At 45.8% G+C, this 144,179-nt stretch overlaps 1 protein-coding gene, 1 long non-coding RNA gene and 2 gene segments (V, D, J or C); all 4 read right to left on the bottom strand.

Annotated features, from left to right (window-relative positions):
• Window positions 1-12,700: 12,700 nt before the first annotated feature.
• LOC140204457 (uncharacterized) lies at window positions 12,701-44,434 on the bottom strand. Its single transcript, XR_011887621.1, has 3 exons — window positions 44,259-44,434; window positions 43,218-43,265; window positions 12,701-13,015 (listed from the first exon to the last, which is right to left on the bottom strand). It is a non-coding gene; the product is annotated as an uncharacterized lncRNA (long non-coding RNA).
• Window positions 44,435-69,879: 25,445 nt separating this feature from the next.
• On the bottom strand, window positions 69,880-106,890 carry LOC140203897 (immunoglobulin heavy constant gamma 4-like). The segment is given in 4 exon segments: window positions 69,880-70,427; window positions 99,741-99,883; window positions 101,836-102,159; window positions 102,243-106,890. Coding segments are annotated over 4 exon segments (744 nt in total).
• A 2,973-nt stretch (window positions 106,891-109,863) lies between these two features.
• On the bottom strand, window positions 109,864-125,747 carry LOC140203895 (Ig heavy chain C region-like). The segment is given in 7 exon segments: window positions 109,864-110,554; window positions 111,152-111,472; window positions 112,776-113,093; window positions 113,182-113,484; window positions 117,002-117,301; window positions 118,237-118,530; window positions 125,638-125,747. Coding segments are annotated over 6 exon segments (1,728 nt in total).
• LOC140203546 (uncharacterized) lies at window positions 125,747-135,809 on the bottom strand. Its single transcript, XM_072269601.1, has 3 exons — window positions 135,640-135,809; window positions 127,363-127,514; window positions 125,747-127,253 (listed from the first exon to the last, which is right to left on the bottom strand). Exons 1-3 carry the CDS (start codon window positions 135,807-135,809, stop codon window positions 126,583-126,585), a joined length of 993 nt encoding a protein of 330 aa, XP_072125702.1. The 3' UTR covers window positions 125,747-126,582.
• Window positions 135,810-144,179: the final 8,370 nt, after the last annotated feature.

Here is a 144,179-nt window from a genome sequence, read left to right as displayed (position 1 = left end):
AGCCTCATGTGTAGCAACTTGTCAGAAGCCTCTGAAAATTCAAGTACACAATATCCACCAATTCTTCTTTGTCTATTCTACTTGATATTTCTTCAAAGAATTCCAACAAATTTCTAAGGCAAGGTGTTGCTTGAGAAAACCATGCTGACTACAGCCTATTTTATCAAGTGCCTCCAAGTATCTGGAAACCACAACCTTCGCAATCGACTCCAACTTCTTCCCAACCCCTGAGGTCAGAATAACTGGCGTACAATTTCCTTTCTTCTGCCTCTTTGCTTCTTGAAAAGTGGAGTGACTTTTGGAAATTTCCAGTCTTCCAGAATTATTCCGGAATCTATTGATTCGTGAAAGATCATTACTAATGCCTACAAAGTTTCTTCAGCCAAGTAACGGGAGCATCACCCACTCCTGCTCCCGACACTCTCGAAGTTCCACCATACTGCTCGTGCCTTCCACAGTGAAGACTGATGGAAAATACTTGCAACACACATCAAAGTTGCTGGTGAACACAGCAGGCCAGGCAGTATCTCTAGGAAGAGGTGCAGTCGAAGTTTCAGGCCGAGACCCTTCGTCAGGACTATCTGAAGGAAAAGTGAGTAAGAGATTTGAAAGTGGGAGGGGGTGGGGGAGATCCAAAATGATAGGAGAAGACAGGAGGGGGAGGGATGGAACCAGGAGCTGGACAGGTGATTGGCAAAGGGATACGAGAGGATCATGGGACAGGAGGTCAGGGAAGAAAGACAGGTCGGGGGGGGAACTCAAAGGATGGGCAAGGGGTATATTCAGAGGGACAGAGGGAGAAAAAGGAGAGTGAGAGAAAGAATGTGTGTATAAAAATAAGTAACAGATGGGATACGAGGGGGAGGTGGGGCATTAGGTCTCCTTGTCTAGGAAGACTGGACATTTCCAAAAGTCACTCCACTTTTCAAGAAGCAAAGAGGCAGAAGAAAGGAAATTGTAGGCCAGTTATTCTGACCTCAGGGGTTGGGAAGAAGTTGGAGTCGATTGCTAAGGTTGTCGGAGTCGCCGACACTAATGGTTCCTTTTTTTGATGTTACATAACAGCCCATGTCTTTTTTTTCTTAGTTTAGTTGATTAACACTGTTTTGGGTTAGTTTTTCTTTTGGGGTATATTTTTATATTTTTTTCCTTCTTCATGATTTTATTTCTATATTTTTGTATATTATATTTGTATTCTGTATGATTGGGAAGTTTAATACCCATGTGTCAACTGGGTTTATATTTAACTATGTTAATTATAACAATGTAATCCCAATAACTTTGTATCAATACTATGGTATGTTTATCATTATGAAACCAATAAAAAGATTGAAAAAGAAAGATGGCCGACTCCTGCTCCTATGTGTTGTGTACTACAGATCCCCTAATAGCCACCAGGACATTGAGGAACAGGTATGTAATCCGATTAAGGAAATGTGTAAAAATAATAGGGTTGTTGTCATGGGCATTTTAAAATTTCCACATATAAACTAGGACCTTCCTAGGTTAAGGGTTTCAGATGGGGCTGAATTTATTCGGTGCATCCAGGAAGGTTTCTTAAATCAGTATGTGCATGGTCCAATGAAAGTAGGGGCCATACTGTACCTGGTGTTGGGTAATGAGCCTGACCAGGGAACTGATCTTTCAGTGGATGAAGAGTGACCACAACTCCTAATCTTTCAGTAAGTTTCAGACTACTGTGCTATTCCATGCCCTCACTTTGGGAAGTCAGATCATCTGGTTATACTTCTACTCCCTGAATATAGGCAGAGACTGAAGACTGCAGCACCAGTAGTGAGGACCAAGAAGGTATGGACCAGGGAAGTACAGGAGTGCTTACAGGACTGCTTCGAATCGGTTGTCTGGACCGTATTCAGGGATTCATATTTGAATCTGGACTAGTATGCTTCAGTTGTTAGGGACCTCATTCAAACCTGTGTGGATTTTTCAAGATTTTTATACTGAACTTTATAAATCTCTATGTCCAGTAGATTGTTCTAAAATGAATGCTTTCTTACAAAAGATTGCTTTTCCTAAAATTTCTGTTGAGGATCAAAAAACTATTGATGCCCAAATTACTGAAGCCAAAATTTATAAAGCTATTTTCTCAATGCAATCTGGTAAGGCCCCTGGACGTGATGGCTATCCTGTAGAATTTTATAAAAAATTTGGAAAATTGCATTCTCCATATATGTTGGAATTGTTTAAGGATTCATTTGTGAAAGGTGATTTACCCTCTACTTTTTATGAGGCTTCTATTTCTTTAATTGTTAAAAGGGATAAAGATCCTACTGATTGTGCCTCAAATAGACCTATTTCATTATTGAATGTCAATGGTAAGATTCTGTCAAAGATAATGGCCAATCGGTTGGAGAATATTTTATGTAAAATTATTTTTAAAGATCAAACAGGCTTTATAAAGGGTCTTTATTCTTTTTCGAATGTTTGGAGATTATTGAACATTATATATTTGTCCTCTTTTAAAACTCCACAATGTGTAGTCTCTTTGGATGCTGTAAAAGCATTTGAGCGAGTCGAATGGAAATATTTATTTAACGTTTCAGAGAAATTTGGCTTTGGTATTAATTTTAATAATTGGATTAGAATGATATATAAAACTATTGCTATTGTTATTACTAATAACTGTAGATCCCCTTTTTTCACCTTTCACGGGGGACAAGACAAGGTTGTCTATTAAGTCCTTTGTTATTGAATTTAATACTAGAACCCCTTGCTATTGCTCTTCGTGAAGCTAAAGATATTTTTGGGATTTTTGTGAATGAGACCATTCATAAGATTTCTCCTTATGCTGACGATTTACTGGTTTATATATCCAATCCCCAAAAATCTATTCCTGCCTTGCTAAAATTATTTAATGAATTTGGAGATTTTTCAAGATATAAAATAAAATTTAGTAAAAGTGAACTGTTTCCTTTAAATGAAACTGTTTCTATATATGATAATACTCCTTTCAAAGTCACGGATTCCTTTAGATATTTAGGTGTTATAATCATTAAAAAATATCAGGATCTTTATAAAGCTAATTTTGTTCCCTTGGTGGATTCTATGAAGTATTTATTTAGTAGATGGAACCCACTTACCTTTTCACTTGTTGGTCGCATCCATATAGTCAAAGTGATGATTTTACCAAAATGTTTATATTTATTTCAGAATATCGCTGTTTTTCTGACTAAGAAGTTTTTTGATTGGATTGATTTTATTATTTTATCTTTTATTTGGAATAATAAAAGACCAAGAATTAGTAAATGTCACTTACAAAAGTTGAAAAAGGATGGAGGTCTCGCTTTGCCTAATTTAAGAATGTATTACTGGGCCGTTAATGTGCGATATATGTCCTTTTGGTTACACTGGGTTAATAAGAACGATCGGGTAATTTGGGTAGACTTGGAATTGAAAGCTGTGAAACAGTTTTATTTAACCTCGTTATTGGGAGCTGCTTTACCTATACAATTAGCTAAAGTTGCTAATTTAGATTTATACCCTGTGATTAAGCATTCTTTACAAACTTGGCTCCAGTTCTGCAATTTTTTTAATCTTTAAAAATTTAAACTTTGTAGTTTAATTTATCGAAATAAATTTTTTAAGCTTTCTTCGAGTGATCCAATTTTTTTACTTTGGAAAAATAAAGGTATTAATTCTTTTTCTGGATTTATTTAAAGAAGATAGACTGATGTCTTCTGAACAAATAGTTGATAAATATTCTCTTTCATACTCACAGTTTTTACAATACCTTCAAGTTAGACATTTCTTACAAAAATATTTCAGTAATTTTCCTTACATATTGGATGCCGACCTGTTGGATACTGTTACGAGTATGAACCCTTTGATGAAGGGTTCCATTGGAAGAATTTATAATTTATTATTACAATGGGATAAGCATCCTTTATTTAAGATTAAACAAGATTGGGAAAAGGAACTTAATTTGACTCCTATGACGGAGGATTGGACGCGGATTCTGAAATTGGTTAACTCTTCTTCGACCTGTGCTAGTCATTCACTGATTCAATTTAAAATTATACATCGTTACTATTTGACATAGGAGAGATTGTTTAAAGAGTTTCCTAATGTTGATAGTTAGTGCGATAGATGTAAAACTGAGACAGCTACACTGACACACGTTTTGTTCCTGTTCTATACTGGAATAGTTCTGGAAGTCAGTTTTTTTCTACAATTTCTAAAGCACTTAAAACTAATTTATAACCTAACAAATTAACTGTGCTTTTTGGAATAATTCCTCAAAATATCCACAGTATCTCTTTGTCTGACCAACATGTAACTGCATTTGTTACATTAATAGTTAGGAGGGCCATTTTGTTGAAGTGGAAGGAGACATTGGCTCCCATTTTGTCACAATGGTTCTCTGAAGTGATGCTATGCCTTAGTTTAGAGAAAATTAGAAGTCGAACCTTTGAACCTATGTTTGATTTTGAGAAAAGATGGGGTTTATTTGCTCGCTACTATCATTTGAATTAATTGATTGATTTTCTCCACGGTCGAATTGTAAATTTTTGGTAGATTTTTTTTCTTGCTGGCAGGTTGATGTTTATCTTTAGAAGCTTTCTGTCTGACGCGTGGCTCCGGGGTGGAACAGCAGGTGGGTTTCTTTCCTCACTTTTCCTTGCTTAGCGGATTTTTTCCCCTTTCTTTGTCACCAAAATTTTTTCAATCTTTAAAACAATGTTTTCTTTTTCTTAAGACATTGTAAGTGTTGCCTACTTTGACGTACTCTTGCTAATTTTGGATAATAATAATAATAATATTTGAAAAGAAAGAATTGCTGTTTATTGCCAAACATGAAGCCATGGATGAACCAGGAGGTACGTTGTCTGCTGAAGGCTGGATCTGTGGCATTCAAGGCTGGCGACCCGGATCTGAAGCAGAAAACCTGTTGTGAATTTTGGAGGCTATTTCAAGGGCAAAGAGACAATTTTGAACGAGGTTGGTGGCAACATCGGATGTACAACAACTCTGGCAGGGCTTGCAAGACATTACTTTCTACAAAGCAAAACCCAAATGCATGAATGGCAGCGATGCTTCACTACCAGATGAACTTAGCGTCTTCTATGCCCACTTTGAAAGGGAGAATATAACTACAGCTGCAAAGATCCCCGAGATCTCTGTCTCAGAGGCCGATGTTAAACTGTTTTTAAAGAGCGTGAACCCTCTCAAGGCGTAAGGCCCTGATGATCTACCAGGTAAGGCTCTGAAAACTTGTGCCGTCCAACTGGTGAGAATATTCAAGGACATTTTCAACCTCTCACTGCTATGGGAGAAGTTCCCACTTGCTTCAAAAAGGCAACAATTATACCAGTGCCTAAGAAGAATAATGTGAGCTGCTGTTATGACTATCGCCCAGTTGCACTCACATCTACAGTGATGAAATGCTTTAAGAGGTCAGTCATGACGAGATTGAACTCCTGCCTCAGCAAGGACCTGGATCCTCCACAGTTTGCCTATTGCCACAATAGATCAACGGCAGACGCAACCTCAATGGCTCTTCATACAGTCTTGGACCACCCGGACAATACAAACACCTATTTCAGGATGCTGTTCATCGACTGTAGCTCAGCATTTAACACCATCATTCCCACAATCCTGACTGATATGTTCCAGCACCTGGCCCTCTGTACCTCCCTCTGCAATTGGATCCTTGACTTCCTAACCAGAAGACCACAATTGGCGATAATATCTCACCTGCGGCCCCTTTAAGTCATATGTTTTGGTCTTGTATAAAGCTAGATAACTTTTGGAGAGATGATTTTAAAACACTATAAAAAGTCTTGGATCTGGACCTACAACCTAATTTACTTACGGCGATCTTTGGGATCATCCCATCGGAAGCAGGAACTATTCCTGTTTCTGCTCAACGTATGATAGACTTTTCAACTTTATTGGCTAGGAGAACCATTTTATTGAAGTGGAAGGATTCTAATCCACGTACCGTCTTTTTTGGCCTTCCTCCATTATGTCCTGTTTTAGTTTAGAGAAAATAAGTAGTCGGACATTTGATACATGCTTAAATTTGAGCAAATCTGGCGACCTTTTATTCAATATTTTCATTTGATTTGATTTCTTACTCTCCCAATTTTTTTTTGAAGTTTTAGATTTGATCAGAAAGTCTTTCTTTTTTTTTTGGTCATATCCTCAGAATGGACTGCCCAGACCCTTCTTTCCCCCTTTCTTCTTATAGTTTAATGTTTTTTTTCTTCATTTTGAAAATCTAAAGTTTTTTTCCCCTCTATGAATGATAAAAGGAGAATTAGTTGTCTTTTTTTAATTATATATTACATATTTGCTTAATACTATGCATGATTTTGATACTGTCTATTTCACTTTCTGTTTGTATTGTTATTGATATATATATTTTAGAGAAATCTCCTCTTGTTTACATATAGGCTCTTTTTAAATCAATAAAAAGATTAATAAATAATGAAAGAATATTTCACCTTCGCTGACGATCAGCACTGGTGCAGTTCAGGGGTGTGTGCTTTGCCCACTGCTCTACCTTCTCAATACCCATGACTGTGTGGCTGGGCATAGCGAAAACAGCATCTATAAATTTGCCAGTAACACGACCTTTGTTGGTGGAATATCAGGTGGAGACAAGAGAGTGGACTGGAGTGAGATATGCCAACTACTGGAGTGGTGTCGCAGTAACAACCTTGCACTCAGCGTCAGTACGACAAAAGAGCTGATTGTGGACTTCAGGAAGGGTAAGACGAAGCAACACATCCCAATCCTCATAGAGGGATCAGAAGTGGGAGAGTGAGTGGTTTCAAGGTTCTGGGTGTCAAGATTGCTGAGAACCTAAGCTGATCCCAACATATCGATGCAGTTATACAGAAGGCAAGACAGTGACTGTACTTCATTAGCAGTTTGAAGTGATTTGGTTTGTCAACAAAAACATTCAAAAACCTGGACAGGTGTACGGTGGAGAGCATTCTGACAGACTGCGTCACTGTCTGGTATGGGGAGCTACTGCACTGGACTGAAAGAAGCTGCAGAGGGTCGTAAATTTTCAGCTTGCATACTAGCCCACAAAGTACCCAGGACTTCTTCAAAGAGCAGTGTCTCAGAAAGACAGTGTCCATTACTAGGACCCCCAGCACCCAGGGCAAGCCCTTTTCTCACTGTTACCATCAGAAGCCTGAAGGTACACACTCAGCGATTCAGGAACAACTTCTTCTCCTCTGCTATCCGATTCCTAAATGGACATTGAACCCATGAACACTACATCACTCTTTTAATATATATTATTTCTGGTTTTGCATGATTTTTAATCTCTTCAACACACATATACTGTAATTGATTGATTTTTTTTCTTCTTCTTTTATATTATGTATTGCTTTGAACTGCTGCTGCTAAGTTGACAAATTTCACGACACATGCCGGTGATAATAAACCTGATTCTGATTCTGATTGTGATTCTATTTGCAGACAAGGATAGGTGTGGTCCTTGTGGAAGAGTTTTAAATTGAGGTCAGCCTACTTACAAGGGCATTTGGCAGGAACTAATATGTGTTAGTTGGGAACATCTTTTCTCTGGCTGACCACATCAGACATGTGGAGGGTGTTTAAAGAGCAATTGCACAGAGTGCAGGAAAGGTATGTTCCTGTCAGAAGGAAGGATGAGGATGGAAATACAAGAAAACATTGGATGTCTCGGGAAGTGATGAATTTAGTCATGAAGAGAAAGAAAATATATGTAGAGCTTCAGAAGCCAGCACATGAGGAGTATAAAGAAGACAGAAAGGAACTAAAGAGAATGAAGAAAGCCAGGAGAGGCCACAAAATGTCCTTGTCAAGGAGGATTAAGGTGAGTCCCAAGGCATTCTTGTAGTAAACCATACATATATGTTGTAACAGGGTTACCTGTCTGGACACGCCCCTCTGCTGACTGTCCCTGTGGCTCCTCCCACAGACCCTGAATAAAGGTGATTTCACCATTGCTCCTCCTCCTCAGTCCAGGGGCAGACACTCAGCATGGAGGTCACATTTTACTGCGAATGAAAGCCTTTTAGTATTTACCCTACTTCCAGTCTTTTGGAGTAATTGAAGGTGCATCAACTTTACTCGCAGTAATTTTAAAGCATGAAACATACCTGAGACCCGACAAGTTAGACCTCGAACCACAAACACCTGAAGCTGGAAACGCTTTCGAACTCTGGCTGGCTTGCTTTGAATCACATCTGGAGGCGATTAAAGCAACCGACTCCACAGCAAATCGCAGAGTTCCACTCTCCAGGGTCAGTCCACAGGTCTATACGATGACCAGAGACCAGCCGAGCTACGACGGCGCGATGAGCGCACTCAAAGGACAATACCTGCGGCTGGTAAACACCGTTTGCACGCAGCATCACTTAGCGACTTGGCACCAGCAGCCCGAGAAATCAAGTGCTGAGTTTGTCCAGGCACTACAGACGCCCGTGCAGGCCTGCGATTGCCAGGGACTGACGGCAGGACAGCATGCAGAGCTCCTAGTGAGAGACGCCTTCATCACGGGGACCAGGTCAGTGTATGTGCGCCAGCGGCTATTGGAAAAAGCTGATCTTATCTTACGTTTGGCGATCAAGCTGGCCGACACGCTGGAGGCCGCTCTGCACAACTCTGAGACTTTCCAGGCACGCGATCCCCTGATGGCCTCGTGGGCACCGCAGACCCCACAACCCACCGGTGAATCGACATCGGCTGCTGCCAGTCGCAAGTCCGTGAAGTGCTACTTCTGCAGACTCGAGAAGCACCCCCGGAAACGCTGCCCAGCCCGACAAGCTACCTGTTCCAGCTGTGGAAAGAAGGGCCACTTAGTCAAGGTCTGTAAGTCCAAACCGCAGGCGGGATCGAGTAGCGCCGCGTGCGAGACGTGGGGGTCGCCATCTTTCCTGCTGCCATCTTCCCTGCACGCCGCCACCATGTGTGAGACATGGGGGCGGCCATCTTGGTCAGCGCAACCCCCCACCACCTATGACCAACGGGTGCTCACGGGGTACCCCATCACGCCGGACCAAGACAGCGACTCAACCCTGGCCTCCGTGACCCTCGACCAAAGCGCTCCCCACCAGCTCGCAAGGTCAATAATGGACATCCTGGTGGAGGGGCGCAGTCCTGTTTGACACGGGCAGCACGGAGAGTTTTATCCACCCGGACACGGTGCAGCATTGTGGACTCATGATACGGCCGGTATGTCAGAGAGTCGCCATGGCTTCCAGGTCGCAAAAACAGACATCTGGGGGGGGGTGGGTTGTGTAGCGACGCTAGTGGTGCAGGGCACAGAATATCAAGACTTTATGTTACTGGTTATGCTTCAACTGTGTGCCCCTGTGCTATTGGGGCTCGACTTCCAGAGCCACCTGAAAAGTGTGACAATGGAGTATGATGGGCCCCTCTCACCAATCACTGTGGTAAATCCTCAGTTTTGTAGGGATACGTCACATCCCCTGCTACTGACCACCCCGACACACCGACCCGCACATCCCACCCAACACCATGCCAACTGCCGCACTACCGACACCAGTTGCGGCCTCTCCACCCTCAAGATCCCTCCCCCACCGCTGTTCACCAGCCTGACCCCCAACTGTAAACCTGTGGCAACTAAAAGCAGAAGGTACAGCGCGGGGGACAGAGCCTTCATTAAGTCGGAGGTGCAGCGGCTGCTCAGGGAGGGGGTCATTGATGCAAGCACAAGTCCTTGGAGGGTGCAGGTGGTCGTTGTTCAGAACGGGGAGAAAAATAGGATGGTCGAGGACTATAGCCAGACCATCAATAGGTTCACGCAGCTCGACGCGTACCCTCTACCCCGCATCGCGGATATGGTCAATCAGATAGCACAGTACAAGGTGTACTCGACCATAGACCTAAAATCCGCTTACCACCAGCTCCCCATCCGCCGGGAGAACCGCCCTTACACCGCCTTCGAGGCGGACGGCAGGCTTTATTACTTCCTGCGCATCCCTTTCGGTGTCATGAATGGTGTATCTGCCTTCCAGAGGGAAATGGACCGGATGATTGACCAGTGCCAGCTGAAGGCCACATTCCCATATCTGGATAACATCACCATCTGCGGTCACGACCTGCAGGATCACGACAACAACCTCCAAAAATTTCTCCAAGCAGCCAAAGCTTTCAATCTCACCTACAACAAGGACAAGTGTGTGTTCGGGACCACCCGACTTGCTATCCTTGAGTGTGTTGTGGAGAATGGAGTCATTGGCCCTGACCCCGACCGTACGCACCCCCTGTTGGAGCTCCCTCTTCCCACCTCAAAAGGTGCCTGGGCTTCTTTTCATATTATGCCCAATGGGTGTCTAACTACGCAGACAAGGCCTGCCCCCTGGTCAAGTCCACCACATTCCCCCTCTCAGCCGAGGCCCGTGCAGCCTTCAGCCGCATAAAAGGGGACATTGTCAAAGCAGCAATGCATGCGGTGGATGAGGCCATTCCCTTCCAAGTAGAGAGTGACGCCTCCGACTTCGCACTGGCTGCTACCCTCAACCAGGCGGGAAAACTGGTGGCATTCTTCTCCTGTACCCTTCAAGGCCATGAAATTCAGCACTCCGTGGTGGAGAAAGAGGCCCAGGCCATAGTGGAAGCTATTAGGCACTGGAGGCACTATCTCGCCGGCAAGAAGTTCACCCTGCTGACTGACCAGAACTCAGTCGCATTCATGTTTAATAACCAACAGCGGGGCAAAATCAAAAATGATAAAATTCTGAGGTGGAGAATCGAACTCTCCACCTTCAACTATGACATCATGTACAGGCCTGGGAAGCTCAATGAGCAGTCCAATGCCCTATCCCAGAGAGCGTGCGCCAGCGCGCAGATCGATTGGCTATACGCCCTGCATATAGATCTTTGCCATCCGGGGGTCACCCGGCTTTTCCACTTCGTGAAAGCCCAGAACCTACCTTACTCCCTTGGGGAGATCAGGACGATGACCAGGGACTGCCAAGTCTGCACAGAGTGCAAACCGCACTTCGACCGACCCGAAAAGGCACATCTAATCAAGGCCACCCGCCCTTTGAGTGACTGAATATTGACTTCAAGGGCCCCCTTCCCTCCACCGACCGCAATGTGTACTTTCTTAACGTTATCAACGAGCACTCGCGGTTCCCCTTCACCATTCCCTGCCCCGACACCACTATCACGTCAGCTGTAAAAGCCCTGTGCAAGCTCCTCACTCTGTTCGGATACCCGTGCTGTATCCACAGTGACAGGGGGTCCTCGTTTATGAGTGACGAGCTGCGCCAATACCTGCTGGCTAGGGGAATTGCAACCAGTAGGACCACGAGCTGTAATCCCCGGGGGAATGGACGGGTGGAGAAGGAGAATGGCACAGTGTGGAAAGCCACACTCTTAGCCCTCAGGTCAAAGGGACTGCCGGTCTCCCGCTGGCAGGAGGTCCTTCCCGAGGCACTCCACTCCATCCGCTCCCTGTTATGCACGTCCACCAATGCCACCCGTCATGAGCGGCTCTTTTCTCTTCACAGAAAGTCGACCACTGGGACCACCATACCAACTTGGCTGATGGCCCCGGGGCCAGTGCTGCTCCGGATACATGCGGGGAGCAATAAATACTCCCAGATGGTCGAGAGGGCTCACTTATTTCATGCGAACCCCCAGTATGCGATGTGGTTTTACCTGATGGGCGGGAGGACACGGTCTCCATCTGCGACCTGGTGCCCGCAGGAGCACCGGGCCCCGACCCTGAACACTCCGTGGTGACTATTAACCCCGTATCCACCGATATCTGTACCCACCGGACACCGCGCACTCCAAGCCCCACACAGATACCACACGACACTCCCATACCGGGCGCAACGCACACGCACGAGGGATTACCAACACCTAACGTGCTGACACCTCAAGTCAGGCCGGAGCCAGCACAACCGCCGTCGCCAGTGCAATCACCACCGGTGCTACGTAGATCACAGCGACGGACTCGACCACCTGACAGACTTGACCTGTAAATACGCTTTTTTAAAATATTGTCAGTCACTTCACCCCACAGGACTCTTTTTTAAAATAAAAAGGAGGGGTGAATGTGGTAAAACATATATATGTTGTAACTGGGTTAACAGTCTCGACACGCCCCTCTGCTGACTGCCCCTGTGGCTCCTCCCGCAGACCCCTGAATAAAGGTGATTTCACCTTGCTCCTCCCCCTCAGTCCAGGGGCAGACACTCACCATGGAAGTTGTATTTTACTGCGAATAAAAGCCTTTCAGTATTTACCCTACTTCAGTCTCTTGGAGTTATTGAAGGTGCTTCATTATCCTAATTCTACGCAACCCATGTCCAATCAAACTGTGGGTACAGGAGCTTCTCCATTCCATGCACAATCTCCCTTTAATGTCTCAGCTGAAAGCAGTACCTCTGTCCCTCTGTACTACAGTGAACAGCCAAGTCAGCCTGTGTTTTTGATCTCAGGTCAGTGAAAAGGGACAACAGCATCAGTGCCCTGGAACAGAACTCACTGTGGGAACCAAAGCTTCTGGCCTTCGCAGTGTTTATCTGAAGGAAACTCTGTGCATCCTGCAGCATCCCCCATCAGAGAGTGTGGAGCTGTTGGTACAAATACAGGTGACTCAGAACTGGATATCGACCATGTACATGTTTTAATCTGATGTCAGAACAGAAACAACTTAACAATGGAATTTCCATAGAAACAATTCAATATTGCGATGTAACTACATAAAATAATAAACAGTAATAAAGTCATGAAATATTATTAACACTAAATTTAAAAATCAATCCCAATCTTGTGGGATCTATCTGAAAACAATACAGTGATGGATCCATCATGATACAACATAACCGTGGATGACTTTTCGTTATTCATTCATGGGATGTGAGTAGAACAACATTTCTTTCCCATCCCAACTGCTCTTGAACTGGGTGGATCACTGGGCCATTTCACAGTGCAGTTAAAGGTGAATTACATTACTGAGAGCCTGGAGACATATACAGGCCAGACCAGGTAAGTCAGCAGATTCCATTCCCTGAAACACATCAGTCATGCATTTAGACACCAATTCATTTCTCAAAGCCAAAGTTACATGTTTAAAAAACTGACTTTAACATTCCAGCTGCCATGATGCGATCTGACTTTACGTATTTTCATCACCAACTCGGCCTATTGATTAAATTCTCAGTAACTCTCACTCGCATGGTACCATATCTGTTGCTCTGCAGCCAGACTCTCTCCCACTCTCACGTTTCAGCCATCTGCAAAGCCAGGAAGTGCAACAACTGAGGACCTTACCTTGCCACTGGCCTCTGCTCCCCTCTGGGAATGTCGGCTCCCGACCCTGGCCTGCCTCTCCTTCTTTCCCTCTGTGAATACGTGCTGCCAGTCCTCCAGTATATTTTACACTCTTCACTGCTCACAGCAACAGCTTAGTCTTCTGCTTCCTGTTTGTGTCTCTGCTTCTCTCTCTCTCCCAGCTAATGGCTCTGACAGTCTGTTTGTACAAAGTACAGGCTGCTTGTCAGAGCCAGCTCCTGTCCCCGTGTGCTATGGGGCGGGAGGGAGGAATGCGGCAAAAAATAGGAGGTTTGAAAAGTCTTAAATGAGCTTTGAGAAGGTGGAAAGAGAGAGAGAAAGGTCAGTTTGAGAGAAAAATGCAAGGAAGGGAATGAAGGGAGAGATCACAGAGTAAAAGGGAGAGACCCTCCACGGCCAATGTACTGGACTAATATACAAATCCAAGCCACGTTCCTTACTTCCTGCTCTGCAACCTGTGTTTTAGCACTGGGAATCTCCCCCACTATCTGAATGTGTGTGTGTGTGTGTCCAAAACCGTATCCAATTATATTTTCACACAACACTGAATTAGGGGGCATTTCCCTGGAGATGGACTGAGAATTGTTCCTTTGAATCTTATCCTGGTCCAAATGACTGCTGATACCTGGATGAAGAAGTCATCTCACTGATAGGAATTGATCCCATATTCCTGAATATTAGATGACAGGTGACACTGAAATAGACGGTATTGTGGGCAGTGAAAAAGGTTAGCAACAATTACAGCGGGATCTTGATCAGCTGAGTAGGTGGACTGAGGAATTACAAATAGAGTACAATTCAGATGAGGATGTCTCTGAGTGATGGCAGAACATTCGCAGTGGGGAGGGTGAGCTGATAGAAGTGGTTGCACACATTGGTTCAAATGACAATAGGCAGAAAAATGGATGTGCTGCTGTGGAGTGAAAATAGGGAGTTGGAGAACAGGTTAAGATGTAAGACTCCATCAGTGATAATCTCTGGATAATTCCCAATGCCGTGTGCTGGGGAGGTTAAAAATTTAACACATTGTACATTAATACATTGCTGAGACCTTGCACAGGGAGCAGGAATTCAGTTCTCCGCCCTTTCAGATGTTTTCTGGGGTCTGTTCGGATAATTTTGGGCCTTAATTTAAGAAGGGTTGCAAAAAAAAATGCGAGGAACTATGGACCGTGAACCCAATATCAATGGTAGGAAGTTAATATAATTAAGCAAAATTCAGTGGAAAGTTAGATTGGGAAGATTTTAAAAACCAGGAGAAGTAAACGAAAAAGATCTTAATGAAGCAAAAGATGGAATATGAAAATAAGCTAGCCAATAATATTAAAGAGGATACCAAAAGTGTCTTCAGATACATAGAGTGTAAAAGAGAGGTGAGAGTGGATATCAGACCACTGGAAAACAATGCTGGAGAGGTAGTAATGGGGACAAGGAAATGGTGGACAAACTGGACAAGTATTTTGCATCAGTCGTCACTATGGAAGAGACAAGCAGTATTGTGGAAGTTCGAGAGTGTCGGGAGCAGAAGTGAGTGAAGCTGCCATTACTAGGGAGAAGGTTCTTGAGAATCTGAAAGGTCTGAATGTAAATAATTCAACTGGACCGATGGTGTACACCCCCGGGTTCTGAAAGAGGTGGCTGAAGGGATTGTGGAGATATCAGTGATGATCTTTCAGGAATCACTAGATTCTGAAATGATTCCGAAAGCATGGAAAATGGTAAATGTCACTCCACTCTTCAAGAAGGGAGAGAGGCAGAAGAAAGGAAATTATAGGCCAGTTGGTCTGACCTCAGTGGTTGGGAAGATGTTGGAGTTGATTCGTTTTGGAGTACATGGAGGCACATGATAAAATAGGCACAGTCAGCATGGTTTCCTCAAGTGAAAATCTTGCCTAACAAATCTGCTAGAATTTCAAAGAAATACAAAGCGGAAAAGACAGAGGAGAATTAGTGGATGAAGTGCACTTGGATTTTCAGAAGGCCTTTGACAAGGTTCCACATGTGAGGCTGCTTAAAACGTTACGAGCCCATGGTATTTCAGGAAAGATATTAGCATGGATAAAGTGGCTGATTGGCAGGAGGCAAAGAGTGGGAAGAGGAGCCTTTTCTGGTTGGCTGTCGGTGACTAGTGGTGTTCTGCAGGGTTCTGTGTTGGGACTGTTTCATGGAACATATAATGTTGATGACTTGGATGACGGAATTGATGGCTTTGTTGCAAAGTTAGCAGATGATATGAAGATAGGTGAAGGGGCAGGTAGTTTTGAGGAAGTAGAGAGGCTACATAAGGATTTAGTCAGATTAGGAGAATGAACATTCAATATTAACCTTCCTTTTAAAATTGTAAGAAAACAATTTACATATTTGGGTGTAACAATTCCAAAGAATTATAAAGATCTGTTCAAAGAAAATTTTCTAACCTCAATGATTTATGTGAAAAAGACACTTTCTAATTGGTTGCCTCTCTCTTTATCATTGATTGGTCAAATTAATTCTATTAAAATGAATATTTTACCTAAATTTATATACCTTTTTCTAGTTGCACCTGTTTTTATTCCTAAATCTTTTTTTGATTCTTTAGATTCGATTCTTTCTTCTTATATATGGAAGAACAGAAAACCTCGATTAAATAAAGCGCACCTTCAAAAAATTAAAAAGAATGGAGGCCTTGCTCTGCCCAATTTTGGGTTATATTATTGGGCAATTAACATACGAAAGCTCACGTTCTGGTTATATTATATTGATTGTGAGGATTGTCCAATATGGGTCTTTTTTGGAAGCCAGCTCTGTTGCAAAATTTTCTATTATCTCTCTTCTTCGATACTCTCTTCCTTTATCTTTAAATAAATTAACTAACAGTTTGGTGGTTAAACACACTTTGAGGATCTGGCTACAGTTTAAAAAACATTTAAGTTTATTGAGATTTTATCTTTCTAGTCCTATTTTTTTCTAATTTTTTTTAACCATCTACAACCGATCTGTATTTTAGAGAATGGGATAGATTAGGCATTAAACGATTTCAGGATCTGTTTGTTGGAGGGTATTTTTCTTCTTTTGAGCAGCTCTCAGTGAAATATAACATCAAATACCCACTTTTTTCAATATCTACAGATTAGAGATTTTTTAAGATCTAAACTACATACATTTCCCACCAGCCCGGAAAAGAACATAATAGACGTAATTTTTAACTTGAAACCTTTTGATACTGGCTCAATATCTTATATTTATGGTCTGTTGTTGGGACTGAGAATGGCTCCTTTAGACAAAATTAAAGAAAGATTGGAAAAAGGATTTACAGACTTCATTATCTGATGAGATCTGGAGGGCTGTTTTCAAAATAGTTAACTCTTCATCATTACGTGCTCATCATTCCCTCCCACAATTTAAAGTGGTACTGAGGGCTCATATGTCTAAAGACAAGCTCTCTCGTTTTTTTGCAGATATATCTCCTTTACGTGACAGATGTAATAATGGAGAAGCTTTATTAATTCAGATGTTTTTGTCATATTCAAGCCTTGAAAAATGTTGGAAAGATGTATTCCAAACTTTTTCTGTACTTTTTAAAGTTAATTTTAAACCCAATCCTTTGACTGCCTTATTTGGTATCGTTGAAGAAAGACTATAATTTTGGAGCCTTCTCATTTGAGGGTACTGGCTTTTATTTCTCATATGGTTAGGAGGGCGATCTTGCTTAAATGGAAGGAGGTTGCTCCCCCCCACACATGCTCAATGGTAATGCGATATTATGTCATGTTTAAATTTACAGAAGATTCGTTGTTTGATTTCTGATTCTAATCAAGATTTTCAAACGTTATGGGGACCCTTTCTGAACTATTTTGAAAATCTTTGAATTGTTATTGTTATTAAAATATAGATCTGGTCTACTATTATAAAACACTATATCGTACTCTATTTTTTTGTTTTTTTTTAACCACCCAGCTTTGTCTTGGTAGGGGTTGTAGATCTTTTTATAACATAATTAACTATATTATTGTATTTCATAATTCAATTTATTTAATTTGATTGATCATGAATATGGGAAACCAGGATGGTATCAGTGTGATTTATATATAGTGCATTATGTGCTACCTTATACTGATTTATAATAAGTATCCTTATGAATTCTGTATTTATGTATATGAAATTTAATAAAAATATTGGAAAAAGAATGAACGAATAGAAAATAAGTTACCTCAAACTGTCTACCAGGAGGGGGCATCACTTCCCTGGCTATCGATTGACTCATTATAGAGCCCAATGGCCAAGGGTATGAATGACCTCATGCAGCTCTGTTTGCAGCAGCACACTTGTCTTAGTCTATTATTAAAAGTGCTCCTCTGTTTCGCCAAGGTGGCATGTGGAGAGTGAGAAACATTGTCCAGAATTGCCAGGATTCTCCGATGGGCCCTTTGCTCTTCCACAGCCTCCAGTATATCCACTTTGACTCCCTCCTATAACAGAGCCAGCCTTTCTAATCAGTTTATTGAGCCTGTTAGCATCACCCATATTGATCTCATTGCCCCAGGACACCACCCCACAGAAGACTGTACTGGCAACAACAGACTGGTAGAACATGTGAAGGAAAGGCCTGCATCCTCCAAAGGATCTCACTCTCCTCAGGAAGTAGAAGTAACTCTGGCCCTTCCTGTGGAAGACATTACTTTCTACATTATTGACTCTCCACTCATACCCCTGATCCTCGGTTACCCTTGACTGTCCCAGCATAACCCATCCATGAACCGGAGGGAGAGGAGAATCATTGCTTGGTCCAGTCATTGTAAGGCAGTTTGTTTGTGGCATGGTATTCCAAGTCCCAGACTCTCCTGTGACCAATGACCAGTAATGGGGCAGCCTCAGACCTTCTGGACACCTAGTCCTGCCCTCAAGGATGTACAAGCTGGTTCCAGCCAATGGGACTGTGAGAGTCCTGAACACTCTTGAGTCGGGATCCCACAGGAACTAGAGAGAGGGAATCTCTAGTTCAGGAGAGGACCAAAGAGATGCCCAAACAGTCTGGGGAACTTGCAGACAAGTTTAAGGAATCCAGGTGCCAGGTCTCAAGGAAGGGAAAAGACTGCTTTACACTGAACCATGAAACCAATTTCCAGGAGGGAAGGAACCCTCTGTAATGCCTTGCTGCCATTGCCTGAGGATTTAGACGGGGATTTGGACTCCGATTTGGCCCGTTTCCATGAATGATCTTTGAGCATAGGGAGGGGTCTCTGAGGTCGATTGAATCACTCATGCTGCCCAAGGCTCAGGAGTCATTCTCACAGGAAGGTCTGAAGGAGAGAGCAACACCCAAAAGGGTCGAAATCCTTTCATTCCACAAGGAGTTTCAGGAGGTCTTTGACAAGAGACAGGCCTCACGTCTTCCCCCGCACTGACCCTACGACTGTGCGATTGACCTGCTGCTCATTTCTTTACCCCGCAGAATTGATTGTACCTGCTCTTGGGCCCAGAGAGAAGTGTAATGGAAGACCATATGAAGGAGGGTCTTGCCATGGGCTTCATTCAGCCCTCCACCTCACCTGCCTGCGCAGGCTTCTTCTTCGTACAAAGCAAGGGTGGGACCCAGCGGCCGTGCATTGCTTATAAGGGATTAAACCGCATGACAGCCAAAAATCACTACCCACTACCATTCATGAAAACGGCATTCGAGATGCTCCACGGAGCGAGCGTGTTCACAAAACTGGACGTACGGAGTGAATACAATCTGGTCCATATAAGGGAAGGCGATGAGTGTAAAACTGCATTCAGTACACTGATGGGGCACGACGAGTACCTGGTTATGCCCTTCAGCCTTGTGAATGCTGCAGCCATTTACAAATGACATGCTCCAGGATCCTCTCCATAAGTATGCCTTAGTTGACTTGGACAACATCTTTATCTTCCCAAAACCCATGAAGGAGAACGTTGTTTATGAAGGGACATTTTAAAGAGATTTCCAGAGCATGAACTTTATGTCAAGTTGGAGAACTCCGAGTTTCACGTGATGACTGTTTCATTCTCGAGGTTCGTCATCTCCAGTGGCAATCTCAAGGTGGACTCTTTGTTTGGGCATCTCTTTGGTCCTCTCCTGAACTAGAGTTTCCCTCTCTCCGGTTCCTGTGGGATCCCGACTCGAGAGTGTCAGGACCCACACAGTCCCATTTGCTGGAACCGGCTTGTCCATCCTTGAGGGCAGGACTAGGTGTCCAGAAGCTCTAAGGCTGCCCCATTACTGGTTGTTGGTCACAGGAGAGTCCGGGACTTGGAACACCATGCCACAAACAAACTGTCTTACAATGACTGGACCAAGCAATGATTCTCCCCTCCCTCCATTTATTGGATGGGTTATTCTGGGACAGCCAAGGGGACCCAAGGATCAGGGGTATGAGTGGAGAGTCAATAATGTAGAAACTAATGTCTTCCACAAAGAGGGCCAGAGTTACTTCTACTTCCTGAGGAGAGTGAGATCCTTTGGAGGATGCAGGCCTTTCCTTCACATGTTCTACCAGTCTGTTGTTGCCAGTACAGTCTTCTATGGGGTGGTGTCCAGGGGCAATGACATCAACACGGGTGATACTAACAGGCTCAGTGCACTGATGAGAAAGGCTGGCTGTGTTATCGGAGTCCAACTGGATATACTGGAGGCTGTGGTGGAACAAAGGACCCATCGGAGAACCCTGGCAATTCTGGACAATGTTTCTCACCCGCCGCATGCCACCTTGGCTGAACAGAGGAGCACTTTTAGTGGTAGACTAAGACTAGTGTGCTGCTGCAAACAGAGCTACATGAGGTCATTCATACTCTCGGCCATTGGGCTCTATAATGAGTCAACCTATAGCCAGGGAAGTGATGGCTCCCTCCTGATAGACAGTTTGAGGTAACTTATTTTTTATTCTTTCTGCTTTTAATATTTATATCTGTGCACTTGTAATGCTACTGTGACACTGTAATTTCCTTTGGGATCAATAAAGTATCCATCTCTCTATCTGTCCTCATCTGCAAATCCACAGTCTGTCCACAGCTGGATCTGTCCAGAACCTGGAGGACGACCGTCCAAGACATTTGCAGACATGGGTTGACTCAACTCTCGCTGCAGTATGTTGAACCAATGGGCTGTTCTTAAATCCAAAAAATTACCCGCTGCCCTAGTACACTGAAGTCCCCACTTGCCTTAAGTTGTTACCCTGGAAAACTCTGCCTTCAGCACGAACCCAGAATCAGTGGGAAGGGAGTAGTGACTACCAGCATCACTGTCCTCCCGATACTGGACGTCTTAGCCGTCCCAACAGTTGCAGCCTGGGACATACGGCCCGCTGGTGACATACTTCCCTGCAGGTAAACCAGCGATCTCGATTCCGATCCCGGGATCTCTCATCGGCAGAGAGTCTCATGCAACTGAGCTGCATGGGTTTGACTGGACCTTGAGCAGGTGACAGGCTGGTTATGGTCTAAGGCTGGGGAGTGGAACTACGATGTGTAGGAACCGGCCTTGGAGTGGCTCCCTTTGATTTCCTGAAGTGGTCCCACTTTCGCTCTGACAGATAATTATTGAGATGGATGGACTGGTCAATCAGAACTTTTGAGTTCTCTGCTGGCTCTGTTGAGGCGAGGGAATACTTCAGTTCATCTTGGAATTCATGGCGGCGTGACGGCCAAGATCTCCCTGTTCCAACCACTTTCCTGGGCCAAGATCCAAAATTCGACTGTGTAGTCGGCCGTGGACTATACCCCGTGCTGAATCTTCATCAGGCGGCCCGAGGCTCGCAGGCTCCTCTGGGGTGATGAAATACCTTCCTCATGGCGGCCATGAATTCCTCTGAATCCGAGCAGATCTCTGACTGAGTCCCCAGTGCATAGTAGCCCAGGTCAGGGTCTTCCAGACACGAGAGAGGTAATGAAGGCCACTTTTCCGTGCTCTGAAGGGAACTGGGATGGCTGTAGTTTAAACACTAATGAGTATTGTGTGAGGAAGCTGTGGCAAGAACCTGGGTACCATCGAATCTTTCCAAGGATGGAAGAAGTGCTGGCTCCACAGAAGAACTGACTGGCTCTCCTGAGTGAACTTGGCTTCCTCTTTATGCAAGTTGATGTATGGTTACCTGGAGGTTCTGGATCTCCAGACCTTGTCTGGAAATCATTTCACTGCAGCTGGCCACAGTGCAGGAAAGATTTTGATATCCCACTGGGTCCATGTGGCTCAATCGTACTGAGATGAGAGTCCTTGATGAGGATGGTTTGGACCAATTGCTGGGGTATGCGAAGCAAGATTTTATACGCTGTATCAAACTAGATTTGGACACAAAGCAAACACGAGATGATATCACTAGTCACCTTACAATTGAGCACCAAAACTAATCAGCTGCTCCTTACAAACAAGAGAAAATCTGCAGATGCTGGAAATCCAAGAAACACACACAAAATTCTGGAGGAACTCAGCAGACCCCTCACCATGATGAAGGGTCCCAGCCTGAAACGTCAACTATACTCTTTTCCATAGATGCTGCTTGGCCTGCTGAGTTCCTCCAGGATTTTCTGTGCGTTGCTTGATGATATTCCATGTGGCATCAAATATCTGTTCAGTCATTCATTATATAGTCAATTCTTAGCACCAAAACCAGGACTACCAATTAGCGGGATCATCCTGAATCCTAAAAGGGGCCGTGCCAGCTATCCGTACTCCCGAGTGTTCGTGTGCCTAGATCCCGGAAGTTGGTGCAGTTGGGAGTGTCTCATAGCAAAGACTTCTGGCTGCTCACCCTCACCCTTGAGATTGCCATGGGCACAATTTGAGACATCCCTAAGCCTGGCAGTAGTGATACAACCTACCATCTGCATGTCTCTACTGCGCCCACAGAACCTCATCTCTGTTTCTCTGACCGAGGAATCTCCTATCAACACTGCAGACCTCTTGATATCTCTGCTCTTCTGAGCCACATCACCAGACTCAGTGCTAGAGACCCGGTCATTCTGGCTCCCCACTGGAAGGTCGACCCCTCAGTAGTATGAAAAGTTAAACACTTATTATTGAGGGGAACAGCCACAGGTGCTCTCTGCACTGGTTGTGCATTTCCCCTCCTTCTCCTGACAGTCACCCAGTTGTTGAGACTTCAGAAAGCACTGGTGAGGCCAACTTCGATTATTGTGAGAATTTTGGCCCCATATCAAAGAAAGGATGTGGTGACATTGGAAAAGGTTCAAATGAGATTCACAAAAATGATTCCTGGATTGAAAGGCTTGTCATATGAAGACCGTTTGATGGCTTTGGGCCTGTGTTCAGTGGATTTCAGAAAAATGACCTCATTGAAACAGATCAAATGTTCATATTCATGAGACATAATCTCCCACACACACAACCTTGTTTACTAATCCTAATCTACCCCAGTTTTTTGAAATAGCTCTCAAGCTTCAGAACTCCTCCATTAAAATCATGATATAGCAGAATTAGGCCATTTTGACCCATCGCGTCTGCTTCGACATTTCATCGTGGTTGATCCATTTTCTCTCTCAGCCCCAACCTCCTGACAGTCTCCTGCAACCTTGGGGTTATTACCTCCCTGTAGCTCCTGTCTTTCACCTCCTCATTCTTCCGTACGAGTCGAAGGTCATCGAGTTGCAGCTCCAGTTCCTTAATACATTCTCTCAGTTGCTGCAACTGGGCGCACCTGGTACAGATGTGTTCACCTAGGAGACTGGAGTCTCCCAGACACCCCACATCCCACACAGAATGCAAAACACTGCTCCTGGAGCCATTCCCACTAAACTACTAGTCCTAATAGATCAGTAATGAAGAAATGAGAGCAGAAAGAGAGAAACCTTATGGTCTTACGGAAGGTGAAGCAGGGACTAAACAGAGGAAACTCATGAAACATAATCTCCCACACGAAGAGCCTTACTCACTAATCCTAATCTACCCCAGTTTTCTGAAATAGCTCTTAACTCTCAGAACTCCTACGTTAAAAGCTTAAGATATAACAGTAGAATTAGACCATTTGGCCCATCGAATCTGCTTTGCCACTTCATCATGGCTGATCGATTTTCCCTCATCCCCAATCTCCTGTCTGCTTCCCGTATCCCTTCTTGCCCTAACTAGTCAAGAATCTATCAACATCTGCCTCAAAACACTTTGCCCCTACAGCCGTCTGTGGCAGCGAACTCCACAGATTCACCACTTCTCTGAAAGAATTTTGTCCTCACCTCTGTTCTGGCAGGACACCCCTCTATTCTGAGGCTGTGTCCTCTGGTCTTAAAGACTCTCCCACCATTGGAAACATCCTCTCCACAGCCGCTCCATTGAGGCTTTTCAACATTCGATCTGTTTCAATGAGATCACCCCTCATTCTTCTGAAATCCACTGAGCACAGGCCCAAAGCCATCAAACGGTCTTCATATGACAAGCCTTTCAATCCCGGAATCATTTTCATGAATTTGCTTTGAATCCTTTCCAATGTCACCACATCCTTTCTTTGATAAGGGGCCCAAAATTGCTCACAATACTCCAAGTTGGCCTCACCAGTGCTTTCTGAAGTCTCAACATTACATCATTGCTTTTACCTTCTAGACCTCCTGAAATGAATGCTGACATCACATTTGCCTTCCTCACCAATGATGCCACATACAAGTTAACCTTTAAGGAATCCTGCACAAGGACTCCCAAGTCCATTTGCACATCAGATTTTTGAATTTTCTCTCCATTTAGAAAATAGTCTATCCTCTTATTTCATCTGCCAGAGTGCATAACCAAACCCTTCCAGACACTGAATTCCACTATATTCCATCTGCAATTTCATTGCCCATTCTCCTAATCTGGCTAAATCCTTCTGTAGCCTCTGTAATTCCTCAAAACTACCTGCCCCTTCAGTTATCTTCGTATCATCTGCAAACTTCACAACAAAGCCATCAATTCCATCGTCCCAGTCATCGACATTTGTTACATACTCAAGGAGATGTGCTTCTTTTCTGTGAGAATGATGTAATGGTCTTTTGGAGGTCACCTGATGTGATTTTCCCATCGATGTGAGGTCACGTGATGACGTGACCCATGACTATATAAGGGTCGACCCAGGTGACGCAGTAGGGTTTTTTAGTTTGTAGATTTCCACGTAGAGCGTGTTGTGTCTCCGTTTCTGTTGCGCGTTTGTTTTTGTGACACAGTTTCATGTTTAAAACGGAGTACTGCGTTCTCTAGAAAAATACCATATTGTTGGACTGGAAATTTTTGCTAGATGTGTTGATTTACCCAATTCCAACAGTAGAAGGGAGGGTGAAGAATTTATCAAAGTACAGAATCGAAGGATCGAGAGAAGTCGGCATCGTTTGGCAGTTTAAGGATCGACCTTACTGAGTCTCCGTTGGAGAAGTACGACCTGCATCGAGATAACTCTTGCCAAAAACAGAAAGGAGTTCATGCAAAAAGGTGCTCTCTCTCTCTAAAGGAACTTAAGGTCAGTTGATATAAACTATTCATTTTCGACATCGTGAATCCTGTGGACAGAACCAGCAGGAAAGTTGCATGTGTGAAGAAATCCTTCTCCAGAGAAGTCTCTCCCAATTGAACGTGTAAAACTGTTGGACTTTCGAAGTTATCGCTTTAAGAACTACATCTGACTGTATCACTTTAAGAACTGTTTTTGCATTTAACGCTTTAAGAACCAGAGCCGACTGGCGAGCTGGTGAACGGCTGCATATCTGTTAACTTCCAGTTAAAGATTTTGTTTATTTTTTCCCTTATCGTTTATCCATGTTTAATAAATGTTTGGTTGTTTTTATATAACCTGTCTCGATTGATATTCATTGTTGCCGGTTACGTTACACATTACATGTTCAATGAAACAGTCCCAACACAAAACCCTGTGGAACACCACCAGTCACCCACAGCCAACCAGAAAGGCTCCTCTTCTCACTCTGTGCCTCCTGCCAATCAGCCATTCTAATATCTTTTCTGAAATACAATGGGCTCGTAACTTGTTAAGCGGCCTCATGTGTGGCACCTTGTCAAAGGCCTTCTGAAATTTCAAATGCACAGCATCCATTAATTCTCCTGTGTTTTTTCTGCTTTGTATTTCTTTGAAGAATTCCAAGTTTCATCAGTCAGGATTTTCAATTGAGGAAACCTTGATGACTGTGCCTATTTGTGCCTCCAAGTACTCCAAAACGAATCAACTCCAACATCTTCCCAACCACTGAGGTCAGACCAACTGGCCTATAATTTCCTTTCTTCTGCCTCTCTCCCTTCTTGAAGAGTGGAGTGACATTTGCAATCTTCTATGCTTTTGGAACCATTTCAGAATCTAGTGATTCCTGAAAGATCATCACTAATATCTCCACAATCCCTTCAGCCACCTCTTTCAGATCCCTGGGGTGTGCACCATCGGTCCAGGTGAATTATTTAACTTCAGACATTTCGGTTTGTCAAGAACTTTCTCCCTAGTAATGGCAGCTTCACTCCCTTCTGCCCCCGACCCTCTCGAACTTACACAATACTGCTAGTGTCTTCCACAGTGATGACTGATGCAAAATACTTGTACAGTTTGTCCACCATTTCCTTATCCCCATTACTACCTCTCCAGCATTATTTTCCAGTGGTCTGATACCCACTCTCACCTCTCTTTACACTTTATGTATCTGAAGACACTTTTGGTATCCTCTTTAATATTATTGGCTAGCTTATTTTCATATTCCATCTTTAGCTTCTTTAAGACTTTTATTGTTGACTTCTGGTGGTTTTTAAATCTTCCCAAACTAACTTCCCACTGATTTTTGCTCTATTACATTAACTTCATTCCACAGATATTGGGTTCACTCGTCCATAGTTCCCAGCATTTTATTTTTATTTGCAGCCCTTCTTAAGTTAAGGTGCAAAATTATCCGTACACATTACGTCTGTCCCAGAATACATCTGAAAGGTCCGGAGAACTGAATTCCTGCTCCCTGTGCAAGGTCTCTGCAATGTACTCATCTACAATATGTCAAATTTTTAACCTCACCAGCACACGGCACTGGGAATTATCCAGAGATTATCACTGATGGAGTCTTACATCTTAACCTGTTTTACAACTCCCCATATTCACCCCACAGCAGCACATCCACTTTTCTGCCTATTGTCATTTCAGCCAATGTGTTCAACCATTTCAATCTGCTCACCTTCCTCACTGAGAATGTTCTGCCATCGCTCAGAGACATCCTCATCTGAATTATACTCTATTTGTAATTCCTCAGCCCACCTACTCAGCTGATCAACATCCCACTGTAATTGTTGCTAACCTTTTTCACTCCCCACAATATTGTGGGGACCCACTTTCCAGCACACACGAACCGGCTCACAAAACGACGCGCGCCGGCAGAGAGGCCGGCCCCCAAAAAGGGCGCCAGGCCATCTTCACCAGTGCGGGAAAATCCCGTGCGCGAAACGGTCTGGGAATATGCATTCCCCACAGCAGTCCGGCCCGGGGAGGGCGGGAAGGGGAAGGCTTTAAAGGAGGCCGCGAAGTTTGAATAAATCTTTTTTATCGCAACTCCAACTCACCGACTACGTGTCGTTATTCTAGCGCTGTGTGTAGCACACCGCTACAATTGGTGACCCTGACGGCCCAAACGATATTTGGACCAGAGATGACCAACGCCGCATCTGTTCATGCAGTTTCGTTAAAACTGCCAAGCTTCTGGACGCTGCGACCCCGCTTATGCTTCAAACAAGCAGAAGCCCAATTCCACATTCGGCCGATAACCTCCGATTCCGCTCATTACTACTACGTGGTGAGCTCGCTCGACCAGGAGACAGCTGCACAAGTTGAGGAGTTTATACAGTTGCCCCCGGAGGACGGCAAATACACAGCATTCAAAGCCCTGCTCATAAGGACTTTTGGACTCTCACGGCGCGAGCGAGCTGCCCGCTTACTGCACCTGGATGGTCTGGGCGACAGGCTGCCGTCGGCATTAATGAACGAAATGCTGGCCCTGGCTGAAGGACACAAACCCTGCCCCATGTTTGAGCAGGTGTTCCTAGAGCAACTGTCCGAGGACATTTGCCTGCTGCTGTCCGACGCAGATTTCAGCGACCCCCGGGAGGTGGCGGCCCGGGCAGATGTGCTGTGGAATGCCAGGAAGGAGAGAGGGGCGTCTGCACAGATCACCAAGCCGCGTGCCCAACGGCAGACCAGACCAGGCCCGGCAGCAGAGCCTACAAAACCCGGCGACGGGAGTGAGGAGCCCAACGACCAATGGTGCTTCTACCACCAGTGGTGGGACACAGAGGCCCGCCGCTGTCGACCACCCAGCAAATTCCCGGGAAACGCAGGGCAGCCGCCGCTGATCGCTACGGCGGCTGGCCATCAGGACAGCCTCCTGTATGTCTGGGACAAGCAGTCAGGACGCCGCCTTTTGGTCGACACCAGAGCGAAGATCAGCGTTTTACCTCCCAGTTACAACACCCGCAACAGAGAACTGGGACCCACCCTGACGGCCTCAAATGGCAGCACAATACGGACCGACGGCACCCGCACGGTGCGGCTACAGTTCAGCTCCAGCCGGTTCACGTGGGACGTCACACTGGCAGCCGTGGCCCAACCACTCCTGGGGGCAGATTTTCTGCGAGCTCACAGCCTGCTGGTCGACCTGCAACGGAAGCAACTAGTCCACGCCAAGACTTTTCAAACATTCTCCCTAAGTGAAGCCAAGTTGCCAGGCCCACGCCTGGACTTCATCACGCTGTCCAACGACGAATTCACCAGGGTCTTGGTGGATTTCCCATCAGTTCTGACACCGCAGTTCACGGCAGCCATGCCCAGACACAGAGTACAGCACCACATCCCGACCCAGGGACTACCCCTCCACGCCCGTACTCGAAGGCTCCCACCGGACAAGCTCCGACTGGCGAAGGAGGAGTTCAAGAAGATGGAGGAATTGGGGATCATACAATGCTCCAACAGCCGATGGGCCTCCCTCCCATCTTCTTGGGGAGCTGTGCTGACTGAGCTGGGAGAAATCGAGGCAAAACTACTGGATAAAGTTCGTGGAATACTTTGGAGGTGGCTCTAAAAGTCTCTTGGACAACTGAGTGAGTGACGGCGCTGGTGTGGCAACTCGGTGTGGAGTTTTACTGCCGGTTTGGGCTGGGTTTGTTGGCGGCTGCTAACTGCGTAGCTCCCAGCTGCGGCCGCTGGCAACTCGCCAGGAAGCCGGTTCGCTCCAAAACCGGAGGCAAACGCCGTCGTTCCCCCCCATTGACATCGGGGCAACGTTCCTCCTCCATTGTTTTCCTGATTTTCGTCCGGTGTTGGTGCCGGAGCATCTGGAAGGACGTTTCGGCCTCTCCCGGCCTGGGTCTCTGCAAGTCCGACGGAGCCTTTCCTGGCGCCGAGCCAGCGAGGAACTGTCGACTGCAAACTTTCCCGGCCAGTTATTCGACTCGTTCCAGGACTTCTAACCGGCACCGCTTTAGGATTCTCGGACTGGAAAGAGCGCCAGCATGCCGGACCGGTCTCCAGAGAGTCGCGGGCCTTCGGGGTGTTACGCAAGGGCGGCTGCCTCCCCGGCCTCGGACAACGCCCTGTTTCGGTCGGTGAAGGTGGAACGTGGGGTGCAATGTATTTTGCGCCCTGGAATGACACTAGAAAAGTGTACGGAGGCAATGGAGGACCTTGCTGGGAAAGGTGGTATTCTGGTCACCGAGAAGGAGTTCGGAAAGGCGGTGTTTTATCTGGCGAATGAAGAGCTAGTGCACCGGGCCCTAAGCAGGGGAGTCACGGAAGACAACATCTTTTTACCTATGGAGCTGGTGACGGCCCCCACGCAACGTATCGTGCTTGGGCATGTTAAGCCTTTCATTCCAAATGAGGACTTGCTTCCCCCACTGGCCCGTTTAGGGCAAGTAAGGTCGGAGATCACTGCCATCCGACGCAAATTTAAGAGACGCACCCTCCGCACCATAATCTCTTTCCGGCGTCAGGTATTCATGCAGCTGGAAAGAGAGGACGATGTTGAGGTCCGGTTTACTGTCCGGCACGAGGGAGTGGATTATCAGGTGTACTGGAGCTCCGAGCGCCCGCGGTGCCATGCGTGCAGGGAGGTGGGGCACTTTCGGAGGGACTGTCCTGCCGCCCGGAACCCGAGGGAGCCCTTTTCGGGCACCAGTGCCCCAGCTACCTCTGCTCCTGATCCTACTCCTGCGCGTGCGTCTGCGCCTGCATCTGACCCTGCCCCGCCCGTGATCCTGCCCCAGCCCCTCACCCTGCCCCTACCCCTACTCCTACGGTTGGGTCGGTCCCTGCTCCTCTCCCTGTGGTTCAGGTGGGGGACGGGGTGGAGTCTGTGCGGAGTAAGAAGGCAAAGGGGAAATCCAAACACAGTAAGAAGCGGGCCTTTGAGGCCGCAGAGCTCACGCCCATTTCGCCTGAAGTGGAGCGTGGGACTCGGGGAGGTGCGCAAGCAGACGGGGCGATGGAAACAGAAAGCGCCGTCCCATCGGTGAAGCCTGCACCTGTGTGCTCCTCCGGCGTGAAGAGGAGAAGGGAACGTTCCCGCAAGAGGGCAGGGGATGTAGATGCGGGGGAGTCCCAGGAAGGGGTGGGAATCCGGGTAGGGGTTGGTTCTAAACCTGAGTCCCCAGATGTAGCCACCAGTCCTGGGGTAGATGGTGTGGTTGTGCAAAAAGCTTGTGATAGCCCTGTTTGCACAAATGAGGCAGCCCTGGAGGCCTCCACCCAGGACCTACAAGTCAGCGCCTCTCTGGAGGCCAGTGTACCGAATAATGTAAGAGGAGACGAGACAAAGCTCTCTCATTCTCAGCACCAGGCTGCTTGTGAATCCCTTGGACCAAAGGTGCCGGGTTTCCCTCTATGCCTGCCCCCTGGGGAGGCCGATATTCTGTGCACGTCGACCCCAGCAATTAATGACTTGCAGGGAGTCCCTGGGGATTGTCCCTCCACTGTCGCAAATGTGGATGAGGCTGATGCGACGGTGGAGCGGGCAGGTAAGAGCGAGGTGCCCGCTGCGCGGTATGGGTCACAAGCGCAGCCATCTTTTGGAACATGCGGGGAGGCCGATGGGGATTCTGTCTGCAGTGACGGGTTGGAGGGGGACTCTTTCGATAGTGAAATAATGGACATCCTCACCCCTCCTGAGAAGTCCCCATTGATACCTGTAGAGAAAATTAAGCATTTTATTCTCACCTCTGAGGGTGCCAAGCACCGGCCTCAACTAGCCTCGCTTCGCTGGCCCAGCATGCCGAGGCTGGTGAGGTCCCTGCGAGTCATCCTCGGACGAAAGGGAAAGAGGAATGCGGTGGCGGGGAACGACAGACGGCAACTAAAATCTTTCCTAGATGACCTAGTAAGGGACATCAGAGGGAGAAGCAGCCTCGCTCCAGGGTGTCGCTGGTACCGCTCGAGCCCGGAAGGCAAAAAGTAACCTTGTTTTCTTTCCGGACAGTGTGGTGGAGGACGCCTCCGCTCTCACCGAAATGGGCACAGCTGCTGAGACCTAGTGTGCTCCCGCCATGAAGCTTACCATAGCTAGTCTCAATGTAAACGGCAGCAAGGGTCCTCTTCGCAGGCATAACAATCTCTCAGTCCTCAGGGATGGGCGGTATACGGTGAGTTTCCTGCAGGAAACCCATACCATCCCTGGGGACGAGTCTGCTTGGCTCCTGGAGTGGCGGGGCGGGGTCCACATGAGCCACCTCAGCTCCATTTCTAGCGGGGTGGCGATCCTGTTGGCCCCGACCTTCCAGCCAGTAATTAAAAGAGTCCAGGACGTTGTACCCGGCCGTCTGCTCCACCTGGTTGTGCGCCTGGATGGCGTACCATTGCATTTTATCAATGTGTATGCTCCCAGGCGCGGTGTGATGCAGACGCGCCTATTCTGCCAGCTGTCCACCTTGCTGAGCTCCATCGATCGTGGGGATTGCGTCATCCTCGGGGGAGATTTCAATTGTACCCTCGAGGCGGAGGACCGTTCGGGCCTCCAACGCGACCCAGCATCGACAAAAAAGTTAAAGGAGCTAGTCGGCTCCTTTGACTTGGTGGACAGCTGGCGGAATCTTCACCCCAACTCTAGCGCCTTCTCGAGAAGGTCTAGAGAAGGAGGTTCCAGGATAGACCGCATTTACATCTCTCGGGCCTTCGTCTCCCGCGTGTCGGCGTCCTCCATGCGGCCGGTGTCGTGCTCGGATCATCACCTTGTGTGGATGGAATTTATTCCACTACACCCTCGGGTGGGATCCGGGTATTGGCATTTTAACAACCGGCTGCTGGAGGACAGCCGATTCCGGGATTCGTTCCGAGCTTTCTGGGTCTCCTGGAAGGAGAGGCGGAGAGACTTCTGCTCCCTACGGCTATGGTGGGATGTGGGCAAAGCCCACATCCGGTTTTTATGTCGGGAGTACACTAGGGGGTCGACAAAGAGGCGGAGCTCTGAGGTTGAGCGGCTTGAGAGAGCGTTGCTCGACCTGGAGTCCCGCCTCGGTCCGACCGCTGGAGACCAGCAGCTGTGGCAAGAATACCAGGAGAAGAAGGACGCACTAAGGAACCTGCAGCTTCAGCAGTCCCGAGGTGCGTACGTGAGGTCACGGATCCAAATGCTGCAGGATTTGGACCGTGGCTCACCCTTCTTCTACTCGTTGGAAAGGTGGCGGGGAGTTCAAAAGCAGCTAGTGGAGCTGCTGGCTGCCGATGGCTCCTCCATCACGGACCCTGATGGAATTAACAACGAGGTCCGTTCATTCTATCGGTCCTTATTCTCGCCTGATCCGTCAAATGCGGAGGCGTGTAATGAGGTCTGGAAGGATTTGCCTAAGGTCAGCCCAGAGGACGCAGTGCGTCTGGATGCCCCCCTGACTCGGGAGGAGCTGTCCACTGCCCTTCGGCAACTCCGGAGGGGCAAGTCCCCTGGTTTGGATGGACTGAGTGTTGAGTTTTATCAGGCTTTTTGGGATGTCCTGGGGGATGATTACAGCCTTGTCCTAGGGGAGAGCCTAGCCACCGGAGAAATGCCCCTCTCATGGCGAAGAGCTGTTGTGGTCCTACTGCCTAAGAAGGGAGACCTCCGCCTGCTAAAGAACTGGCGGCCAGTCTCCCTCTTGTGCGCAGACTACAAGATCTTCGCCCGGGCAATGGCCAACCGTCTGGGTTCGGTAATTGGACAGGTGGTCCATCCTGACCAATCTTACACAGTCCCGGGCCGCTCCATCCAGGACAATGTCCACCTAGTACGGGACCTGATCCACCTACTCCAGGAGACTGGGACCCCGGCAGCGTTTCTTTCTCTTGACCAGGAGAAGGCTTTTGACCGGGTGAACCACAGTTTCCTGGTGGGCACCCTGCAGGCTTTTGGGCTCGGACCACACTTTGTGGCCCGAGTTCGGCTCCTGTACTCTGCCGCAGAGTGCCCAGTTAAGATTAACGGATCATTGACAGGACCTATCCACTTCCGAAGAGGAGTGCGTCAAGGGTGCCCCATGTCCGGTCAACTGTATGCGATCTGTGTCGAGCCATTCCTCGGCCTTCTTCGGCGAAGGCTGACAGGTCTGGTTCTGCGCGAACCGGACATGGGGGTCGTCCTTTCGGCCTACGCCGATGACGTACTCCTCAAGATGACAGACCCCTGTGACCTGCGGAGGATGCGCGAGTGCCAAGATGTTTTCTCGGCGGCATCCTCCGCCAGGATCAACTGGGCGAAATGTTCCGGACTCTTAGTAGGCCAGTGGCAGGTGGACTCCCTGCTGGAGGAGATGAGAGCTTTTGAGTGGAGCACCAGACGTCTTCTCTATCTGGGAGTCTACCTGAGTCCTTCTGGGGAGACCTGGCTGGCGAACTGGCAGGACCTGGAGACAAAGGTCATGGCCCGGCTAGGGCGCTGGTCAGGCCTTCTCAGGGTGCTTTCCTATCGAGGCAGGGTGGTGGTCATAAACCAGCTGGTGGCCTCCATGTTGTGGTACCGGATGGTCACCTTGACCCCCCCCCCGACCCTTTTGTCGCAAGAATGCAGAGGAAGCTAGTGGACTTCTTTCTGGGGAAACAGGTAGCACTGGGTCTCTGCAGCGGTTCGGAGTCTCCCAGAAGGAGAGGGCGGACAGTCGCTGGTGTGTGCACGCATACGACTGGCGGCTCTCTGCCTCAGGACTCTGCAGAGATTCCTGTACGCCGAGCACCCTCCCAGGTGGCACGTGTTGGCGACTTTCTTCCTCCGGAGGGGCTGCTGTCTTGCCGAAGATATGCAGCTACCACCGGCGGGCGTCAGCCGTGCTGCTTTGCAGAGGCTGCCCGGCTTCTATCAGGACCTACTGAGAGTCTGGAACATGGTTGCCTCAGGCCGGGAATCCCCTCCTCTGGCAGAGGGCGGGGTCCTGGCCGACCCTTGTCCTGTCTCAACGGATGTCAGTGCGGCTCAGGTGTGTGGAACGACTCGGGCTGAGCTGCTCGTCGGGCCCAGGCCCCGCAGCCTTGCCCGAGAGACGAATCCACACAACTTGAGCCGTCTTTCATCGACACCCACAATCCCATTCAGGGATGCAGGCAGGAGGTACCTTTATGGGCTGCTGCTCCACACCCTCCACTTCCTAGCATTTGTCCACCATCCCGACACGCCATGGCGGTCGGTCTTTCCACCTGGAGGTGAGGGGGGTCCCCAGTGGAAGTCCCTTTACAAGGGAGTCCTTCCCATGCACCTTGGGGATCTCGGCTGGAGGGTGCTGCATAAAGCGGTGCCCTGCAAGAAGTTCTTTAGTCTGTACACGGATCTCCCAGCCGCGTGTCACTTCTGCGGGCTGGAGGAGACCGTGTACCATATGTACGTGGAGTGTGTGAGGCTGCAGCCCCTTTTCGCGTTTTTGCGTGGGCTGCTTCTCGCCTTCTGGTTGCATTTCAGTCCCACCCTATTCATATATGGTCATCCAGTAAGGAGGGGGGCACAGAGGGATGAGGATGTCCTTGTCAACTTGCTCCTGGGGCTGGCGAAAATTGCCATCCGTGGCTCCTGGAAAAGGGTGGCAGGAGGTTCTCCCCGGGCAGACTGCCTGGCTATGTTTAGGGGGTATGTTCGTGCCCGGGTGAATATTGAAAAGGAATACGCACAGTCCACGGCGACCGTCAAGATGTTCCAGGACCGTTGGGCTCCGCGAGGTGTAAATGCCATCATTGATGAGGATGGCAATATATTGGTTTAACATGTATTGTCTGTTTGTAGTGTAGTAAATGTGTTAGTCACTGGGTTTGTAAATATTGTATAGCACCGACATTTGTAATAAAGAATTTTGTAAAAAAAAAGGCTGCGGGGGCTGGAGACCATGCGGCGACTATCGCAGGCTGAACGAGGCTACAACTCCAGACCGCTACCCTGTGCCACACATTCAAGACTTTGCAGCAAACCTACACGGCGCAAGGATCTTTTCCAAGGTAGACCTCATCCGGGGACTACCATCAAATCCCGGGACATCCGGACGACATCCCCAAAACAGCACTCATCACCCCGTTCGGCCTTTTCAAATTCCCCCAAATGCCACTCGGCCTAAAGAATGCCGCAAAGACGTTCCAGCGGCTAATGGACGCAGTGGGATGCGACCTGGACTTTGCATTCATCTATTTGGACGACATCCTCACAGCCAGCAGTAGTCGTCAGAAGCATCTGTCCCACCTCCGTCAACTCTACGCCCGACTGAGCGAATTCGGCCTTACAATCAACCCGGCCAAATGCCAATTCGGACTCGACACCATCGACTTCCTGGGCCACAGGATTGCTAAAGACGGGGCAACCTCTCTGCCCGCCAAGGTAGACGCGGTCCGCCACTTCCCACGACCCAACACAACCAAAGGCCTGCAGGAATTTGTGGATGTGGTGAATTTCTAACACCGTTTCCTCCCCTCAGCAGCCCGAATCATGCACCCCCTGTTCACCCTGATGTCGGGTAAGGGCAAGGACATTACCTGGGATGAAGAGGCCGCGGCCGCTTTCATTAAAACCAAAGAAGCCTTGGCAAACGCCACAATGCTAGTGCATCCCAGAACGGACGTTCCTACTGCCCTCACGGTGGACGCATCCAACACAGCAGTCGATGGCGTGCTGGAACAACTCATTGAGGGTCGCTGGCAACCCCTGGCGTTCTTCAGCAAACACCTACGACCACCCAAACTCCAAAACAGTGCTTTCGACTGAGAGCTATTGGCACTATATCTGGCAATCCGGCATTTCAGATACTTCTTAGAAGGTAGGCCCTTCACCATGTTCACGGACCACAAACCGCTTACATTTGCGTTCACGGTGTCCGACCCCTGGTCGTCCCACCAGCAGTGACATCTGTCCTACATCTCCGAATACACGACGGACATCTGGCATGTCTCGGGAAAGGGCAACGTCGTGGTGGACGCACTATCCAGACCTACCATACAGGCCCTGTCCCAGGGGGTGGACTATGCAGCGCTGGCGGAGGCACAGCAGGCAGACGATGAGATCCCTAGTTACAGAACTGCGGTCTCCGGTTTGCAGCTCCAAGACCTCCCCGTAGACCAAGGTGAGAGGACCCTACTGTGTGATGTAGCTACCAGCCAACCCCACCCCATCGTCCCGGCAGCATGGCGGCGGCGAGTTTTCGACTCCATTCACAACTTAGCGCACCCCTCCATCAAGACAACTGTCCGGCTGGTCGCCAACAGGTTCGTGTGGCATGGACTTCGTAAACAGATCAGTGAATGGGCCAAAGCGTGCATGCAGTGCCAAACAGCCAAGGTGCAGCGGCACACCAAGGCTCCGCCACAGCAGTTCGAACCCACCCGCCGGAGGTTCGACCACATTCATGTGGATAACGTGGGGCCCTTGCCAGTGTCGCGAGGAGCGCGCTACCTCCTAACTATGATAGACCGGTTCACCAGATGGCCAGAGGCGGTCCCGCTCCCCGACACCACCTCTGAATCCTGCGCCCGAGCACTGATCGCAACCTGGGTAGCCCGCTTCGGGGTACCAGCCCACATTACCTCCGTCAGAGGCGCCCAGTTCACCTCCAGCCTGTGGTCAGCTATGGCCAGCCTTTTAGGAACACAGCTACACCACACAACTGCCTACCACCCACAGTCGAACAGACTAGTGGAGCGTTTCCACCGTCACCTGAAGTCGGCTCTCATGGCCCGCTTGGGAGGGCCTAACTGGGTGGACGAACTTCCCTGGGTCCTGCTCGGAATCCGCACGGCGCCCAAGGAGGATCTACACACCTCGTCGGCCGAGTTGGTGTACGGCACATCCCTGGTAGTCCCAGGAGAGTTCACACCAGCCCCAAGGGAGCAAGAGGAAGAACCCGCAACAGTCATGGCCAGACTACGTGACAGGCTCAGTAACCTGGACCCCATACCCACTTCACAGCACGGACAGAGCCCGACCTGCGTACCCAAAGATCTGCAGAACTGTAAGTTTCTTTTTGTATGACGGGGCGGACACCGGCACCGCTACAGCGGCCCGACGAGGGGCCGTTTAAGATGATCAGGAACAACGGGTCCACGTTCGTGCTGGACATTGGGGGAACAGAGGAGGTTTTCACAGTGGACCGACTCAAACTGGCCCATGTAGACTTGGCACAGCTGGTACGGGCTCCCACCCCTCGTTCTGGACTTCCCCAACATTGGGAACAATCTTCCTGCATCTAGCCTGTCCAATCCCTTTAGTATCTTATACGTTTCAATCAGATTCCCCCTCAATCCTCTAAATTCCAACGAGTACAAGCCCAGTTCATCCATTCTTTCTTCATATGAAAGTCCTGCCATCCCAGGAATCAATCTGGTGAACCTTCTCTGTACTCCCTCTAAGGCAAGGATGTCTTTCCTCAGATTAGGGGACCAAAACTGCACACAATACTCCAGGTGCGGTCTCACCAAGGCCTTTTACAACTGCAGTAGTACCTCCCTGCTCCTGTACTTGAATCCTCTCGCTATAAATGCCAGCATACCATTCGCCTTTTTCACCGCCTGCTGTACCTGCATGCACACTTTCAATGACTGGTGTACAATGACACCCAGGTCTCGTTGCACCGCCCCTCTTCCTAATCAGCCACCATTCAGATAATAACCTGTTTTCCTGTTCTTGCCACCAAAGTGGATAACCTCACATTTATCCACATTAAAGTGCATCTTCCATGAATTTGCCCACTCACCTAACCTATCCAAGTCACCCTGCATCCTCGTAGCATCCTCCTCACAGCTAACACTGCCGCCCAGCTTCATGTCATCCGCAAATTTGGATATGCTGCATTTAATTCCCTTGCCTAAGTCATTTCTATATATTGGAAACAACTGGGGTCCCAGCACTGAGCCTTGCGGTACCCCACTAGTCACTGCCTGCCATTCTGAAAAGGTCCCATTTATTCCCACTCATTGCTTTCTGTCTGCCAACCAATTCTCTATCCACATCAATACCATACCACCAATACCGTGTGCTTTAAGTTTGCACACTAATCTCCTGTGTGGGACCTTGTCAAAAGCCTTTTGAAAATCCAAATATACCACATCCACTGGTTCTCCCCTCTCCACTCTACTAGTTACATCCTCAAAAAATTCTATGAGATTTGTCAGACATGATTTTCCTTTCACAAATCCATGCTGACTTTGTCCGATGATTTCACCGCTTTCCAAATATGCTGTTATCACATCTTTGATAACTGATTCTAGCATTTTCCCCACCACCAACATCAGGCTTACGGGTCTATAATTCCCCGGTTTCTCTCTCCCCACTTTTTTAAAAAGCAAGGTTACATTAGCCACCTTCCAATCCTCAGGAACTAAACCAGAATCTAAAAAGTTTTGAAAAATTATCACTAATGCATCCACTATTTCTTGGGCTACTTCCTTAAGCACTCTGGGATGCAGACCATCTGGCCCTGGGGATTTATCTGCCTTTAATCCCTTCAATTTACCTAATACCACTTCCCTACCAACATGTGTTACCCTCTGTTCCTCCATCTCACTAGACCCTCAGTCCCCTACTATTTCCAGAAGATTATTTATGTCCTCCTTACTGCAGACAGAACCAAAGTACTTGTTCAATTGGTCTGCCATGTCCTTGTTCCCCATGATCAATTCACCTGTTTCTGTCTGTAAGGGACCTACATATGCCTTAACCAATCTTTTTCTCTTCACATATCTATAAAAGCTTTTACAGTCAGTTTTTATGTTCCTTGCCAGCTTTCTCTCACAATCTTTTATCCCTTTCCTAATTAAGCCCTTTGTCCTCCTCTGCTGGACTCTGAATTTCTCCCAGTCCCCAGGTATGCCACTTTTTCTGGCTAATTTGTATGTTTCTTCTTTGGAATTGATACTATCCCTAATTTCCCTTGTCAGCCACGGGTGCACTACCTTCCCTGGTTTATTCTTTTGCCAAACTGGGATGAACAATTGTTGTAGTTCATCCATGCGATCTTTAAATGCTTGCCATTGCATATCCACCGTCAACCCTTTAGGTATCATTTGCCAGTCTATCTTAGCTAATTCACATCTCGTACCTTCAAAGTTACCCTTCTTTAAGTTTAGAACCTTTGCTGCTGAATTAACAATATCACTCTCCATCTTAATGAAGAATTCCACCATATCATGGTCACTCTTACCCAAGGGGCCTCGCACGCCAAGATTGCTAACTAACCCTTCCTCATTGCTCAGTACCCAGTCTAGAATGGCCTGCTCTCTAGTTGGTTCCTCAACATGTTGGTTCAGAAAACTATCCCGCATACATTCCAAGAAATCCTCTTCCTCAGCACCCTCACCAATTTGGTTCACCCAATCTATATTTAGATTGAAGTCACCCATTATAACTGCTGTTCTTTTATTGCACGCATTTCTAATTTCCTGTTTAATGCTATCCCCAACCTCACTACTATTGTTAGGTGGCCTGTACACAACTCCCACTTGCGTTTTCTGCCCCTTAGTGTTATGCAGCTCTACCCATATCGATTCCACATCCTCCTGGCTAATGTCCTTCCTTTCTATTGCGTCAATCTCCTCTCTAACCAGCAATGCCACCCCACCTCCTTTTCTTTCATGTCTATCCCTCCTGAATACTGAATATCCCTGAATGTTGAGCTCCCATCCTTGGTCACCCTGGAGCCATGTCTCTGTGATCCCAACTATATCATATTCATTAAATCTGCACATTCAATTCATCCACCTTGTTACGAATGCTCCTTGCATTGACACACAAAGCCTTCAGGCTTGCTTTTACAACACTCTTAGCCCTTATATAATTATTTTGAAAAGTGGCCCTTCTTGATTTTTGCCCTGGATTTGCCGGCCTGCCACTTTACTTTTCACCTTACTACTTTTTGCTTCTACCCTCATTTTACACCCCTCTGTCTCTCTGCACTTGTTCCCATCCCCCTGCCACATTAGTTTAAATCCTCCTGCACAACAGTAGCAAACGCTCCCCCTCGGACATTGGTTCCAGTCCAGCCCAGGTGCAGACCGTCCTGTTTGTAACGGTCCCACCTCCTCCAGAACTGGTCCCATTGCCCCAGAAATTTGAAATTTCAAGCCACATATTCATCTGAAATATCCTCCTATTTCTACTCTGACTAGCACGTGGCACTGGTAGTAATCCAGAGATTATTACCATTGTAGTTCTACTGTTTAGTTCACCTCCTAACTCCTTAAATTCACCTTGTCGGGCCTCATCCCATTTTTTTCCCTGTATCGTTGGTACCTATGTGCACCCTCCCACTCCAGAATGTCCTGCAGCCGCTCAGAGACATCCTTGACCTTTACACCAGGGAGGCAACATACCCTCCTGGAGCCTCATTTGCAGCCGCAGAAACGCCTATCTATTCCCCTTACAATCGAATCCCCTATCACTACAGCTCTCCCACTCCTTTTCCTTCCCTCCTGTGCCGCAGAGCCATCCATGGTGCCATGAGCTCGGCTGCTGCTGCCTTCCCCTGATGAGACATCTCCCCCAACAGTATCCAAAACAGTATATCTGTTTAGGAGGGAGATGACCTCAGGGGACTCCTGCACTACCTGCCTACTGCTGTGCTGTTCAGTGGCCACCCATTCCCTTTCTGCCTGTGTAGCCTTTACCTGCGGTGTGGCCAACTCACTGAACGCGATATTCACGACTTTCTCAGCATCGCGGATGCTCCCGTATGAATCCAGTCGCAGCTCCAGCTGCTCAATGTGGTCTGCCATTGCGGAAAGTTGATTAGCAAAAGGGATACCAGAGGATCATGGGACGGGAGGCCTCGGGAGAAAGAAAGGGGGAGGGGGAAGCCCAGAGGATGGGCAAGGAGTACAGTGAGAGGGACACAAGAAGAAAATGGAGAGAGAGAAAAAAAATTAATAATAATAAACAAACAAATATCGGATGGGGTACAAAGGGGAGGTGGGGCATTAACGGAAGTTAGAGAGTCAATGTTCATGCCATCAAATTGGAGGCGACCCAGACGGAATATAAGGTGTTGTTCCTCCAACCTGAGTGTGGCTTCATCCTGACAGTAGAGGAGGCCGTGGGTAGACATATCAGAACGGAAATGGGACGTGGAATTAAACTGTGTGGCCACTGGGAGAACCTGCTTTCTCTGGCGGACAAAGCGTAGGTGTTCAGCAAAATGGTCTCCCAATCTGCGTTGGGTCTCACCAATATATAGAAGGCCACACTCGGAGCACCAGACACAGTATATCACACCAGCAGTGTCACCTCACCTGGAAGGACTGTCTGGGGCCCTGAATGGTGGTGAGGGAGGAAGTGTAAGGGCAGGTGTAGCACTTGTTCCGCTTACAAGGATAAGTGCCAGGAGGGAGATTGGCGGGAAGGGACAGGAAGGGACCGGGGAGGGGGGTTGAATGGACAAGGCAGTTGCGTAGGAAGCGATCCCTGCGGAAAGTAGAAAGTGGGGAGGGGGAGGGAAAGATGTGCTTGGTGGTGGGATTCCGTTGGAGATGGCAGAAGTTACAGAGAATTATGTGTTGGACACAGAGGCTGGTGGGGTGGTAGGTGAGGACAAGGGGAACTCTATTCCTAGTGGGGTGGCGGGAGGATGGGGTGAGAGCAGATGTGCATGAAATGGGAGAGATGCGTTTGACGGCAGAGTTGATGGTGGAGGAAGGGAAGCCCCTTTCTTTAAAAAAGGAAGACATCTCCTTCGTCCTGGAATGAAAAGCCTCATTCTGAGAGCAGATACGGCGGAGACAGAGGAATTGAGAGAAGGGGATTGCATTTTTACAAGTAAGCGGGTGGGAAAAACACTAAGAAGGTCTCAGTTTATATTCAGGAATTTTAAATTTCCCATGTCAACAACCCCATTATTTTTACACATTTCCTTAATCAGATTGCATATCTGTTCCTCAATGTCCTGGTGGCTATTAGGGGGTCTGTAGTGCACAACACATAGGAGCAGGAGTAGGCCATCTGGCCCGTCGAGCCTGCTCTGCCATTCAATAAGATCATGGCTGATCTGGCCATGGACTCATCTCCACCTACCTGCCTTTTCCCCATAACCCTCAATTCCACGACTATGCAAAAGCCTATCCAACCTTGTCTTAAATATATCTACTGAGGTAGCCTCCACTGCTCATTGGGCAGAGAATTCACACAGATTCACCACTCTCCAGGGAAAAGCAGTTCCTCCTCATTTCCATCCTAAATCTACTCCCCCAAATCTTGAGGCTATGTCCCCTCATTCAATCCCTTCAATCCCATCAGTGTGATTGCACCCTGCCTATTCCTGAGTTTCACTGAAATGGACTCAGTTTTTGACCTCTCCATTATGTCTCCTCTGAGTGCAGCTGTGATATTGTCCCTGACTGGTAATGCAACACACCCCCTCTTTATCTCCTCTTCTATCTTTTCTAAAACTTCACAAACCTGGTACATTAATCACCCATTCCTGCCCCTCTCTCAACCAAATTTCAGTAATGGCTATAACATCGTAGTTTCATGTTCTAATCGATGCTTTAATTTCATCACCCTTACCCATAATACTCCGAGCTGTACCCAGAATGATTCTACACCTTCCCATATGTCACCTCTTTCTAATGATTCGATTTAATTTTTTGCCAACATAGCCACACCACGCCTTCGGCCTACCTGCCTGTCCTTTCGATACAATGTGTATCCTTGTATATCAAGCTCCCAGCTATAATCTTCTTTCAGCCATGATTCAGTGATGCCCACAATGTCATACGTGCCAATCTGTAGCTGTGCTACAAGTTGATCTACCTTATTCCGTATACTGTCTGAATTCAAAGATAACTCTTTCAATCCTGTATTCATCACATTTTTTTGATTTTTGTACCCCTTTTGCATTGCAACTCATCCCATTGACTGCAGTTTTGCCCTGTCATCAGCCTCTGCTTGCTAGCAGTCTCACAAACACTGCCTTTGTTTGTAAACCAACAACTCGATCCTCACCCTTCTCTCTCTCCATTTAATTATCTATTAGAATTAGAAACTGCGGATACCATTAAATTTTTAGGAATTTAGTTTGATAAAATACTCAAATGGTCAACACATATTAAAGAAATAATAACCAAAAGTCAGAAAGTGCAAAATGTTATGAGGTGTTTAACAGGAAAGGAATGGGAAGCTGATAGGAAACCCTTGAAAGCAATATATAGGATTAATAAGATCAATACTGGACTAAGGAAGTATGGTATATGGACCAGCATCACACTGTGTGCTCAATAAACTGGATATATTTCAAATTCAAGCATTAAGGTTAATCAGTGGGGCAATGAGGACAACAGCAGTGGTGGCAATGCAGGTGGAGTTGGGAGAGACACCTCTGGAACTGAGAAGGTCACAGCTTGTGTTAACATATTGGGTAAACCTACAAGGGCCTGGAGAACATCATACAAGTAAACAGCTTTTAGACCGATGCTGGGAAAAGGAAAGAAGGAAATTCAGAAATTTTGCACGGACTATTGAAGGGAAAGCAGAAAGGATAGGAATTAGTAACAAGGCAGCGAGTGATACAGTACCTTTTCCTGGGCTGACTCCATGACTGTGTGAAGCATCAGAGGTGGATCCTAAATTATTCAGAAAGAGATGGAAAAGTAGAGAAGTCAACTTAAATCAAGATATAGTTGAATGTTACGTAAACAATAATAATTATGGATATTTACAAAATTACACAGATGTTTCAAAAACAGTAATAGTAGATTAGGGGTAGGACTGGTAGTGCCTGATTTTAACATGAAAAAGCAGGTGAGGATAAATGATGATTTCTCAGTGTATACAGGTGAAATGACAGCTGGACTACAGTATTCCCTTTGCAGTGGGTGGAGGAAGCGAGTCTGACGAGATTTGTAATATTGTCTGATTCAAGCACAACAATCAGGAGTCTAAAAGATTTACATTCAGTGGCAAATACATTGTATGTGGGATAATACAAACCTTATTTCGACTTGAAATGGTATCCAGAGAGAAGTGGGATGGTTGAGGAACGCAGGAAAGAGCAGGAGGGAGGAAGTGATAATATCGAGACTGAGGTTTGGGCACAGAGGGTTAAAGTGCATTGTTTTTCATAATACAAAAAATGGGAGGTGTGAATATTGTAATCAACAAGACATAATCAGAAAAGCGAATAGACCAATTAAAAGTTATCACAGAATAAAATACGATTTAAAATTAACAGCATTTTCCTGAAAGAATCACAGGATTATTGCTTTAAATAGTAGTGCAGTTACTTCAGAGCACAGGTCTTTTTTTTCTAAAAATTGATACAAATATAAATATGTGGGTTAAAATTCGTTGACCCACACTCCAGTTCAGAAGGCGCAGCAATGGACCTTAAAGCTTTTTACCAACCGCCATAAACGCCTCAGAAACCTATCGGCTATTGAAAGGCCTCGATGGGGTTGATGTGCAGAGGATGTTTGCGAGAGTGTCGGGATGTAAACATACCCAGACCATTCCCGCCTTTCGCCGTTTGCCCAAAGAAGAGCGAATAAGGCAGCAACAGAGTAAACGTCAGGCAGATACGGTGAACCAGACGTCCAGCTTCCTGTTCCGTTCCTTACCGCCATTGTTTAAAAGGACCTACGGGTCCTGACAAAGGGTCTCGGCCCGAAACGTCGACTGTACCTCTTCCTTGAGATGCTGCCCAGCCTGCTGCGTTCACCAGCAACTTTGATGTGCGTTGCTGCGGCCCTCCCACCTGTTTTACAGAGGATGAGAGACACATACAGACCGCCTGCCGCTGTTGGTTGCTTGGAGGCGGCACCTTCCCACCCATTGTTTTGCGCGCAGAGCCGTCATACGACTTGCTCTGCCACTGGTCAAATTGTTTTAAGTCATGCGGAGGTTGAATTATTATTTCCGCACGGTATTTCTGAAGCCTCGAGGAACATTGGGAGCGAATTTGCCATTTGATGGTCACATGTTGTGTTGTTTTTAAAAAAGAAAACGATGTTTAATGGCAGTTGCGATTCTCTTCCAAATAATGAAATGGAGACACTACGTACCCAAGCGCCTCTGCGCGTAGAATAAGCTCTATCTCGAGTGGAACTGGAGACGAAGTAGGGTTGAGATCTTTCATGTGGACTAAAAGACAGAGGGGAGGTGACCGGGGTAAAGAGGCGAGGGAAGGGGTAGAGCAGGTGCTGTCAGGTGATAGGGGCCACCAGGTGAGCGGGTGGACGGGCAGATGGGGAATGGAACAGTAGCAAAAGGCTGAAGATAATGGAATCTGATGGGAGAGGAAGGTGGAGCATGAACTAAAGGGAGGGAGGTGCGGAGGGCAGAGGGGAGTAGTGGGGACGGGAACCAGTGGGATGAGTGTGTGGGTTGTGTCACGGACTGGTATGGAAACACCCTTGAATAGAAAAGCCCACAAAAATGCATGGATACAGTCCACTCCATTACAGGTAAAGCCCTTGTTGTGACTGTGAACGAAGTCACCAGGGAGACACTGAAGCTGGTGGTGATAGAAGTCTTTATTCAGCAAAACAAGCAGCAGGCATCATACTCCAGACACTCTTGGAAAAAGAGGCCTGCCTGACCCAATATTACATGACATTTTTATATGCTAAATATGAAATGTAACAGCAGGACAATTCTGTATTTACAATGCATCCAGAATGCTCCCTTTGAATCATATATAATTTTCAAATACCTCCATCTTCACATCCACACTCCAGACACCCAAAATGAATGTTAAGTCCCCTGACTCTGGGCCACATTCATGCTCATGCAAGTATCTGGGGTCGAATCTGGAGTTTCCTTGTTTGCAATCGACCCCATTTTGCAGCTCCAAGAACACCATTGTTCTGGGTGCAATTTAAACTGAATCTACAATCCATGTTCAATTTGAAGACTGGTTACTGTTGAAATTAGTATTTACTACATACCATCACTCCAGAATACGTCCTCACAGCCATCCACACGGTTAAGCACATCTCCAAGGGGTGCTGTTGCAGGAAAGCAGCATCCATCATCGAGCACATCCACCATCCAGGACATGCTCTCTTCTCACTGCTGCCATCAGGAAGAAGGTTCAGAAGCCTTGTGTCCCAGACCACCAGGTTCAGGAACAGTTATTACCATTCAACCATCATGCTCTTGAACCAGAGTGGGTAACTTCACTTACCCCAACAACCAAACTGATTCCATGAGACCATTAAGATATTGGAGCAGAGTAAGGCCATTCGGCCCATCGAGTCTGCTCCACAACCTGTGGACTCACTGTCAAGGACTCTACAACTGATGGTCACAATATTACTTACTTATTATTTTGATTTATTTTTCATATTTGCATATTTTCTTGTCATTTGAACATTGGTGCATTATCCATCTTCGTTGTTTGCAGATTTTTGTTGAATCTATTCTGTTTTTTAAATATTTACTGTGACTACCTCCAGAAAATCCGTATACCACTTTGGATACTTTTGTGGGGATGACCTCCCGGAGGAATGCCACGGCAAGCGGGTTACAGGCACTGAGCATGGGTCTGTGGTGCAGAAGGGAAAGAAAGAGAGAGAAGAAGGGAGTGGTAGTGATCGGGGACTCAATAGTGAGGGGAACCAACAGGAGATTCTGTGGACGTGAATGGGACACCCGGATGGTATGTTGCCTCCCAGATGCCAGGGCCAGGGACGTCTCAGATTGTGTCCACAACATTTTGCAGGGGAAGGGAGAGGAGCCAGATGTCTTGATACATATTGGTTCCAATGACATTGGAAGGAAAAGCAAAGAGGTCCTGAAAAGAGATTTTGGAGAGCAAAGCAGAAAGCTGAGAAGCAGGATCCCCAGGGTATTAATTTCTGGATTACTGCCTGTGCCACGTGTCAGTGAGGGTATAAACAGGATGATCTGGCAGATAAATGCGTGGCTGAGAAGCTGGTGCAGGGGGCAGGGCTTCAGGTTCTTGGATCGTTGGGATCTCTTCTGGAGGAGGTGTGATCTGTTCAAAAGCGACGGGTTGCATCTGAATCCGAAGGGGACCAGTATTCTCGTGGGCAGGTTTGTTAGAGCTATTGTGCAGGATTTAAACTAATTTGGCTGCGGAGTGGGAACCGGAGTGATAGGACTCAGGATAGGACGGATGGTGAAAAAGTGAATATAGTGTGCAGTCACCGTCAGGAAGGGCAGGCAGGTGATGGGATATTGTCACAGCTAACAGGCTGAGTATCAAAACGTTAGGGATGCAAAATCAAAAAGGGTAGCAAATATAGCATTCAGGGTGTTGTATCTCAATGTGCAGAGTATAAGAGATAAGGTGGATGATCTTGTTGCACTGCTACTGATTGCCAGGTATGATGTTGTGGCCATCACTAAATCATGGCTGAAGAATGGTTGTAGTTGGGAGCTGAATGTCCAAGGTTACACATTGTATCGGAGGGATAGGAAGGTAGGCAGAGGGGGTGGTGTGGCTCTACTGGTAAAGAATGGCATCAAATCAGTAGAAAGATGTGACATAGGATCAGAACATGTTGAATCCTTGTGGGTTGAGTTAAGAAATTGCAAGGGTAAGAGGACCCTGATGGCAGTTATATACAGGCCTCCCAACAGTGGTTAGGAGGTGGACCACAGATTACAACAGGAAATAGAAAAGGTGTGTCAAAAGGGCAATGTTATGATAGTCATGAGAGATTTTAACAGGCTGGTCAATTGGTGAAATCAGGTTGGTAATGGATCTCAAGAGAGTGAGTTTGTTGAATGCCTGGGAGATGGCTTTTAGAACAGTTTGTCATTGAGCCTACCAGGAGATTAGCGATACTGGATTGGGTGTTCTGTAATAAACTGATAAAATTGATAAAATCGATGATCTCAGGGTGGCCAGCAACCTTGGCTGGCTACGGAAACAGCCGAATCCATATCTAGCTCAGAGTGGCAGGGCCACTCAGCTGGCCCCGGAAATGGCCAAATCCATACCACGATGACTGCTCCAACTACAGACAAGGTTCCATGAAGCAGTGGTCCTCCATAAAGGCCCAGAAATCATGAATGGCTGCTCTAGCCTTCCACCAGCAGGTTGCTCTAAGGGGATACTAACAAGAAAAACCAGCACCCACACTCGATCCCAGGGCCACTTATATTCCCAGCCCCCAAGACAAGCATCAGGTGCCTATGATTAAGCCCAACTGAAACAAGGGACAGCCGGAAGACCCGGAGTCTGGAGTCCACGGACCGGACTGTGAACCGGAATGCAGACTTCATGGACCGGACCATGACAGATTATACGTTATTAGGAGTTTGAAGCGATTTGGCATTTCAACAAATACGCTCAAAAGCTTCTATACAACACACACAAAAAATGCTGGTGAACACAGCAGACCAGGCAGCATCTATAGGAAGTGGTACAGTCGACGTGTCGGGCTGAGACCCTTCGTCAGGACTAACTGAAAGAAGAGATAGTAAGAGATTTGAAAGTGAGAGGGGGAGGTGGAGATTCGAAATGATAGAAGAAGACAGGAGGGGGAGGGATGGAGCTAAGAGCTGGAAAGTTGATTGGCAAATGGGATACGAGGCTGGAGAAGGGAGAGGATCATGGGATGAGAGGCCGATGGAGAAACAAATGGGGAGGGGAGCCCAGAGGATGGGCAAGGAGTTATAGTGAGAGGGACAGAGGGAGAAAAAAGAGAGAGAAAAAACCAATAACAATAATAAATAAATAAATAAGGGATGGGAGGTGGGGCATTAACGGAAGTTAGAGAAGTCAATGTTCATGCCATCAGGTTGGAGGCTACCCAGTTGGAATATAAGGTGTTGTTCCTCCAACCTGAGTGTGGCTTCATTTTGACAGTAGAAGAGGCCGTGGATAGACATAGCGGAATGAGAATGGGATGTGGAATTAAAATGTATGGCCACTGGGAGATCCTGCTTTCTCTGGCGGACAGCCTTCCCATCCTCTGGGCTCCTCTCCCCCTTTCTTTCTCCCTAATCCTGATCCTCTCCCTTCTCCAGCCTCATATCCCTTTTGTCAATCAACTTTCCAGCTCTTAGCTCAATCCCTCCCCCTCCTGTCTTCTCCTAACATTTCGGATCTCCCCCTCCTCCCACTTTCAAATCTCTCACTATCTCTTCTTTCAGTTAGCCCTGACGAAGGGTCTCAGCCTGAAACGTCGACTGTACCTCTTCCTATAGATGCTGCCTGGTCTGCTGCATTCACCAGCAGTTTTTGTGTGTGTTGCTTGAATTTCCAGCATCTGCAGGTTTCCTCGTGTTTGCAAAAACTTCTGTAGTTGTTCCGTGGTGTCTCAGGAAGACAGCGTCCATTATTAAAGACCTGCAGCACCCAGGGCTTGCACTTTTCTCACTGTGATCAGAGTCATAGTCATTGTCATAGTCATGGTCATACTTTATCGATCCCGGGGGAAATTGGTTTTCGTTATAGATGCACCATAAATAATAAATAGTAATAGAACCATAAATAGTTAAATAGTAATATGTAAATTATGCCAGTAAGTTATGAAATAAATCCAGGACCAGCCTATCGGCTTAGGGAGTCTAACCCTCCAAGGGAGGAGTCGTAAAGTTTGATGGCCACAGGCAGGAATGACTTCCTATGATGCTCTGTGCTGCATCTCGGAGGAATGAGTCTCTGGCTGAATGTACTCTACATTATGTAGTGGATTGGAGACATTGACCAAGATGGCACGCAACTTGGACAGCATCCTCTTTTCAGACACCACCGTCAGAGAGTCCAGTTCCATCCCTACAACATCACTGGCCTTACGAATGAGTTTGTTGATTCTGTTGGTGTCTGCTACCCTCTGCCTGCTGCCCCAGCACACAACAGCAAACATGATAGCACTGGCCACCACAGACTCGTAGAACATCCTCAGCATCGTCAGGCAGATGTTAAAGGACCTCAGTCTCCTCAGGAAATAGAGACGGCTCTGACCCTTCTTGTAGACAGCCTCAGTGTTCTTAGACGGGTCCAGTTTATTGTCAATTCATATCCCCAGGTATTTGTAATCCTCCACCATGTCCACACTGACCCCTTGGATGGAAACAGGGGTCACCGGTACCTGAGCTCTCCTCAGGTCTACCACCAGCTCCTTAGTCTTTTTCACATTAAGCTGCAGATAATTCTGCTCACACCATGTGACGAAGTTTCCTACCGTAGACCTGTACTCAACCTCATCTCCCTTGCTGATGCATCCAACTATGGCAGAGTCATTCGAAAACTTCTGAGGATGACAAGACTCTGTGCAGTAGTTGAAGTCCGAGGTGTAAATGGTGAAGAGAAAGGGAGACAAGACAGTCCCCTGTGGAGCCCCAGTGCTGCTGATCACTCTGTCGGACACACGTTGTTGCAAGCACACGTACTGTGGTCTGCCAGTCAGGTAATCAAGAATCCATGATACCAAGGGAGCATCCACCTGCATCACTGTCAGCTTCTCCCCCTGCAGAGCAGGGCAGATGGTGTTGAACGCACTGGAGAAGTCAAAAAACATGACCCTCACAGTGCTCGCTGGCTTGTCCAGGTGGGCGTAGACATGGCTCAGCAGGTAGACGATGGCATCCTCAACTCCCAGTCGGGGCTGGTAGGCAAACTGGAGGGGATCTAAGTGTGGTATGACCATCGGCCGGAGCAGCTATCATCAGGTAGGAGAAACAGAAGCCTGAAGGCACACACTCAGCGATCAGGAACAGCTTCTTCCACTCTGCCATCCGATTCCTAAATGGACATTGAAGCTTTGGACACTACCTCACATTTTTCATGTACAGTATTTTTCTTTTTGCGCATTTTTAAATATTATATTCAATATACGTAATTGATTTACTTATTTGTTTATTATGTTTTATTTTATTTATTGTTATATTTTTTTCTCTCTCTGCCAGATTATGTATTGCATTGAACTGCTGCTGTGAAGATAACAAGTCTCACGTCACATGCTGGTGATAACAAACCCGATTCTGATTCTGATTCTGAACCGGAGGTGATCAGGGAGTTTAAGGTAAAGAACCCTTAGGAACTAGTGATCACAATGTGATTGAGATCAACTTGAAATTGGATAGGGAGAAAGTAAAGTCTGACATAGCAATATTTCAGTGGAGTAGGGGAAATTACAGTGGTATGAGGAGTTCGCCAAAGTAAATTGGAAGGAGCTGCGAGCAGGGATGTCAGCAGAGCAGCAATGTCATGTGTTTCTGGGAAAAATGAGGAAGTTGCAGGACATGTGTATTCCAAATATGAAGAAATACTCAAATGGTAAAATAGTACAACTGTGGCTGACGAGGGAATTCAAAGCTGATGTAAAAACAAAAGAGAGGGCATACAACAAAGCGAAATGATTGGGAGACAGAGGATTGAGAAGTTTTTAAAAACCTACAGAGAACAACGAAAAGAATCATTAGAAGGGAAAAGATAAAATACAAAAGCAAGCTAAAAATAATATCAAAGTGGATAGCAAAAGCTTTTTGTAGTATGTAGAAATTAAAAGAGAAATGAGAGTGGATACAGGACCGCTACAAAATGAGGCAGGAGAAATAATAATGGGGAACAAGGAGATGGCAGATGAATTACATGAAAATTTTGCATCAGTCTTCACTGTGGAAGACACCAGCAGTATGCCTGATGTTGTAGTGTGGGAAGGAAGAGAAGTGGGTGCTGTTACTATTACAAGGGAGAAGGCTGAAGACCGAAAAGATCATAAGTCACCCAGACCAGAGAAACTGCACCCTAGCGTTCTGAAAGAGGTCGCATTAGAGATTGTGGTGACAGTGGAAATGATCCTTCGAAAATCATTGGATTCTGACAAGGTGCCAGAGGACTGGAAAATTGCAAATGTCACTCCACTCCTTAAGAAAGGAGTAAGGCAGCAGAAAGGAAATTATAGAAACGTTAGCCTGACCTCAATGGTTGGGAAGATGTTCGAGTCAATTGTTAAGGACGAGGTGACGGAGTACTCGGTGACCCAGGACAAGATAGGACAAAGTCGGCGCGGTTTCCATCAAGGAAAACCCTGCCTGACGAACCTGTTGGAATTCTTTGAGGAGATTAAAAGGAGGATCGATAAAGGGGATGTAGTGGATGTTGTATATTTGGACTTTCAGAAGGCCTTTGACAAGGTGCCACGCATGAGGCTGCTTCACAAGTTAAGAGCCCATGGTATTTCAGGAATGTTACTAGGATGGGTGGAGCATTGGCTGATTGGAAGAAGTCAGCGAGTGGGAACAAAAGGATCCTTGGCTGGTTGGCTGCCAGTGACTATTGGTGTTCCGCAGGGATCAGTGTTGGATCCACATTTTTTATGCTGTATCTAAATGATTTAGATGATGAAATAGATGGCTTTGTTGCCAAGTTTGCAGATGATACAAAGACTGGTGGAGGAACAGGTAGTGTTGAGGAAATGGGTATGATGCAGAAGGACAGATGGATTTGGAGAATGGGCGAGAAAGTGGCAAATGAAATATAATGTTGGAAAATGCATGATCATGCACTTTGGTAGTAGAAATAAATAAGTGGAGTATTTTCTAAGCAGGGACAAAATCCAAAAATCTGAGATGAAAGGGACTTGCGAGGCCTTTTGCAGAAGACCCTATAACCATATAACAATTACAGCACTGAAACAGGCCATCTCGGCCCTTCTAGTCCATGCCAAACGCTTACTCTCACCTAGTCCCACCGACCTGCACTCAGCCCATAACCCTCCATTCCTTTCCTGTCCATATACCTATTCAATTTTGCTTTAAATGACAATATCGAACCTGCCTCTACCACTTCTACTGGAAGCTCATTCCACACGGCCACCACTCTCTGAGTAAAGAAATTCCCCTTCGTGTTACCCCTAAACTTTTGCCCCCAACTCTCAACTCATGTCCTCTTGTTTGAATCTCCCCTACTCTCAATGGAAAAAGCTTATCCACGTCAACTCTATCTGTCCCACTCATAATTTTAAATACCTCTATCAAGTCCCCCCTCAACCTTCTACGCTCCAAAGAATGAAGACCTAACTTGTTCAACCTTTCTCTGTAACTCAGGTGCTGAAACCCAGGTAACATTCTACTAACTCTTCTCTGGACCCTCTCCATTTTGTTGACATCTTTTCTGTGATTCGGGGACCAGAACTGTACACAAGACTCCAAATTTGACCTCACCAATGCCTTGTACAATTTAACATTTCATCCCATCTCCTATACTCAATGCTCTGATTTATAAAGGCCAGCGTACCAAAAGCTTTCTACACCACCCTATCCACATGAGATTCTACCTTCAGGGAACTATGCACCATTATTCCTGGATCACTCTGTTCTACTGGATTCTTCAGTACCGTACCATTTACCATGTATGTCCTATTTTGATTAGTCCTTCCAAAATATAAAGGTAAACTTTCAAGTCAAATCGTCACTTTTTATTGTCATTTCGACCATAACTGCTGGTACAGTACACAGTTAAAACAAGACAACGTTTTTCAGGACCATGGTGCTACATGAAACAATACAAAAACTACACTGAACTACGTAAAACAACACAAAAACTACACTAGACTACAGACCGACCCAGGACTGCATAAAGTGCACAAAACAGTGCAGGCATTACAATAAATAATAAACAAGACAATAGGCACAGTAGAGGGCAGTAGGTTGGTGTCAGTTCAGGCTCCGGGTATTGAGGAGTCTGATGGCTTGTGGGAAGAAACTGTTACATAGTCTGGTCGTGAGAGCCTGATCGCTTCGGTGCCTTTTGCCAGATTACAGAAGGGAGAAGAGTTTGTATGAGGGGTGCGTGTAGTCCTTCATAATACTGTTTGATTTACGGATGCAGTGCGTGGTGTAAATGTCTGTAATGGTGGGAAGGGAGACCCTGATGATCTTCTCAGTTGACCTCACTATCCGCTGCAGGGTCTTGCGATCCGAGATGATGGAATTTCTGAACCAGGCAGTGATGCAGCTGCTCAGGATGCTCTCAATACAACCTCTGTAGACTGTGGTGAGGATGGGGGTTGTGAGATGGACTTTTCTCGGCCTTCGCAGAGAAGGCTGGGCTTTCTTTGCTATGGAGCTGGTGTTGAGGGACCAGGTGAGTTTCTCCGCCAGGATGATTCGGTGGTGAGGAGGGCAATGCAATGTTAACATTCATTTCAAGAGGTCCAGAATACAAGAGCAGGAATGTGATGCTGAGGCATTATAAGGCACTGGTGAGGCCTCACCTTGAATATTGTGTACAGTTTTGGGCTCATCATCTTAGAAGAGATGTGCTGGCATTGGAGAGGGTCCAGAGGAAGTTCACAAGGATAATTCCAGGACTGAAAGTGTCATAATATGAGGAGCACTTGATGCTTCTGTGTCTGTACTCGCTGGAATTCAGAAGGATGAGGGGGAATCTCATTGAAACCTTTTGAAAATTGAAAGGCCTAGACAGAGTAGATGTGGAAGGGCTGTTTTCCATTATGGGAGAGTCTAGGACAAGAGGGCACAGCTTCAGGATAGAAGAACGTCCATTCAAAATAGAGATGTGGAAAAATTTCTTCAGCCAGAGGGTGATGGATCTGTGGAATTTGTTGCCACATGCAGCTGTGGAGGCCAGAACTTTGTGTGTATTTAAGGCAGAGATTGATAGGTTCTTGACTGGACATGATATCAAAGGTTGTGGGGAGAAGGCTGGGAACTGAGGTTGAGGAGGAGATAAAAAAAGGATCAGCCATGATTGAACAGTGGAGCAGACTAGATGGGCCAAATGGCCTAATTCTGCTCCTATGTCTCATGGTCTGAAATAAATCTCAGGGTAGTGTATGGCGGCATCTATGTACTCTGATAATACCGTTAAGGAAGGGGTCCATGTACCGAAGGTTAGGAACCCCTGCTCTGAATCCTATCAATTCATGTACTTGTCCAAGTGTTTTTTTAGTGTTGTTCTTGGAGCTGCCTCACCCACATCATCAGACAGCTGATTCCATATGCAGACCGTCCTCTGGTTGAAAAACTTGTTCCTTCTGTTCCCATCAAATCTTTTAACTCTGTCCTGAAAACTGTGCCCCCTGGTAGGTGATGGGTGGGAGTGACAAAAGGCTGAAGATAATGGAATCTGATGGAAGATGAAGTGAGGCCTCAACAGTGCTTTATAAAGTCTCAACATTACATCCTTGTTTTTATATTCCAGTCCTCTGGAAATAAATGCTAACATCTTATTTGCCTTCCTCACCACAGACTCAACCTGCAAATTAACCTTCAGAGAATCCCGCTCAAGGGCTCTCAATTCCTTTGTGCCTCAGAATTTTGTATTTTCTGTCCACCTGGTCAAAAGTTAAAGCTTTAATTTCTTCTACCAAAGAGCATGACCATACAATTGCTGACACTGTATTCCATCTGTCACTTCTTTGCCCAGTCTGCTAATCTGCTTCAGTCTTTCTGCAGCCTCCCTAAAAACTACCTGCCCCTCCCCCATGACAAACTCGCCAATAATTTCCTTTCTTCTCTCTCTCTCCCTTCTTGAAGAGTGGAGTGACATTTGCAATTTTCCAGTCCTCCATTCCAGAATCCAGTGCTTCTTGAAAGATCATTACTAATGCCTCTATATTGTCTTCAGCCACCTCTTTCTGAATGTTGTGGTGTACACCATCTGCTCCAGGTGACTCATCTACCTCAGTTTCTCAAGAATCTTCTCCATGGTAATGGTAGCACACTTCATGACCCCTGACACCTGGAACTTCTACCATGCTGATTGTGTCTTCCACAGTGAAGACTGATGAAATGTATTTATTCAGTTCTTCGGCCATTTCCTTGTCCCTCATTACCACCCTCCCAGCATCGTTTTCCAGTGGGCCGATATGACCTCTCACCTCTCTTTTACACTTCATATATCTGAAGAGACTGTTGGTATCCTCATTAATATTATTGGCTTGCTTACTTTCGTATTCCACCTTTACCTTCTTACAGACTTTTTTAGTTACCTTATGCTGGTTCTCAAAAGCTTCCCAGTCCTCCAACTGTCATGGTCTTGTCCGTGAAGTCAGCATTCCGGTTCACGGACCGGTCCATCAATCCGTATTCCGGGTTTTCCCTGTTTTCCCCAGTTCCATTGGGTGCCTTAACTGACGCACCTGATTCTTGTTTTGGGCTGGCACATAAATACCTCTCAAACCAAGAATTCTCTGCTGGACTGTTCCCTCCCCCTTCCTTCTGAAGCCCTGCCTGCATCCCCGTCAAGTTCAACTGCCAGAGTGAGACCAGAGCCTTGCCATGCCAAGATAAGGAACTATTTATTGTTGAGTGTGGAACTATCTCTTTGTTTCACCGTGTTTAGTGACTGTGTCAAAGACGAGTCCTGACCCTCGGTCCTGTCCCCAAGGAGGGGTTCCGGCTCTGTGTTCTGTGTTCCAAGTTCCAGGTGCTGTGTTCCAGTCCTGTCCAAGTCTAGGCTTCCTGTTCTTGTCCAGTCCAGGAGTCCCTTGGCAGTTTACTTCGGCAGTTCCCTCGGCAAGTGTCCTCGGCAGAGAGGGTCCTGGCCCTGTGTCCCAGAGCTTAACCAAGCCGAGTTGAAGAGACACGTCCTGTCCTGGAGTACCTCGTCCAATTCAAGTCCAAGGCTCTGAGTGTACAGTTCAATTCCAAGGCTCTGTGCTCCAAGACCAAGTCCAGGCGCTGTGTTCCAGCCTGGTCCAAATCTGAGCTTCATGTCCTTATCTAGTTCTGGTTCCTTGCCCAGCGTTGGTGTATCCCATGCTGTCCTGTAGCCACGTCATGTCCTTGCCAAGATGCTAGTCCCGAGTTCCAGCCTAGACCCGGGTTCCAGTTCCGAGTCAAGACCCAGGTTCCGGGTCCTTGTCCAGTTTCTGTTTCTGGAGTTCCGTGTTCCCAGTCCAGGCTCCTCGTTTCTAGTTCCCCGTCCAGGTCCTCTGTTTCTAATCCAAGTCCTAGCCCAGGCCCTGAATCCTAGTCTCATCCAGGGCCTGTGTCAATGTCCAGTGTTGTTTCTTCCTTACTCACCTTCCTATCTCGATAAACCTAGTCTCTGTCTTGCTTTTGGGTCCGCCATCCATGCCCAGCTTATAACACTAACTTCTCAGTAATTTCTGCTCAGTTATGTGCCCTCTCTTTGACTTTATGTTGGCCTTGACTTTCCTTGTTCGGCATGGCTGAGTCACCTTGCCTTTAGAATACTTTTTCCTTTTTGGAATGTATAGATCTTTTGCCCTCTGAATTGCTTCCAGAAATTCCAGCTATTGTTGTTCTACCATCATCCCTGCCAGTGTTCTTTTCCAATCCATTATAGCAATTAACTCCTCTCTCATGCCTCTATAACTTCCTTTACTCCACTGTAATACTGATACATCTAACTTTAGCTTCTTCTCAAATATCACGGTGAATGTCGTCATTTTATGATCATTAGCCCTTCAGGGTTCTTTTACCTTAAACTCTCTAATCAATTCCAGTTCATTGTACAATACCCAATACAGAATAGTCAATCTGCCTGCAAGGATATGGGACCTCTCAGGCTCAGGCGTAACCTATCTCTTTTGTACATGTTATATCTTCCCCAGAAGAGGTCCTGATAATCCATAAATCTGAACCCATGCCTCCTGCACCAGTTCCTGAGCCAGACATTCACCTGCAAATCAGCCTATTCTTACCCTCATTGACATGTGGCTCAGGCAGCAATCCAATGATTACTACCCTGGAGGTTCTGTTCCTCAGCTTTCTACCTTGCTTCCTAATATCTCTCTTTGGGACCACCTCACCATATCTACCTATGTCATTTGTGCCAATATGTACAAAGACTGTGACGAGAGTCCTTGATGAGGATGGTTTGGACCCAGTTGCTGGGGTATCTTTGTGCCCAAAACATCATTACCAATTAGTAGGACCATCCAGAATCCTTAAAGGGGCTGCACCAGCTATCTGCACTGCGAAGAGTCAGAGTCGATTTTCCGGAAGCTGGGGCTGTTGGGTGCGTCTCGTAACAGGACCCATCATGTACGCTGATGTCTGACGACCCTGGCTGCTTGGAGAGGCAGTGATGAGAGTTGTGGAAGAGAGCAGCATCTCAGATATCTCTATCAGGAACCCAGCACCTCTCCTGGAGTCCGAATACTTCCCAGTCCATGAGGTATTGTCAAATACCCAGAGCAGTACGCAAGTACAAAAGTCTTCTCACCGGGGCAGCGGGGCTGATGGTGGTGGGGCTAAGGGGCTGATGCAGACAAGTTTTAATTTAGAGATTTGGAAGGTGGGATTGATCTTTGGAGTTTTGGGGAGCTGCAAAGTTTCTCTTGTTCTAATCCATTTCTGCTTGCAGCGTTGGATGAAACCTTTGGCCTCAGGGACCCCAACCTCTGCCTCCTTGTATGGAAAGAGAGGCAGAGGATAACCAAACTGTCACTTGAACTGTGACAACCCATGCGCTGAATGCTGTATGGTGTTGTGGGTGACCCACATCAAATGGTCACACCACTTATCAGGTCTTTTCGAGGCCAGGCATCTAAATCTTGTTTGGTTCACTCCGTCTGAACTTTGGATTGCGGGTGAAACCCAGAGGAATCGTTTACTGTTGCCCCTGTCAGTTTACAGAACGCTCTCCAAAAATGTGATATTTATTGTGGACCACAATGTGAGACAACTTCCACCGGGAATCTGTGGATCCTGAAGACCAGGACCAGGACAATTTCAGCCGTCTCAACTGCAGATAGTTGCTTCTCCAAGGCAATGAATTTACAGACTTTCGAAAACCATTCGTCAATTACCCGTGATAAACTCCATGGAGGTCTGTGTCCAACATCTTTCCGGAACAGGTTGGAGTGGAGAAGCCCTTGAGGTTGGGTACCAGGCTCCTTGTTCTGGTCGCACTCCTCACATGCCTGCATGTAGTGCCGAACCTCTTTCATCATTCTGGGCCACCAGTATCTCCTCTTGATAAACCTGAGGCAATCCCTGGCAGTGTGGTCATTCTTGACGAATGACCCCACTGGAGGACCTGTGACCAGATTGAACTTGGGACAAAGAGCTGACCCGGAGTGTAGTTCTTAGAAATCCCCCCTGCACTTGGGCCCTTGTGAACAAGAGTGTCGATTCCCCAACAAATTGCCACGAGCACCCTGATTATGTGGCAAAATGGGGGTAGGTTGCTCAGGTACTCGTCGTGTCCCATCGTTGTATTGAATGCAGTCTTCCACTCATCACCTTCCCTTATATGGACCCGATTGCCGTTCCAGATTTCTGAATACTCTTGCTCCTTGGAGCATCTCGAAGTCTATTTTCATGAGTGGTAGGGGATAGTGATTTTTGGCCATCTTGCAGTTGAATTCCCTATAATTAATGCATCGTTGCAGGCTCCCATCGTTCTTTTGTGCAAAGAAGAAGCCTGTGCCAGCAGGTGTGGTGGAGGGCTGAATGAAGCCTGTGGCAAGAGACCCCTTGATATACTCTTCCATTACACTTCTCTCTGGGCCCAAGAGCACATACAATCAACCCCTTGGGGGACAGGTACCGGTCTGCAGGTCTATCGCACAGTTGTGGGGTTGGTGTGGTGGAAGAGTTGATGCCTTTCCCTTGCTGAAGACCTCCTCCATGTCCTTGTAGATGGAAGCACTTTCAACGGGTTTGGGTGTGCTAACCCCTCGGGATCTTCTTTCGAGGATGACCCCTTTGGTTTTTCAGGTGGCAGGGTGATTCAACCAACCTCAGGGTCTGCTCCCTAGGCTCATGAAACTCATTTGTGGAAACAGGCCAAATCAGAGTCCAAATCCCAATCGGAATCCTCAGGTGACGGCAGCAAGACTTTACTGAGGGTACGTTCCCTCCAGCAAATAGGCTTCAAAGCTCGGCATAATGGAGTCTGTTCCATTACTTGAGACCTGGTGGCTGTGTTCTTAAGCTTGGCTGCAAGTTCCCCAGAATGTTCGGGAATCTCTTTGGTCCTCTCTTCCACATAATCCCATATCCTCATCTGCAAATCCACAGTCTGTTGCTGGCTCCACCCGGAACAGAGTGGGCAACCGTCCAAGACAGTTGCAGGCATGGGTTGGCTCAACTTTCGCAGTGGGAGATAAGTTACAGAACCTGGGCCTCTGTACCTCCCTCTGCAATTAGATGCTCAACTTCTTAACTGGAAAACCAATCTGTGTGGATTGGCAATAATGTCTCCTCCTCGCTGATGATCAACACTGGGGCACCTCAGGGGTGTGTGCTTAGCTCACTGCTCTACCCTCTCTATACCCATGACTGTGGCTCAGCATTGCTCAAATACCATCCATAAATTTTCTGATGATACAACCATTGTATTGTTGGTAGAATCTCAGATGGAGGTGAGGGGGCGTACAGGAGCGAGATACACCAACCAGGGGAGTGGTGTCACAGCAACAACCTTGCACTCAACATCAGTAAGATTAAAAAGCTGACTGTGGACTTCAGGAAGGGTAAGACGTAGGAACACATACCAATCCGCATAGAGGGAGCAGAAGTGGAAAGACTGAGCGGTTTCAAGTTCCTGACTGTCAAGATCTCTGAGGATCTAACCTGGTCCCAACATATCGATTCAGTTACAATGAAGGCAAGATAGTGAATATACTTGAAGAGATTTAGCTGAAGAGTTTGAAGAGATTTGGTCTGTCAAGAAAAATGCTCAGAGACTTCTATTGCTGTACTGTGGAGAGCAGTCTGACAGACTAATCACTGTCTGGTATTGGGGGAGTACTTTACTTTATACTTCATTGTCGCCAAACAATTGGTACTAGAACGTACAATCATCACAGTGATATTTGATTCTGCACCTCACATTCCCTGGATTACAAATATTAAATATAAAAATATTAAAAATAGTTAAAATTAGTAAATATTAAAAATTTAAATTATAAATCATAAATAGAAAATAGAAAAATGGGAAGTAAGGTAGTGCAAGAAAACCGAGAGGCAGGTCCGGCTATTTGGAGGGTACGGCCCAGATCCGGGTCCGGATCCGTTCAGCAGTCTTATCACAGTTGGAAAGAAGCTGTTCCCAAATCTGGCCGTACGAGTCTTCAAACTCCTGAGCCTTCTCCCAGAGGGAAGAGGGATGAAAAGTATGTTGGGTGGGTGGGTCGTTTCCTTGATTCTCCTGGGAGCACTGCTCCAACAGCATGCGGTGTAAAGTGAGTCCACGGACAGAAGATTGGTTTGTGTGATGTGCTGCGCCGTGTTCACGATCTTCTGCAGCTTCATCCGGTCTTGGACAGGACAACTTCCATACCAGGTTGTGATGCACCCTAGAAGAATGCTTTCTACGGTGTATCTATAAAAATTAGTGAGGGTTTTAGGGGACAGGCCAAATTTCTTTAGTTTTCTCAGGAAGTAAAGGCACTGGTGGGCCTTCTTAGCAGTGAACTCTGCTTGGTTGGACCAAGTCAGGTCATTTGTGATATTGACCCCGAGGAACTTAATGCTTTTGACCTGTTCCACTTGCGCACCACCAATGTAAATTGGGTCGTGTGGTCTGCTACTCCTTCTGAAGTCAACAACCAATTCCTTCGTCTTGCTAACATTGAGGGATAAGTTATTGTCTTCGCACCATGCCACCAGGTTCTTAATTTCCCCTCTGTACTCAAACTCATCATTACCCGAGATACGGCCTACAATTGTTGTGTCATCAGCAAACTTATATATTGAGTTCGATGGAAACTTGGCTATACAATCATGGGTGTACAGTGAGTACAGCTGGGGGCTGAGTACACAGTCTTGTGGGGCACCGGTGCTCAGAGTGATTGTAGAGGAGAGCTTGATCTCTATTTTTACATCCTGGGTCCTGCCTGTGAGGAAATTGAAGATCCACCTGCAGATCTGAGTGCTAAGGCCCAGGTTCCGGAGCTTAGGAATCAGTTTATTTGGAATGATGGTATTAAAGGCAGAGCTGTAGTCAATGAAAAGGAGCCTTACATATGCATCTTTATTCTCCAGGTGTTCAAAGGAGGAACTGCCATTGACCTGTTGCTCCGGTAGGCGAATTGCAAAGCGTTGAGGTTGACTGGTAGGCTGTGGTTGATGTGTGCCATAATCAATCTGTCGAAGCACTTCATAGCAATTGATGTCAGAGTCACAGGTCGATAGTCATTCAGGCATGCCACCTTGCTCTTCTTCGGCACTGGGATTATCGTTGCCTTCTTAAAACACGAGGGGATGTTCGACTGAAGCAAGGAGCAGTTGAAGATGTCAGCAAACACTCCAGCTAGGTCGCTTGCACAGGCCCGGAGAACCCGTCCTGGGACGCCATCTGGGCCCGTCGCCTTCCTTGGATTTATCTTCAGGAAGGCCCTTCTAACGTCGTCCTCGGTGACGATGAATCTCGATGCCACCAGGTCTGGTTCATCCGGAGGGAGCGGGATGCTCCTCTTCTGTTCGAATCTTGCGTAGGATACATTAAGTTCGTCAGGAAGAGAAGCGCCACAGTTATTAATATTCCCAGCCTTTTCTTTGCGCCCAGTGATCTCATTTAGACCCTGCCATATTCTACTGGCATCCCTTTGGTTAGCCTGGGCTTCCAATTTGGCTCGATATTGCCTCTTGGCACCCTTAATGGCCTTCCGGAGTTCACGCCTGGATTCCGTGTAGCGACTGGTATCCCCGGACCTAAAAGCCGCAGCTCTAGCCTTTAAAAGGGACTTGCCCTCCTCATTCATCCAAGGTTTCCGGTTAAGGAATACCTGGATCGTCTTGCGAGACACACAGTCCTCCGTGCATTTCCAAATAAAGTCCGTGACAGCTGAGGCATACTCATCGAGGTTAGCTGCCGAGTCCTTGAATACTAACGAGTCCACCGATTCAAAGCAGTCACAGAGGACCTCATCCGTTTCCTCCGTCCAACGCGACACTACTTTTGACACCGTGACCTCCCGCTTCAGTTTCTGTTTGTAAGCCGGGAGGAGTACGGCCTGATGGTCCGATTTTCTGAAGTGAGGTCCTGGGACGGAACGGTAGGCATCCTTCACTGCTGTGTAGCAGTGGTCAAGTATATTCAGGCCTCTAGTGGGGCAGGAGACATGCTGGGATAACTTTGGCAGCGCCTTTCTGAGGTTGGCCTGGTTAAAGTTCCCAGCTGTAATGAGCAAAGCCTCCGGATACCTGGTCTCAAGTTCACTTATGTTGGCATACAGTATGTTCAGAGCACACTCCATGTCTGCCTGGGGGGGAATGTAGACTGCTGTCAGTATGACCGAGGTGAATTCCCATGGCAGATAGTAGGGACGACAGTTCACCGACAGGTGTTCCAGGTCTGGGCTGCAGGAGCTTGTCAGTGCCACTGTGTCCGATCACCACCCAGTGTTGATCAGTAGGCAGACACCACCTCCCCTCATCTTGCCCGAAGACGCCGTGTGGTCCATCCGATGGACCGAAAATCCCTCCAGTCAGATGGCACAGTCGGGGGTGGCAGGGGAGAGGCAGGTCTCAGTGAAACAGAATACACAGCAGTTCCTCATCTCCCTGCAGTAGGTGAATCTCCCTTTAAGATCATCCATCTTGTTCTCTATGGCTTGCACATTAGCGAGTAGGGTGGTGGGCATAGGGACCCTGAAGCCCCTCAGCTTCAGTCTGACCAGCAGCCCAGCTCTTTTCCCACGCTTCCTCGGTAAATAGTGCATCTTTCCAGGTTTCCATCGATGCAGTGTGTTGTAGTCAGCTGTTTGAGATAGGTGGAGGCATCCTGCGGAGATCGATCGGCTGGTCGCGTCGTTGGACAGTCTGGGTCGAGCCGAGTTGGGGAGTCTTCGCTGCCACTTCCAGCTGCCGGGGGCCAGGGCTGTCAATTGGGTCGGACCCCGAAGCCGACACTTAATCCCGGATGGCCGGGCTCCTGGCTCAAACAAGTCTGTAAACTGAGTCACGGTTGCGGAGGCCTCCACTCCAGCCGAGCCTCGGGCTCAACTTCTGAAGTTGGCGGTGGAGGTCTCATCTTCCAGCAGCTGTGGGTGACCACCAATGGAGCTTCACGGTGGTCGCTCCGGGGAAGCGTCTGGGGCGCCTTGAGGTCTCCGCCGTCACTTCTGTGTGGTCGTCTGCTCCGGAGAGGTGCTGGTCGGAATGGGCCGTGTCTCCAAGCGCTCCGGCACGGTAGCAGACCGCGGGTCTCCGGGAACATTGGTCGGGTCCAGGTGCAGTCCGGAGTTTAAGAAGCAGTTCTGGCGCGGTGGTCTCCAGCTGGGTCAGTAGCTTCGCCAGGGTGCTGTTGAGCTTTATCTTTCTAAATTGGAGTTTTAGTTTCTCAGTTACAGGACAGTGGAGAGGGCAGTTTGCTCGGGACAGCTGACGCAAAGTCACCAGTTACCGGCGCCATCTTCGACAAACTGCACAGGACTGAAGGAAGGGTCGTCAATTTAGTTGGATCCAACTTGGGTATGAGCCTACAAAGTACCCAGGACATCTTCAAGGTGTGGTGTCTCAGAAAGACATCGTCCATTGTTAAGGACACCCAGCACCCAGACCATTCCCTTTTCTCACTTTTACCATCAGTGGGAGGTACAGAAGCCTGAAGGCTCACACTCAGCGATTCAGGAACAGCTTCTTCTCCTCTACCATCCAATTCCTAAATGGACATTGAACCCTCGAACACTCCCTCACTTGTTTAATATATATGATTTCTGTTTTTGCATGATTTTTAATCTATTCAATATACATACCCTGAAATTTATTTATTTATTATGACCCGGATCTGGGCCGTACCCTCCAAATATCCGGTCCTGCCTCTCGGATTTTTTGCACCACCTTACTTTCCATTTTCTATTTTCTATTTATGATTTATAATTTAAACTTTTAATATTTACTATCAATTTGTACTCCAGGGAGTGGAAAATGCAGAATCAAATATCGCTGTGATGATTGTGTGTTCTAGTATCAATTGTTTGGTGACAATAAAGTATAAAGTATTTATTTTTTCTTTTATATTATGTATTGCATTGAACTGCTGCTGCTGCTAAGTCAACAAATTTCACGACACATGCCGGTGATAATAAACCTGAGTCTAATTCTGATTCTGGATGTTGAACTGACCGATGAATCAGTGGGATCGGAAGTAGTGACTGATACCATCACAGTCCTCCCGATACTGGATGGTACTGGATGATAGCAGTCCTGATAGTTGCAGCCTGGGTCGTTCAATCGTGCCCACAGTACCTTGTCTCTGTCCCGCTGTCTGAGGAATCTCCTATCATCACTGCATTCCTCTTCACCTCTCTGCTTTTCTGCGCCTCATCACCAGATCAGTGCCAGAGACCCGGTCCCTCTGGTTCCCCACTGGCAGGTCAGCCCCCCAATATTATCTGAAGTTAAATACTTATTATTGAGGGGAACAGCCACAGGTGTTCTCTGCAGAAGCTGTCCGTTTCCCTTTCTTTGCCTGCTATTCACCCAGTTATTTGTCTTCCCCAACCTAAGGGTAACTACCTCCTTGTACCTCCTGTCGATCACCTCCTCATTCTCCCGTATGAGTTGAAGGTCATCGAGCTGCAGCTCTAATTCCTCAATACATTCTCTCAGTTGCTGCAACTCGGTGCACCTGGAGCAGATGTGTTCACCTGGGAGACTGGAGTCTCCTAGACTTCCCACATCCCACACAGAGTGCCCCTGGAGCCATTCCTACTGAACTACTATGCCCTAATAGATGAGGAATGAACTAATGGGCACAGAAAGAGAGAAACCTTTCGGTCTTATGGAAGGTGGAACAGGACTAAACAGAGGAAATCGATGAGACATAATCTCTCACACACAGAGCCTTGCTCACTAATCCTAATCTACCCCAAGGCCATTTGGCCCATTGAGTTTGTTTCGCCTTTATTATCATGGCTGATCCATTTTCCCTCTCAGCCCCAATTGTCTATCTACTACCCATATCTCTTCATACCCTGATTAATCAAGAATCTATCAACCTCTACCTTGAATATGCCGAGACTTGGCCTCCACAGCCGCCTGTGGCAGTGAATTCATCTTCTAAAATAAACCCCTCTATTCCGAGGCTGTGCCATCTGGTCTTAGACTCTCCAGTCATGGGAAACATCCTCTCCACATCCACTCTTAACATGGCTTTTCAACATTTGATCGGTTTCAATAGGTCACCCTTCATTCTTCTGAATTCCAGTGAGCACGTGAAATGCTCATCATGTGACGAGCCTTTCAATCCCAGAATCATTTTTGAGAATCTCCTTTGAACTCTCCACTAAGTCAGCACATTTTTTCTCAGATAAGGGGCCCAAAATTGCTCACAGTACTCCGTTAGGCCTCACCAGTGCTTTGTAAAGCCTCAACATTACATCCTTGCTTTTATCTTGTAGTCCTCTTCAAATGAATGCTGTCATCACTTTTGCCTTCATCACCACCCACTCAACCTGCAAATTAACCTTTAGGGAAGCCCACACAATGACTCCCAAGTTCATTTGCACCTCAGATTTTTGAATTTTCTGTCCATTTAGAAAATTGTCTGTCCTTTTATTTCTTCTACCAAAGTGCATGAGCGTACAATTCGGAACGTTGTATTCCATCTGCCAGTTCATTGCCCATTCTACCAATCTGGCTTTGACCTTCTGTAGCCTCTGTACTTCATCAAAACTACCTGCCCCTCCACCCATCCTGTATCATGTGCAAACATTGCAACAAAGCCATCAATCCTGTCATCCAAGACTCTGACATTTCATGTTAAAGGGAGCAGTCCCACCACTAGTCATCGGCAGCCAAACAGAAAAGGCTCCCTTTATTCCCATTCTTTACCTCATGTCAATCAGCCACTTTATCCATGCCAGTGTCTTTGCTGTAATATCTTGATCGCTTAACTTGTTAAGCAGCCTCATGTGCAGCAACTTGTCAAAGGCCTTCTGAAAATCCAAGTACACAATATCCACCAATTCTTCTTTGTGTATTCTATTTGATATTTCTTCAAAGAATTCCAACAAATTTCTAAGGCAAGGTGTTCCTTGAGAAAACCATGCTGACTACAGCCTATTTTATCAAGTGCCTCCAAGTATATGGAAACCACAACCTTAGCAATCGACTCCAACTTCTTCCTGACCTCTGAGGTCAGAATAACTGGCCTACAATTTCCTTTCTTCTGCCTCTTTCCTTCTTGAAAAGTGGAGAGACATTTGGACATTTCCAGTCTTCCAGAATTATTCCAGAATCTATTGATTCGTGAAAGATCATTACTAATGCCTCCACAGTCTCTTCAGCCAAGTAGCAGGAGCATCACCCACTCCTGCCCCCGACACTCTCGAAGTTCCACCATACTGCTCGTGCCTTTCACAGTGAAGACTGATGGAAAATACTTGTTCAGTTTGTCCATCATTTCTTTGTCCCTGATTACTACGTCTCCAGCAATGTTTTCCAGTGGTCTAATATCCATTCTCACCTCTCTTTTACACTTTATGTATCTGTAGAATCTTTTGGTAACCTCTTCAATATTATTGGCTAACTTACTTTTGTATTCAATGTTTTGCCTCTTTGTTTTTGTAAATTGCCTTCTGATGTTTCTAAATCTTCCCATTCTAATTTCTCACCAGTTTTTGCTCTGTTATATTAGCTTCCTACCATAGATACTGGATTTACTCATCTATAGTTCCCAACATTTTATTTTTAATTGTAACCTTTGAATTGCTGAAATGAACTGAATTCCTGCTCCCTGTGCAAGGTTTCAGCAATGTACTAATCTATGATATGTTCAATTTTCAACTTCACCTGCACATGGTACTGGGAATAATCCAGAGATGACCACTGTTGCGGTCTTACATTTAAACATCTTTTCTTTCTCTCTATATTCACTGCACAGCAGTACATCCATTTTTTCTTCCAATTGTCATTTGAGCCAATGTGTGCAACCACTTCTGTTTGCTCACCCTCCTCACTGAGAATGTTCTGCAATCGCACTGAGACATCCTCATCTGAATAATACTCTATTTGTAATTCCTCATCTCACCTACCCAGCTGATCGAGATCCCACTGTAATTGTTGCTAACCTTCTTCACTCCCTACAATACCATCTGTTTTAGTGTCACCTGTCATCTAATACTCAGGAATATGGGATCTATTCCCATCAATGAGAGGCTTCCTTCATCCAGGTAAGAGCAGTCATTTGGATGAGATTGAAAGGAATAATTCTCAGTCCGTCTCTGTGGGAATGCCCCCAAATGCAGTATTGTACAAAAATATACTTGGATCAGATTTTGGAGAGCCACACATTCACAAAGTCGGGGAGATTCCCAGTGTCTGGAACACAGGGTGCAGAGCAGGAAGTGAGGAACATGGCACAGATTTGGATATTAGTCTGGTATCCTGACCTTGGAGAGTCTCTCCCTCTTACCCTGTGATCTCTCTCTCCTTGCCCTTCCTGCTTCTCTCTCTCTCCTTCCACCTTCCCTCAGCTCATTTCAAACTTCTCAAACCTCCAATCTGCTGCCTCATTTCTCCCTCCCACCCCACAGAGCACAGGGTCAGATGCTGGCTCTGACAAGCTGCCTGCACTTTGTACAAACAGACTGTCAGAGCCATTAGCTGAGAGAGAGAGAGGCAGAGACACAAACAGGAAGCAGAAGGCAATGCTGTTACTGTGAGCAGTGAAGGGTGTAAGATATGCTGGAGGACTGGCAGCACGAAATCAGGGAGGGAAAGAAGGAGTGGGCAGATCAGTGTCGGGAGCCGACATTCCCAGAGCGGAGCAGAGGCCAGTGAGAAGGTAAGGTCCTCAGTTGTTGCACATCCTGGCTTTCTAGTTGGCTGGACTGTGAGACTGGGAGGGAGACTGGTTGCTGAGCAAAACATATGGAATCAAGAAGCTGCGTTTGTGACGTAGATAGCTGAGTTCAGATCACATCATGGCTGCGGGGATGTTTAAAGTCAGTTGATTAAACATGTAACTGTGACTTAATTCTTAATTAATTTTTAATTAAATTTGGAGCTGGTCCCAAGTCATCTCCTTTCCCTGCAATAACGTCCCCAGTATCTGATTCAGTGCCATGCACCCTCATGACCTGCTCTGCACTCCAGGTTATGGGCACAGGGAAACTCCTACAACCTGTGACTTTGGGTGCAGTTTCTAAAATCTGCTCGGCATATATTTTCCCATATGACTGACATGGTGCATCCCTGAGATCTGGGGTTTGGAATCTGATTCCCAGATTCTTCCAAATAACTGATTTTAAAATTGTTTCTTATACATGGGAATCACAACCTTCCTGAAGATCAGTCGTGTATTCCCAATCTCTGTCGTATTCCCTCATGAACAAAGTTGAGAATTAACCACAATTTCTGGTTCTGTGGAGGGGTATTTTTCCCGTTGGCTGGTCCTTCATAGTTTTCCCCAATGTCTATTCCTGGAATGTATTCCTTCAATATCTGGTCCTGTGTTCCTTCCTGCAATGCCTGTTTCTTGGACTTACTCTGCTCAAGTCAGGTGCTGGTGCCCATCATCTAAATAACTGTTCTGTTCTATTCTTGGTTTGCATTGATTAGTAACTGTTTAATGTTTTCTACTCCTAATGTGTTTACCCCAGTATCTGTTGTATTTTCCTGCATTGACATATTTTTTCAAAATGCTCTCTCCTGCTGACATCACATTAAAACATGTACATGGTCGATCTCCAGTTCTGAGTCACCTGTACTTGTACCAACAGCTCCACACTCTCTGATGGGGGATGCTGCAGGATGCACAAAGTTTCCTTCAGCTAAACACCGAGCAGGCCAAAGGCTTTGGTCCCCACAGTGAGTTCTGTTTCAGGGCACTGATGCTGTTAATTCATGTTTCAGTGATGTGAGAACAGAACTTCAGGCTGACTTGGCTGTTCACTGTAGTACAGAGGGACAGAGGTGCTGCCTTTCAGCTGAGACAGTGAAGGGAGATTGTGTGTGCAATGGAGAAGCTCCTGTACCTACGGTTTTATAGGACATGGAGTGTGGAGATTAGGATAATGTGTTGAAATATGGATTGAGACACTCATTATGAAACATTCCATCAACATCTTGCTCTGGGATGTGTAATGGGGTTCTGAGAAACTCTTCCAATGAGCCTCTGTGCTTTCCTGAATATCTTTCTTGGGGTGCAGCACCCCAGTGTTCCCACTGTGAGAAATCCCTTATGAACATGAGCAGTACGTGTGGGGCTACACTCATATATTACCGGCTGGGAATCTCTCCGATATTTGTCCCGGGATGCATTACCCACTCGTACGTGGAGGCAGATGGAATCTCTGCAGTGATGAGGGAACTAAGATGGGCTGAATGGCTTCCCTCAGTTTTATCAACTCCAGTCACTTCATGTTCTCCTTTTCTTTGTTTTTAATGAATAAAATTTCAAATCATGACATGACATAAACTCCAGTGGAAAAATGGAAGAAAAGCTATAGGCAATGATTTGTACAACATCTGATTTACAAAATTTGACAGAACATCCTCCACCACACTCCCCCTCCCCATGTCAACTTCTTGCTCCATAACAATAATAACCACTTCCTCAACTCCCTCTTCTCCATCACTAAACACACCCCCATTCCCCTGCTCCCCATTCCCAAGCCTTAACCCTGCCTTCCTCTCCCCTCCTGTAAACCCCCTCCAGTGTCACATATCCTGCCATTTTCCCAATGTATCATCCACCGCTGTCCCTCCGCCCACCGAACCGGCTCTGTGCCCCCATTTCCCATCTGGCATCCCCGGTACATTTAGAGGTTTATTTCCTGAAATGAGCAGTTACAGTGCAGTAGCCTCGGATTGCCGAGTGAGTGAGATGGAGACTCCATTTCCAAACATCGCAGCCATACGGGGATCTCTTGACTGAATGTGGGGCGTGTGTCTGCTGGTCACTGCTGAACCTGAAATATAGACAGGAGAGTATGATATTGTGTGTGACAAGGTGCAGCACAGACATTAACCTGTGAGGACAGGTGAACTAAATAACATCTCATTCCAGGAGATGAAACCCCATGAAGAGGTGTCTGTCAGTATTCTCCAAAATCAACCGGAAACAAAAAATCTGAATACCAGTTGGGAACTTTAGAATGATCCACAGTTGGGCGAATGTTTTAGTTCCTGAGTAAAACCATAAGAGACTGGAGCAGAATTCGGCCATTTGTACCTTCGAGTCGGCTCCAGTATTTCATCATGACTGATCCAATTTCCCTCTCAGCCCCAGTCACCTGCCTTTTCCCAGTATCCCTTCATGTCCTGACTAATCAAGAATCTACCATCCTGTTCCTTAAATATACCCAGTGACTTGGGCACCACAGTTGCCTGTGGCAACAAATTACACAGATTCACCCCTCTCTGGCAAAAGAATTTCCTCCTCATCTCTGTTCTAAATGGACGACCGTCTAGTCTGAGGCTGTGTCCTCTGATCCTAGACTCCCCCACCTGAGGAAACATTCTCTTCACATCCACTCTGTCGAGGAATTTCAACATTCGATGGATTTCAATGAAATACCCCCCTCATTCTTGTGAATTCCAGTGAATACAGACCTGAGCCATCAAACATTTCTCATATGATAAGCCTTTCAATCCCAGAACCATTTTGTTAAACTCCTTTGAACCCTCATCAATGTCAGCATATCCTTTCTTAGATAAGGTGCCCAGAACTGTTCACCGTACTACAATTGAGACCTCACCAGTGCCTTCTAAAAACTGAACATTGCATCCTTGCTTTCATATTTCAGTCCTTTAGAAATGAATTCCACAGACTCAACTTGCAAATTAACCTGAATGGAATCCTACACAAGGCCCTTTGGACCTCAGATTTCTGAATTTTGTCCCCATTTAGAAAGTAGTCTATGCTTTTATTTCTTCTCCCAAGGTGTATGATCATTCACTTCCCAACACTTTATCATATCTGCTACTCTATTGCCTATTCTCCAAATCTGTCTAAGTATTTCTGTAGCCACTCTGCTTTCTGAACTCTATCTGCCCTTCCACCTCTCTCAGTATCATCCACAAACTTGGCCCTAAAAGCCATCAATTTTGTAATCCAAATCAAAGTTGATGAGGGTCAGGCGGTGAATGTTGTCTATATGGACTTCAGTAAGGCCTTTGACAAGGTTCCAGATGGAAAGTTAGTTAGGAAGGTTCAATTGTTCAGTATTAGTATTGAAGTGGTAAAATGGATTTGGATGGGTGACGCCAGAGAGTACTGGTGGATAACTGTTTGTCAGATTGGAGGCTGGTGACTGGTGGTGTGCCTCAGGGATCTGTACTGGGTCCAATGTTGTTTCTCATAGATATTAATGATCTGGATGATGGGGTGGTAAATTGGATCGGTAAGTATGCAGATGATACTCAGATCGGTGGAGTTCTGGATAATGAAGTAGGTTTTCAAATCTTGCAGAGAGATTTAGACCACTTAAGAGTGGGCTGAAAGGTGGCAGATGAAGTTTAATGCTGATAAATGTGAGGTGCTGCATTTTGGAAGGACTAATCAAAATAGGGCATACATGGTAAATGGTAGGGCATTGAAGAAAGCAGTAGAACAGAGCGATCTGGGAATAATGGTGCATAGTTCCCTGAAGGTGAAATTTCATGTGGATAGGGTGGTGAAGAAAGCTTATGGTATGCTGGCCTTTATAAATCAGAACACTGGGTATAGGAGTTGGGATGTAATGTTGAAATTGTACAAGGCATTGGTAAGGCTAAATGTGGAGTATTGTGTACAGTTCTGGTCACCGAATTATAGGAAAGATGTCAACAAAATTGAGAGAGTACAGAGAAGATCCAGTAGAATGTTACCTGGGTTTCTTCTCCTAAGTTACAGAGAAAGGTTGAACAAGTTGGGTCTTTATTCTTTGAAGCATAGAAGATTGAGGGGGGACTTGATAGAGGTATTTAAAATTATGAGGGGGATAGATAGAGTTGACGTGGATAGGCTTTTTCCATTGAGAGTGGGGGAGATTCAAACAAGAGGACATGAGTTGAGAGTTAAAGGGCAAAAGTTTAGGGGTAACATGAGGGGGAACTTCTTGACTCTGAGAGTGGTAGCTGTGTAGAACGAGCTTCCAACACAAGTGGTTGAGGCAGGTTTGGTGTTGTCATTTAAAGTTAAATTGGGTAGCTATATGGACAGGAAAGGAATGGAGGGTTATGGGCTGAGTGCAGGTCGGAGGGACTAGGTGAGATTAAGAGTTCGGCACGGACCAGAAGGGCCGAGATGGCCTGCTTCCGTGCTGTAATTGTTATATGGTTATTGACATTTTACATGAAAAGATGTGGTTTCAACACAGCAGCTAACCAGAAAATGCTCCCTTTATTCCTACTCTGTGCCTCCTACCAATCAGAGAATGTTCTATCCATGCTAGTATCTCTCCTGTAGTACCATGGGGTGTTTGGCAATACACACACAATGCTGGAGGAGTTCAGGAGGTCTGGTAGCAACTATGAAAAAGAGTAAACCGTCAAAGTTTCAGACTGATGTAAGATCTTGGCCTGAATCATCGTTTGTTTACTCTTTTCCATAGATGCTGCCTGGTGTTACCCTGCCTTTCGAATATTTCTTCTTTGGGATGCACCTACATTGTGTCTTTCAAATTGCTCCCAGGATCTCCAGCCATTTCTGCTCTGCCATCATCCCTGCTCGTGTCCCTTTCCAATCAATTTCGGCTAGCTCCTCTCTCATGCCTCCGTCATTCCCTTTACTCCACTTTAATACTGACCTTAGATTCTCCTTTTCAAATTAATAGTAGTGTGAATTACATCATGTTATAATCATTGGCTCCCAAGCATTCCCTTACCTTAAACTCTCCACTCTATTCTGGTTCATTGCACCACACCCAATTCTGAATATCTAATTGCCCAGTGGGCTCATTCACCACCTACTCTTTAAAAAATCTCGTAGGCACTCTACAAATTCTTTCCTTTGGGATGCGGCACCAAAATAATTTACTACAGCACGGGCCATTTGGCCCACACTGTTGTGCCAAAACAGCGATAAAGGAAATCAAAAACACCCAACATCAATCCCTCCCACCTACTCCATGTCAATATCCCCTGTTCTTCCCTACATCCACTTGCCTATCCAAACACCTATCATGTATTTGCCTCTACCACCACAGCAGGCAACACATTCCAGCCATCCTCCACTCTCTGATTATAAAACTCACCCCTCATATCCCCTTGAACCTTCCCGCTTCACCTAAAATTCATTCCCTCTGGTAATACATATTTCAACCCTGGGACAGAGATACTCTCTGTCCAGCGTATCTTTGTCTCTCATAAACTTGCAAACCTCTATCAGAACGCACCCCCCCACCTAAGCCTCCAACGCTCCAGAGAAAACAACCCAAGTTTATGTGGACTCTCCTGATTGCATGTTCCCTCGAAACCAGGCAGCATCCTGGCAAACCTCTTCTACACCCTCTCCAAAGCCTCAACATCCTTCCAATAGTGGGGCAACCAGAACTTCAGTCTGATCTAACCTGAGTTTTATAAAAGTTGCAACATAACCTGACAGTGCCTCGAATATTAAAAAAAAGCATTCTTTAAACCTTGTTAACCATCTTATTGACCTGTGTAGCCACTTTCAAGGAGTATGAACTTGGACCCCAAGATTTCTCTGCTTAACAACACTGTAAAAGACCTTGCTCTTAAAAATGTACTGTCTCTTTTCATTTGCACCACCCGGGATGTGACACCTCGCATTTATCTGGATTAAACTCCATCTGCCATTTCTCAGTCCACATCTGCAGCTGATCAATGTTGTGCTGTATTCTTTGCCAGTCTTCTACACTGTCAACAACTCCACCATTCTTGGTATCATTCACAAATTTACAAACCCACCCGTCTGCATTTTCATCCAGATCATTTATATACATTACAGACAGCAGAAGTCCCAGCACAGATACCTACAGAAATCCACTAATTACAGACCTCCAGCTTGAACAAGTCCCCTGAACCATTACCATCTGTCTTCTATGCGCGACCATTTTGAATCCAAACAGCTAGTTTGCCACGGACCCCATGCATCTTAATCTTCTGGATTAGCCTCCCATGGGGGACTTTGTCAAATGTCATCCTAAAATCCACATAGACAACAACTACTGCCCTACCCTCATCAATCTGTCTTGTCACCTTGTCAAAAAACTCTATCAAGTTGTAAGTGCTGACCTGCCACGCATAAAGCCATGCTGTCTCTCCCTAAATTAGATCATGGCTTTCCAAATGCTCAGATATCCTATCCTTATGATTTTTATTGGACAATTTCCCTTCAATTGAAGTGAGATTTACTGATCCATAGTTCCCAGAATTTTCCCATGTTCCCTTCTTAAATTAATGAGAGAGGACACAAAGATTCTGGTCAAGGGCCCAGCAAGCTCACCTTTTGCATACTTCAAAAACCTGGAGTAAATCCCATCTGGCCCTGAGGACTTATCAATCTTAATCATGATTAGGCGGCCCAACACTTCCTTCTCCTTGACCTCTAAATACCCTACTGTAATTATATACTCAGCACTGATCTCTTGGTCCTCCATATCCTTTTCCTTGGTAAATACTGAACCAAAGTACTCACTTGGCACCTCATTCACATTCTCTGCATTCAAGCAACTGCTCCCCCCCCCCCCACTTATCCTTGAGTGGTCCCACCCTCTCCTGAGTTATTGTCTTACTCTTGGTGTCTGTATAAAATGCCCTGAGATTCACCTTAATCCCACTTGCCAAGGACTTTTCATGGCCCTTCCTGGCTTCCCTCATTCCCAGTAGTTCGTTCTCGTTTCTTTACACTCCTCATGTGCTTCCTTTGATCCGAACATCTGAAACTTTACATACTTCTTCTTTTCCTTCTTGACTAAATTCATCACCTCTCTGGATATCCAATGTTCTCTTATACTTCCATCCCCATCCTGCCTTCGAACAGGTACATACCTTTCCTGTACTGTGTGCAATTGCTCTTTAAACACCCTCCATTCTTTAAGAAGGGAGGAAGGCAAAATAAAGGAAATTATAGGCGAGTTATCCAAAACTTAGTGGTTGGGAAGTGTTGAAGTCTCTTTCTTTAGGATGAGGTTTTGGTGTATTTGGAGACAAATGATAACATATGTCAAAGTCAGCGTAGTTTCTGCAATGGGAAATCTTGCCTGACAAATCTGTTAGAGTTCTTTGAGGAAATAACAAGCAGGATGGACGAAGGAGAGGCAGTGAATGTTATTTCCTTGGATTTTGAAAAGTTATTTGATAAGGAGCAACACATGAGGCTGCTTTACAAGATAGAATTGAATAACATTACAGCAGAGATATTGGCATGGAGAGAAGAATGGCTGACAGGAGGCAGAAAGTGGAAATAAAAAGGGCCTTCTCTGGTTGGTTGTCATTGACTGGTGGTGTTCCTCAGGGGTCAGTATTGAGCGCTACTTTTCACATTGTTTGGTTATGATTCAGATAATGGAATTAATGGCTTTGTGGCAAAGTTTGTGGATGATACAAAGATAGGTGGAGGGGTAGGTGGTGCTGAGGAAGCAATGCAATTGCAGTATGACTTAGATAAATTGGAAGAATGGGCAAAAAGTGGCAGATGGATTACAATCTTGGGAAATACATGATAATGCATTTAGGTAAATACTTTATTCTTTATACTTTATGGTACTTAACACTTTATTGTCACCAAACAGTTGGTACTAGAACGTACAATCATCACAGCGATATTTGATTCTGCGCTTCCCACTCCCTGGATTACAAATATTAAATATTACAAATAGTAAAAATTAATAAATATTAAAAATTTAATTATAAATCATAAATAGAAAATAGAAAATTGGAAAGTAAGGTAGTGCAAAAAAACTGAGAGGCAGGTCCGGATATTTGGAGGGTACGGCCCAGATCCGGGTCAGGATCCGTTCAGCAGTCTTTTCACAGTTGGAAAGAAGCTGTTCCCAAATCTGGCCGTAGGAGTCTTCAAGCTCTTGAGCCTTCTCCCGGAGGGAAGAGGGACGAAAAGTATGTTGGCTGGTTGGGTCATGTCCTTGATTATCCTGGCAGCACTGCTCCGACAACGTGCAGTGTAAAGTGAGTCCACGGACGGAAGATTGGTTTCTGTGATGTGCTGCGCCATGTTCACGATCTTCTGCAGCTTCTTCCGGTCTTGAACAGGACAACTTCCATACCAGGTTGTGATGCACCCTAGAAGAATGCTTTCTACGGTGCATCTATAAAAATTAGTGAGGGTTTTAGAGGACAGGCCAAATTTCTTCTGTTTTCTCAGGAAGTAAAGGTGCTGTTGGGCCTTCTTGGCAGTGAACTCTGCTTGGTTGGACCAAATCAGGTCATTTATGATATTGACCTCGAGGAATTTAAAGCTTTTGACCTGTTCCACTTGTGCACCACCGACGTAAATTGGGTCGTGCGGTCTGCTACTCCTTCTGAAGTCAACAACCAATTCCTTCGTCTTGCTGACGCTGTGGGATAAGTTATTGTCTTCGCACCATGCCACCAGGTTCTTAATTTCCTGTCTGTGCTCAAACTCATCATTTCCTGAGATATGGCCTACAATTGTTGTGTCATCAGCAAACTTTTATATTGAGCTTGATGGAAACTTGGCTACACAATCATGGGTGTGCAGTGAGTACACAGTCTTGTTGGGCACCGTTGCTCAGAGTGATTGTAGAGGAGAGCTTGTCCCGTATTTTTACAGCCTGGGTCCTGTCTGTGAGGAAGTTGAAGATCCAGCTGCAGATCGGAATGCTAAGGCCCAGGTTCCGGAGTTTAGGAATCAGTTTATTTGGAATGATGGTATTAAAGGCAGAGCTGTAGTCAATGAAAAGGAGCCTTACGTATGCATCTTTATTCTCCAGGTCATCTAAGGAGGAATGTAGGGCCAGAGAGATGGCATCTGCCGTTGACCTGTTGCTCCGGTAGGTGAATTGCAAAGCATCGAGGTTGACCGGTAGGCTGTGGTTGATGTGTGCCATAACCAATCTCTCGAAGCACTTCATAGCAATTGATGTCAGAGCCACAGGTCGATAGTCATTCAGGCATGCCACCTTGCTCTTCTTCGGCACTGGGATTATCGTTGTCTTCTTAAAACACGAAGGAATCTTAGACTGAAGCAAGGAGCAGTTGAAGATGTCAGCAAACATTCCAGCTAGCTCACTTGCACAGGCCTGGAGAACCCGTCCTGGGACGCCATCTGGGCCCGTCGCCTTCCTTGGATTTATCTTCAGGAAGGCCCTTCTAATGTCCTCCTCGGTGATGACGAATCTCGATGCCACCAGGTCCGGTTCATCCGGAGGGAGCGGGACGCTCCTCTTCTGTTCGAATCTTGTGTAGAATACGTTGAGTTCATCAGGAAGAGAAGTGCCACAGTCATTGATATTCCTAGCCTTTTCTTTGCGCACAGTGATCTCATTTAGACCCTGCCATAGTCTACTGGCATCCCTTTGGTTAGCCTGGGCTCGATATTGCCTCTTGGCGCCCTTAATGGCTTTCCGGTGTTCACGCCTGGACTCCGTGTAGCGACTGGTATATCCAGACCTAAGAGCTGCAGCTCTAGCCTTTAAAAGGGACTTCACCTCATAACTCATCCAAGGTTTCCGGTTAGGGAATACCCGGATCGTCTTGTGAGACACACAGTCCTCCGTGCATTTCCATATAAAGTCCGTGGCAGCTGAGGCATACTCATCGAGGTTAGCTGCCGAGCCCATGAATACTAACCAGTCCACCGATTCAAAGCAGTCACGGAGGACCTCACCTGTTTCCTCCTTCCAACGCGACACTACTTTTGACAGCGTGAACTCCCACTTCAGTTTCTGTTTGTAAGCCGGGAGGAGGAGTACGGTCTGATGGTCCGATTTTCCGAAGTGAGGTCGTGGTGCTCGGACACTGTGACACTGACAAGCTCCTGCAGCCCGGACCTGGAACACTTGTCAGTGAAGTGTCGTCCCTACTATCTGCCACGGAAATTCACTGTGTAGCAGTGGTCAAGTATATTCGGGCCTGCAGTGGGGCAGGAGACATGTTGGTATAACTTTGGCATCGCATTTCTGAGGTTGGCCTGGTTAAAGTCCCCAGCCGTAATCGTAAAGCCTCCGGATACCTGGTCTCAAGTTCACTGATGTTGGCATACAGTATGTTCAGAGCACACTCCACGTCCGCCTGGGGGGGAATGTAGACCGCTGTCAGTATGACCGAGGTGAATTCCTTAGCAGATAGTAGCGACGACACTTCACCGACAAGTGTTCCAGGTCTGGGCTGCAGGAGCTTGTCAGTGCCACTGTGTCTGATCACCACCCAGTGTTGATCAGTAGGCAGACACCACCTCCCTTTGTCTTGCCTGAAGACGTCGTGCGGTCCATCCGATAGATCGAAAACCCCTCGGGTCAGATGGCACAGTCAGGGGTGGCGGGGGAGAGCCAGGTCTCAGTGAAACAGAATACACAGCAGTTCCTCATCTCCCTGCAGTAGGTGAGTCTCCCTTTAAGATCATCCACCTTGTTCTCTCTGGCTTGCACATCAGCTAGTAGGATGGTGGGCATAGGGACCGTGAAGCCCCTCAGCTTCAATCTGACCAGCAGCCCAGCTCCTTTACCACACTTCCTCGGTAAATAGTGCATCTTTCCAGGTTTCCGTCGATATCAGTGTGTTGTTCTCAGCTCTTTGAGATAGGTGGACGCGTCCCGCGGGAATCAGCAGGCCGCGTCGTCGTGCGCTCCGGGTCGGGCCGAGTAACGGGGGAGGCTCCGCTGCCACTTCCAGCTGCCGGGGACCTGGGCTGTCGATTGGATCGGGCCCCGAAACCGACTCTTAATCCCAGAGGGCCGGGCTCCTGGCTGAAACAAGTCCGTAAACTGAGCCACGGTTGCGGAGCCTTCATTCCAGGCGAGCCTCGGGCTCGATTTCCGAGGTTGGCGGTGGAGGTCTCATCTTCCGGTAGCTGTGGATGGCCACCAATGGAGCTTCACGGTGGTCGCTCCGGGGAAGCGTCTGCGGCACCTTGAGGTCTCCGCCGTCACGTCGGTGTGGTCATCTGCGCCGGAGAGGTGCTGGTCGGAATGGGTCGTGTCTCCAAGCGCTCCTGCACGGTGGCAGACCGCGGGTCTCCGGGAACGTGGTCGGGTCCAGGTGCGGTCCGGAGTTTAAGAAGCAGTTCTGGCGCGGTGGTCTCCATCTGGGTCAGTAGCTTCGCCAGAGTGTTGTTGATCTTGATCTTGCTAAATTGGAGTTTTAGAAGGGTTTCTCAGTTACAGGACAGTGGCGAGGGCAGTTTGCTCGGGAGAGCTTGCGCAAAGTCGCCGGTTACAGGCACCATCTTTAACGGATATGGAACAATGGAACAATAGTGCGAACTATTATCTAAATGGGGAAAAGGTTCAAACAACAGAGGTGCAGAGGGACTTAGGAGTCCTCTTGTAAGGCTCCCAGAAGGTTAATTCACGGGTTGAGTCTGTGGTAGAGAAGGCAAATGCAATATTAGCATTTATTTCAAGAGGAATAGAATATAAAAGCAAGGAGATAATGCTGAGGCTTTATAAGGCACTAATCTGGCCACATTTGGAGTATTGTCAACAGTCATGGGCCCCTTTTCTTAGAAAGGGTGTGTCTTCATTGGAGAGAGTCACAAGGATGATTCTAGAAATGAAGGGGTTAACATATGAGGAGCGTTTGGCAGCTTTGGGCCTGTACTCGCTGGAACTTAGAAGAATGCGGACAGATCCCATTGAAAACTACCGAATGTTGATGGGAGGAGATAGGGTGGATGTGGAGAGGATGTTTCCTATGGAGGGAGTAAGCAGAACAAGAGGGCACAGTTTCAAAATTGATGGGTGATCTTTTAGAACAGAGGTAAGGAGGATTTTTTTAATCCTGAGAATAGTGAATCTGTGCAATGCTCTGCCACAGACTGCAGTGGAGGCCAATTCTGTGGGTATTTTTAAAGCAGAAGTTGATTATTTTCCTGATCAGTCAGGGCATCTGAGGATATGGTGAGAAGGCAGCTGTATGGGGTTGAGTGGAATCCAGGATGACCCATGATGGAATGGCAGGGTAGCCTTGATGGGCTGAATGGCCTAATACTGCTCCTGTCTCACGGTCTTTTGTCTAATGTGGACTTGCCAGAGAAAAGGTGTTCCCAATTAATGCCAATTAGCTCTTCTGTCAGTTAGTCCTGACGAAGGGTCTTGGCCCGAAACGTCGACTGTACCTCTTCCTAGAGATGCTGCCTGGCCTGCTGCATTCACCAGCAACTTTGATGTTTGTTCACAATTAACGCTTCTTAGTTCCTGCCTAATGCCCTTGTAAATTTCCCTATGTCAATTTAAATCTCTTCCACAAGGACCACACCTATCCTTGTTGATAGCTATCCTGAAAGTTAACGATTTGTGGTCACGATTCCCGAACTGTTCACCCACTGAAAGGTCAGTCACCTGGCCAGGCTCCTTCCCCAAAACCAGGTGCAGTATGGCCCCTCCTTTCATTGGACCGTGCACATATTGATTTAAGAAACCTACTTAACAAATTCAAACCCATCTGAGCCCCTTACATTAAGAAGCCTTCCCAGTTTATATTAGGAAAGTTGAAATCCCCCATGATACCAACCCTATTATTTTTACATTTTTCTTTAATCTGATTACACATCTGTTCCTCAATGTCCCAGTGGCTATTAGGGGGTCCATAGTACAATCCCATCAGTGTGATTGCACCCTGTCTAACCCTGAGTTTCACCCAAATCGACTCAGTTTCTGACCCCTCCATTATGTCTCCTCTGAATGCAGCTGTGATATTGTCCCTGATCAGGACTGCAACTGCCCACCCCCTTACCTACTCCTCTATCTTTTGTAAAACTCCAAAAACCTGGCACATTAATCACTCATTCCTGCCGCTCCCTCAACCAAGTTTCAGTAATGTCTACGACATCGTAGTTCCATGTACTGATCCATGCTCGAATTTCATCATCCTTACCCATAATAATCCCAGCATTAAAATAAAAACACTTCAAGCTATCTGACCCATTCTACCTGTTATTTAAATTTTGCCTTTCAATACTATGCCTGACATCTAACTTCTGGTCAGATCCATCCCCTACCGATCTGGGGCTCTGGTTCTCAGCCCCCTAAAAAACTAGTTTAAACTCTCCCAAGCAGCATCAGCAAACCTCGAAGCCGGGATATTGGCTCCTCCGCCCCCCCCCCCCACCCAAAGTTCAGGTGCAACCCATCCCAATCTTCCTGCATATTGAAATTCCTGAAGACAGTTTTAACATTGCACTTGTGACATGCATTTTCTATCTCCCATTGTAATTTGTAGACCACATCTTTGCTATTCTGTTCACAGGTCTGTATATAACTCCCAGCAGGGTCATTCACCCTTGCAGATTGTTAGCTCTACCCAGAGTGATTTGACACTTTCTGAGAGCCACACCATGCTCACTGCCTACCTGCCTGTCCTTTCAATACAATGTGTATCCTTGGACATTAAGCTCACATCTATAATCTTTCAGCCATGATTCACTGATGCCCACAATGTCATACGTGTCAATCTGTTGCTGTGTTTCAAGTTCATCTAGCTTATTCTGTATACTGTGTGCATTCAATTATAACACCTTCAGTCCTGTGTTCATCACTCTTTTTTGATTTTGTCCTCCTTTTAAATTTCAACTCACTCATTGACTGCAATTTTAGCCTACCATCAGCCTCTGCTTGCTAGCAGTCTCACTACACACTGCCTCTGTTTGTAAACCAACAACTATCAGCCCTATCACTCAATTTCCCATCTCCTGTCAAATTGGTTCAAATCCTTCTGAACAGCACAAGCAAACCTGCCCACCAAGATATTTATCCCCTTTGGATTCACACGCTACCCATCCCTTTTGTATCAGTTGTAACTTCCCCAGAAGGGATCCCAGTGATGCAGAAATCTAAACCCCTGCCCCTGCATCAGTTCCTCAGCTATGCATTCATCTGCCAAATCATCCTATTTTTTCAATAGCCTGTTGTTCTCTCAATACAACTCTTGCTTGATTTTCTTGTTTTAGTTCACAATTATTGCCCGAAATTCACATTCACATTCTTCCACCTTTTGCTTATGAAGAGCCAGAAGATCTAACATATCGATGCAACTTCAAAGAAGGCACAACAGCTGCTATATTCCATTAGGAGCTTGAGGAGATTTGGTATGTCACCTGAAACAATCACAAATTTCGATAGATGTACCATGGAGAGCATTCTAACTGGCTGCATCATGGTCTGGTATGGGGGTGCAGGAGGGAGGGGCTACTGCATGGGTGAGAAATAAACTGCAGAGAGTTGTAAACTCAATCAGCTCCATCAAGGGCACTGGCCTCCGTAGTACCCAGGACATCTTCAAGGAGTGATGCCTCAAAAAGGCAGCATCTATCATTCGGGACCCCCATCACTCAGGTTATGCCTTGTTCTCATTGCCACCATCAGTATGGAGGTTCAGAAGCCAGAAAGTTCACACTCAACGATTCAGGGACTTCTTTCCCTCTGCCATCTGATTTCTGATTGGAAATTGAACCCATGATCGCTACCTCACTACTGTTTTATTTCTACTTTTGCACTGCTCATTTAATTACATACCTACATATATATACACACACGCACAATAATTCACAGGTTTTTACTCTCTTATTATGCATTGCATTGTACTGTAGCCACAAAGACAACAAATTTCATGACATATGTCGGTGAGATTAAACCTGATTCTGATATATCTGAAAATGTACTGGAATGCCAGCTGTTTGAAAAGGCTGATTGCAGAATGTCTGAAGAAACAAGTGATCAGGAATAACAAATATAGAAATCAATCAGGATGTGGATCTTTTATGTGGCAAGATTGTAGAAGGGATAATGACAGCGACAACAATAAGTATCCCAAGGAAATGGAATAGAGCTGAAAAGAAAATGGTGCCGTGGTGGAGAAAAGATTGTGGGGAAACAATTAGGCATCGTAATAGAGCCTTTAGAATGGAAAAGAGGACACACAATTTTCCAAAAGTAATTGAGAATAAACATATGCAGCAATAGTAAGAAAAACAATTTGAAAGGTGAAAGAGGAATATTGGAGTACGATTTGTGACTCCGGAGGAATACAAACACCCATTGACAGTGATTGGAAGATGATAAAAAGAATGAATGGTGTCACCAGGGACATTGGATACCCAGAATTATCTATGGGGAAGGTTTGATTTTAAGTTATATGAATTGGGAATTTGAGGTTGAATGCTAAATTGGATAAAGGATTTTTAAATTGGCAGACCTATCACGGTACGACCAGGGAAATCAGTCAAGTAAGCCAATTATGGAAAAGAGAACTCCTCAGAGAAGTGTTGTTAGTCCATTACTATTTACTATCATAATTAATGGTATATTTTCTAATATAAATAGTTGTATTGGAATTTCATTGTGTGGATGATGGAGCTATGTGGAAAAGGGGTGGGAATGTGAAATTTATAACACGGAAACTTTAAGAGACAAAGGTTAACATAGAAACATAGAAAATAGGTGCAGGAGTAGACCATTCGGCCCTAAGAACCTGCACCACCATTCAGTATGATCATGGCTGATCATCCAACTCAGAACCCTGTACAAGCCTTCCCTCCATACCCCCTGATCCCTTTAGCCACAAGGGCCATATCTAACTCCCTCTTAAATATAGCCAATGAACTGGCCTCAACTGTTTCCTGTGGCAGAGAATTCCACAGATTCACCACTCTCTGTGTGAGGAAGTTTTTCCTAATCTCTGTCCTAAAAGGCTTCCCCTTTATCCTCAAACTGTGACCCCTCGTTCTGGACTTCCCCAACATGGGGAACAATCTTCCTGCATCTAGCCTGTCCAATCCCTTTAGGATTTTATACGTTTCAATAAGATCCCCCCTCAATCTTCTAAATTCCAACAAATATAAGCCTAGTCGATCCAGTCTTTCATCATGTGAAAGTCCTGCCATCCCAGGAACCAATCTGGTGAACCTTCTTTGTACTCCCTCTATGGCAAGGATGTCTTTCCTCAGATTAGCGGACCAAAACTGCACACAATACTCCAGTTGTGGTCTCACCAAGGCCTTGTACAACTGCAGTATTACCTCCCTGCTCCTGTACTCGAATCCTCTTGCTATGAATGCCAGCATACCATTCGCCTTTTTCACCGCCTGCTGTACCTGCATGGCCACTTTCAATAACTGGTGTATAATGACACCCAGGTCTCGTTGCACCTCCCCTTTTCCTAATCGGCCACCATTCAAATAATAATCTGTTTTCCTGTTTTTGCCACCAAAGTGGATAACCTCACATTTATCCACATTAAATTGCATCTGCCATGAATTTGCCCACTCACCTAACCTATCCAAGTCACCCTGCATCCTCTTAGCATCCTCCTCACAGCTAACACTGCCGCCCAGCTTCGTGTCATCCGCAAACTTGGAGATGCTGCATTTAATTCCCTCATCCAGGTCATTAATATATATTGTAAACAACTGGGGTCCCAGCACTGAGCCTTGCGGTACCCCACTAGTCACTGCCTGCCATTCTGAAAAGGTCCCGTTTATTCCCACTCTTTGCTTCCTGTCTGCTAACCAATTCTCTATCCACATCAATACCCTACCCCCAATATCCTGTGCTTTAAGTTTGCACACTAATCTCCTGTGTGGGATCTTGTCCAAAGCCTTTTTAAAATCCAAATATACCACATCCACTGGTTCTCCCCTATTCACTCTACTAGTTGCATCCTCAAAAAATTCTATCAGATTCCTCAGATATGATTTTCCTTTCATAAATCCATGCTGACTTTGTCCGATGATTTCACTGCTTTCCAAATGTGCTGTTATCACATCTTTGATAACTGACTCCAGCATTTTCCCCACCACTGATGTTAGGCTAACCGGTCTATAATTCCCTGGTTTCTCTCTCCCTCCTTTTTTTAAAAAGCGGGGTTACATTAGCCACCCTCCAATCCTCAGGAACTAGTCCAGAATCTAAAGAGTTTTGAAAAATTATCACTAATGCATCCACTATTTCTTGGGCTACTTCCTTAAGCACTCTGGGATGCAGACCATCTGGCCCTGGGAATTTATCTGCCTTTAATCCCTTCAATTTACCTAACACCATTTCCCTACTAACATGTATTTCGCTCAGTTCCTCCATCTCACTGGACCCTCTGTCCCCTACTATTTCCGGAAGATTATTTCTGTCCTCCTTAGTGCAGACAGAACCAAAGTAGTTATTCAGTTGGTCTGCCATGTCCTTGCTCCTCATAATCAATTCACCTGTTTCTGTCTGTAGGGGACCTACATTTGTCTCAACCAATCTTTTTCTTTTCACATATCTATAAAAGCTTTTACAGTCAGTTCTTATGTTCCCTGCCAGTTTTCTCTCATAATCTTTTTTCCCTTTCCTAATTAAGCCTTTGTCCACCTCTGCTGGACTCTGAATTTCTCCCAGTCCTCAGGTGAGCCACTTTTTCTGGCTAATTTGTGTCCTTCTTCTTTGGAATTGAGACTATCCCTAATTTTCCTTGTCAGCCATGGGTGCACTACCTTCCCTGATTTATTCTTTTGCCAAACTGGGATGAACAATTGTTGTAGTTCAGCCATGCGATCTTTAAATGCTTGCCATTGCATATCCACCGTCAACCCTATAAGTGTCATTTGCCAGTCTATCATAGCTAATTCACGTCTCATACCTTCAAAGTTACCCTTCTTTAAGTTCAGAACCTTTGTTTCTGAATTAACTACGTCACTCTCCATCTAAATGAAGAATTCCACCATATTATGGTCACTCTTACCCAAGATTGCTAATTAACCCTTCCTCATTGCTCAATACCCAGTCTAGAATAGCCTGCTCTCTGGTTGGTTACTCGACATGTTGGTCCAAAAAACCATCCCGCATACATTCCAAGAAATCCTCTTCCTCATCATCCTTACCAATTTGGTTCACCTAATCTATATGTAGATTGAAGTCACCCATTATAACTGCTGTTCCTTTATTGTACGCATTTCTAATTTCCTGTTTAATACCATCCCGAACCTCACTACGACTGTTAGGTGGCCTGTACACAACTCCCACCAGCGTTTTCTGCCTCTTAGTGTTATGCAGCTCTACCCATATCGATTCCACATCCTCCCGGCTAATTTTCCTCTTTTCTATTGCGTTAATCTCCTCTCTAACCAGCAATGCCACCCACCTCCTTTTCTTTCATGTCTATCCCTCCTGAATATTGAATATCCCTGAATGTTGAGCTCCCATTCTTGGTCACCCTGGAGCCATGTCTCTGTGATCCCAACTATATCATATTCATTAAAAACAATCTGCACTTTTATTTCATCCACCTTGTTACGAATGCTCCTTGCATTGACACACAAAGCCTTCAGGCTCGCTTTTACAACACTCTTAGCCCTTATACAATTATGTTGAAAAGTGGCCCTGTTTGATTTTTACCCTGGATTTGCCGGCCTGCCACTTTTACTTTTCACCTTACTACTTTTTGCTTCTACCCTCATTTTACACCCCTTTGACTCTCTGCACTTGTTCTTATCCCCCTGTTGTGAACTATCCTCCTCTCTCCTAGTCTCTTTAATTTGATTCCCACCCCCCAACTATTCTAGTTTAACGTCACCTCAGTAGCCCTCGCAAATCTTCCCTCCAGGATATTGGTCCCCCTTGGATTCAAGTGTAACCCGTCCTTTTTGTACAGGTCACACCTGCGCCAAAAGAGGTCCCAATGATCCAAAAACTTGAATCTCTGCCCCCTCCTCCAATCCCTCAGCCACGCATTTATCCTCCACCACATTGCATTCCTACTCTCAGTGTCGCGTGGCACAGGCAGTAATCCTGAGATTGCTACCTTTGCGGTCCTTTTTCTCAACTCCCTTCCTAACTCCCTATTCTCCTTTCAGAACCTCTTCCCTTTTCCTACCTATGTCATTGGTATCTATATGTACCACATCCTCTGGCTGCTCACCCTCTCACTTCAGGATATGTTGGACGCAATCAGAAATATCCTGGACCCTGGCACCAGGGAGGCAAACTATCATCGGGGTCTCTGGACTGCACCCACAGAATCGCCCATCTGACCCCCTTACTATCGAGTCCCCTATTACAACTGCCCTCCTGTTCCTTTCCCTACCCTTCTGAGCTACATGGCCGGACTCTGTGCTGGAGGCACGGCCACTGTCGCTTCCCCCAGGTAAGCTGTCCCCCCCCAACAGTGCTCAAACAGGAGTACCTATTGTCAGGGGCACAGCCACCGGAGTACTCTCTATTACCTGACTCTTCCCCTTCCCCCTCCTAACCGTGACCCACTTGTCTGCCTCCTGTGGCCCCGGTGTGACCACCTGCCTGTAACTCCTCTCTATCACCTCCTCACTCTCCCTGACCAGACGAAGGTCATCGAGCTGCAGCTCCAGTTCCCTAACGCGGTCCCTTAGGAGCTGCATCTCGGCGCACCTGGCGCAGATGTGGACGTCCGGGAGACTTGGAGATTCCAGGGCCTCCCACATCCGGCACCGAGAACAACAAGCTGCCCTCACACTCATACTGCCCCTCTCCTCAAATAACAACAAAAAATGAATGCCAAATCCTCTTCGCCTCACCCGTTTCCGCCTGAGCCGTTAAGGTGGAAGATTGGGCATGAAAATTGGAATTCAGATTTTCAGCAGAGAAATCCAACACAATGCTTTTCAAAAGGAGGAGGACAGAACAACACTTGAAACTAAACCTTTGGTATAGAATTAGAACGTGTGGGAAGTTGGTGAGATAAAAGCCTCACATAGTCAACACATATTAAAGGTAAGAAAGTGCTAAATGTTATGAGGTGTTTAACAGGAAAGGAAAGGGAAGCTGATAGGAAATCCTTGAAAGCAATATATATAGGATTAATAAGATCAATACTGAACTATGGATGTATGGTATAGGATCAGGATCACACTGTGTGGTCAATAAACTGGATATAATTCAAAGTCAAGCATTAAGGTTAATCAGTGGGGCAATGAGGACAACACCAGTGGTGGCAATGCAGGTGGAGTTGGGAGAGACACCTCTGGAACTGAGAAGAGCTCAGCTTGTGGTAACATATTGGTGAACCTACAAGGGCCTGGAGAAAATCATCCAAGTAAGCAGCTTCCAGATCCATGCTGGGAAATGGAAAGAAGGAAATCAGAAGTTTTGCATGGACTATTGAGGGAAAAGCAGAAAGAATAGGAGTTAGTAAAAAGGCAGTGAGTGAAACAGTGCCTTTTCCTGGGTTGTCTCCATGACTGTGTGAAGCACCAGAAGTGGATCCTGAATTATTCAAAAAGAGATAGAAAAATAGAGAAGTGATCTTAAATGGTGCAGTGGAATCTTATGTAAATAATAATTATTATGGATATTTACAAATGTCCACACATGCTTCAAAAGGGCAATAGTAGATGAGGGATAGGATTGGTAGGGTGAGAGATGAGAGTTGTAATATTGTCTGATTCAAGCACAGGAATCAGGAGTCTAAAATATTTACATTCAGCAGAAAGACCAGATATTTTATGTGAGCTAATACAATCCTTATTTCGACTTGAAATAATATCCAAAAAGCAGTGAGATGGTTGAGAAATGCAGGAAAGAGCAGGGGGAGGAGGTGATAACATCAAGATTGAGGTTTGGGCACAGGGTTGAAGTACTGTTTTTAAAGAAGAAACAAAATAATGGGAGGTGTGGATATTGTAATCAACAGGATATAATCAAGAGCGGGGATGGTTGATTTTAGAGTTATCACAAAATAAAATTCAATTTAACATTAATAGCATTTTGCAGAAAGGGTCGCAGGATTATTGCTTTAAATATATAATGCAGTTCCTTAAGAACATACGTCTGATAAAATTTGATACAAATAAGATATGGGGTCAGATATAAAAATGTGGGTCATGATTTGCTCACCCACACTACTTCAGAAGGTGTTGGTAATTCACCTTAAGGCTTTTTGCCAACTGCCATAAAAACCTCAGAAACCGATCGACGATTGAAAGGCCCCGAAGGGGTTGATGTGGAGAGGATGTTTGCAGGAGTGTCGGGATGTAATCGTACACAGGCCATTCCCACCACAGGCTGTTTGCCGAGGGAAGACAGAGAAGGGAAACACCAGGGAAAAAGTCAGGTAGGCACAGTAAACCATATCTCCCACCTACCTGTTTCTATCCCTGCCGCCGTTGGTTAAGAGATCTGCTGGTCCTCCCAACCATTTTTCATCTGTTTTGAGAAATATGCAGACCGCCTGTCTCTATTGGTTGGCGGTCTGCATGTTCCCTCCAACCACGTAGGTCAGGCTAACTGGCCTATAATTTTAATTCTTCTGTCTCTCTCCCTTCTTGAAGAGTGGAATGACAATTGTAATTTTCCAGAATTCCAGAACCATTCCAGAATCTAGTGATTCTTGAAAAATCATGACTAATGCCTCTACAATCTCTTGAGCTACCTCTTTCTGAACCCTTGTGTGTACACCGTCAGGTCCAGGTGACTTATCTACCTTCAGACCTACCAATTTCTCAAAAATCTTCTTGGTAGTAATTGTAGCCTCACACACTTCATGACCCTGATGCCTGGATCTTCTACCTGACTGCTAGTTTCTTCCTTAGTGAAGACTGATGCGAAATATTTATTCAGTTCATCCACCATTTCCTTGTCCCCCATTAGTACCTTTCCAGCATTGTTTTCCAGTGGTCTGATACCCTCTCTCGCCTCTCTTTAACACTTTACGTATCTGAAGCAACTTTTGCTGTTCTCTTTAATATTATTGAGTAGCTTACTTTGCCATTCCATCTTTTTCTTCTTACTGACTTTTGTACTTGCCTTCTGTTGGTTTTAAATGCTTCCCAATCCTCTAACCTCCCACAAATGCCAGCTCAATGATATGCCCTCTCTTTGGCTGTTATGTTGCCTTTGACTTCCCTTGTTCGCCATGGTTGTGTCATCTTGCCTTTTGAACACTTCTTCCTCTTCAAACCCCCATCTCAATCCTCAGGCAACAGCAGCGAGGCATTACAGAGGGTTATTTCCCTCTTGAAAATAGACTTCGAGGTTCAGTGTAAAGGATTCTTAACCCTTCCTTTCGACCTGGCAGCTGGATTCCATAAGCTTGGCTGTGAGTTCCCCAGACTGTTCAGGTATTTGCTCGGTCCTCTCCTGAACTAGAGGACATGACTAGATAAGTGTCTGGACTCGCAGAGTCCTATTGACTGGAAATGGCTTGTTTGTCCTTAAGGGCAGGACTTGGTCTCGACACGGTCTCAGGTTACCTCAACACTGAAGGCTGCCCTCTTATTAGTTCTTGGTCACAGGAGAGTCTGGGTCTCGGAATACCATGGTGCAAACAAACCCTGTTATCAGGACTGGACCAAGCAATGATTCTGCCCTTCCTCCAGTCCATGGATGGGTTACACTGGGACAGCCCAGGGTACCAGAGGATCAGCGATATGAGTGGAGAGTCAATAATGTAGAAACTAATGTCTGCATGATCCCCTATCCTCATCTTCAAATCCACAGTCTGTTGCTGGATCTTCCCGGAACCTAGTGGGTGACCATCCAAGACAGTTGCGGGTATGTGTTGGCTCAACTCTCACAGAGGTATGTCGAACCAATGGGTGGTTCTTAAATCCAGAAAATAACCCACTGCCCCAGAGTCCAGGCAGCTCTCACCTGCTTTAAGTTTTTACCCCGGGTGAGCTCTGCCTTCAGCATGAACCCAGAGTCAATTGTATTGGGAGTAGTGACAGTCCTCCTGAATCTGGACGGTCTTAGCCGTCTCGACGGTTGCAGCCTGGGATATTCGGCCTGTCAGTAAAACCACAACAATGACTCTGACGCCGGGACCTTTCATTGGCAGAGAGTCCAGCACAACTGACCTGCAGGGGTTCGACTGGATCTTGAGCAAGCAAAGGGCTGGTTATGGTCCGAGGTTGTGGGGTGGAACTGTGATGTGTAGGGTCTGGGCACAGACTGGCTCACTTTGATTTCTTGAAGTGGTCCCACTTTTGCTCTGCTGGACGATTATCGAGCTGGATGGACTGGTCACTCAAAACCTCTCAGATCTCAGTTGGCTCTCCCAAGGCGAGGCGTCCTTCAGTTCATCCATGGTTTTGGAACATGGCCACGGCCTCCCCATTCCAACCACTCTTCTGGGCCAAGGTCCAAAATTCGATTGCGCTGTCGGCCGTGGACCATCCCCCCGTTGAATCTTCATCAGCCGGTCTGAGTCTCAGCTGGCTCCAGTGAGGTGATTAAACACCTTCCTCATGGCAGCCATGAATTCCTCTGAATCTGAACAGATCTCAGACCGATGTTCCCAATGCGCAGTGGCTGAGGCCAGGACTTTTCCAGTCCTGGAGAGATAATGAAGGCCACTTTTCCTCCCTCTGAAAGGAACCGAGGTAAATGAAGGAAGGTTCTGCTCATGGTATCAAATTAGAGCTGAGCACAAAACAAATGTTGGATGATAGCACAAGTCAGCTTACCATTGAACACCGAACCTCTATTCAGCTGTTCCTTAAATACTCAGTTCTTGGCACCCAAACATGATTATCAATTCTGATCCCTTAAAGGGGCCATGCCAGCTATCCGTACTCCCGGAAGCTGGTGCAGTTGGGAGTGTCTCGTAACAAAGACTTCTGGCTGTTCATGCTCACCATTGAGAATACCGTGGACACAATCTGTGACATCATGATCCTGACATCAGGGATGCAGCATACCATCTGTGTGTCTCTATCGCGTCCATAGAACCTCGTCCTGTTCCTCTGACTAAGGAATCTCCTATCATCACTGCATTCCTCTTCGCCTTTCTCCTCTACTGAGCCACATCACCAGACTCAGTGCCAGAGACCCGGTCACTCTGGCTCCCCTTCAATAGTATCTAAAGTTATAGATTTACTATTGAGGGGAACAGCCACAGGTGTTCTCTGCACTTCTTGTACATTTGCCCTCCTTCTCCTGACAGTCACCCAGACACCTGTCTCCTGCAACCTTGGGGTAATCTCCTCCCTGTAGCCCCTGTCTATCACTTCCTCAAACCTGCCACTTCTTTGACCATTCTCCTGATCTTTCTAAATATTTTTGTAGCCTCTCTCTTTCCTCAACTTTGCCTTCCCCTCCTCCTCTCTTTATATCATCTGCAAACTTGGACATAAAAGCCATCAATGCCATTATCCAAATTATTGACAGTTGACATGAAAAGAAGCAGTTGGAACACAGACCCTTGTGGAGCACCACTATTCACTGGCAGCCAACCAGAAAAGGTCCTCTTTTGTTTGCCTACTCTTTGCCTCCTGCCAATCAACCAGTGTTCCATCGATGCCAGTATCTTTCCTGGAATACCATGGGTTCTAAGGCAACACACATAAAATGCTGAAGGAGCTCAGCAGGCCTGGCAGCATCTGTGAAAAAGAGTCAGCAGTCAATGTTTCAGACTGATGAAGGCTCTTGGCCCAAAACATTGTTTGTTTACTCTCTTCCATAGATGCTGCCTGGCATCATCCCACCTTAAGAATATTTCTTCTTTGATGCACCTATCTTGCGCCTTCCAATTTGCTCTCAGAATCACCTGCCATTGCTGCTTTGCCATCATCCCTGCTAGTGTCCCCTTCCAATCAATTTTGGCCTTCTCCTCTCAATGTCTTCTGCACTATCCCTGGAATCTCCACCAGTCTTGGAATCATGCACAGATTTACTAACCAACCCATCTTCATTTTCATCCAGATCATTTGTATACATTACAAGCAATGTACATCCCAGTACAGACACCTGTGGAACTCCACTAATCACAGACTTCCAGGTTGAACATGTCCCTTCCACGACTACCCGCTCTCTTTTATGTGTAAGCCAGATAATTTGCCACATATCCCATGCATCTTAATCTTTTGGATTAGCCTCCTATTGGGGACTTTGTCAAATGCCTTATTAAAGTCCATGTAGACAGCATCCACTGCCCTGCCCTCAGCAATCTGTCTTGTCACCTTGTCAAAAAATCCAAGTTGGTAAGGCACGACTTGCCCCAAAGAAAGCCCTGCGAGCTCTCCCTACTTAGGTCATGGGTTTCCAAATGCTCAGATAATCTATCCCCAAGATTTTTCTTCTGCAATTTCCCTTCAACTGATGTGAGACTCACCAGTCTATAGTTTGGAGAATTTTCCCTTGTTCCCTTCTTAAATAGAGGTACAACGTTAGTCTAAATTGATTTCAGCAAGGCATTTGATAAGGTGCCCCATGCAAGGGTCATTGAGAAAGTAAGGGATCCAAAGGGACCTTGCTTTGTGTATCCAGAACTGGCTTGCCCACAGAAGGCGAAGAGTTGTTTAGACAGGTCATATTCTGCATGGAAGTTGGTGGCCAGTGGTATGCCTCAGGGATCTGTTCTAGGACCCCTTCTCTTCGTGATTTTCATAAATGACTTGGATAAGGAAGTGGAGGGATGGGTTAGTAAATTTGCTGATGACACCAAGGTTGGGGGTGTTGTGGATAGTGTGGAGGGCTGTCAGAGTTTACAGTGGGACATCGATAGGATGCAAAACTGGGCTGAGAAGTGGCAGATAGAGTTCAACGCAGGTAAAGGTGAGGTGGTTCATTTTGGTAGGTCTAATATGATGGCAGAATATAGTATTAGTGGTAAGACTTTTGGCAGTGTGGAGGGTCAGAGGGACCTTGGGGTCCATGTCCATAGGACACTCAAAGCTGCTGCACAGGTTGACTCTGTGGTTAAGAAGGCATATGGTGCATTGGCCTTCATCAACTGTGGGATTGAGTGCAAGAGCCGAGAGATAATGTTACAGCTGTATAGGACCCTGGTCAGACCCCATGGAGTACTGTGCTCAGTTCTGGTCACCTCACTACATGAAGAATGTAGAAACTATAGAAAGGGTGCAGAGGAGATTTACAAGAGTGTTTCCTTCTGAGAATATGTTGAGTGAACATGGCCTTTCCTCCTTGGAGCGATGGAGGATGAGAGGTGACCTGACAGGGGTGTACAAGGTGATGAGAGGCATTGATTGTGTGGATAGTCAGAGGCTTTTCCCCAGGACTGAAATGGCTAACACGAGAGAGCACAGTTTTAAGGTCCATTGAAGGAGGAACAGAGCAGATGTCAGGGGTAAGTTTTTATGCAGAGTGGTGAGTGTGTGGAATGGGCTGCTGGACAGGTACATGGAGCTTAGAAAAATAGAGGGCTATGGGTAACCCTGGGTAATTTCTAAAGTAAGTACATGTTTGGCATAGTATTGTGAGCCACAGGGCCTGTATTGTGCTGTATGTTTTCTAAGTTTCTATGTAACATTAGTCCTGAAGACTTATGCATCTTAATTCCTTTTTGGAGGCCCAACACTTCCTCCGCCTTCACCTCTAAAAGCCCTAGTTTATTTATACACTCAGTACTGATCTCCTGGTCCTCCACATCTTTTTCCTTTGTAAATACTGAAGCAATGTACTCATTTGGTACCTCACTCACATTCCCTGCATCCAAGCAAAAGTTCCCCTCTTTATCATTGAGTGGTCCCATCCTCTCCCAAGATATCCTCTTGGTCTTCATGTATGTATAAAACGCCTTGAGATTCACCTTAATCCAACTTATCAAGGACTTTTCATGGCCTCTTCTGGCTTTCCTAATTCCCTTTAGTTCCTTTCTGGCTTCTTTATACCCCTCCTGTGCTTTCTTTGATTCAACCTTCTGAAGCTTTACATACTTGATCTTTTTTTCTTGACAAAATTCATCACCTCTCTGGACATCCAAGGTTCTCTTGTATTTCCATCCCCTTCCTTCCTTCTGACAGGAACATACCTTTCCTGCACTATGTGAAATTGCTCTTTAAACACCCTCCACATGTCTGATGTGGACCTGCCAGAGAAAAGGTGTTTCCAGTTAACACTTCTTAGTTACTGCCAAATGCCATTTTAAATTGCCCTATGCCAATTTAAAATTGTTCCACAAGGATAATACTTATCCTTGTCGATAGTTATCCTGAAAGTTAATGAGTTGTCACTGTTCCCTTACTGTTCACCCACTGATTATTGATTGAAGAAACCTTCCTGGATGTACTTAACAAATTCAGCCCTATCGGAATCCCTTACATTAAGATAGTCCCAGTTTATATCAGGGAAGTTGAAATCCCCCATGACAACAACAATATTATTTTTTCACTTTTCCTCCACCTAATTGCATATCCATTCCTCAATGTCCCGGTGGCTTTTAGGGAGTCTGCAGTATAATCCTATTAGTGTGATTGCACCCTCCTTCAAGAACCTGGCACATTAATCACCCATTCCTGCCCCTCACCAATTTTGTGTAATGGCTGCAAGATTGTAGTCCCACAAACTGATCCATGCTCTAATTTCATCTTGGCTAAAGGATGCCTGCCATTGGGAACTGAGCAGTCAAGGATATACGGTGTATTGGAAAGATAGGTTAATAGGCAGAGGGGATGGTGTGGCCCTGATTATGAGAAATAATATTAAATCACTAGAAAGGGATGACATAGAATCGGAAGGTGTAGAGTCTCTATGGGTTGAGTTAAGGAATGGCAAGAGTAAAAGAACCCCAATGGAAGTTGTATACAGGCCTCCAAGCAGCAGCCAGGATGTGGATTAAAAATAACAGCAAGAGAAAGAAAAGGCATTTTAAAAGGGCAAAGTCATGATAATCATTGGGGATTTTAACATGAAAGTCGTCTGGGAAAACCAGGCTGTTACTGGACTTCAAGAGAGAGAATTTGTAGAATGTGTAATGGATGGCTTTTTAGAACAGCTTGTTGTTGAGCCCTCCAGGGGATCGGCTGTGCTGGATTGGATGTTGTGCAATGATCTGGAGGTGATTAGAGAGCTGAAGGTTAAGGAACCCTTAGAGAACAGTGATCACAATATGATCGAGTTCACTTTGAAATTTGAGAAGGAGAAACTAAATTATAATGAGTTGGTATTTCAATGGGAAAAAGGAAATTACAATGGCATGATAGGGGAACTGGCCAAAGTTGACTGGAATGGGACAGTAACAGGAAGGACACAGCGCAGCAATGACCAGAGTTTCTGTGAGAGATGAGCAAAGAGCAAGACAGACATGTTCCAAATAAGAAAAATTTTGAATGGAAGGACACTGTCATGGCTGACATGTGAAGTCAGAGCCAAAGTAACAGCAGAAGGGAAGTCATACAAGCCCAAAGCCAGCAGGAAGATAGAGAATTGGGAAGTTTTTAAACACTTGCAGAAGGAAACTAAGAAGGTCATTAGGAAGGAAAAGATGAATTATGAAAGGAAGCTGGCGACTAATATCAAACAAGATACTAAAAGCTTTTTAAAGTATATTAGCAGTACAAGATAGTTGAGTGTAGATATAGGTCCAATAGAAAATGACGCTGGACATATTGTAATGAGAGATGCAGAGATGGCAGAGGAACTGAATGTGTAGTTTGCATCAGTTATCAGTGGAGGACATCTGCAGTTCCTGTATATTGGAAATTCAAGGGTGTCAGGGAGGTGACGTAAGTGCAGTGAAAATTACAACTGAGAAGGTGCTCAGGAAGCTGAATGGTCTGAGGGTGGTTAAATCTCCTGGACCTGGTGGAATGCACCCTTGGGTTCTGTAGGAAGTAGCTGGAGAGACTGCGGAGGCATTAACAATGACCTTTCAAGAATCAATAGATTCTGGCATTGTACCAGATGACTGGAAAATTGCAAATGTTACTCCGCTATTTAAGAAGGGTGGGAGGCAGCAGAAAGGAAACTATAGACCTGTTAGCCTGACATCAGTAGTTGGGAAGTTGTTGTAATCGATTGTTAGGGATGAGATTACCGAGTACCTAGAGGCATGTGTCAAGATAGGCCAAAGCCAAGGTGGTTTCCTGAAAGGAAAATCCTGTCTGATTTTTACTGCAATTTTTTGTGGAAATTACAAGCAGGGTAGACAAATGAGGTGTACTTGGATTTTCAGAAGGCTTTTGACAAGGTGCCGCACATGAGGCTGCTTAGCAAGATAACAGCCCATGGAATTACAGGGAAGTTACCAGAATGGGTGGAGCATTGGCTGATCGGCAGAGAACAGAGAGTGGGGAAAAAAGGGATCCTATTCTGGCTGGCTGTCAGTTACCAATGGAGTTCCACAGGGGTCGGTATTGGGACCGCTGCTTTTTATGATGTATGCCAATGATTTGGATAATGGGATTAATGGATTTGTGACTAAATTTGCCAAGGATATAAAGATAGGTGGAGGAGCGTGTGGTGTTGAGGAAACAGAGAGTCTGCAGAGAGACTTAGATAGTTTAGGGGAATGGGCAAAGAAGTGGCAAATTAAATATAATGTTGGAAAGTGTATGGTCATGCATTTTGGTGGAAGAAATAAACAGGCAAACTATTATTTAGATAGGGAGAGAATTGAAAATGCAGAGATGCAAAGGGACTTGAGAGTCCTTGTGTGGGATACCCTAAAGGTTTACCTTCAGGTTGAGTCTGTGGTGAAGAAGGCGAATGCAATGTTGGCATTCATTTCTGGAGGTATAGAATATAAGAGCAGGAATGTGAAGCTCTAAAAGGCACTTGTAAACCATACTTGGGAGTATTGCGTGCAGTTTTGGGCTCCTTAGTTTAGAAATGATAAACCGACATTGGAGAAGGCTCAGAGAAGATTCACGAGAATGATTCCAGGAATGAAAGGGTTACTGTACAAGGAACATCTGGCAGCTCTTGGGCTGTATTCCCTGGAGTTCAGGAGAATGAGGGGGATCTCATAGAAACATTCCAAATGTTAAAAGGCCTGAATAGATTCGAGATGGCAAAGTTATTTCCCATGGTAGGGGAAACTAGGACTTCAGGATTGAAGAATATCCATTTATAACAGAAATGCAAAGAAATTACTTTAGTCAGAGGGTGGTAAATCTGTGTAATTGGTTGCCATGAGTGTCTGCGGATGCCAAGTCATTGGGTGCATTTAAGGTAGAGAGAGATAGGTTCTTGGTTAGCTGGGACATCAAAGGGTATGGGGAGAAGGCAGGGGAGTGGGGATGACTGGAAGAATTGCAACTGGCCATGATTGAATGGTGGAGCAGACTTGATGGGCCAAATAGCCTGTTTCTGCTCCTATGTCTTCTGGTCTTATGGTATTATCATGATACTCCCTGCATTAAAATATACGCACTCCAAACTATCTGATCTATCATACTTGTTACTCCAAATTTGCCTTTCAATACCTTCCCTGACACCTAACTTCTGGTCCGGTCCTTCCCCTACTGAGCTGGGCTCTGGTTCTCAGCCACTGCAAAACGAGCTTAAACTCTCCCAAGCAGCATCAGCAAAACCAAGATATTGGTTCCCCTCCAGTTCAGGTGCAATCAGTCTCAATCAACCTGCATATTGAAATTCACGATGACAATCTTAACATCACACTTTTGACATGCATTTTCTGTCCTCTGTTGTAATTTGTAGACCACATCTTTGCTATACTGTTTGCAGGTCTGTGTATAACTCCCATCAGGGTCTTTCACTCTTGCAGATTCTTAGCTCTACCCAGAACGATTCTACACCTTCCGATCCCATGTCACCTCTTTCTAATGATTTAATTTAATTTTTTACCAATACTGCCACACCACGCCTTCTGCCTACCTCCCTGTCCTTTTGATACAATGTGTATCCTTGGACATTAAGCTCACAGTTATAATCTTCTTTCAGCCACGATTCAGTGATGCCCAGAAAGTCATAATGCCAATATGTAGCTGTGCTTCAAGTTCATCGAGATTATTCCATATCCTGTGATAACACCTTCAGTCCTGTATTCATCACATTTTAAAATTGTGTCCCATTTTACATTGCAACTCATCCTGTTAACTGTAATTTTACCTGGTCATCAGCTTCTTCTTGCTAGCAGTCTCACTACACACTGCCTCTGTTTGTAACCCAACGATCTGATCCTCAACCCTATCACTGCCAAATTTGTTTAATCCCTTCTGAACAGATCTAGCAAACCTGTCTGCAAGGATATTTGTCCCCTGTGGATTCAGGTGTAACCTGTCCCTTTTGTACAGGTCATAACTTCTGCTTATCAAGGCCCAGAGGCTCGGAGTAAAGAGGAAAGGTGTAAAGTCCCAGGGGTTGTGAAGGCCTCAGACTGCGTTGTCTGTTGATTGTGCTGTCGTTGGGATTGCAGTGTCAGAGAATGCAATGTGAGGTAAGGAAGGTGAAAGTTTGTGTTTCATGGGAGGCCTCTGTTAGTCAATTAGTTACCTTGACAACGGTGACGAAGGTGCTGTAGAGGAAACTGATGATAAACAGAACGGCAAAGGCAGCAACTGTAAGCACATTGTCATCTCCACCCACGTGTCCCTGTTCTTCCTTCCCCTCCTCTCCTGTCAAGTCTGTGCAGGTTTCTGAAACAATTGAGAAAGTGAGACGGTTAGTTACTTGTCCATATTTCTTGAAGATCAACATGGCAATAAACTGAGTAAATTTGATGACCTGAATCATGTTTCCTCACAGCATGTCATTTGTAAGTTGGGATCCCCTGGACAGAATTAAATGAACTAGTTTCTCTGAATCAACTATGTTCGCTCTGCTAAAAACATTAACCAGATCTTCAGTTAGTGTTCATTAAACATCCTCCCAACTTGTAATTTGCTCTGGGGAGTGCATGTATGTTCAGCAGTCCCTCCAAGACAGTTTGTCCAAAGACCTGGAGTTGGTTCCTGCCTATTCATTTCATTGATTATTAGCTCTGTAGTTAAAGCCTTCCAGATGCTGACAGATCTGCCAGCCTTGTGTGAGTGGCAAAAATTGGTCATGTGTATTTCTGCCCAATATCTAAACCATGAATAAATCTAGTGAATAGTGTCAGCACTGAACACATTGCTGCAGGTCACAAGACATCACTGTCTACATATTGTCCTTCTTTCTGGTTGAGTTCACCAAATGTCTTCACAAAGTTGATAAAATACCTTTCCCAGTCAATTAACCTTAGAAACTGTGGACCAATCTGGAATGTTCTATCATTTGCCCAGTGGAAACTATAGTACACATTTACCAAAATCTACTTGAATGTCTGTCTGTCTGTCTGTCTGTACAATGAAGGACAGAACCAACCAGGCAACACTTCCAGCCCCTCAGGTTTAAGTCACACAATTGTATCCCAAAACATACCGGCACGGAACGCTGGCAGCCGAATGCTTTCCATACCTTCTTTATTGAACTTTGATTACACAAACACAGGCTGACTTTTAACCTGTCAAGTAGTCTACACAAGTTTCCAACAGGATCAGACCTGATGCAAGGAAGTTTTAACAAGAACCGGAGGATCTCAGAAATGTTGGTAATTAATTTTAATGTACTTAGTCATGCAATATATCTGTCCATTTTGAGCCAATGAGAAAGGACTTGCAGGTAACCTTGCATGTTTCTGTGATGTAAACCACACTGTTGTCGGATCAACCATCAATTGAAGGTTGACAATTGGAGTTGTAGGCCAGTATGTCCATGGGAATCTCTGCTGCGGAGAACCCGGTGACCCAACTTCTTTCCATCTTATCTGGTGGGGAAGGGTAACTTTAGAGGGTTCCTATTGGGAATGGATTTCTTTTTTCATATGATGTTCACCTGGAATATTCTGCTTTTACACCATCCAGGCCAATGTTTACACCATCAGTGACCTCTCCTCATCTAAAATATGAAGGCTTTTTACTTTTGGAAATGAAAGGTAAATTGTGGAAAGTGTTCAGTGGGTTAGAGAACACTTGTGAACAGAGAAAGGGATAACATTGAGAGAGCATCACACGTGTACTCTGTACCATTGCTTCAGCACTAGTTCTGTGCCTGGCTGAGTACTGTGCATCTCTCTGGTTTACTGGAGCTCAACAACTGTCTGATGTCCAGTTACATTCCACAATGCCTGCTCCAGTGGAACTCAGTACCTCCAGTTCTGGAGACAGATAGACTTGCTTCATGTTTCTGAGACGCTGGTGTGAGAACATTGACCCTGCAGTCATTATTTCATCATTCCCTCACTGACAAGGCCGGCATTCCTTGCTCTGTCCCAGAAGGCCCATCACAGAGCAGTGAAGAGTTTGGTGTGGGACTGATGGATACAGGTAAACAGGGTAGGAAGGCCAGTGTCCTTCACCAAAGAACATCAGTGAAATAGTTTGTAATCTAAAACTAGCATGAAGCATTGAATGAACTCTGATTCTTTCCCACTCTCTGCCTCTGCATTATTAATCCACTCACACAGCTACAACAATGCCAGACTTGCCGTTACCTATTGACCTTGCTTGTCGCTGGGTTGTGACTGTGGCAGAGGATGTCAACAGTGGAGTGAATCTCAGAATCATACCTTGAATGTTTTTCACATCCTGCCTGACACTGGTGTTGGAGGGGGGATGAGACACTGTGCATCTGAAAACTGAGCCTTCCTTCCACTCCTCTGTGCTCACGGTCAGGACGTAGCTGGCAATGAAAGTCCCTGCCTGTTCCAGAGCAGTTGGTCTCACACTGATGTTGGAAGAGATCAGAGCGTCCCCTTTCTCCCAGGTGATGGTTATTTGGTCTGGGTAGAATCCAGAGGCAACACACTCGAGGGTGACCGTGTTCCCACTCTTGGTCTCTCCCTCTGGCGGTGGCAGCAGTCTGACTTTGGGACCTTTTGTCTCCAGTGGAACTGATGGGCAAACAATGGAAATGTCAAACATTTTTACTGAGGTGACCAACGTTGTCCATTTTAATCGCTGACCTCTTGCCCACCTTTGGGACGTTTTGTCCGTGCTGATACTGGTGAGGTTGCAGAATGTTGTTGGGCAGAGCAAGTGTACTCCACCCCACTGGTCCACTCCTCCACACTGGTCTGGAGTTGGCTGATCACTGTGTCTTGGGTTCCTTCCTCTCTCAGTTTTTTGGTCACATTTGCTTTGATTTTCTCCCTCTCGTTCACCTTCCAGTGGATTTGGACCTGGCTCAGATCAGCACCCACAATCATACACACCAGAGTAGCGGTCTGGTTGATCCACATCTCTTCAATGGAGGGATTTTGGATAAAGACAGACAACTCTGTAGATTAGAAATAGAAAATTTACAAACTGGACAATATCTGCTGTCAGCTGGCTTGACAACTTCAGCTCAGACTTATCCTGTACAGAATTGTACAACGGAATGAAATCAGGTTTGTTTACAGAGTGGGTTGCTCATCTCTGCTTACAACTTCTGACTGAGAAAACAAAATCAAACATCAAGGAGCTTATTTCCTCAGGACCCATTTGGCTCACAGCAGTGACTGCAGGACAGTTGCCTAGCTACATGACATTTAGCTGTTGGAATGCCAATAGAATGCACTATCGGAGCTGTGAATTGCAATGAGAGGTGCAGTTTCTGATCAAAGACAGCATTTCCTGCAATCTTCTTGTCTCGGTGCACGTGAGAGTCTGTAGATCCATTTGTGACATTGAGCTGAATCAATGAGCTGCCTCATATCTGTTCAGACTGAGCCTGGGATTCCTCCAGATTGAAAATTCTGATGCTGACTTTCGAATCTCCCATGAAAAATCTCTCTTTTCATCTCTGCAGCTTGCCTGCCCCAGTCAATGATTTCACTTTGTTCCAGTTGTCCTGTTCACTTCATCTATTTCCATCTCTACACTTTAAACCTCCCTGCCATTCTATTTCCTGTGGAGTCTGCTTTTCATTTGCTGGGCACTCATAGACATGGCTTTGTGTCCCATCATCCACATCATTAGTAATATCAGTGAATAGTTGCAGGGCCGACAAAGATCATTGCAGGGCACTGCTCACGATTAAATCCTGCTGGGTTCAGTCCCCTGTCACATGACACAGTGATAATTTAGTTGTTGATGAATGATTGCAAACAATTTCAGTCCATTAGTCTACAGCAGATCCAGGCATGGTGTGGGGGCAGCCACCTCAAGCCAACATCAGACAGTCACTGGAAGAGCTGAGCACCATGATCACTGAACACGAAATAGCACACCCGGATATGAACCAGGACATCTTGAGGAAGTCTCTGAACAATGACCACTAACATATCTCCTGTGGAACCAGAGGAGCCAACACTTGACCACTGTGATACCACCATCAACAACGGTTACCGTGCCAGCACATGGCCACACTTTGGTAAGGCCGATCACCTGGCTGTACTTCAACTCCCGGCATATAGGCAGAGACTAAAGACCACAGTGCTGGTAGTGAGGACCAAGAAAATATGGTCAAGGAAGGCAGAAGTGCGCTTACAGGAGTTTGAGCTGGTGAACTAGACAATATTCAGAGACCTTTCTTCAAATCTGAATGAATATGCCACAGTTGTCACCGACTTCATCAAGACCTATGTGGATGAGTGTGTCCCTTCGAGAACATCCCGGATATCTCAAATCAAAAGCTGTGGATGGACCTGGAGATTTGTACTTTGCTGAGGCCTCGATTTATGGCAGTCTAGGCTGGTGACTCAACATTAGACAAGAAGCCCAGGTACGACCTGCGGAAAGCTATTGGTTAAGATGGTGCCAGAGTTCAATGCTCTCTCAGTCAACGTCTTCCAGATAGCTCACAAAAATATCCTTTTTTGGTCCTTTGTGTCTGTTTTTCTCCTTAAATATGTTTCTCAGACTGTTAGAGTTGGAGACTGGATTTTAGATTGGAGATTGTTTCAGTGATCCAGCGCTTTGCTATCTCCAAAAAGATTCCGAGTATGTACTCAGACGGCTTTGATGCAATGAAACTGCAAGACAGTGTGTGAGCCGATGATTGACTCCATTTTGCCATTTCAAGCATCCATTAAGTGAGTGAGAGTTTCGGCGCCGATGCCTGTCTTTTGATCACTGCTGGAGATGGATTCTGTGAGCGGCCTGTTGCTGTGTGTCTCGCTGTGACAGGCGGGTCGGCCTCTCTGCCTCGTGTGGTGTCCCTCTCCTCTCTTTCGATGAATGTTGGTGATATTGGAGATGGTATTGTGTTTCTGATTTATGGATTGGACAGTTGTGTTTATGGATTGGACATTTTCAGACCTATCGTTTTTATATTCTGTGTTTTTTATCGCCCGTTCCTTTTCAGTTTTGTTGTGCAAGGGGAGGGTGTTCGGGGTTTGATGTTCTGTTAGTTTTTTGTGTTGGGGATCGATGTTCCTGTTCCGTTTTCTGAAGGGAGAGGGGGTTATTGGGGGCGATTGATGATCGGGATGCTGTTTTTGTCGGTGGGGGTGGTGGTGAAGGGATGGGTTTGATGTTTCTCTCTGAATGACTTTCATATTCTTTCTTGTTTTCATGGCTATCTGGAGAACACAAATTTCAGGTTGTATGTGGATACAGGCTTTGATAATAAATAAACCTTTGAACAATTCCAATTGAACTTAGAGAAGGAATCAGATGCCCTTCAGCTCTGGCAGACTTTTCAGGCCATTACTTCCTACAAGGTGAAACCTAACATCACGAATGGCAGTGATGCTTCATTCCCAGATGAGCTCAACGCCATTTAAGCACACTTTGAAAGGGAGAATGAAACTACATGTGGGTAAATCCCTGCAGTGTCTGGTGACCCTGTCATCTCTGTCTCGGATGCCAACGTCAGAGCAGCTTTCAAGAGGGTGAATCCTCACACTGAATCAGGCCCTGATGCTGTGCCTGGTACGGAATTGAAAACTTGTGCAACCAACTGGTGGGAGTGTTCAGGAACATCTTCAATATCTCACTGCTGCAGTCAGAGGTTCCCATCTGTTTCAAAAGAGTGAGAATCATACCAGTGCCCAAGAAGAGCAGGGTGAGCTGTCTCAATGACCATCGCTCAGTTGCACCCACATCTACTGTGAGGAAATGCTTTGAGGGGTTGGTCACGGCCAGAATCAACTCCTGCTTAAGCAAGGACCTGGACCCCTGCAATTTGCCTGTTGCCACAATAGGTCTACAGCAGATGGAATCTGACTGGCTCTCCACTCGGCCTTGGATCACCTGGACAATAACAATACCTGCTGAACGTCAGGATGTTGTTTACTGATTACAGCTCAACGTTCAACACAATCATAACCTCAGTTCAAATCAACAAACTCCAAAACCTGGGCCTCCAGACCACCCTCCACAACTGGATCCTTGACATCCTCACTGGGAGACCCACAGTCAGTGTGGATCTGAATGAGCATCTCCTCCTCACTGACAATCAACACTGGAGCACCTCAAGGATGTGTGCTTAACCCACTGCTCTACTCTCTCTGCACCCACAACTGTGCGACTAGGTAGAACTCAAGTGGCATTTATAAATTTACTGTTGAGCTATTGTGGGCTGAGTTTCAGGGTGATGAGGAGGCATACAAGAGCAGGATAGATCAGTTGGGTTCATGGTGTTTCAACAACAACCTTACATTCAACGTCAGTAAGATGAAGCAATTGATTGCAGACTTCAGGAAGGGGGAGTCATGGGAACACACATCAGTCTTCATTGAGGGATCAGCAGTGGAAAGGTTGAGCAGTTTCAAGTTCCTGGGTGTCAAAATCTTTGAAGATCAATCCTGAGTCCAACACACCTGTTTCTTTATTTGCATAGTTCTGATCTCATCCTTTGTCTCTTCTTCTAATCCTCTCTGTCTCTGTCTCCACTGAACTCACAAGAAGAAAACAGGAGGAAGTGCAGACCACCAGATTCCATCTTCTGGGCTGAGATTTCTGGGAATTCATTCCATCTGAGGGAAGAAATTTCTCTGCACCACACTTTCAAATGTCCTGCTCCTTACTTTGTAACTCTGTCCCCTTGTTCGTTGCTCTGTGACAAGTGAAATTCTCCCAACATCTACCCTCTCGTGCCCCTTTTACATCTGATATGTTTGTCCAGAAATCTGGATTCTTCTCAACTGCAAGCAATGCAGACACAGACTGTCTGGTCTTGGACATTGTCTGACAGTCACTGAGTCACAGAAAAGCACAGCACAGAAACAGGCCCTTTGGCCCATCTGGTCTGTGCTGAGCCATTTAAACTGCCAACTTTCATTGACTTGCACCAAGACCATTGCCCTCCATACCCCTCCCATCCATGTAACAATCCAAACTTGTCTTAAACATTGAAATCGAGCTTGCAAGCACCACTTGCTCTGGCAGTTCATTCCACACTCTCACAAAACTCTGAGTGAAAAAGTTTCCCCTCAGGTTTCCCTTAAACATTTCACCTTTCACCCTTAACCCATGATCTCTAGTTGTAGTCCCACCCAACCTCAGTGGAAAAAGCCTGCTTGCATTTACCCTATCTATACCCCTGATAATTTTCTATACCTCCATCAAATCTCCCCTCAATCTTCTACGTTGCAAGGAATAAAGTCCTAACCTATGTAATCTTTCCTTATAACTCATATTCTCAGTCCTGGTTGCATCCTTTTAAACTTTCCCTGTACTCTTTCAGCTTATGTAGCCCCCCCCCCCTTGGAACATAACAAAGATGCCATTTTAATTAGCCTCTGCAGTAACATAAAAGTCGAAACCCCCTTACACTTATTTACACCTTTCCTGCAGGTAAGTGACCAAAGCTGAACAGGTAAAGATTTTTCGTCCTCATGTATATGAAGGATGTTGGTAATAAAGTCAATTCAATTCAATTCAAATTAGGCCTCAAGAATGTCTTATACAACTTTAACATAACACCCCATCTCCTGTACTCAATACTTTGATTTATGAAGGCCAATGTGCCAAAAGATTTCATTATGATCCTATCTACGTGTGCCTCCATTTTCAATTAATTATGGACCTGTGTTCCCACATCTCTTTGTTCTACTGCACTCCTCAGTGTCCTATCGTTCACTGTGTAAGACCCACCTTAGCTGGTCCTACCTAAGTGCAACACCTCGCACTTGTCTGCATTAAATTCCATCAGCCATTTTTCAGACTATTGTACCAACTGGTCCAGATCCCACTACAAGCTCTGATAGTCTTTCTTGCTGTCCACAACACCCACAATTTTGGTGTCAATTGCAAATTTGCTGATCCAGTTAACCATGTTATCATCCAGATCATTGATACAACAATGGACCCAGCACCGATTCCTGCAAAACTCCACTTGTCACAGGCCTTGAGTCAGACAGGCAACCATCTACTACCACCCTCTGGCTTCTCCCACAAAGCCAATGTCCAATCCAATTTGCTGCCTCATCTTAAATGCCATGCAACTGAAACTTCCTGACCACCCTCCCATTTGGGACCTTGTCAAATGCCTTGCTGAGGTCCATGTAGATAATATCCACTGCCTTGCCTTCATCAACTTTCCTAGTAACTTCCTCAATAAGATTGGTTAGACGTGCCCTACACACACAAAGCTATGCTGACCATCCTTCATCAGTCCATGTCTGTCCAAATACACATATATCCGGTCCCTTTAGAATACCTTCCAATTGCCTTCCCACAACAGATGTCAGGCTCACTGGCCGATAATTTCCTGGTTTATTTTTACAGCCCTTTTTAAACAATGGAACATCAGCTATCCTGCTCTTCTCCAGTATCTCGCCTGGTGCTAAGGATGTTTTAAATATCTCTGACAGCAACCTCCACACCCACAATCTTCAATTTGCTTAAAGACAGTAAACACCTCATCCTCTGTAATCTCTAAAGGGTCTATGTCGTCGCTTCTGCTTTGCCTCGTTTCTACAGACTATCTGTCCATCTTCCAAATAAATACCGATACAAAAAGTCCATTGATAGCCTCCCCATCCCTCTTGGCACCACAAATAGATTTCCAATCTGATCTTCTAGTGAACCAATTTTGTCCCTTGCAAACATTGTGCTCTTAACATATCTGTAGAATCCCTTGGGTTTCCCCTTCACTTTGTCTGCTTGGGCACCTCGTCCATTCTTTTAGCCCTTCTTATTTCTTTCTTAGGTGTTTTCTTGTATTCCTTACACTCCATGAGTACCTCATTTGTCCCCACCTGCCTATACCTGCAGTGCACTTCCTTGTACTTCTTAACCAGGGCCTCAATATCAAAGGTCATCCTTGCCTTTTCTTCTGACAGGCACATACAAGCAATGTGCTCTCAAAATTTCACTTTTGAAGGCTTCTCACTTACCAAGTACACCTTTGCCAGTGAACAGCCTGTCCCAATTCACGCTTACCACATCCTTTCTGATACCATCAAAACTGGCCTTTCTCCAATTTAGAATCTGAACCTGGGAACGAGATCTATTTTTTTCCAAATTTATTTTGAAACTAATGGCATTATGATCAGTAGATACAAAGTGTTCCCGTACACAATCTTCTGTCACCTGCCCTGTCTCATTCCTGAATAAGATATCAAGTGTTGCACACACTCTGTTGGGATTTCTATGCACTGATTAAGGAAACTTTCTTGAATACGTTTGACAAACTCCATCCCTTTTGTAGTCTGGGTGTCCAAGTCAATTTGTGGAAAGTTGAAATCACCTCCTATCGCAACCTTGTGTTTCTTGCAATAGTCTGTGATGTCCCGACAATTTGTGCCTCTGGGTCCTGCAGGGCGATCTATAATATAGCCCCATTAACATGGCCATACCTTTCTTATTCCTCATTTCCACCTGTATAGTCTCAGAAGAGGAGTTCTCCAGTCTCTCCTGACTGAACACTGTCGTGACATTTGCACTTTAATCCCTCCCACTCTGTGCATCTAAAAAATGGAACACCAGAATATTGAGCTACCAGTCCTGCGTCTCCTGCAACCACGTCTCACTAATGGTCACCATATCATAAGTCCATGTGTTGATCTCTGCCCTGAGTTCATCTGCCTTTCCTACAATAATACTTGCTTTGAGATATACACAGCTCAGAACATTACTCACACCATGCTCAACTTCTTGATTCCTGACTTTGTCTAATGTCTAAAAACATGTCTCCACAATCTCTCCACAATCTGTTCTGACACTCTGGTTCTCATCCCCTGCAACTCCAGTTTAAACGGCATCCCCCGCCACCCCCACCATGCAGCACAAGCAAACCTTCCCACTGGGATATTAGTCCCCCTTCAGTCCAGTTGCAAACTGTCTGCCCTGACAGACAGATGTTTAACTGCACCATTGCAACAGAACTGTTCCCAACAATGATACGTTTCATTAAGTTCGCGACACACAGACACCAGATGAGGAGCAGCAATATTAGTGGGGACAAGGAGCCCTCAAACAGTGATCCAACATCTTTGACATCGATATGACGTTTGGTGACTGGTTTCAACTCTCAACTCTTTGTCAGACTGCCGTACATTCTAATCTCTCTGACCATCAGTTGACAGCTGATCAGTGGGATACCCGATGCAGGAAGGGTTCAGACACCAGAGAAACAAAGATTACTATTTCTCCCTGACTGTGTGTCACGTGCCACGCCTCATGTTGAAAGTTCCTTTTTTCTCATCACCAAAAATCACAATGAATACATTTTCATGTCATATTTATTGAACTTGGATCGGTACATTGACACGTACAAGGATTTAATACATTGTGCAGTCCCACTCAGGGCTGAAATCCATTCAAATGTGGCAGAAGGTGGTCTAAGAATGTACACACAAACTCAGAGATTTGTGGTGAATCATATTTGTAGTTTAATTTGGTTCTTGATCTTAATTATTTTAAAAGGTCCAGATTTTAATCATGTTTTAATCAGCTAAATAATCCTCTGTGATAATTAATAATCATAAAACTAACAAAACTAGGGTTTCATGGATTGAATCACACAGTATTACACACAAGATTTAAAACTATCAGTCAGAACGAGTGAGACATTGACCAGGGTGGGTTTGCTATGAGATTTATTGATGCTTCGGAACAGGTTGGTTGTGAGCGACTCATGACCCACCACACAGGAGAAAGTGGTGCCGCTATTCCACTCCTCAGGAGAAACCTTCAGCTGACTGGTCATTGTGTTCCAGCCATTTCTGGGGTCCTTGGTCACTGGCTGGTTCACAAACCCTGTCTTCAGAAGGGTGTCATTGGCCTTCCAGGCCACATAGATCTCTGTGGGAGAGAACTTGGTGACCAGGCACATCAAGGTCACAGTCTGATCGGTGTCTACCTCATCCGATGAAGCGGGGAGGAGGTAGACATGAGGACGAGTCACAACAGTATCTGGAACAGAGAGAATCTCAGTTAGAATGAATCTTCCAATAATTCCCTATTTACCCGATATATTCTGGTCTTGCACTAACATGAACAATTTCTAAATCTGAGGGGCTTCACTTCATCTGAAACTGAAGGCTTTTCCCTTTCTGCTCATCTTTGGGATTTGTGGAGTGGAAATCTTGGACCTGCTGCATTTCACATCTTCCAGCGAGGTTAGTCTATTCAGTTTAATCAATGGGAGTCACTGAACACAGCAACTCGACAGAAAGTGGAACTCAGCCCCTGGACTTGCATCATCCTGTGCTGTTTGTTCCATCTCCCCTGGAGCAGGGGTAGCAGTCTAAGCTGTGTATGTGTGAGAGGGAGTGAGAACCTGTGGAACTCTCTCCCACAGAAAGCACTTGAAGAATTATCATCTAACGTATTAAGAATGGGTTGAATATACTTCGGGTGAATGTGTCAAAGGATATCTGGAGAAAACAGGGACAGGAATTGAATTTGATGATCAGCTGAGACCAGATTGAATGGTTGAGCAGTGCTGGATGGTGATAAATCTGTCCAATTTCTAAGATCAGACTCACACTGAATTCTGTCCACACGTACCTGTGTCCTTCCTGATGGATTTCTTCACTGGTGTTGGCAAACTCTTGTCCTCTATCACACACGAGTACTCAGCCCCACTGTTCCACTCTGCAGCAGGGACTGTCAGTCTGCTGGTGATCACGTCTTCACCTCCATTGCTGTCTGGACCCAGAGTCCTCACCCCATCTTCCCTCTTCCTTCCATTCACTTGCCAGGTTACACTGAATCCCTGTAAGTCACTGTGAACCACCTCACACAGAATGGTCGCTGTCCTCTTTGTCCAGATCTCTTCGAAAGGAGGTTTGCTTAAAGTTACTGAGAGGGGGGTATCTGGACAGTCAACTGGGAGAAACGTCACAATTATTATTTCAAAATTCCCAAAAGGATGAGTTTGTCTCTGAAAAGACCAACATTTCCTGTTCATTCCTGTTCAATGATTTGCCAGTCCCATCAAGATGAGATGAGACCAATCTACATTGGTGAAGAAAGGAATCTCCCCTTTTGAGCAGACAGGGTAAATACCCTGAGCAAACGTAAATGATCAAGATTGGCCCTCAAACTGATTTGCAGTTTCATGGTCACTTAAACTGTTAACAGACACTTATTAAAACAGATACAGAAAATCCCCAGTATTTCAGACTGTGTCGGTAGAACGAGAAACAGAGCAAAGTTTCATGTGGAAATCTTCCAGAAAATACACTTCATATTTCAAAATTTCTGAGAAATATTTAGTTTTTGTCACAAATATTAAAATGGACTCTTTTTGTCTATCAGGTGTAACTAACATTTGCTGCTGCTTTGTCAGAATGTAGTGTGTTCAGGCCGCCCTCCAGAGGCTTCTACACATTGTCCAGGCTGACTATTCCCACACAGGAGCAGAGGGAGAGCTGCTGTGCTGGAAATTCAGTCACATCTGAGCCACTGATCGGAGGCTGGGATTAGGTTCAAAGGTAGAGGGAGGGTGCATTTTGAAGATGAGTATCAGCGAGTTCCAGAGAGTCTGTCGAGTGAAATGGTCTGGATTCTCCTCCAGTTATGAAAGTATTTTCTGGGATACTCTTATTTCTATGGTGAAAGTGTGGATTATGTTGGTTGAGAGTGGAAAACAAACCGTTGATTGGCTGATTTAAGTGCCAAGAGAGATTAAAAAGATGAAGGCATTGAGGCTGAGTCAATGGACAAACCGGTATCCAGCTCACTTCTCAACGAGGCTTCACTCGCCTCAGCACTGAACTGACTCTGCAGCCATCGGCACTCACCTCAGCACTGAGCCTGGCTCCACGGCCGTGGCCTGCAGTGCTGAACTGGCAACGTGGCTGTGGATTTACTTCAGGGGGCTCTGCGGTTCAGTTTCTGTGGATTGTTTGTTTGAATTTTTTTATTGTTTGCACAAATTGTTTTTTTCACACATTGGATGTTTGACTCTGAATTCTATTGTGTTTCTTTGTTTTGTGACTACCTGCAAGAAGAGAATCTCACGGTTGTATATGGTGCTCATACTTTGATAATAAATGTACTTTTTACTTTGAACTTTATCAGTTCACTCACATAACTAAACCAGGGCTGCACCATGATTAGGTGTTTACCTTGAATTCATAGCACAATGTAAACAATTTCAATAATGGGATGCATCCCAGGACCCTACCTTGGACGTTCTTCACTTGTTTCTTGATACTGCTGTTGGAGGGGGGATGAGTCACTGTACAGCTGAAGACTGATTGTGACTTCCACTCCTGTAAACTCACGGTCAGGAAGTGTCTGGCACTGAAAGTCCACCCCTGCTCCAGAGCGGTCGGTGTCGCGCTGGTGTTGGAGGTGATCACGGTGCTGCCTTTCTTCCAAATGACATTTATTTGGTCCGGGTAGAATCCAGAGACCACACACTCCAGTGTGGCCGTTTTCCAATTCTTGGTGTCTTCCTGAGGTGGAGGCAGCAGTCTGACCTTGGGACTTCTTATCTCAACTGGAATAGAAAAGAAAACAAAGGAAATGTCAAACATTTTGACTCAGGTAACTAATGCTGGCCATTTAATCGCTGGTCTCTTGCCCACCTTTGGTACTATTGGTCCGTGCTGACACTCGGGAAGATGAAGGAGATTCCTGAGCAGAGCACTCGTACTCCACCCCACTGAACCACTCCTCCACACTGATCTGGAGTTCGCTGAGCACTCTGTATCGGGACCCGTCCCTCTCCGCTTGATGGGTGTGAATTCCTTTAGTTTTCTCCTTCCCGCCCACGTGCCAAGAGATGTGGATATCTTCGGGATCTGTACAGATAACTGTGCACTTCACGGTAGCAGACTTGTGGATCCACAGCTCTTCAATGTCGGGATTTTGAATAAAGACAGACAATTCTGTGGGTTAGAAATGGAAATGCTCAGAATCTTACTGGAGATATTTCCATTGGTTGTGTTAGGTCCAGGCAGATCATCAGTACTTGACAGCTGCATTTAATGCAAACAGAATAACAGAAACACCCAGGGCTGAGTCACGTGCCTCATATTCCTATAAGTTTGATTGAGAAAAGAAATTCAGAACAAAGGATGTGCTAACGAGGTTTTGAATCCCTTTCTAATAACTGTCCAAATCGGTTCACTGTGAGACGGAGCTCTGTGAGACAGAGAAGCATGCAGATTTCTCAGCAGAGACACAGCTCAGTATATTCTTTGCTTGGAGACTCGGTGTCATTGATTAGTAACAGTGAACACTGTGAATCAATAAGAATCCCTTTCTCCATCTGGGCTGAGCCTGGGATTCACTCAGTTTAATAACTTCACATCCCAACATTCCAGTCTCACTGTGGCTGTGCCTCTCCTCATCTCCGCAGCCTTCACCACCCACACAAACTTCAGACAACATCGTATTCTTTCAACTCTGCTCACTCATACACCTGCACTACTTCTGCTGGTGCCTGTGGTTTTAGCATTCTTGCTGACAAACACTGAAGCCTCTGTCTCACTTGAAATGAGCAACATGGTCAGAGTGTATCCATAAGTTAGGGACTGATGAACTGGCAAAGTGGGTTCAGATCCCAACCCGGTGGATGGGAGTTTAAATTCAATTCATCAATGCTTTTTTGGAATAAAAAGAAGACTACGGAGGTATTTGTAGTGTTATTCTCTGTGGTAATTTCCAGAGAGAAGCCTCATCTGCTCTGGCTGGTTTGTGACTCCAGACCTGCAGCAACACGGCTGGAGCTGAATCACCATCAGGAATGAGGCAGCAAGTCCCTCAGTTCCGGAGAGATCAGTGATTGATGGGAAATGATAAATGAATAAAACAGCTCTTTGATCAAGTGTTGGGTCACCTGTCCTCTGGGTGAGTGTCAGTCTTGCACTCAAGTGCAGTTGTTGAGGTCGTCTCCCAATGCACGATCGTCAGTTCACTTACATTGTGGCTCCCTGCACTTTGTGTTCACCATTTACACACTCGGTCACCTTCAGGCAGCTGGGGTGTTTCTGCTCTTTGACATTTAGTGTGGAGGCTGATTGTGTTTGTGTCAGGGTTGAGACCTTCAATGAGACTGTGAGTCAGTGTCTTTGTCTGAAGAAAGAGCAGACGTAACACACACAGTTCCAGTCTAACTGGGCCGGATCATCCGACAAAGTATGATGTGTATTTCTTCATCTTTCTCATGTCAGTAAGATTTTGAGCAATTTTCTTTTAAAACAGAAAGTCTGTGGGTGCAGTCTAGATGATCATTGTTGTCATGTAATATCACAAATATGCAAACCTAGGTGTACACTGAACGCTCACTGAATTGTGAATCTCAGTTTAATCAGCACTGTGATGTTGTTAAACATGTTTTCTGCAGGTTTCTCAGTTATGTCCCATATCAGCCTGTCTGGATGTTCAGCCATCCCGAGGAAATGCTCTCCTTATTGGTGAATGCTGGGGTTATTCTACAAGAAGCATATAATTCTGTCAATGCTTGGGTAATTCTATCAAAACAGTTTCCTTTCTGACATTCCTTGGGATCACTGAGTTTCCCTCTTGGACTGAATTCAGTGTCCGGCACGTGGACCAATGTAACTTTAGCAATTTGTCTGATCCAGGATTTACACAGAAAGCATGTCAGATTGGACAGGAGAATGGTTAGACCCCTGAGTCTTGTCTCACCAATTTGTCTTGTGCCCAACATTATCAAAGGGTCATCCATCCTTTGACTGAGTCAATTTGGAAATTCAGCCCCGTTCACCTTCATCACCTCGTGCCTCACAGCCATTGGGTGAAAAACAAGGTCCAGTTCTTGCTGACTGGAGTCGGACAGGAGGGAATCTGGCCAACGAAACTGGAATTGGGATCTGAGTCACACTGAAGCAACAATGTACACAAATGAATGAGTGTATGGACAACCAGAAGCACAAGAGATTCTACAGATGCTGGAAATCTTGAACAACACACACAAGGTGCGGGAGGAACTCGGCAAGTCAGGCAGCATCTGTGGACGGAAATAAACAGTCGATAATTTGGGCCGAGAGATTTCACTGGTACTGGAAAGGAAGTGGGCAGAAGCCAGAATAAGAAGGTGGGTGGAGTAGAGAGGAATACATACTGTCAGATGAGAGGTGAGACCAGATGAGGGGGTGTGAAGTAAGAAGCTGGTAGGGGATAAGTGGAAGAGATAAATAGCTGAAACAGAAGGAATCTGACAGGATAGTGGACCATGGAGGAAAGTGCAGGAGAAGGGGAACCAAATGGACATGATGGGCAGGTGAGGAGAAGTGAAGGGATGAGGGGGTGTCTAGTATGGGGAATAGAATAAAACGGAGAATAAAGGAGTGGGGACTATTACTGCAAGTTAAGGAGTAAGTATTCATGGGATCGGGTTGGCATGTGAAGTGTTGCTACTCCAACCTGAATTTGGCCTCACCATGGCAGTAGAGGAGGCCATGGACAGACATGTCAGAATGGGAATGGGAAGTCAAATTGAAATAGGTCGCCATGAGGATAATAGGAATGCGATTGGAGAGGTAGTCAGTTTGAATCGTGTTTTCTTCTCTCTCTGTTCAATCCCAATGGATACCAGAGGCAGGTCTGGAATCCAGTAAATGGATTGTAATAAAATTCAATGACGAATTGTAGACAGCCAATCACTTTATTTCACACTTTCCTGCTGAACAATGATACTGTTGGGTAGAACCATCGGAGAATGTCGCATTGAGATTACTCTGGTAAAAGAACTTTGGCACAGGCTCCGAAAAACAGCTGGGACATTTTCCACCTGGAAACGGAAGATTCATAGATTTAAGTGTTAGATACTTTCACCTCTTTTCCCATGCTTAGGAAAAAGGGATCCCCATCTATTCCCACTTTCTATCCTCTGTATATCACATCCTATCGGGATGAGGTTATGTCAGCAATGTTGTCTCTGAACCTGGTCGAGGATCTGAGGACACGAGGTCACAACATTCACTCGAGTTTTGGGCATCAATTCAAAAATAATCCAGGCACCTACATTTCAGTGAGTGGACAATCGACAGAAGAGTCTCTCAGGAAACGCTGGAAACGGACTCTGGGAACTGAAGCAAATACAAAATTGCAGAGATATTTTTTGAGGAACCAACACTGAGAAGACAGTGAAAAGGGAACAGGGAGATTTTCTCCAGATGGTAAAGCATGGGACGTGAGCTTTGCTCACTAACTTATTTTCTTTATAACTACAAACAGATTGGACAGGTGACCGAATCTCACACCTTTCCTGCCCAGTAGATGGGGTTAAAGCTGCTGGTGATATGAGTTGATTCAAAGTGCAAAGATCATCCGTACATCACTCAACAAGATTGACGGTAGGGACAGGAATTGTGTGGGAGTATTAGTTCAGTATTTTAGTACTCTAAGTTACTTAATTTTTCTTCAGACATCACTCACCCTCTTGATACGTCATGTTGACCTGACCACTGAAACCGGAAGCTGCGTGATTCACTTCACAAGTATATCTCTGTTTCTTGGTCCATTCCTGCACAGACACTGTCAGGTAAGCGATTGTTTCAAATCCACCACCTGATCTCGAAGTGGAAGGGAGAATGATCCCTTTTTGGGCAGATCCAGCTTTTTTCCAGGATACTTTAACATTGTCAGGAGAGAATCCAGATATCACACAGCCCAGGACAGCATTTGCTTGACTGTGGATTGCCTCCCGGGATGGAACAAGGGAGCTGAGCTTCGGAGCTGTAACACATTTAATATTTGTCAGTACATGAATGCTTTGCCCATGTTTTGGACGTTATTCTCCCTCATCCAGGGCAAGTTCCCCAATTCCAGCCCTCTGAAGCATGCTGTTAATTTACAGCTGATATGATGGCTCACACCAGTGAGTGGGAGGGCTGGGTGTATAACTTGGGCCTCCCAGCAGTGTGTCCCACTGTGCTATGATAATGCAGAGAGGTGGGTCATGGGGTTGAGGTGCAGACCTGCCATGATCTAATTGTTTAATGGAGAATGACTGATACCAGCTCCTGTGAGCAGGAGTACATGGTGTGGGACTGTTTCCACTGATAAGTTTGGGAAACACAATTGTACTTTCAATGAGAAAGAAGAACAGATGGACAGGAGGAAATTATTTTGTTGCAACTGCAAAGGCTTGTTCAGATCTGTGAGAAGATGGTTAAAGAAGGTCAGTGGAGTGGATTCCTTCATCACATTCACAAGGGATTGTTTTTACCAGAAGAGGGGCAGCTGCAGGGTGGAGGGGAAAGTGCAGGAGGAGTGGGGTAAAGTTTAAATTGTTGTTCTGTGTGCAGGGGCACGATGGGCCAGCGGTCTCTGCATGTGTACAGGAGCTGATCTGTAGGGAGGGTTTAGTGGCGGGGGCGGGGGGTGGAGAGTCTCCCGAAAGGAATGGATACAATGGAGGCAGATCAGCACAAGTTGTGTCCTCCACCCTCCACTGATACTGAGTTTCAGTGAGTTCAGGAGGACGTTTCCCCCATTTCAATTCCTTATTTTTTCTCAATGTCATTTTGGTGAGGAGTAGTACTGCTGTTGTAAGAGTAGATTAAAGGAGCTAGTTGCCATGCCCAGTATTATCTGACAAAGATTCCTACTCCAGATTTATGCTCTGAGATCAATGCAGCTTTTAAGAGAAAATTATGTCTCATACTAACATTGAGGTTTCTGGAACTCCACTGTCACACTCCCTGCCTTGCAGGTGTAGAGTTTATTCTTCTTCCAGTCCGCCGCAGAGACTTCGAGCAAGCTGCTCATCGTGTACTTTGAATTTTGCCCCAACACCGCCGGGTATTTCTTGATTCCGCTGGTGATGTCCCCACTGTTAGTGGACCATGTCTGACTGATGCTCTCAGGCTGATAGTCCTTGACCAGACAGAGGAGGCTGATCTTTTGGTCAGATTCTGTGTTGCAGGAAGGAGTGATGTAGACTGATGGCGAGGACGTGAGCTCTGAAATGGAAAGAAATTCACAGAAGTTTCTGTAAATAAATGCATTACTGGCAGACAAAGAAGGAGACATGTTATCCACTACAATTACTACAGTACTGTGCTGAAGTCTTAGCCGCATAGCTGGACTACCCCCCCCCCCCCCCCCGCCAACACACACAGTAGTAACTTTATGTACTGCACTGTACCTCTGCCACTAAACAAAAACAAATTTCATGACAGATGTGAGTGAGGATAAACCTGATTCTGATGTGGGTCTCTACTGTGGACTGAGAGTGGGAAAGGGGAGCGAGTGGGAAGCACCAGAGAGACATTCTGGAAAGATCAATAAACCAATAGTTTGGAATGAAATGACCTTGCCTGTTGTCTCAGTGTTGGGAGTGTCTGCACCCGTGCCGAGCCCTGCCCCTGCCACTCCTTCTCTGTCCCCTGTCCCACTCACGTCCCACAGCGCTCCACCCTCACCATTCCCAACATCCTTTGCTCTCACCAGATTTACAAACTCACTCTCCATTCCACATTGATAAATATGTTATTATGAAAAGGTTTTAGGCACACTAGCAATATAGATGTGCCCAAGGCTTTTGCACAGTACAGTTTATAAACCAGTAATTTCTAAAATTATTCACTCCATTAAATAATACTCTCACCATTTCAACACCCAGCTGGGAATCTGTGTCACTGAACTCGGAGGCTATGGATCAGTCTCACAGTGGAAGTTTGAGCACACAGTCACAAGTGTGCCCCAACACCCCACCCACAGCCATACTGAGACAGTCATCCAATGTCCCATGTGTTGGATTTCAGACAAAATATCAAAGTTTTACCTTGTCTCTTCCCCATATATAATTCCTGATTCTTAGAAGTGTATTCGCACCAGATTGGTGGAGTTTACAGAAAGAGTAAACATTTAGCAGTAGTTTATTTGAATAATTATGATCTGTTCAGTATTGATGTTGAGTCTAAAGTAACCCTTGTGTGCATATCTGTACCTTGTCTCCAACACCATCTGTGTGATATAGTGGTGAGTGTCTAATGGTCTCTGCTTCTGAAATTCAACTGAACAGACTACCATCAGACCATAAGACTGTAAGACATAGGAGCAGAATTAGGCCATTCAGCCCATCGAGTCTTTTCCGACATTCCATCATGGCTGATTGGATCCCATTGAACTCCGACACCTGCCTTCTCACCGTATCCTGGGATACCCTGACAGACCAGGAAACGGTCAAATTCCACCTTAAATACACACATAGACCTGGCTTCCACCACAGTCTGTGGCAGAGCATTCCACAGACTGCGCTGACTAAAAAAGTTCCTCGTTACTTCCATTCTTAGGGGTCACCCCTCAATTTTGAGGCTGTGCTCTCCAGTTGTGGATGCCCCCATCATATAGAAAACATAGAAAATAGGTGCAGGAGTAGGCCACTCGGCCCTTCGAGCCTGCACCACCATTCAGTATGATCATGGCTGATCATCCAACTCAGAACCCTATACCAGCATTCTCTCCATACCCCCTGATCCCTTTAGCCACAAGGGCCATATCTAACTCCCTCTTAAATATAGCCAATGAACTGGCCTCAACTGTTTCCTGTGGCAGAGAATTCCACAGATTCACCACTCTCTGTGTGAAGAAGTTTTTCTTAATTTCGGTCCTAAAAGGCTTCCCCTTTATCCTCAAACTGTGACCCCTCGTTCTGGACATCCCCAACATCGGGAACAATCTTCCTGCATCTAGCCTGTCCAATCCCTTTAGGATTTTATACGTTTCAATTAGTTCTCCCTCAATCTTCTAAATTCCAACGAGTATAAGCCTAGTCAATCCAGTCTTTCATCATATGAAAGTCCTGCCATCCCAGGAATCAATGCGGTGAACCTTCTTTGTACTCCCTCTGTGGCAAGGATGTCTTTCCTCAGATTGGGGGACCATGAAACATCCTCTCCACATCCACCCGATCCAGTCATCGCAACGTTCGGTAGGTTTCTATGAGATTCCACTACATACTTCTAAATTCCAGTGAGTACAGGCTCAAAGCTGCCAAATGCTGCTCATATGTTAACCCCTTCATTCCCAGAATGATCCTCGTGAACTCCTCTGGAATCTCTCCAATAACAACACATCCTTTCTGAGATATGGGGCCCAAAACACTTGACAATACTCTAAGTGTGGTTGACTAGTGTCTTATAAAGACTGAGCATTATTTCCTTGATTTTACATTCTATTCTCCTTGAAACAGATGCCAACATTGCATTTGCTTTCTTTACCACAGACTCAACCTGTAAATTAACCTCTGGTAGTTTTGCATGAGGACTCCAAAGTCCCTCTGCACCTCTGATGTACCCTCTGCACTACATAATGCATCTGACACTGCCTCAAAATTAAACACATGTAACTGAGGAAGAATTTCAGTCACCGAGCCTGTGGAAATTACAAGCCAAACACCTTCCTGACACACCAGGCCGAGAATCGCAGTCGCAGGAATGGTGACTGTGATCCTTTGACAAGTCTAGTCTGTGAGGGACTCATTGAGGTGGAATCCACAGTTTAATCCTGGGAACTCCAGCAAGGCCACGTGTCATGTGGTGGAGTGTGGTGACAGTTCTGGTGGCATCTGTCACTCAGTAAATCTCGGGGTACAGTGGTCTGTGGAACTGTGAGACTGACTCCAGTGTAAGTGACTGAACACTGGTAAATGGTTCACTTTGGAAATGCCAGCTACAGCCAGCACCATTCAAACCACAGAATCGTCAGCTTCCCTTGCACTCAGCAGCTGGGGAAAGGGATTGTCAGCTGTGGTCTGAGGAACCTCACTGCTGTTTATCAGCGTCAACCCCTGACAACAAGGGAGATACGAGACCAAAGGCCTGGGACCATCAGGATGATCATCAGTAATCTGCGTCTATCTGTTCATCTACTGCACAGTCAGTAACTTTAAATTCCTGGGTGTCACTATCTCAGAGGACCTGTCCTGGACCCAGCAAATAAATGTAATTGCAGAGGAAACAGGACAGTGCCTCTACTTCCTCAGGAGTCTGCGAAGATTTGGCTTGATGTCAAAAACCTTGATAAACTTCTATAGATGTGTAGTGGAAAGTGTATTGACTGGCTGCATTATGGCCTGGTATGGGAACACCAATGCCTTTGATTGGAAAATTCTACAAGAGATCATGGATTCAGCTCAGTACATAATGGGTAAAGCCCTCCCAACCACTGAGCACATCTACATGAAACGCTGTCATAAGAAAGCAGCATCTATCATTAAAGATCCTCACCACCCAGGCCAGGCTCTTTTCTCGCTGCTGCCATCAGGGCAGAAGGAACAAGAGCCTCAGAACTCACACCACCAGGTTCAAGAACAGTTACTACCCCTCAACCATCAGGCTCCTGAACAAAAGAGGATATTTACGCTCATCTATTGAGACATTCCCATAAACAATAATCTCACTTTAAAGACACTTTATCTTGTTATTTCACGCTCTCATTAGTTATTGCAGTTTATTTAGGGTTACATTTCAACAGTTTATTGTCTTCTATGCTTGTACTGTTTCATTGATCCTGTTTACAGTTACGATTCTATAGATTTGCTAAGTATGCCCTCAAGAAAATGAATCTGAGGGTTGTATGTGATGACATGTATGTATTCCGATAATAAATTTTACTTTGAACTTTGAGACATCAAGTGAGGATTTCCCAGTGGTGGGGAACTTTAGGAATTGTAGGCTAAAAGTGACCATTCCCTTCCAACATCACCCAGACTAGATTGTCATGTTGTAGTTCAGTTTGTGGGAACAAGATGCAGACAAGTTGGATGTTTAGTCACCCAAATGAAGTGACACACTGCAGAAGTACATGCTGGGTTGGGAAAGGCTCTGGGATGTTCTGGGGTTGCAGAAGTCAATGAAAAACAAATTGTTTTCATCAAAATAAATTCAGTAAAATAAAACTGGAAACAGCATAGTTGCCAGAAATCAGACTGACAGGGTCTGGTGAAAGGTCACTGATGTGAAACATTAACTCTGTTTCTCACCCACAGATGTTCCCTGAGCTGCTCAGTGTCGGCAGTGCAGGAGGCACAATAATGTCAGTTGGTGAGATTTGCAGCTGAGGATCTTTTACATCCCGGGACCAGCAGGTGGTAAGTACAGTTCTGTCTCGATCAGTGTTCCTCTGGGTCTTCATAAAGACACCCATCAAACTGACAGCAGGGTACTGGGGCGAAGAGGGGAACTGGATCTGGGTGGGTCACAGGGTGCTGGGGTGAAGAGGGGAACTGGATCTGGGTGGGTCACAGGGTGCTGGGGTGAAGAGCTGAACTGGATCTGGATGGGTCACAGGGTGCTGGGGCAAAGAGGGGAACTGGATCTGGGTGGGTGACAGGGTGCTGGGGTGAAGAGGGGAACTGGATCTGGGTGGGTCACAGGGTGCTGGGGTGAAGAGGGGAACTGGATCTGGGTGGGTCACAGTGTGCTGGGGTGAAGAGGGGAACTGGATCTGGGTGGGTCACAGTGTGCTGGGTATTTGTACAATATAATTGATGATGAATCAGCAGATCTGGGGAGACTCGTTCTGATTTTAGTCTGTATTGTAGTAAGTGGATAGAACATCAGGTACTATGAACAACTGGTGGGCAATTTTATTTATTCATTTTTAGGGATCTGGGCTTTGCCAGTAAATTCCAAATGAGTTACACATCTGAGCTGCCATTCAGAGGGCATTTGGAGACAAACACATTGATGGGTCAGGAGTCACAAATAGGCTCGGAGGGTAAGGATGAGACATCTCCTTCCCTGACAAACATGAGTAAAACTGAAGGATCATCATTATTAATGGCTGGATTTAAAAACAATACCAATTATTGAGCTGTTGGAAATCTGACCGCAGATCCAAATCTGCTGCAGATTATTATGAACTGAGTTTAAATTTGTCAGTTTTGTTGTGGTGGTATCCGTGGACTGTTCATCCATCCCTCTGCACTACTCATCTGCTTTGATGTACTGCCCTGTTTCCCATCACTCCGAATCCAACCTTGTGCCTGTCCATTGGATCACTGTGTCCACGGTGTCCTGGACAATATTTCTCCTTCAATAACATCACCAGAACAGACTGTCTGATCGTTCTCACCTTGCAGTTTGTGGATTCTGCTGTGTGCAGAATGGCTCTACATTCCCGACTCTACAACAGGGCTGTACTTTGAAACTACCTTGTTGCCTGTGAAGAGCTCGGGGGCACCATGAAAGGTGCTCTGTAAATGTCAGCACTTTATCTCACAACCACTTTTACTGAATCACCAGCAGCACTGGTTAATGGAGGTTAAACAAACCCAGTCGGGGGATGGAGGAGGGCAAGAAATTAGAGCAGTTGCTCTGTCTATGAACTGAGAATAAGCAGTTCATTTGAACAGTAAAGTTCAACTCGTGTCCTGTGAGTGTGTGATGGGACAGGTTGGGGGAAGTTTCACACTGTGTCTAATCTCTGCTGCCCCTGTCCTGGAGGGATGGGACAGTGCAGAAAGATCTTTGTATCTAATCCGTGGCTGCCTGGAATAGGTTGAGTGAATTTGGCGTTTTCTCCTCGGAGCGTCGTAGGATGAGAGGTGACTTGATAGAGGTGTATAAGATGATGAGAGGCATTGATCATGTGGATATCGAGAGGCTTTTTCCCAGGTCTGAAATGGTTAACATGAGAGGGCACAGTTTTAACGTGCTTGGAAGTAGGTACAGAGGAGATGTCAGGGGTAAGCTTTTTTCGCAGAGAGTGGTGGGTGCATGGAATGGACTGCCAGCAATGGTGGTGGAGGTAGATATGATAGGGTCTTTTAAGAGACTCCTGGATAGGTACATGGAGCTTAGAAAAATAGAGTGTAACCCTAGGTATTTTCTAAATTACGTACATGTTTGACACATCATTGTGTGCTGTAGGTTTTTCTAGGACATGGGAGCTGTAATCTGCATTTAATTCATGCTCTGTGTACCCTGAGGTGATTGATGGAATCCCTTTGAGGAAGAATTTCCCAGATTTACAAGATAAATACTGAATCCATTGAATGACAGAGCAGAGAGTGAGGCCATTCATCCGATAGTGTCTGTGCTTCCCTTTAGCTGAGCAAACCCAATAAACCCATTGGTCTCTCTGCTCTTCCCTGTATCCCAACAAAAGGCGGATCTCCTCCTTTTCCCTCTCTACACTCACAATTAGCCACCACCATCATTCAGGCAGTGTGTTCCAGATCACAAACCTTCATCAACAAACCTTCCCTTAAATACTCGCCTATTCCACATTATTGACTTGAACGCTTCCCTCCCCACCCCACCTGCACCACTCCCCACTCCCCCACCCACCAATGCAAGGCTGCCCGGAATGTGTGAAGGAATTGTGATTTCAATTCCCGGCCATACCTTTCCTGCACGACTTCCCCACTGCCTTCCCAACTCCAAAATTCTTCCCACCGCACCCCACCTCCTCACCCATCAGGGAATAAAAGTAAAACATTAATCCCATCAATTAATCTTGGGATATCGCCGATACTTTTGCTGTATCGGGGGACGGACCTCACGCCGGACATTACATGATGGGACTGACACCCACTTGTACCCTGGGGATATTGAGCCATCAACCAGATGATACATGTGTACACCATTCCCTCAGATTATGTCTTAATCCCATTACCTTCAACATGAAAGCAGCTGACAGTAAAACCCGATCCCAATAACTGGACACTGAACAGATCCATTGTTGTCACTGACAGGGAACAAGTTCAACTGCTCTGAAACGCTCAGCCCCTGAACGTGGCTTCAGTCGGTGCTGAGGATCAGAAGCCAGACTTGAACCAAACATTGAGCTCACTCAGCACAATCGGCCGGTGTCAAGGCACAGTCTGGTGACAAGATCCGACCCCATTCCCCTGAGCCTGTGGTCGGTGGACAGGTCACTGGTGGGTGGGGTATGTACCCTTGTACTGTTACTGGGCTCCAGAGAAACCCGCCGGTTCGGGGAGATTCATGTACTTGCTCTAAATATCGCACTGATTTCAGATGAATCGCCAGATTCGCCAAACCCGTAAATAAATAAAATACTAGCGCGTGAAGATACGATTGAGAAGTTGGTCTTACCTGAAGTCACTGTCAGCGAGGTTCCTCCGCCCCAGTAGTCAAGATAATCACAGCGCTCCGTCTCCCCATTCACCCAGTGCAGTAACTTCACTTGCCCGTCACATCCAATAATCTCAGCAAAATGTCAACATGATCCCTGTCCGGACCGGGAGCAGCCGCTTCCTGGATTTCCATCCCAAACTTCGTCCTTGTCCTTTCCTGGCGTGTGAGTAAGAGAGGCATTTTCACAGTTTTCTTGTCTGCGGACACCGGCTCCCGCCATTCCCCAGAATCAGAGTCGAATCATATTGGGCTTTTAATTGTCCAGAAATGGACATTTGCGCCCAGCAGTCCGAGTGAGGCTTCATGGATTTGACTCTGGGAAGCAGCAATGCGGAATCCGTGGAGACAGACTGCGCTGCAGACGCTCCTTTGTCGGGACCGGTTTCTGTTCAGCTCCCCATCACCGTGGTCCATAGTTATAGTCACGGTGTTTCACCGCAGGTCACAAACCGCCCTCATCACATCCAGCCCAAAATCCAGTGGATCCCAGAGCCGGTCAGCGGATTTATTAAACCCTCCCTCTGTGTCCGGGTGTCCCACACAGCGGGTCTCAATCTCGGCCATCCCAGTGCTGAAGTGGAGATGATATAACCCCCCGGGACCTTTCACTGGGCTTCCACTGACAGATCCTCCTCGGTGGTCCCGTTCCCTTCCGGACACATCTCCAGTGGAACTTGTACCCACTCCCAGATTATCCACTCGGGATCTGATTTATATCCACGGATCCCGGGGTAAGGGCCGGTGGAAGCGCCCGAAGAGCCCGATTTAAAGAGTTTTGTTGCGGTGGGTTTGTGTATGGAGGGAGCCGCCATCTCTCACGCTGTGCCACCCAGTATAGTCACAGTGATACACCGCCGTACGATAACCTCTGCCCCTTTCACTGTCTCCCAGCACAGTCACTCCTCAGTCAAACCGCACTGGAACACCAAAGTGTCTCTGATCATTAATGTTCCTCACAGCCCGACCATTTACTGTCACGTGTAGACGAAGGACCGACACCTGGCCAGGTCGATCGGTGACCCCATTCCCACTCACGGCGCTTGGCTCCGAGCTGCCCTCTGAAGTGATCCACTGAGCCCCTCGGTCCATCCGTCCAGCATCTCTTCGCGGGAATCCCCGCTGACAACCCGCCTTCCATTGCGTGGACGAGCGGATGTGGCCCAGAACGACCGGGATACAGCTGTGGCGATCACTGCTGTCCTTTCCCTCAGCGCCCGAAGGCCAGGCGCTCTCGCTGGGTTTTTGTCCCGGTCCAGTCCCGGTCTCTCTCACTGTGTCTCTCGCACAGTAATAGGTGGCCGTGTCGTCCAGTCTCAGGCTGCTCATTTGCAGATAAAAGTTGCTGCTGTCCTTGGAAGCGGTGAACCGGCTCTGGACTTCAGGCGCGTAGTACTTGTAACTTTCACTATAATACGCTACCAGCCACTGCAGCCCTTTCCCGGGGACCTGTTTCACCCAGCTCATGGTATAGCTGCTGATATCGAACCCACTGACCGCACAGGTCAGTCTGTGGGACTGCCCGGGCTTTACCACCGCTGACTCGGGCTGTGTCAGCACGACGTCGGACCGCACGCCTGTCAATAAAAAAGAGCAGAAATTAATATAATGTTCCACGGTCAGAGGTTCACAAAGCCTCCGAGAAACAGCCGGTCCCGGGTGGGGGACAAGCCGCGGGACACCCACCTGCCAGACAAGACAGGAGGAGACAGAGATAAGGAACGACCCCCATTGCCCTCAACGCTGAGCCGGACTTGGACACTTTTGAGATCGGCGACTGCAGCTCAGGCCGGGTTTGTCCGGAGCCGCAGTGAGCGCTGTTTAAATAGGAACGTGGGCTGTGAGTGAGAGAGGGAGCCGCGGTTTGAACAGGCTCTCACACACTGAAACCAGAGGCGCGGCTTCCTGTCCCCACCCACAGCAGCGATTTCAATTCCCCAAAAGATGTTTGTCTCTGCAACAGGCGGCAGGTCAGCGGCCGTGACCAGATCCGGATTAAAGATCTGTCACACTCTGCTCGATCCATCAATTTCAGCGATGAACAGTTTGTGTAAACTGAGACACACAGAATCTCAGCGAGAGAGAATGAGACACAATTTGTCAGTGGGCAGATATGACCGAGAGACACCAGTCAATGGACAGGTATCCCCCAGAGAGACAGGGACTGAGAGACACCAGTCAGTGCACAGATACCACCCCCCCACCCCCCTAGAGACAGGGACTGAGAAACACTGGTCAGTGGACAGGGACGGAGAGACACCAGTCAGTGGACAGTTATTCTCCTTAGAGACACTGTGTGAGACCGTCTTTGCAGGAAAATGTATTTAACAACAAAAAGAGTTACCACACAATCTTCTTACTGCACCCACTCCACTAGAATCAATGTTAAACGGAGATTCCTGGTGGAAATGGGTGGAATTTACACTTTTAAGATATTTTCTCTTTCAGGGACCAGGCACCATGAACTGCCAAGTCCTCAGCAGTTCTCCCCACAAAATCTCTTTGACCTGTTTCAGCCGGTGAGAGAAACAGGGTGTTTGATGCAGGGAACTCGGGAGCTGAAGCCACTCAACAGAAGTCATTGTTGCTGGTAACAGGATGCTCCCCAGTAGATTGGCAGACAAGTGCGGCTGAACGGTCTGTATTGAAAGGAGACTGATGGGGGGGGTGGTGGTGGGGAGGGCATACAGGATGCAGATCAGCAAGGTGGGTAATTTTGATCACGCACCCTGGTGATGGGAATACTGTGTGTCCCAAATTTTGCATCCTGGGTAAAGTATAAAGCGGGCTGATTGAATGACTCAGTAAGCCACAGCACCCCTCTCTCCAGGTGAATTGTCATCACTCAGCAGCTTTCATGACACCATGGCAAACCAGGGCGGTTTCTGCAAACAATGAAGTACCTTTTGAAGTGGAGTCTCTGTTGTGACGGAGGGAAGGTGGGACCCAAGTTACACAGAGCAACCTCTCTGAAACAGCAATGAAGTACCAACAGATCAGATATTCTGTGATGCTGACTGAGGCATCAATGTTGGGACAGATAGTGGAGAACTTTCCAAACCTTTTATGTCAACCTGACACAACAACCTCACCATGGCACCAATCAAAATGGTGAATCTTTTTTTTTCTCCAAGAGGACCACAGCCTTGTTCTCGGGTTTGGAGGCTTGAAAGCCTCAGTGATCCAGAGATCTATGTTGGCTTGAGTCAGGGCCTTGTGCTTTAGCTCCAGATAGGGTCACCCATGCCAAGCAGGTCAAAAGGTAGAGGCCAGACTAAAAGAGATCCAGGTTCAGATTTTCAGGTCAGGGTTAGTGAACCTGACTAGTCAAAATAAAAAATTGTGATTGTTATGAGATGCTCCCAACCACGCCAGCTTCCGGGATTCAGACTGTCTAACTCTCTGGAGTACAGATACCTAGTTGCAGTCCCTTTACGGGTTCAGGATGATCCCACTAATTGGAAATCATAACTTGGGTCCCAAGAATTGTATATTTAAAGAATACCTGAACTGATGTTGGGTGCTCAATCATAAGCCCTACTCATGATATCGTTTAGCATTTGTTTTGTGCTCAGTTTTCGATCCAGTTTGATACAGTGTCTTGATCTTTACTTCAGATACTCCAGCAAACCAACCTTGTCAAGGACTGTCTTCACAGTTACGGAAACGGCAATGAAGAATCCTTCTACATCTGAATGTGATGGTATTCACTAGTCACCACCCGGGACTTGCATGGCTGACAGGAGTGAAAACTGAGAGGAAGCTACAGGCATGGTGAAGGGAGCCATGAACTTTGCCAATATCATGACCAAAAATGTTTTTTGCAATTGGCAAACCATGTACAACACTGGCAAGTTCACACAAACAACCACAGTAATGTGTCATTACAGGCAACATACACTGGCATCAGTGAAAGTAGTTCGACAGAGTTTGGCAGATGAAAAGCAGCAACTGGTGAAACTATTTTCTATGCAGGAAGACAAGATGGTCAGCATCATGATGGTGTAGCTGTCATTTTGAAGAAAGGCATTGATAAGTCCCCACTGGAGTGAAAACCATTGAACAGTCGGCTGGTGAGAGTCAGGCTGAGAGTGAAGCAAGTGAACATGACTGTGATCCAGTACTGTGCTCCAAATAACAAGAGTGATATTGAAGAAAAGGGCATCTTCTACAAACAGCAGAGATAGAGTTAACATCACGCCATGACATAATCATCATCATGGGAGATCTAAATGGCAAAGTGGAAAATACAACTCACACTTCACTAGGGTTATGGGTACATAGGGATGTAGAACGATCAATAACAATGGTGAAAGACTGGTGGAATTCTGTGCCATGAGCTATCTGGTCACAGGAGGAACCCTCTTTCCGGACCACGAAATCCACAAACTGACATGGTGCTCACCCAGTGGACATGACAAGATCCAGATTGACCATTTGATGATCAATGGTACATGGAGACAATGCTTGCAGGATGTAAAGGTGAAGAGAGGAGCAGATACAGGGAGTAATCACCACCACCATCTGTAATCCATTGGACAATGACTTTGGTGAGACAAATGAGTGGTGCCACATCAATTGTTGCAATCACTTAGTGCTCCTTTCTTGGGGATCCTAACTCCCTTTGTCCAGTCCTTGGACACTTGTCCCCATTCACAGATTGTTGTAAACAAAGGTTGCAGGAACCCAGTCGCAGACCAAGTACTGTGCACACTGTGATATTTACTAAGTAGCAAATCCAGAGGGGCAACAAGGTCGGCATCAAAGTTCAGGCAGAGATCAAAAATTCCAGAGAAATCCAAAAACCAGAATCGGGACTGGAGCACATGGGGCATGAAAACAAACAAGAGCACATGGCAATACAAAAGCACAGACTGATGGCGAGGGGGAAAACACACAAAAAGACCAAGTTCAATTGGAGGTACTGACAGACTGCTGCAACTTTTTGTTCCGCTTTGAACAGTTTGGCTTTCAAATTGTCATGTTCTGGAGCTTTGCTGTTTCTTAACGATTTAATCACAGTAACAATTGTTATGTACCCCGTAACTGGGTTGCCAAACCAGCAGAAATGGATCACTCAGTTGGAGTCTGGATTACTAGGACTAAGAAAGTTTTATTAAAGAAACAAGCAACACAGTACTCTAATCAAAAGGATAATAAATGCAACAGTTCAGCAATGATAAACACACCTGTGCACAGAATTAAGATAACAGGATCAATCAAGCTCTATCGTTGTCTAGGGGTAAATGACCAGTTTCAAAGTGACACAAAGTCCAGTTCAATTTAGTTCAGTTTGCAGTAACCTTTGCCATGGCGATGGACAGTGGTGGGGGGGGGGCGGGGAGAGAGAGCAAAATGAATGAATATTCAACACAGCTTCCACACAGACCTTCGCAGTCAGCTTTCGGGCGAGTCCTTTGTGATGTCTCTCTCTCTCTCCTGAAGACAGGTAGCAGACCAACTGCTGATCACACAGGACAGCGAACATCTTAATCTATGTGTATTCTTGTCACACTTCCCCCCTTTAAGGATTTTTACCGGGGGGGGGTAAAAATTACAAACATGAATACATTATTTGATACACACACAAATATACATCTTTATCAGCTATTTGGCTAATACAGCGAGTTTGAAGTTGTCAACACCTGACAGACAGTCAGCCATCACATTTTCTGTTCCTTTCATACGTGTTATTAATAATCCCTTAGACCAGGCTCCAATTTAGCAAACTTCATAGTGGCCAAAAACACTGATGAATTGCGATCAATGTAACCTCTCATTTGGTTTTGTCCCGGGCCACAATAACAAGGGTCGTCCCATTCCGACTTAGTTTTCTCTCGCAAGGGCTTAGTGGGAGGGGGAGGGGTAGTGACCACAGAGTTATTGCAAAACTTCCTACAGTACCCCACCATCTCCAAGAGCCTCCTGAGGGCCTTCTTGTCTGTCGGGGTTTGGAGGTCAGCGATAGCCTGCACTGTAGCTTGTATCGCTGCCAGCTGCCCCTGTGTCACCACAATTCCCAGGTAAGTGACCTTCGTGTGGCCGAACTCATTTTTTTCAAGGTTCACTCTCAAGCTGGCTTCAGACAGCTGTATTAAATTGCCAATACACACCTCTGTGTTCGTCAGCCCTTTAGTCACTGAATTACTCATTCTATATGGTTGTTGCTTGCTAGGCTGACCTAACATACACCACCCAACGTCCCAGTTCTTTGCATCGCCTCGGGACAATCAAACACACGGGTGCGAGTCGTTTAATTACTTCTCCTAAAGAGTCGCTTTGTTCGGGGATTAAGGGAGAGACCTTATCAGCAGACCTAGCCAAAACAATAGCCTTCTCCCATCTGGTGGATACCATACTCATCTTTTCAAAATGGTTTTTTTCTCTTATCGGGGGGTCCCTAGGTTCATTGATTTCCGCGCTAACATGGACTAGGTTTGTTAGCATATCAAAAGCCTGTGACCGTCTCAGTTTGCGTCGGTCATAATCAATAACATCCTTCCCCCTGGGCAGTCGGTAAACCTCTTTCATGATTCCACCAACTGTTCCCTCCAGTACCGCAAAATGTCCACCGGGGGGTACCTTGTGGGCCAGGTTAAAAACCTCATCCCCATAACTCTTTTGCACCACCCCTCATTCCGCATCTGCAGGTACGGTACTTGGTCTCCCTTTCTTCCTTAGCACTTCCTCCTCCACCAAAACCATCAGCCCCTCGTCTCGCTCCTGTGTCTGCACAAATTCTTTCCTGGCTAATGTTACGTCCGTCCCAGCTCCCTCACTACCTCTTGCCTCACTACACCCCTTCTTTTCACTTTCTACCCCCTTCTCGTACAAGGCTGGCAGAAACGTCTCAGCTAAATTCACTACCGCGGTCCTGTGATGAACCTGTGAGTCCATGGGCGGGGCCTCAATGCTGGCAGGCTGACCTGTCAATGTCACGACTGGGAACACGATTCCCCCGGCGACGTCATTACCAAGCAAGACTTCCACGCCTTTCATCGGTAATTTGGACCTCACCCCGATTGTGACTAGTCCAGAGACCAGGTTGCTTTGTAAGTGTACCTGGTGCAAAGGGACTGACTCTGTCCCTTCCCCAACACCTTGGACCTTTACCTCCCCAGTCTGGGTCTCTGAGCTAAACTCTAATACACTCTTCAGTATTAGTGGCTGACACGCTCCCGTGTCTCTCCAGATCCGCACTGAAACTGGTTTTAACCCCTCCTTTGCCAACACCAATCCGGCCGAGATAAACCTCTCGCGCCCTTCCTGAACGTTGGCAGACCTGTCCTTCCTTAGCGGTTCGTTTACCAGCTCGATACAGCCAGTCAAAATTGCTGTTTTTCCTTTTCCCGTCTCCTTCTTTGGGGCAAAGCACCTGGACACAAAGTGTCCGGCTTTCCCATAATTATAACAGACGACCCCAGGAGACTTCCTGCCAGACTGCTCCCAATCTACCTTATCCTTCTCACTAGTCCCCGGCTTACTTTCTGACTTTTCCGGCGGACTCTCCCCACCGTCCTGACTACCCTTCAGGTAGCCTTTACTCGGGGCAAACTTCATTTTATGCGTCGACGCATACTCATCCGCTAACTTAGCAGTTGCGGCTAACGTGGCTGCCTCTTTCTCATCTAGGTAGGGTCTCATACCCTCAGGGACACAACCTTTAAACTGCTCAATCAGGATCCGCTGTAGCAGTCTGTCATAATCCCCATCTACCCCCTTCGAGGCGCACCAACGCTCACAATATGTCTGCATCTCACGGGCAAACTCTAAATCCGTGCTGTCCCACTGCTTCCTCACATTCCAGAACCTCTGCCGGTATGCCTCCGGGATCAACTCATAAATCCTGAGGATGGCCTCTTTCACCACCTCATACCTCTGGGCATCTTCCGCTGACAAAGCTGAGTAAGCTTGTTGGGCTTTCCCTTTCAGTACACTTTGAAGCAAAACAACCCACTTATCCCTCGGCCATTCCAGCCTAACCTCCTGGGTCACCCGGAACCCTCCACCTTGGTTCGGCACGAGCCCCTGCTCGGCCCTTATCTTTAACTTCTCCAGCTCAAATTCCCATTCCCTCTGCCTCTCTCTCTCTTCTCGCTCCCATTGCCTCTCTTTCTCTTCTCTCTCCAACTGTTTCTCCCTCTTTCTCTCTGGCCTTTCTAACTCTCTCTCTTGCCTTTCTAACTCTCTCTCTTTCTCCTGCCTTTCTAACTCTCTCTCTTCCTCCCGCCTTTCTTGCTGCTTCTCTTCATGTTCTAAATGTCGTACCCGGAACTCGTGCTCGAGTCTCAGTTTTTCAAGCTGTACCTGTACCGCGTCTCCGGCAGGTTTTTCAATAGACACCACCCCCAGCTCGCCTTGGGGAAACACACCTTTAGATGCATAGTGCTCTATGATAGCTCTGTGTATCTCCTCTCTCCTCATTGTCAACTTCCCCTTAGCAAGATTCAACAGTTTGGCCACAGCTACCAATTCCGATTTCCTGGCATCCTCTAATGCCTCCAAGGTCGGCGCCTTTATAAATTCCTCAGCCTCCATTTCTGCTGTTTGTCTTTTCTTTCTTTCGGGAATTTTGACCCAATCAATTTACTCCGTCCCAAATTTAGCGTTCAAAATCGCGGACGAGAACCCCACTTATGTTACGTACCCCGTAACTGGGTTGCCAAACCAGCAGAAATGGATCACTCAGTTGGAGTCTGGATTACTAGAACTAAGAAAGTTTTATTAAAGAAACAAGCAACACAGTACTCCAATCAAAAGGATAATAAATGCAACAGTTCAGCAATGATAAACATACATGTACACAGAATTAGGATAACAGGATCAATCAAGCTCTATCGTTGTCTAGGGGTAAATGACCAGTTTCAAAGTGACACAAAGTTCAGTTCAATTTAGTTCAGTTCGCAGTAATTGTTGCCATGGCGATGGACAGTGGGGTGGAAGGAGAGAGAACAAAACGAATGAATATCCAACACAGCTTCCACACAGACCTTTGCAGTCAGCTTTCGGGCGAGTCCTCTGTGATGTCATCTGAGGTCACCAACCGTGACCCTTCCGTTTCCAGATACGATCGTTTCCCTGCATTGAACCTGGCACCCAGGCAAGGGTGGACACACACCAGGTTCCCGCCGATCGTGTCTTTCCACCCTGAGCGTCTAAGGCCTGATCCCGCGATCAGCCGTCCAAAAGCTTCCCACCGACTTCTGAGAGGCGCACCACTTCCAGGGTCTCGTTATCTCGGGTGTCGTGTGTGTCCTGCCTTAGCGAACCTGTCCCTTTTTATCCCCCTGCTGGGGTGTCGTCTGTCCATCACTTCAAACAGTTCAGGGTTCAAAGGGGGAGCCGCTCTTGACAGCTCTCCTTCCCCTTCATTACACATCTCCAAATGCTGCTCCATTGTTTTCCTTATCTCTCTCTCTCCTGAAGACAGGTGGCAGACCAACTGCTGATCACACAGGACAGCGAACATCTTAATCTACGTGGATTCTTGTCACACAATCTCTTCCTTCTTGAGTGGAACTGCGTTGATATCAAGGTCCTCTGCGTCTATTCAGTAAATCTCTGAAATGCCCTGTCCGTCATTCTTCGTGCATTTGTCAAAAGTAGACAGTTCTTAACTCTCATGGGGCTACTAGGTCTGGCTTGGAACTTTCCACATACCAATTTTGAAATTGTGTATATATTTTCCTGATCACGTCAATTGGCTGCTGCTGTGGCCAGCATGCAAGGTCTTCCATGTAGACTCTTTTATCCATTCTTAAAAGCTCTTCACATTCTTGCTAGCTTCAGTGAATGCCAGTTGAAGTTTCACCTTAATTTGTGTTGACTTTGCATCGAACACTTTCATCCTGATTTTTTATCTTTCTTCTAAGGCTGTCCCATGTTTCCTGCTGTATGCATTCTTTGTTTTTCTTTCCAGCTCTGTAATGTAGACAAGCCTCGCTGATCTCCTTGAACACTGACACAATCTGTTTCCACATCGTGTTGATCTTGTACACTGACACATCCTCGCCAAGGCCTGAAATCTGTTCTTTAAGTTGAATGATGACAACAGGTCTCACACTGGTGTCCTTGAACTTCTCAACATCAAGACGTCTTTGTACATGTGCTCTGGTCCCAGTGGTTCTCAGCATGAGTGCTTGAAGAAGGAGCAAGTTGGCTTCAGGAAGAAGAGAGGCTCTGTCAACCAGATCTTCATGCTATGCAACATCACAGAGCAGTGCACAGAGTGGCAGAGACAACGATACATCAATTTCATGGACTTTGAAAAGGCTTCTGATAGCATCCACAGGGAGAGCCTCTGCTGAATTCTCAGATCATATAGGATCCCTTCCAAAATTGTCCAGCATATCTTGAGTTTTCATTTCACGTTTGGATCAGGTAAAGTTCTAGTCATTGCATAACAGGAACGATGTGGATGCTTTGGAGAGGGTGAAGAATGGATTCAGTTCAGTGTTGTTTGGATTGGAGCATATTAGCTGCAAGGAGAGGTTTGATAACCTTGGTCTGTTTTTGCTGGAGCTTTGGAGACTGTGGGATGGACTGACAGAAGTATGTAAATTTATGAGGAGCATAGACAGTCACAGCCTTTTTCTAGAGTAGAAACCTCAAATGCCAGCAGTTTCAGGTGAGGGGGAAATGTATAAATGAGATTTATGAAGCAAAATTTTGGTCGATATCTGGAGTGTGTTGCCAGAGGAATTGATAGCAGCATATAAGACAACAAGATTGATCAATGAAGAACCAAGTGGTCCCATAAAAACCTAAACTGGTCACTGGTGATGAGGTTATTTGGTGAGTAAGTGCCACTTTCCAACACTGTCGACTATGGCTCCCATCACTTTTCTGAAGATTGAGCAGACGAATTGGGCTATTATTGTCTAATTAGATTTGTCCTGTATCTTGAGAATGGACATACTGGGCAATTTTTCCCATTCTTATGCAGATATCAATGTTGTATCTGTACTGGAGCAGTTTCGTTGGAACTATCAGTATAATGGCATTGGGCCAGAGCACAAATTTCCTACTTGCAGTGTAAATAAGCATTGCCATCAATCTGAGCCCATCTGTTTTCTTCCCATAGAAGACAATATTTAAGTTTGGTTCAAGTCAGCATTATATTGTTAATTCCCAGAAGATAGATGACTCCATGCTTGCAGGGACTCCTTCTCCCTTCAGAGTTTCAGTCACATTCGTCAATCCACTTTTCAGTACTACAAGAATTGTTTATTGATATTGGTCCCTGAATCAGAAAAATATTCCCATGCCTTGAGCAGCGAAGTTATTCTCTTTAGTAAGCCTATTTCCTCTGGAAGGCCCCCTGTTCAGATTAAGTCAAGCCACATCTCCTACAGGAAACTGAGAAGGAAATATCCCCTATATCGCTGCCCAGTTTCACCCACCTGTCAAGAATGAAAATATGAAATGTGTTTCTGGTAAATCAACAGCTGCACACAGAGATTCTGTTCAAATTTACCCCGTGCACTGAGTGTCAGAAGGAGGTTGTTCAGCCCTCCAGTCTATTCCCTCTTAAGCTGACCTGTGTCCAAGCTCCATTTACCCTCCTTGGCTCCACATATTTTAATAATTGAACTCAAACAAAATTCTATTAATTTTGAAGTTTCAACTGACACCTCCTACCCCACCTCCCCAGTCTTGCACACTTCTCAGGGAGAGTTCCAGATTTCCAGTGCCCTGGATATCCTGAAGTAACAGATTCTTTGTGTTATCTGCACCATCTTGAATGTTTTTTAAACTCCCGAATTGCACTGGCCTTCAATTTTCCACACTTCAGGGAACAAGAGACCAGACTGAATATTCTATCCCAGTCCCAGTAGCACTTCACTGTGCCTCGTCCACACAACCCGTCTCCAAGGAAAACACATCCTTCCTGAGGGGTGATGCTAAGAATCACAGCCGGTGCACCAGATGTGGTCTCATTAGATCTCTACTCCATAGCAGTGTAATATCTACCCCTCTGTATCCCTGTTTTCCCCATTAACTGCACTACATTGAGACTTTTAACTTAAATATGTCCTCAGGATTAATTAGAACCCAAACCTGCCAGTGGTCTCTCATCCAAAGTGAACGTATCACATTCCCTCTCTGTCCGCTGGGATTAGTTAATCCTTTATGGAATCTGTGTCAGTCAGCTGACACAGCAGAAACAAGATCTCTCTTGAAACACAAGCTCACTAAACAACAACCTCTATGACTGTGGGCAGTTTGCCTCCTTATGTTTCTCGCCACACCTGAGTATATTCATATGTACCTGACTCAACCTACTATTGGCTTGTATTCATTACAGATTGTTTAAAACTTCCTAGTCTTACTGCTGTTAGATAAAAATCTCACTCACAGCTGGCTATCCCATTCCAGCTCCCACTGCCTCTGTCCCATTCTGAACTGAGATATGGGACATGCTCCACTCTACTCTCTCTACGCCCATGACTGTGTGGCTCAGCACAGCTCAAATGCCATCTTCACATTTGTCTGTTGTTGGCAGAATCTCAGATGGTGATGAGGAGGGGTACAGAAGTGAGCCAGATTGGCTGGTTGAGTGGTGAGACAATGATGACCTGAACTCAATGCCAGTCAGAGTAATGAATTGATTGTAGCTTTCAGGAAGGGAACATGGCGGGGGGCCGGGGGTGACATACACCAGGTATCATTGAGGGATCAGCAGTGGAAAGGGTGAGCAGCTTCAGATTCCTGGCTGTCAACATCGCTAAAGATCTATCCTGGGACCAACTTATTGATGAAATGACAAAGAAAGAGGTTAAATTTCATTAGGAGTTTGAGATGATTTGGTGTTTCACCAAATACTCCAGCAAATTTCTACAGATGTACTATGGAGCATTGGATGTGGTTGCCTCACCGTCTGGTACAGACAGGCCACTGCACAGGGTCAGAAAAAGCTGCAGAGAGTTGCAAACTCGGCCAGCTCCATCACAGGCACCATCTTCCCCAGCACTGAGGACATCTTCAAAAGGCAATGCCTCAAAAAGCCACATCCATCATTAAAGACCCACATCATACCGGACATGTTCTCCTCTTATTACTACCATCAGAGAGGAGGAACAGGAGCCTGGAGACACACACTCAACATTTCAGGAACAGCTTCTTCCCCTCTGCCATCAGATTTCTGAACAGGGAATGAACCAACTTATGAACACTACCTCCTATTTTTGCTCTCGATTTGCATGTGTTATATATACATGTATCTCATTGTAATTTATGGTTTTTATCTGTTGCACTGTACTGCTGCCACAACACAACAAATTTCACAGCATATGTCAGTGATATTAAACCTGCTTCTGATACTGATGGGAGTGAAGGCAGAAACTAGTTGAGTCTGATGATCTGATATACCTGACCGTAGGTGACCGGTCTGGGCCCAACTGCTACCGCTGGGAAACAACAGTTCCTGAGAAAGAGTTTGGGGTCGGGTGATGGACAGAAAAGTGAAGGGAAAATAAAGAGAGAGGAACATACAGAGAGAGTGAAGGAGGAAGAGGATAAGAGACATGCAGTGAGAAAGAATGAAATGGGGAGGAAGTGATGAGAGGGTGACAGAAAGGGGAAAGAGGAAATGAGAGAGAAACGATGTGGATATGCAGTGAGTGTGCAGGAACAGGAGAGTGAAAGTCCCAGGAAGACATAAAGAGAGTGGGAGAGGAACATGGTGAAGGAAAGGAAACACAACAGATTTTGTTTCTCTCCCGTGACTCTGGTATGACACAGACTTAAATGAAATGTACAGCACAGGAGCAGATTCAGACCAATTATTTCATGTCATTGTTTATTTTCCACACAAACTTCCAGTCACTCCACCTTTGTGCAACTGGGTTAATTTCTCCTTCTGTTCCCTTTCCCCACATTCACTTCTGTGGGAGAGATCCATATTCTCCCAACCCTCTGGATAAATAATCCAAATTGGATGATTAGTGATTATTTACAACAGTTTTACTCCCCTGAAGACTGAACAACCTTTCTCTTCCACCCTATCAGGTATTTTTTATATTCTGTGACGTGGACATGTGCTTTACCCTTCAACCTTCTCATGACCCTTTTTTCCAGGATGTATTTGAGCAGCTAAAATATTCACCTATTACTAATGAGGTACAAAATGTCCCCGTTTTCACAGGAAAGAGCCCAAGAGTCAAATCCAGCACATTCCAGCATCAATGAGACAGTGTCCCTGCTGGGAGAATTTCATGGGACTGGGTAAGAGGAGAGTACAGATTGCGTTTTGTCCAAGTTAACGCATAGGTTTCATGCCTGCATTAACCTGGGTGAAACTTCATGAACCCTCAGTTCTGGTTGCTCCGTTGTAAGGATGTGGAGGCTTTGCAGAGGGTGTAAAAGATGTTCATGAGCATGTTGCCTGGATTAGAGAATATTAGCTGTAAGGAGCTGTTGAACAATCTTTGTTTACTCTGGAGTGTCGGCTGAGAGGCAACCTGATAGAGGCTTATGAAAGCATAAGAGTTATCGACAGGGCTGAGAGTTAGAGTCATTTTCCCAGGGTAAAATGTCATTTCCAAAAGGACAAAGATTTAAGCTGAGGGGTATAACATTTAAAGGAGATTTGTGGGTTGTAATTATTACACACAGAGTGATAGGTGCCTGGAATGCACCAGCACGAGTGGTGGTGAATCAGCATGATAGTACAGTTGAGATACATTTGAAAAAGCACATGACCATTCAGGATATGGAGGGATATGGATTCTGTGCTGATAGTTCGGTTTAGATTAATTTGGTGTTGTGGTTGTCACAGTCATCATGGGCTGAAGGGCCTGTTCCTGTGCTGTACTGTTCTGTGTTGTAGGTTTACTTGAAGCTCAGTAACTATTTGTTATTAATAGCTGACAGATGTCTGAAACTCTGTGATAACATTAACACTCAGTCCTTACACTTCCTGTCAGGTTTAATTTGAGCAGGGGGCCCTCCCAGTGGAGCTGTGTTACTAAAAAGAATAAGCACACTACTTTACATATGTAAATACAAATCTAACATTGTGCTTTGCACCAACCAACAGGTTCACATTTACCACACAGAATGAGACAAAATGAATCAAAACCAAAGGACAAAAGACACAGAGACAGCAAGACCCTCTCCTCGTTACAGAGCATTTGCCTCGTGTCAGAAACAGGCTCACTGTAATGATTATTGACTGTTACTGATTGATTTATTGATTATGCTATGGAATGAGCAGTTCACATGTATGTACACTTGCGTTTTATGTTCTGTAGCAGTTGGGAGACTCCCACTGACAACTGAAAGTGTGTTTGCTCAGACTGAGCACAGAAGTCCATCCTGATGACTGTAGTTCAGGTGATCAGATGATTGTGAATTGGCAGCAATCAAGTGGAAAATAAGGGGAAACTAAGAGATGTCACAGACTGCCTTGTCAATGTTCCATCAATGGGCAGAATCCCAGTGTGACATGCTGGAGCTGATGTTTATTGAAGAGAATGAAGGCTGCCTGGTGATTCTAGTTTAGACTGAAGCAGCCACACAGATCACAATCGCTATGAATCACTAAGCTGGGGGTTATCATTGGCCTGGAAGCTCTCAGGCCCTGAAGATCAGGTTTAACAAACTTGCATATTCAGAGAGATTCAATGATCTGTCATCCAATTGTCACTGCAAGGTTGTCAGCTGATGAGGTCCACAAGTTCAGATATCTACGAAACCTTTCTTTCTGACATCTGGACAGTAAAATGTAGTTTTACTCCTGTAAGAGCCTTGGGCCAGTAGCTTGCTGTTTGATTTTTGTATTCACCTTAAATAAAATAACATCTCTGAACCGGATTCGTGTCTTTAAACTCTGAATCTATTCTGGTAAGAACAGATCGATAGATCTCACAATACCTGAAAATAACTGTCCTGAAGAAGGTACTGGATGGTACTGCCGTACCATTTTGGGAATTTTGTGCTTTCAGATGTCAGATTGGACTACACTCTATTTTCATTGTGGTTTAACTTTATTATGTTTGTTTGTTTTTAAAATAATTATCAATAAACATGTAATTGTTCAGTGGGTTGCCATTGTCTGTGTATCTACTGGAAACTCTCAGTTTCAGTGGTGGGTATCATATTGCTCAAATAGGGACTATCTCATTGGTTAATTTCAGCATGGGAATTTGAATGGAATTTCTGCTCCCAGTATTCTGCAGTCATAAGCAATGGGTTTTAATGCCCCTTCTGACACGTGAAGAACATTAGGTCGCAAAGACATCCGGACCCAACACAAGTTTAAGTTTTGATCAAATAATCCATCAGACAGGCTGGGGAACCCAGCATTTGGGTGGCATGGTAGTGTAGTGGTTAGCAGAATGCTTTCCAGTGCAGGCGACCTGGGATTCAATTCCTGCCACTGGCTGTAAGGAATTTGTAATTTCACCCCGAGAATGTGTGGGTTTCCACCGGGTCTCCGGTTTCCTCTCACAGTCCAAAGACATACCGTTTGGTGCTTTAATTGGTCATTGTAAATTGTCCTGTGATTAGACTGGGATTAAATCGGGGGATTCCTGAGCAGTGTGGTTCGAAGGGCCAGAAGGGCCTATTCCATGCTGTATGCCAATAAATAAATAAATTAAATAATTTTCATGGACTTTACTGATTTTTGCTATGAGTTCATTCTAAAATGATTCTGAAGTTTCCTCTCATCCTCCTCCATATGGGAGTCCAGTCAATTACTCTGTCTGAGGAGCTTTCTCAACAAAGTTCACATATTCATTCTAATGAATTTAAACCTGCAGTACTGCCTTTCTCTTCCTCTTTAATTTAAATCCATCTTATGGATGTCATTTCCATTCCCTTCACTCTTCTATCACTCTGTGTCTGACGTCTCAGTGAGTCAGTAAATTGTGGTGTAAACCATTTCAGCACATCATCCCGTCGGACTGAGGCATTGCTTCCAGATTCCTCCTCTGACCAGATACTTCCTCACCTGCCACTCCCTCTCCTTCTATGACCTGACATCTGATTTATGCTCCTGTGAAACACCTTCTGATAATTTCCTATATTAAATCCACATTGTAAATGCAAGTGGTTGCTTTTGGGTAAAATTGTCCAATTATTTTGCATTGCAGACCAACCATGTCCACAAATGAGCCACAAAAGTTCTTGATGATGAACGGGGGCTGAGTCCCAAGGAAGTCACATTTTCTATTAGAATGTGCAAGAGCATAGAAAATAAAATCAGAAAACTGTGAGGTAGGCAGTGTCTGGGAAAGAACATCAATCACTGGTGATTCTGGTCTGCATTCCCCTTCAGATTGCAGTGAGGTCACACTTACCTCTTTTGATGTTTAACCCCGGGAACACTTACAACACTTCTGTACTAACCATTAACCACTGAGTCTGTACTAAACTTTAACCAGACTGAGTCTGCACTAACCATTATTAACCACTGAGTCTGCACTAACTATTAACCACCTGGCCTATAATCTCTTTTCTTCTGCCTCTGTCTCTTCTTAAAGAATAGAGTGACATTTGCAATTTCCCAGTCCTCTGGAACCATTTCAGAATCTAGTGATTGTTGAAAGATCATTACTAATGCCTCCACAGTCTCTTCAGCTACCTCTTTCAGAGCCCTGAAGTGACATCCATCAAGTCCAGGTGATTTAAGCGCCTTCAGACTTTTCAACTTCCCAAGCACCTTCTCCTTCGTAATAGAAATGACACTCATTTCTGACCCCTGACACTCTTGCATTTCTGGCATTCTGCTGGTGTGTTCCACAGTGAAGACTAACATAAAATATTTTCTAAGTTCTCCTGTCATTTCTTTACCCACATTTCTACTTTTCCAGCGTAATATTCCAGTGGTCCAATGTCCATTCTGGTCTCTCATTTACTTGATATATATCTGAAAAAATTTTCGGTATCCTCTTTTATATTATTGGCTCGGTTACCTTTATATTTCATCCCTTCTCTCTTTATGTCCTTTTTTAGTTGCCTTTCAGTTTAGGTTCATTTATTGTCATTCATCCAGGTGTGAATGCCCATCAATATGGACAAACAAAGCAGCGATTCTCCAGGGCCAAGGTGCAAAACATAGTACAAAGTCATACACAGCACAAACTACAATAGCACATATTAGACAGCAAGCCTTCTGTTGGTTTTGCTATATTATATGCCCTTTCATTTCCTTTGTGCTGATTTTGACTTCCTTTGATAGTTATGGTTGTTTCATCCTCCCTTTAGAATACTTCTTCATCTTTGGGATGCATCTTTCCTGTGCCTTCCAAATTTCTCCCAGAAACTCCAGCCTTTTCAATTCTGCCATCATCCCTGTTACTGACCCCTTCCAATCTGTGGCTAGCTCCTCTCTCATGTGTCTGTAATTTCCTTTACTGCACTATAATACTGATACATCTGATTTTAACTCCTCCTTCTCAAACTGCAGGGTGAATTTTATTATATTATGATCATTTTTCCTCAGGGTTCTTTACCTTAAGCTCCCAAATCAAATGCGGTTCATTATCCTACACCCA

Source organism: Mobula birostris, chromosome 10, assembly GCF_030028105.1.
Source record: "Mobula birostris isolate sMobBir1 chromosome 10, sMobBir1.hap1, whole genome shotgun sequence".
Lineage (NCBI taxonomy): Eukaryota > Metazoa > Chordata > Chondrichthyes > Myliobatiformes > Myliobatidae > Mobula > Mobula birostris.
The sequence above is the reverse complement of the archived record's forward strand: the minus strand, read 5'-3'. Positions and strand labels throughout refer to the sequence as shown.

Bases quoted from the DNA above. Each gene is read 5' to 3' on its own strand.
- LOC140203546 (XM_072269601.1), bottom strand. From the start codon at position 135,809: ATGCTGAGAACCACTGGGACCAGAGCACATGTACAAAGACGTCTTGAT. The intron at 127,515-135,639 runs GTCAGTGTTCAA...TCTCACTCACAG, and splicing joins ACGATGTGGAAACAGATTGT to CCCACGTTCCTATTTAAACA. The intron at 127,254-127,362 runs GTGGGTGTCCCG...TTTTATTGACAG, and splicing joins CCTCCTGTCTTGTCTGGCAG to GCGTGCGGTCCGACGTCGTG.